Genomic DNA, 122,097 nt, shown 5'->3' on the forward strand with positions numbered 1-122,097 from the left:
AACGACTCAGATAATTTCTCTAGTCAGTCAAAGACTTTCTGTGTGACCTTGGATAAATTTGGGGGGACAAGATTTTGCAGAGTATGTAAATGCCTAGACATATATTTAGATGCATATTGGGATATTTGGTACAGATTCTCATGACCAAAAATCATTGAAAACATGTACATATATCTTTCTTTAGTGGTTTTTCTTTTTCTTCTTCCTTTTTTTTTTTCAAGAATGATCTGTGGATGACCAGGGATCTACATGTGCATGAATCTAAATCAATAAAATTCATAATTCTTTTTATTTTAAATTGCAATACTATGGTAGTAGGATGTCAACAAAACCTTTGAGAAATCTAGTAGAGTAATCTCTGTTCTCCTCTGTAATGTAAGAGGCATTTAACCTTCAATAGTAGCTGTTAAAATAAATACAAATACATGAAATACTGTGAGACAGTCACGGTAAGTAGCCTTATTTCAGGCTTGTTTTAGACAAGGAAGAAAAGTATACCTTTCTGTACATAAAGAATGCATGTTTCTTCTGTAATTTGCTTCCCCTGTTTCAACAATTCATCAGAGGAGGGAAATATCTACAAAATAAATTGGGTGGGGAAGGATTTCTTATGCCAAAAATTGTAGAATCTAAGTTATAGAAAATGCACAGCTGGGAGTTGCTTAGCACCTCAGAGCCAGGACAGAATCGGTATGTTTGTTTCAGGCTTGACTGTGCAATACTAAATTAAATGAGTAATCTTTAGCTTAAGTAGAATTCTCCTGAAATCAGGAGGCCTAATTAGGCAGGAATCACTCAAGTTAAAAAGAGTTAAGAGTGAGTGAGGCCGTAAAAGAGCATAGCTATGTGCATTTTGGACAATTGAAAAACATCTCTTTCCATGATGTCCATGGTATTTGTTTGCATTAGCTAACTGCTGACTGGAAGGCATTTGTACTTACTGGTGTTTATTCAACTTGAGGGTTCAAAAGCGGCATTGGCTCAAGGAATGCCTTGACTTGAGGAATTTGGAAGGAGTCTTCAGGAAAAAGTATTTTAAATGTATTTCTTATAGTCTTTCATAAGCGTTTACTATGAGCAGTTGCCAGACGTGGGCTAAAGCACAATGAAAACTTTTGGATGATTAAGTATGGCAGTTACCACAATACAATGCTGGACTGGCACAGGTTCCAAAACATATAAACAAAAAATGTTATAGACAGAAAAGACATTTTGATATTTCTAAACTACAAGTTGTATAAACCATCCCAACTTTAGAATCTGTACTTACTAATTTTTCCCTTCTACAGTGGACCAGCATGACACTAATACCATTATGTTGGCAAAGTATATAGTGTATATTATATCATAATTCAATTTGCAGTATGCAATTTAACACTTTAGTTTTACTATACTTTTTAGTTTCTATTTATATTTGTTTACATTTACATTTATTCTTTGTATGATGAGGCAACAAACTTTTCTGCTTCAAATTATTCAACTATGGTCAATCCAGTTTAATTATTGCATATAAAAGTGTTTTATTCTTTTCTTCAATCAGACTGGCAGAGATCACTTAGAGCATCCAGCTAGAATAGTCTAAATAAAAACTAATCAAAAGCTCCTGTGAGTTTGAGCATGGGATTCGGTAAACTCAGTAACAAACAAAACATAATTCTAAATATTTGCATTTTAAAAAATTACAAAATCTCAACAATAAGTTAATAAAGTGAAATAGTTACCTACTGTGTTTCAGATATAAAAATCCAAACAGCTTAATTTATATTTCACTATTGCAGACATGACAAAAACTGTGAACAATGCTATCCACTCTCATAAGTGGTACTTCAAAATTTCCAACAGAAAATTTATATTTTAATTTTCTGTTCATATACAGCCAGAAGGAAGAGGCAAAGCCAACCTAATAGTAATCCAACATTCTGTAGGAGAAACATCAACCAGGGTCGCCGTGTCTGAACATGAGTCATTTCAGGAAGCTAAAAAAAGAATAAGACACCAGAATGAGAGCCAGATATATTCATCTCTGGGAAAAAAAAAAAAAAAAAAGTCTTATGGGAAAACAAGACAAACTTAATTAAAAAAAAAAGGCTTTCAAAATCCTGGGTTTCTGAATATAGCTGTTAATCTGTAGCATGTTCTGTACATTATAATATCACAGATCTTTACAGTGAAATGTTTAAATTAATCAAATTCTACACATTTTGGCTCTCACTAGCACCAACAGGGATTATAAATGAGATTCCAAAATTTGTTAACTTCTCAGTAGTTTTTACTAAATTTATACAACTGAATGTAAGGAAATGCTTATTTAGTAAAATTAGTGATTTCCATTTGTGGGAATAAACTAGTTTGGGTTATTTTCTTTCTGTACTATATATAGGGTCAATCCTACTCTCACTGATATAATTGGCATCACTGCTATTTACTTGGGCTTTAATAAGCACATAACTAGAAAACAGAATTTCTTAAGTATGCTTGAAAAAGTTACCTTTAATATTTTTCTCCATAAGTCTTCAGCCAAGAAAGGACACCAGCTGCTTTTATTATTAGCTACTGACATGTTCAGCTTCTACCCCACATGATCTTTTTATCGATGTTTTAAACATAAAGCATGTCTCAATACAGTCTGTGAAAATAATGCTTCGAGAATCTCTTAGTCTTTATGCTAGATGGATTATACTCATCAGAGGAGATGCAACTGCTAGTATAGTCACATCAAAATATAGTCATGGCCTTGTATTGAGTGTTTTGGGAATTTTTTATCTATTTATTTGATGTGAACTTCAAAACATGATAAATACTTAAAAGCTGTAGTAAGTGACCATGGAACTCTTCCCATCACATTGCCTTCCTGCTTCATTCACAGCCTGCACTTGAATGAATCGATTTCTTCCCTTGATCTTTGAGTCTTCCTCACTCACACAACTGTAACAATATTAGCCACTGGAAGACACTGGAGTGATACTGGGGAAGGAGCTCATGGCATATGCTTACGTCTATCTGCTATCCTTGTCCTGTCCTATCTGGATCTGCATCTTTCTCTGAAAGTTGATATGGGCCCAAATGAGAACTTGATAGTGAAAACCTCTCTCTTGTTTAAAGTTATTTGGAAGGGAGGTAAGGAAAGGAGAAGAAACATGCATACTGCCAAATCCTAGATCTTTGCAGTAACTAAGAAGTTGTTTAAATTATGCTATAAATTTGCATCACAGAACTTCTGTAGCTAGATTGAATTTATATTTAAGGAACAATGGAAAACTAATGCAAATGTAAACATCTCAAAGTTCTGATGAAAATCAAAATTTGAACTGACAACATGACATGTTCTGAGCATGTGCTTTTTTGTTTTATATGTAAGTAAAAACTCTTTAATAAAGATCTAGACCTGAATCCAGGATTCCAGTCTAGACCATCAGTCTTTTAAAGTTATCCTTGTAAGCAGTCTGTTTTATCCTGTTCCCTAGGCCATAGATAAACCTGTTCACTAAGGAAATACAATAGCAGACTTTTTCCCCCCCCACCTATTGCAAAAGCTAGTATTTCCTCTTAGCCACTGTCAGTGCCTGCTTATGACATATCCATATGCACAACAGTTTGCTTAGCATGTGCACATTTTAAAGATGAAACTCCCAATAGATAGTATCATCCCTATGCCCGATGAAGATCTCTGCTCCTTTCACCTAACATATGTTCATGTCAGCAGACGCACAGATCATTTTGATAGCTTTACCTGTTATGGCATCTCTGAAAATAAAAGCTGACGCAGTATCAGCAATCAGTGAATCCCCAACTCGTGGTGACCCTGCCTGTACACAGATGTGTGCAGCACAGCACGGAAATGCTGCCTGTTTGGGCAGTATAAGCATGATGATGTGGCAGATGCAGATGCATAGCACTGCACCAAGGAAGGGAATCTAGCATTATGGCCAAGGTGCATCCATTACACTTGCTAACGGCTGAAGTTTGTGGGAGGCAAAAAGTTATTGTTAGCTGAGAGGCTACTGAATACTCACTGCTGCTCCTGAGCAAAAGATATAGAGAAAGAGCAATCATTGTATGGAAAGAAAATTAATAGGAGATTAATTATGAGCTGGCTAAACAAGAGTTCTTCTAATCGGAGGAATATATGGCATGGCTGCTGGGTCAACACACAACACAACACAACAACACTACAACATGAAAATAATATCCCTTTTTCTCCAAAATTTCTCTGAGGTTAGTCAGAGAAAACATCAGTTAGGTGCCTTGCAGAATGGTGAGTTAGTTTGTATTTCTTGGATGACTCTATTCTTTTTCTTGATAAATGCGACAGTAAGTCTTTTTGGTCAGGAACAATATAAACCAATCATTTATGCAATCAGGCAGAACTGATGTCCCAGTCCTTAGGGAACGTGATTTCATAAATATTTATACATAATGATTACTACATAGATACTTATTTAAGAGGCCAATCAAGGATTTCCAATTTGCTCTGTTCAGAACTTGAAAAGATTACATGGTTTGTCAAAGACAAAACTCATTACAGTGATGTGCTGTGTTCCTTCAGATATATTGGCTTCTCAGTTTTGATTCGGAGTCATCTTAATGAATGTGTTCATATTGGAAATAATATTAATGACAAAGTATATTATTAAAAAAGAATGTTTGTAGATTAAAATACCTCAGAGCAGAAATCATTTCTGTGCAGAAAGTTGAAAAATATAGAAAATATAGCCAGTTTTCTTTTAGATGTGCCACATAAGGGTATGAAAAATTTAAGATGCACAGATTCCTACAGTGTTACATTAATGCTTCTGAAATAAACACGATATTTGATGTTTACATTTCTGAGAAACAGAGGTGAGCAACACAAGAGCAGTTCTTTTGATAAAATGCAGCAAAAGTTTGATTGCAATCTGCATTGTCAGTAAGAAAGAGGTGAAAGATAGAAAATCCTTCCTTCTCTCTGTCCTCTTTTTTCTCCTTCTCATGTCAAGAGCAAGGTGATAGCAAGGTGCCGAGGACAAGGAAAAACATGTGTCCTGTCTCTGCCTAGTACTGTGTCTTCTCTTGGACATTACAGATTCTCCCTTTGACAAACTAGGGAAAAGAATGATGTTGTTCTGGGAACTTGCAAATCCCTCATGGATCCTGAATGGACATGAAACACAGGCCTAAATTCTTCCTAGCCAGCTCAATAAATCCATGCATATTAAGCAAGTATTCAGTCTCACCCCACATCTCTGCATCAGAACAAGATCAGAACTGGTGACACATCCAAAGTTCTTAGGCAGTTCCTCACAGGCTCTGAGAAACACTATTTGTTCACTTTACTTTTGTTACAGTAGTAAATACAGATTAAAAAAATTAAGAAATACAGTTTAAAAGTTTTAAGATCCAAGGCTGCAAGTAGATTTTTAAGTATGGCATGGCATATCACATTTCAAGCATTATACTTGAAACTAGTAAATGAAATTATAGGCATGAGATGGGGGGTGGAAGTGCACAAAACAGAGACAGCGAGGCTAAGGGAAAAAAGTAATTCACAGAGAGACAGACCTTTTTTTCCCCCTTTGGATCTTATGGCTTGAAGTATCCTATTTGTTCAGAAGCTTGCAAGCAACTAACATTAATACATATTATAAAGGCAAAGAGCCATGTGACACTTAAATTTCTAACAAGCTGGCAAGGTTACTAACTTCTGCATGAGTAAGAGCACAACATTTAGCCATCTTTTCAATAAACGATGTGGCCTGAAGCATCTGCATGAATTATGATTCAGTCACATTGCACAATCTTTAAACCCTACTCTGTATATCTTTTTTGTTTTTTTCTTCTAAATGTTTGATCATTGCTATTGATCTAGGAAAATGCATATTTATGGGCAAATGTCAGAAAGTTGGGATGATCTGGTGTGTTTTAAATCATTTATGAAACTCATCTAAATCTCTCTGATACAAAAAGACTGTCTAGAAAGAGCACAAGATAAGCATTTTCTATGAATTTAAGAAACAGGAAATTCTTATTGAAATAATGTGTGAAAAATATATCAGGAGTATAGTATGTTAAGGAAAAAATAACTAAGTCCTTCAAGACTTTAAAAAAATGCAGGTTCAAAGTTTTCCTTACCTTATTCTAAATAGCTCTTCCAGGCCTAAAAATATATAGTTTACATTTCCTCTTTTACAGTCAGTAACTAGTCCTTTATGCTTTTCTCATATAGTAGGCTCTTCGTAGCCTTTATTTCACCTTTTAGCACTCATTATACCTATTTTGGAAGTGAAAATGAACAAAACAAAAAAAAAGATTCTCACTGTTTATACTGACCTGTACAGACACAGAGAAGAAAACAGGCTCATCCCAAGAGACCTATAAACTCTTTTCTTTTCCTCTATCTCCCTATATTTGTCTGACACTCATTGTGATGTTAGTAAGTTAAAAGGAAAATGAGGAAAATATAACAATAGACCTTCATTCTCACCATTTCTGCTAAAGATAAATACAAGAACATTCCAGCTGTTACAGTAAAAATCCAGTTTTGAATGCATGGGTCAGCTGATACAGAAAGGCCAATATAAAGCCCTAAAAAGGCTGTTAGTGCACTTATAAAATTCATCAAAACTGCAATCTTCGTGGGGAGCCCTGTACTTAGCAGCACAGCAAAATCTCCTGCATAGAGAAAAAGAAGATAAAAAAATATTATTTATCTGATAAACATATTTTCAAAATTCCTTGTAATAAAACATGAGGGAAAGATAAGCACAAAGAAGATAATGAATGCTGGAGGACTGCCTTTGGATTTCTGTAGAATTTGTTATAAATGCGTGCTGTGTGCAGAAAAAAAAAGAAATACATATTAACTTGTATTTGTTTAGTTGTTCCTAAACATAGCGTACAGTATACAGGAGTGGTTTTCTGTTAGTTCTCGATGTTCTGTGACATTTCCAACTTGGATACATGCAAACCTGAAGTCACATGCTTTCCCAGAGTTTCTAAATCTTTCTTGATTGGGAACTTGCCAGTTAAACTCATGTGAGTATATACTCAACATGGTCTTTGAGTGTTTTACAGGTGCTGCAAGGCAGAAAAACCTATGCTGATCTGGTTTCAGTTTGAAAGTTTATTTTCACTGATTTCAGATGTAATAACTTCAGTAAATAAGAGATCAGAATCCTGTAACAGAAGATTTTTCTTCTAAAATAACTTATGTCCTGAAAGGTCAAGAACAATGACTTTTTAAACTTCTTTGTGACCATGGAAATTTATTGATTTGCTTCCTGTGCCACTTGGTTGCAGGGGCACCACTGCACCAGAATTTAGTACACCTGTTTTTGGAGTTAGCTGTTCAGTATTCTGGTAACTTCTTTTCCACACCAAGATGAATTCTGCCAGTTTTGTAAGAATTCTCCATCCCATCTTTTTCTTTAGGGAAGTTATCTATACAGACAGCACATAATTTAATCCAGTCATTTATGAAAGAAAACCAGAATCCATATTTCTCATTTCATACTTGCCAGCATGTTATGTTCATCTATACACTGTCAGGAGTAATGGCAACCATACTGAAAGATTCACAGCAATGGAAGAAAAAATGTTCACGAGAACTAACTTGCCTGCTAATACCACGATTCATATATCTTCTTTTATTGTCCTGTTGTTCCTGATTAGTAGCAGCAAAGAGCTTTATGAGGAGTACATTGTTAAATGGTTCTGCTGCACGTTAAAACTCTTGGATAATCCATTGTGCCAGACAAGCCCATTTGGCACACACAGCTCTTACCCTTTGCTCACCTATTTTTTTGTTTCTGTACACATAAGAATAAGAGATCACTGTGACCTGACAGCATTTACAGATGAAGAAGGTAAGATATTATAGTGATCAATAATTAGGACAGGAATTTCGCCCCCTTTTTTCTTTCTAAAGAGGAAAGAGAATTTCTTGCTCTCTTCATATGATCCATCCTCATGCATTATACTGTGTTTGGTGATGCTAGAGCATGAAGAATTCCTGCTAAGGGCATAAAGGAAAGAAATCTCCATGAAATTTGGAATTACAAAGCCAATCAGGAAAATACACACATAATATATTTCTTACCCATTTCATGAGGAATTTCATGGCATAAAATAGCAACAGTCGTTGTCACACCTGTTTCTGTTGAGGATGAAAATGCTGCTCCTATTACCAAGCCATCGGCAAAATTGTGAAGACCGTCACCCACCAGAACCATTATTGCTAACAAGCTAATTCTTTTACCTATGAAACAAACAAACAACAGCAACAACAACAACAAAAGAAGCCTCAAGGTTAAAACAGGAACAGTTGCTACAATGATTGCTTTTATAAATGACTTGTGGGGGGCTTTTTGGTAAATTTACAGATAATGTTAATAAAAGCCACAATAATCAGAGGACAACAGTGTCTGATAGTTTTGTCCTTATTACACTGCTTTCAATACACTTGACAGCAAAAGACAGGTTGCAGAATAATTCAGAGAGGCAAATACCAGGAAGTAGCTTCCTTTGGACCTTTTTTTTACTAGGTGAATTGTTTAAACAAAAAGTTAGAGTTTGGTTTGAGTCCAATCTCATGATATGCTCTAAGGGTTTCCTATTAATCCTTCTTCAGCTGCTGAAATTCAGACAAGTTTTCCTGTGTCTCAGGGTTTTTTTTTTTTTTTATTAAAAGGGGGGAATTTTTCCACCATCACTTGCAGAATTGCACAACTCTGATGAAGAGGAATATTTAGTTTCATGCAGCTGATCACCTTAATACTGTAAAGCATTTTAATGCTGAGCATTATTTTGAGGGTCTGTTCTTTATGCAATTGTATTACACTGAAAAATAGAGATAAGATGCAATAAAGCTCAGAGTACTACTACCAGTACGGTGTTGCCGCCTGCTCATATCTAGCTTTTGTTCCAATCAATTAATGGCCTTTATGCTCATAGTATTCCTGTCTGGAGTCTCACTCACGGATGCAGATTGCTGTGTTCTTTTCCATGCTGTTTCATGTCACTGCTGTACTGTGGGTGTTCATGATCGGGCATATGACATGAGAGGAAAGGCAGTATTGGTGATATGGGTGTTGGAACCAAAGCTCAGTGCTTAATGACCATCCCTCTGTGTTGCCTGAAGCCCTCACAGTAGGAATGTGATGAATGGGAAGGATTTTATGCAGTTCTTGAAGCTACAGTGAAGCTCAATATTTAGGTTCAATGTCTAGACTTAGCAACATCACACTGTGCTATCCTGTGCTTTGGTCCATCCATTTTATCCACACTCATTGTCATACAAGTAGGATTTCCTACAGGCCACCAAGCAATTCATCTAGTTTTTCTCTTTATAGCGTGGAGAGAACACATTGCAAAAGGCAGTCTTATGCCTGAAGAAGCAGGATCAAGAGTCGGACCCCAAGCATCCTGATTTTACTGACCCCACATAGACACAACATGACAGTCCAAGGACCTAATGTGGAGCTGCACAGAACTGCCTGGGTATTGTTATTACAAGGTTTTACTTCAGTGACACTTTTCCAGACAAGACTGTTTTATAGTGATGGGGGAGATGTTTTTCTTACGTAAACTGGCTAGAACTGAAGCCTTCAGACTATTATAAAAAAAAAAACACACACACACAGAGCACATAAAAGCCTAACAACTGTATTCAGAAAATCCTCCCCAGTTGCCTGGGAGCTCTGCGGGTTCAGAAATATTGGCAGGCTTGTTAGATTTCCCTGCCAGCTCACAGAGTCAGACGTGGATGTCCCCAGCTTGCCCAGCTCTTTCTAAACACTATGGGCAGTTTATAATCAATAGTGCAGGGCCTGAGTTGCATAGAGATGATAGATTGCTCCACTACATTAAGTTTTGATTTGTAATAAGCATTGGCAAGGACAAAATAATGGCCAGCCCTGAGATATTATTAATGTATTATATTAAAGTATCTGATTGTTGAAAAAGATAAAACCACAATTACCAGAATTCACTCCAGTATGTTGTCTGTAATGTAACATGGGGTCAGGTCAACATTATGGAGCATTTACAAACCTAAGTTTTGTGAACTTACTTGAGTGCAAGTTAAGAAAATGCATTCAGAAACAAACTTGAATGCTTTTCTTCAAGTATTTGCAAGCTATTTTAAAGTAAAGCTTTGTTACTAGCAATTGCATCACATTGCTACAACTGTAACTATGAACTTACTGCTTTAAATATTTCTACAAAGCCCCTCCTTTTGAAACAGCCTCACATTCATTTTGATAGTGTTAGTGGATTCTCTGTTTCAATAAGGAATGGGAACTCATAACAGATTATATTTCGTCATTTTTCACAAAGCTAATGGGAGCAGAATTCCCACCAAAGATTACGATTTTTAAGCTCTGAATAACAGGGTTTAAGCAAACATTTACCCATAAATAGACCTATTTTTTCAATGTTTTCACTAGTCAGAGAGCAAAAATATTTCCAGTTAACATAATGTGTCACTGAGAATACCAAATACAAAATGCTACTCTTGGATCTTTTGAGGTACTGATAGAAAAGCAAGTGTAGTCATACCAGAAAGGAAAGAGAAAAAAGAAAAAAAGACAAGTTGAGAGGTCTTTCTCTTCTTGTAGCTTCTTTCTTTCTGTTTTACTTGCTGGTTAAAGTGACTGACTGGTCTTCCAGCCCTACTCAACCTGCATTTATAGAGAAGTCTGTCATTTCCAAGAATATCAGGCTTCTATTTTAGATCCTTTCAATTTTAAGAACAACCACCTAAAAGCTTAGCTCAATATCAAGGTACCCAATATGCTAACACATTTAGTTCTTAGTAAAAAATGTAACAATAAAAAACTTTTGAAAAAACAAAAATACTGTCCCTATGACAATTTCATTCAGAGATTTCCAACTTAGAACTGAGCTATTACTAATAAATAAATAAATAGAATGAAACAAAGAATATTACTAAGAAACCACCACAAATTTAGTTTACTCTATTTGGAACAACTAACACTGAGATCATTAGAAACATATTTCTGCTTAGTAGGTAGTGATGACTGAGTGAAAAGGATACATGTAAAGATGGAGTAGACTGACACAGGCTTCAAAAAGTGAAGTTAATGCCTCCAAATGGAAAGCAAATCCATAAGAAGGGAGAAGAACATTAAAAAGCTTCAGGAAGATAGTGAAATTGTTAAGTAACTTGAGCTCATGACCTGAGATCACAAAATAAATGGAAAATTATAGCATATAAATTGATTTCAATTAAAATGCTATTCTCTCAGTTAAATAACTACAACTGTATGAAGTGCAACATGGTAACATAGGTACAGTCAAAGGCAGAGTTTGATTTATGGTCTATTTTCCCATTTCCTCAAGTAAGCAGGAAAAAAGCAGAGTAGATAGGAATTACTTCAAAGCTTTCTGAAGAAAAGTTTATCCTAAAACTGAGCTCCATCAAGAGCCCAAAATTCCCCACATGTAATAAATCATTATTACTTTAAAGACGCTATTACTTTACTATGTAAGAGAAGAAAGAAGCAAAATTATGCGAGTGTAATGAGCCAAAAAGAAGAAGGAAAGGAAAAAACAAACAAACAACAACAACAACAAAAACCCAATGATTTCACTACCTTCAGCAACAAAGGTCCAAGCAAGGTTTACAACTCTGAAAATCTGTTTCATATTAAATTTTGGATGTTTCTCTTTAAGTAAAAAAGCTTTAGAAAAATAGCTTGTACAGTGAGTAAACAAACACTGAAGCATGGAGAGTGTAAGATTAATGAACTTCACAATTTCAGAGTTGGCAGCTGGAAAGGTCTTTAAGCAGAGATTTAATTATGTAGCCAAGCACCATCAGATGTGGTGATGTAGCGCATAGCAAACACAGAACGAAGCCAGCTTCACACTTTCAATTCCATCTTAGGTCTTAAGGCTTTTCCTGTTGCTTGTTTAGTTGGTTTTATTGATACTAACTTTTTTTGCTGATCGCCTTATTATCTGGAGGAACTTCATCAGACTCAGAATCTTCTGGGCTTCTCTAATTAAAAGGAAAGATAATGGATAAGTGTCAAAGGGTTCTCACAGCTGCTGCTATAACAGAGGAAAACATCAAAAAAGTTCATGATTTTTAAAATAAAGTTAGTTGTGTCTATCTGCAAACATATGATTAGGATTATTTATTGAACATTGTCAGTGTGATTGGTGCAGCAGAAACACATTTAAAAAAATCTCCCTTGCACAGAAGAGGTTACAGCCTAAGGTAGGAAGAAAGACATTCATAAGTGTTGTTGAATCCCTGAAGAATCATATTCCTTCCTGAAAGCACAAAGTTGGTGTCTAATGCAGAACTAAAAAGGATATGATCATTCAGATTATCTCTCAATTTTGTCACGACAGAAGGATTGTAGTCCATTAGATTTTCAAGGACAAATAGGTAGAGAACAAAGTCTCCTTTGAGTTTATGTACTTAGCTACTCTGAAAACACAAGTCTAAATAAGATGACCCCAGATAGGTTTCAGAATAGCTGCAAGCAGTGGGGCTAAGTTTTCCTTCTCTACTTCCCCTAGTACAGCTGCTGCCATAGAAAAGGCTAGCAAGGCTTTTTGTTTAACAGAAAAAAATGCAGGAGATGCAATTAATAAACCATTTTAAACAGGATTTGTTTAATTTACATTCAGAATAAAAACTGTTCTGTCAAAGGTAGTTCTTGTAACACCTTTTCAAAAAAGAGGGGGAAAAAATTACTTAAAAAATATTTTCCATTAGAGTCAGTCTCTAGTGATCTCTCTCCTGGCTTTTGGTTTGGGTTTTCTCTCAGCACCAGGAACTGCTGACCAGGTATAGGAGCATGTGAGTACACTGCACTGAGATTAGAGAAATTTACCCTTGTTCTAAGTGAAAAAAGAGAGAATGGGTTTCGTCTTATGCCCTGAGTCAATTTGATGTATAAACCCTAATGTTTAATTATCAAAATCTGCAACTGTGGGGAAAGAAGGGAGAATATGAAGAATCACTTTCTCTCCCTAGCTTCCTGGGGCTTTTCTTTTAGCCTAGATGGGGAGAGATTTGTGCAAGAAGGAAAAACTTTCTGTTTGTTTAGAAAAGCTGAATTTCTAATCTCTGCTTTCTGTTTTGCTGGCCAACAAACATACTAAAGCTGTTATGGCAGCCAGTGAGGAGCCAACAGCAGGAGAGAGTGCTTTGTTTGGGTCAGCAGCTGCTGCTCCAAAAAAATCTATGGCACCGATGTGCATTGACTGCAAAACGGCCTATGTTTCTTGGCTGGTACTAGCTTGGCTGTGATGGGGGATATGTACTGCGGAGGCATGAAGAGGGAATGGTAAGGAATTGTTTTTTAAAATTCTACATTTTAAGAGGAAAAATAATTCCCATGATTGCAGCCAGTCACTTGAATTCCAGTAATTGTTCCACTTCTCTTATAATATTTATTCACATGCCACTTTTTTGAACTCTGAGTCAAAACTCAAACACTAATCACTGACCTGAAGGATTTATAAGCTTTTCTTAGTCAACCAGTGTTTGTCTTACTATTACTCACATGATCCTGAAAAGTTGGCTGCTCTTACATAAACTAGCTACGCCAAGCTAGTTCATATCATCTATACATAACATAAGGATGGCCTTGCAACTGAAAGGAATGACTAGATTGTTCAGTATCATAAACAGGAAGCTATGACATGGCTTACAGATTAGTAAACAGTCTTCAGTAGTCTGTTTATTCTACATTCATTCAATTGACAGTTGCTCAACTGCGTTAGAGAGATTAGCAGTGGCTCATGAGGCTCTTAATGATCACAACTGCTTTACTAAAATGTAGTTTACAATCTGAAAATGGTGGAGAGATCTGATTTAAATAAACGCTAAACTCTGTATCTAGGTCTTATAAATAAACTGGAAAAAATAGTTGGAAAAAATAGTTGAAAAAAGAGAAAAAAAGGGTTGAAAAGTCTGAGTCAATTCAGTCCACAAAAGATGCATCCATTTGTATGCTCTCCACAGACCAATAGGAAATTATGCAATTCCTTGTAGGCAAACACGACTCCCAGATATCCACCTTGCTTATGTTACTCTTCAAAACTGTGGGAAAAAGCTCAAGAATAGTCCCAAATTTCACCTGTCCACTAATTATACACCTATCTCTTGCTGCAGAATATTCTGAAGTCTTTCTAATGGGAGAGTCTGCCCCAATATGATATATTTTTAGAAAGAATAATGGCATATCTTCAAAAGTTTTCTCTTAAAAAGGTAGTACAAGAAAATGTACCATCATATTAATCTGATACACACTTACAAAGAGTTATTGTAAAGATTTGTGCTTGTAATCTCGCTACAGATTCCTGAAAATCATTTCATCTAATAAAGGACAAATCAATAACGACTAAAAAAATAAAATTGATTTATTATATTATTGGGGTTCATTTTGTGAGGAACAAAGAAAGAAGGAAATTAATCAGTTAAGTATTTCATACTGGTAACCTACCAACTGTATAGCTGAAGTAGATTTGCCTCTGCCTGAATGTTCATTTATTTCAGATTCCACTGGAAGATCATGGGAATGTCTCCAGTGACCATTAGCTAAAGAAAGGCCCTGCTGAATGAAGATGCTTTGCAGATTAGTTCTGAAGCCTAGCGAACACAGGTGCAATCTTTCTCAGACTTTTGTGAAAGTTTAGCATTTAAAAGAATTATCATCTTGAAAACAAGAACTGTTGAAAAAATTGATAGTTGGCATCAACATTTGCATATTCTTACATAATTAAAAAGTGAAACAGATAAGTGAAACAGTGATAACTGTAATGTTGCATGGAAAATTAGGTTGTTTTAAACTGAAGATTGAAATGAGAAGCTGAGATTCCAAAAAAAAAAATTGGAATTCATCTAATCGGCAGCAGAATATATTTAAACATTTGTGGGACAATGATAAATTCATTCTCTCCAAAGTAATATACATGAGGAACTACTAACTACAAACCAACCAAATATCATTAGCATTAAAATATTCTAATTTTATTAATTTTACATAATATTCCTTGACCTGAGTCAAAGGTAGCAGGAATAGGGAGTGAGTGCTAAATATCTAAATCAGACCAGTCATTAAACATTCTCTGTAAAACACTACAAGCAAAGGCTTAGCCTTCTTAAGCGACATTAAGATAGCCTCCCATGCTGAGAAGCTTAATGAGTCACCACACTTTGCGTTACGTTATATCCATGTGCATAATCATATTTTCAGGTAGCAGCCGCACTGTGATGAAATAATAGAATTACTGAAAACATTACCATGAGCAAAAAGATGTTACTAATATAAGACTGGATTCTACCGAGCAAAACATTTATATTATATTCTAAATGTATTTGGATAGGAATAAAAAAAAATTTGGAAATTTTAAGATATTCTTTAAAATATCTTCCAGAGAGTTCATTTACAACTATGTCTTTCTGCTCTTCAAACAGAGCCTTGAGTAAACAACCGTCATTACTATTTCATATGGATACATATTCTTTACCTGCTCCACTATTACTCATGAAAGTCTGCTTATGGCACACTAACTCAATTAATGGTTTCTTTTTCTGAGCTATAAATATATGGATCACATTTATGGAGCACACAAAATCTACAGGGCAAAGCAAAATAGAAATTGAAGGTCAAGGAGCAAAATGTTGCTTTGGAAGGAAACCTTTCATGCTTCATTTAACTCATAAAAATGATAATTATTTTTCCACAATCATTTGGATATTTTGTGCAGTGTAAATCTCAAAATAAGAAAGATCTTTAAAAGGATAAAATGTCCAATTACCTGATCACGCTGTGTTACCAAAAGAAAGAAACACTTTTCTATCAGAAAAAATCCATGAATTCCTCCAATTATTCCCAAAAGCTTCCAGATATATTCTTTCCCTTCATAGAAATGTTCTACCTCTTGTGCTTCATGTTTATGTAAACCAAGCATCTAAAAAAAGAATAATATTAAAAGTGACAATATTTTGACTTTTTGCTTACATCCATAGCATGTAAACGAAAGTTATTCTCATTATTATTTTATCTTGCTATCCCTTTCAGAAATAAATTCTATTTTGAGCTAATTAACTGGATAATGGATGAAATGAATTAGGGGCCTTTGTTACACTTCATCATCTTTCATCATCTTTTGAAAGCTTTTGAAAAATTAGTTTTAGAGATAATTTTATGAATGTGTTCCTTCTACATTTTTGTTTGTGTATACTTTCTTTGGAGCATATTGACTGTTACGTTTTAAAAAAATTACTTGGGTAATCTACAAAACTACAATTCATATTGAAAACAATTCATAAAAATTTCTGCTGGTGGGCATGCGTCCATATTGTTCCTTGAAGGCACAGCATGGTAGCTTTCCTTTGTTCCTCATCTGAAAGCAGGCACTTTAAAAGACACAGTTAAAACATAAGGAGTGAGAAAAAAAATGTACTTTTTGTGACATGCACTGAAAATTGCCTTGCTTAAACCATTCTCACAGTTCTTCTTACAGAGATTATGATTGTTCTTTGTGGCATCTAGCACTTTATATATGTAGAACATTTATGAAACATTTGACCTCCCTGAAACAGGAATGTTCATTTCAAGTAGACCCTTTTCTGTTGAGTATGAAGCGCATTTTGACCAGAAACTCAAGGGAGAGTGTGAAAATGTCTTTTATGACCAGCTGAACTCTGAACTCAATAACAGGTTTGTCATATCAGAGATCACTCTGGAACCTTTTTATAGCAAGGATTGTGGTGGCCTTATAGAAACTGACCAATTTCTTCCAAAATGTGTTATATAATCTGCCTCTTGAAAGAGTGTCATATGCATCTAGTGAACTTGGTGTTTGCAGGACTTGTGGGCTTTCTGAAAAGTAAAGAACCTTATTTTCTCAGAACCCATCATTCATTGATTTAATTGATTTCTGCTTCTTAATACTAAACTTGTAAACTTTCTCTGAACTACAAAGTAGAAATGGAATGCTGGATACCTGGTTCTGAGATTCATGGAAAGCTCTATTTTTTTAAAAAAGGCTGACCATTAGCCAGACTTAAATAAGACTCCGTGGGTGTGCATGTGTCAACATTTTAAAAACACAAATGGGCACATTACCTACCTGCGGAATAAGGTGTAGCAGCGCATCTCCAGAAAGTGTCCCGACAGCCAAGCCCACAAACAGCTGTAAAATGAGTGTATAGATTTCTTGACAGGAGTTAAATAAAATGAGGGTTGTACCAAACATAGATCCAATAGTAATAAGTAAAACTGCAGCAGTGCTGTAGCCATATTCTGTGGGCGAAACAAAACAAAACCAACAGCGTCTTTAATGATTGAGTATCTAAGTATTCAGGACTATATTTTTCCACCTCTGTGTGCAAGCATATAGGCAAGGAATGATTCGGTGTTCTACATTCATTTTTGTAGTCATGAGTGATACAGGTGGCAGAGTTTGAAGCCTCCAAATATCAGGCCTTAAAGAAGGTTGTTGTCTTGTTTTAACAGATTCTTCTTGTTGTTCTGTGTCCTCATATGGCCACACCTGTGTATCTTTACAATTAATACCACATTACTAACCAAACCATATTTAGTAAACAGACCAAGGCCTAAAACTTGTATGTATGTAGGCAGGCCTAAGCCTGATTTTTTTGTTTCAGATTATGCTTACAAACGTACAGTGAACATATATTCCTTCAGACATCAAATCAGCACTACGGAGCTACTTTTTCCCAGGTTACTGGAATCTCTCAAAGGTTACACTTAGAGTTCTTATGAGTTATATGCTGCTCACATTTCCAGCCTTCTGCACAACATGAACCCTGATAAATGTGCATGAAAGTCTTATGATGGAGGTAAAACATTGATGGGAAACAGACATAAAGGACCTAATGCCAAAATATTCAAAAGCTTCAGTTAATGTTTCACACTTTAATAGCACTGCAAGTGCTCAGCAGCTCATAAAATCAGACAGTAAATTTCACAGACCGAACAACCAAATACAAGGGCATAGTAGATACTTTTGGAAGGTCAGGCCATGGTGACTTACCCAAAACAGCATAGCCTGTCAGTAAAATAACTGAGAATAAGTTAATAAGCCTCATGTAATTAAGTCACATGTAGGTCTAACACGTGGTCCTTTGTTTATTTGTTACAAACCATGAGAAATACCCTTTATGGTTATAGAAATTTTCCTTCACCCATGAACGTGTGCTGCAGAAAGAACTTATAATCATTCTGTTTTGTGTTTCAATACCTCAGTTTCATCTATACTCATCTTTCACCTCTATGAGATTTCTATAATGTTAGGGCTGACGATCTTAGGCTTGGGAGACATTCACTTAAAGTGCAAATCTGCTACAATTTTTTTGTGTGTGTCCTGGTTAAGTTGTTGCCTACTTCCTTTCTCCCTTGATTTTACATCTGAAAAATGGGCATAAAAGAACCTCTTTGCAGCATTGTAAGGATAAAAGCAGTAAAGGCTGCAAGGTGCTCAGGTAATGAAGAGAGAGGGAACATGAAAAAGGGTTACTACCTTCTAGAGTCATTAGTGTTTCTTACTATTTTGTACGTTTCTTTCTCCTATAGCTCCTGGAATGTCCATGAATCTTCTTCCATGCCCTTATTTAACATAAGATTAGTGCGCCTTTTAAAAAAAAATAAAAAAGAAGGCTCCAATAAGAAGCATTTAGGTCAGACTGGATTTTTTTTTTTAATAGTGTGGCATACAGGGTATTTACAGGAGGAGTTATGCCAGCAGAACTGTTGGGGCAGAAATCTCTGGAGGCAGGGCATGTGAGGGCTACAACTACCTTCCTCTAATCCACTGCAGCTGGAAACAATCTGTTCGATTGTACTCTAACTCAATTCTTGCTCCAGCTCAATTGTACAGCTCCTGCTGTTCATGTGATTGGTTTTGTTCGTTGTTTTTTGTTTCACAATAGGTAGCCACAAAACTTCTCTGCTGTGAAATACCACAACATGAAAAATCGTCAGTGTTCATACATCGCTCTCAGAATTTATCTGTATTAAGCATTCATCACATTACAGAAAAAATGCCAGCTAATATAACATTAACCCTTTACACCAAAAAACATGCAATGATTCCATTATAAACCTGTTACAAATTTCACAAGATAGACCACTGCTGCTCAGCAAGGGTAAGGGCATGTTCATGTTCCACAATACCCAAGTCTTCTAGGAAATAAAGAAAATGTAACTTAAAAGACAATTCCACCTAATACAAAAATGAAACCATTAAATCCCTTCACAATACTCAATATAGTAGTATTTTCTAATATGCATGCTATAAAATTACTTGCTGCATAAATCTCAACTTGTTTGGTTTAAGATAATTAATGAGTCTGCAGAAAATAATCTCTTGCACCTCCTCACCTGACTTTACCTGCAAAATACTATACTGATAGTAACAAACATAACTCACTTTCCAAAGTTGTTGGTGGAATCTTTGTCTGCTTGGATTCAGGAAGCTGACATGAACAACTTAATAGTTGCTGAATGATTGCTGGACTGATTTGCTTGAAGTGCTCCTTAGAAATGGATGAAGGACTAGTTTTTAAAAATATCTTCACAAGCTCATTGGCAGAGAAACAAGCCTATATAGAAAGTATACACAGTTAATGAATATGGACTATAAGTATTTAATGCTGAGGTTAAATGTAGAGTCTTAGAAGGATATGGGATTATACAGGCTAGAAAGACTTGTTTTTTATTTATTTAATTCTTGTTAAATTACTGTTCTTGTGCTGCATCTTCAGTAACACACAGAACTGAGTTCTTTTATGAATCCTCCTAACAAGGGTCTGTCATTTTAAAGTCTGCACACTAGGAATGTCATAGACTAAACTGGGTTTAAAGATAGGGAGGGAGTGCGTTAGGTTTTCATTAGTAAAGCAGCTAGGCAGTACTCCTGGAGGATGATTCTGAAAATATAAGTAAATGGAAAGTGCATTTCCTAATATGAATTATTTGCTCTAATTAGATCATCTACTATTTACTTAAATTTGGTAGGCATTTTAAAAATCAGTAGAGGCAAGGATGACTTAAAAAGAAAGCAATGACCCTTTTTTTTTCTGTGATGATTTTCAAAATATAATTTCTATCCAAAATCAAATTACAGATCCTAATGCAGCTAGCAAATGCAAGCCATAAACCAGTCAATGCCTCATACATAGCAGCATCTGTTACTAATGGAGCACAAAGGCTATCATGGATATGTGCGGAAAGCAGGAGATAAAATTAGCAACAACACTGAAACACAAATCCTTCTAATGGAATATGTCAAAGAAAATAGACATAGCCAAAAGAAGAGAAATGGAATAAGTATAAGCTAGGAGTTATTAAAGAAGAGAAAATCTCTGCAGAAGTATCTTTGTATTTTTCCAGCATTATACAGAATATTTTGCTCTTAGTTTGAATCCCAAGTCTGAAATAATTCCTTTACATCCTTACCTTTTGATTTACAGTCAGTCTCATAAATTAGAAGTTCAAGAAGTTAGGAATTGTTTAATATGTTCTCTGATTACCTCAGAATTATCATTATTTTTTTTGTTCAGATAGTATCACTATTGATTGCTGACCTTCATAATTTTAAATTAATATTAAATAATTTTAAAATGACATCCATTTAAAATTATATTGAGGCCTAATTTGCTCTAAATGCCAAATGTCAGCTGGTCAGCGTGATTCTCTTTTGTGGTCAATGGGAATGAAATAATGATAGAGACAGGGTATGTATTCCAAATACAGTAAAATTACACAGACAAACATCTAGCAGAATGACATTTAACCAGATGATAATTGTCTCGGTTCTACACCACAAAATGACCACTCAGCAAAAAATCAACCTCACATTTTTTACTTTAATCAAAGGAGGAAAAACTTTGTCTTTGTGTTAATTTAAGCTGTAAAAAACTGAAAACAATACAAATGTCTACTTTATCAGAAGTGTCCTTTTTGTCTAAGGAATGCCTTTCAATCTGAAGGATGGCAGTCATTTATCATCTTAATTATTGTTTCAAAGTTTATTTATTTTCTAATACTTATGATATTTAGGATATACTAGGATAGTTTAATGGACTTCAAGGTATAAAGTAACCTAAAATAAGCCACTGTTCTTTGAACGTCTCAAAAAGGATACTGTGTAGCAGCTAAAGTTCCATCCCGTAGACTCTACGTGATTTTCTTCTATTAAAAGTACTGGGAAATTCCTCATCCTCGATTTACAAAAGTCTTCTAGAAATAACTTCCATAGAAATCTTAAATGGTTTATTTTATGTAATTATTCTTAATACAGGTTAACCTTTCTTTTGGACAGGTCATACAAGGGGGCCCTAGATGCTCTCAGATAGAGGAGCACAAGAAATCTCTAAGAAATATGGATGAACATTGAAACTGTAATACCACAGTCCTCTAAGTCTTGAAGGAACATCTGATTCTGCCTAATAGTAATTGTTCAGTGCAGGATTTCATATCCTAATTTCAGTAAATACGCAGCAATCATAAGGCTCTTCTGCTACTAAATATTTAAATAAATATATACCAGAATAATTCTGTAACTATGTGTTACCTCAGCAATCATACAGTATTTGCAAACCAACTTGAACTTTTATCATTGAAAATCTGTGACCAAGGCTATAATAATATAAAATTACATTAACCTGATTCCAATCTCCATTCCTTTCACGATCTTCAGGATAATTTTTCACATAGTTTCCATTTGTTTGGTCTGCTTTGATTGGAATATTTATGGTTCCACTATCTTTGATTGTCACATTATGACGTCTTCTTTTGTGATTGTGGAATTGTCCATTTACCATGCAGGTCTTTCTGTCTACAAGCATGCTTAGGAGCTGGTCTAGTTCTAGCAATTTAGTAGAAAATAGAAATGTCACCACATGTCACCACAATATACATTTAAAAAATATACATTTAAAAAGAAAAAGAAACAATAAAAAAGAAACAATGAAGAAAAAGAAACAATTGTTAACATTTTGTTACTTTTAATATTAATTATAATATTAATTAATCAATATTAATTTGACTGCTCATTTTAACACTTTTTCTTTTCATATTTTGGTAGTGTTGGTAATTTCACCTTACAGGTCACCTAGATACTCAAGCAGTTGCTTCTTTACTCTGCTTACAGATATGTTTTATTCACAATCATCTAAGAGAAAAGGAAATGTGAATGGCAGGCTCCATATTAAATCTCCCATTTAATACTGTGTCTCTGCTTAGGTTATCTGCAAATTCCTGCTAAATAGCTTCAACATCTTTCTGATTGCCCTATGTAAGTGGAACACTATGCCAAAATACCATAGCTTTTGGTATTGGTAGAAGATGGGTCCTTGACATGGTTTCCATAAAACATCCTACTCTACCCTTTGTACTTCAGAACTGGATAACAAGGTGAAGGATTTTCTATCTATTTTGGTCAAATTGCTGTTCTGGAGACCTGCCTGTTTGCAGCAGCAAACCAGGAAGGTGGGAACCAGAACCCCTAATCCAAAGAGCTGCAATTTTCTAAAACAAGGTAGGGGATGTATCCCGTGATATAACTTGGTGCAGTGGGGGTACCTGCTGATTAAATGCTGGTAATTTGAGGGAGCATGCTCTACCCCATGTCCAGTCACCATCCTTCACCTCTGCATTTTCAAGATGAAGTCACATTGATAGTTTCTGAGAATCTGAGTTTGTCCATTAGGAAGGTATGTAGTTCACAAATTAATTTCAAACAAATTTAAAGACATTAAGAATATTCCCACATGATAATGCTTTATTTTAACATGTTATTCAGAAAAAGTAAATGGTATACATGTTAATCTTAAGAAATACTTATCTACTTTCTTTTTCTTAACTAAATAGTTCAGTCAGTGCAACTCTAATTTTCCTTTTACATGCTGCCAGTTTCTTGCTCTGTCTTCCAGATAATACTGAGAATTTAAATAAATTTAAAGGGGAAATCTAATTAGGTTAGGCTTAAAATGTGTTTACACTGCAACAAACTGGTTAAGAATATCTTCCAGATTCTCTGAATGATATCCTAACTCCACTGACCAAGAAAGTCTTGCTATTGTCTTCACTGGGGCCTGGATTTCACCATATATAGCTATTTAGTAGCGCTGTGCCCAGCTGGCTCCATCCATTCTCATGAGTCAATTATTTCATAAGATCTCCGCTGGCATTTTTAAAGGAGGGTTTTTGCTGCAGCATCAGTTTATGCAAGTATAATCCAGGAGCCCATGTTTAGGGATGAGGAGTTTTTCCTTTTTTATATGATTTGTATGACTTCTGTGATTCAGTGTTGTGTGAAATCTGAGAGTGGTAAAAATGTTTTTATCTATGTTTAAAGCAACTTTTTAACCTGTTTTTATCTGTGCTCAATATAACTTTTTACAATGCTTTGAAATGCTTGTAAAGTGTTGCTATTACCATTAGCCTCAAAGAAGAAAAAGTAGATGTCTTATATTAACCTTCCACAATAAATCCACAGTAGGGCACTGAATTGATGGCTGAGTTTCTAAAACTGCTAAGCATCCAGAATCTTTTACAGGACTCAATAGCAGCTGCTTAGAACTCAATACTTCTATTTTCTAAATTCTCTAACTTTGGACTTCTTAGATCCCTCTTGTAGCTGTTTATTTACAGCTAAGTAGCATCTCTAACAGGTCTAGTGAAAGAGCAATAAAATTTCCTCAGAAAATGAACTTTGTATATTTCAGGCTCACTGAGTGGGTACTGAAAATTGAAAATTGGTAGGGAAAGACAAACTAAAACAGACTGAGATCCGTTTAGGCACGTTGATTTGCAGCTGGCAGATATCGGCATTTGGTCCAAACAGAGTACACCGTCATCCACGGTGTGCTCAGGGTACCGCTACACTGCACTGAGTAACACACCAGGGGGTCTCGCTAATCTGGCTATCCTGCACAAATTATTTCAGCTATCCCTAAATACTTGTGAAGGAGCTAAGCTCGCATAAAGATCTGCATTAAGAAGCAATGTGAAGTAGGCCCCAGTGAACTCTGCCTTCACAGCTAGGTTGTTACCCGCAGAGCTCTCTGTGGTAGTTCAGACTCTATTGAGCAAATAAGTCGTAAGTTACAGTGACAGTACATATTTAATAATCATGGTAACAATTTCTTTTAAACGTCCCGGAAATTTTTCAAAATTAAAGAGCCTATTTTCCATCTGTGTTTTTATGTTGAGGAGAGTCTACATAACAACCCTAAGCTGAAATGGCATTTAAATCTAAAATAAAGTGCAAAAGCTGCTTCAAGCATTTAAAGATAATTTACACCAAATGGGTCTTGCAAAAGGCAGTGAGAGATGAGCAGATAACTTACCTGTCACTTGGAGCTCAGTGGTACTGTTTAGAGAATTGAAAATATATTTTATAAAGAATTCTGGGGAAGGTAAACTTGTCTTCCCCATACAGACACCTTGGAGAGCCAGGGTAATGATTGAAGCAGCCAGGCGTGGAAGTGTGTTTTCATCAGCACCATCTTTGTCCATTATATCAGCATTTTTCTTCAGAGTGCTCACATCAACACACTGAAATCAGGAGACAACAGCATGAAGACAGCGTTGGTCACCTCCATTTAAATAATCAGAGTGGCAGGAGGAGAAATGGGAGAGAACAGTTTCACAGACAGCCAGGGTGAAAAAAAATACTATGATGAAAGCTGTAATTGGCAACAGACAGCAAATGAGAACCAAACGACAGTGCCAGCACAACAGCACTAGAATACAAAAGGCTGAAAGCTTAATGGGAAAAGATAGGTGAATAATTCTTTCAGCCTCAGTTTCTGAGGGGAAAGAAGTATAGAAACCCATTCAGTATTCAGTACGATTTTTGTTTTAGGGTTTGATTTTTCATACTGTTTTGTTATTTCTGCCCTGGCCTCAATTGTCTCTTTAGCTTCCAGAAAGAGAAAGAAAAAAGAGGGATTTTTGTTAAGGCATAAAATATTGACTCAAATAATACAGACTTAATTCTTTATCTTTCAATTTCTAAATTTTCATATCTTTGCAGACTCAAAGTTTTAATGATTTGATTGCTTTGCCTGTCTTACATTGAAAATGGACATAGATAAATAATCTCATGACTCTGCTGTTGATAATAGTCTGTCCGCCAGCTCTTTTTACAAAGAAAACCAGCTAAAACTATTTAAGCTTATTTGTCTGTTCCTCAACTATATGAGCCAGTACAGGAATCTTTCATTTCATGCATGCTCATCTCACTACATTATGCCATAAGCATTGCAGAAAGGAGACTAGCATTTTTCCTGTCAAATCTATTACACGTTTGCATTCCTACAACCCCAAATTTCATCTCTCATTTCTAATAATATACTAGCTGCTATGACAGAGAAGGCGAAAGTTTAAAATAAAAGCTTATATAGAGCGGCCAAAAATGCCACTCCAAATCCATTACTTTCCTGCATTGTCAACCCTTTTCTATAACCCAAATTCTAAACTTTAGATAGATAGTCTACAATGTTTTGAGTACCTTTTATTTAAAAAAAAAAATCCTCTTTTCCCCCATGTCAGTGAGTGATGAGGTCTCAGATACTAAACAGACCCATCAATTGATCATACTGCCAGCATAAACAAACAGACCACACAGTAAAGCACTTTATGGATTGTTATTCTATCTTGACATGCCAAATACCCACCAATGCCTCTTTACAGTTGCTCAGTTACCAATTGAGTTCCTGGAAATCAGCACGTTCACCAGGACTTAGAACCAAAAGTGCTAGTCAATGAATAATTTATGATGGGAAACGATTGCACAAAAACACAGAAAGAGGAACCGGAGGCCTTCGGCATTCTGCTATAGAGCCAGAAACTCCTAGCCATCTTCTGTTTGTGTAGCAAACTCCTACCACAGTAAATTAAATCTAATAAAATGAAAAAGAAAAGGACAATTTCAAAGTTCTCAGTAAAACAAATTTAACTGCATATTACCAGCAGACTTAAGGAGCTCCTTACAGCAGGTGAATGTATACTTTAGGGCTTATCTAATCTGGTGAAAGTTTATTTTATTGTCATTATACAGAAAATAAGTTTTTCTGGATGAACTCAAGAATGCTATTCTATTATTTTATAGGGCCTATTTGAAATAAGGAATAATAACAAATAGTGGTGAGAAAACCTGCTGCATGTTTCTGACGTAAAAGATACGTATTCAGCTGAATACACTCAATATAATGTTTTTTCTTCCAAATCTAAGTTTAAGCTCATATGTTTCAGTTTTGCTATAAGGGACATTCCTCATGGGAACAAGTGTATTTGTCCCAGCTGAAGAAAGGAAACATATCTTTGGACAGAGTCCTTATTTCACCCTGCTTTGGATAGACATGGAGCTGCAAGACTGGCAAAGATCGGCATTCTCATCACACCAGGATGATTCATCATTTCTTTTCTACAGCCAGAACAGTTTTGCGGCTGCTCCTCTTTGTACTAATCACTGGCAGTATTAAGTGACAGTTATAGTGTATTTACAGTAATAAATACTAGAGGTGAGAAAGTCCTTGGGTGAAAACAAGACCTCTACCCAGCTGAACTTTCTTCCCCGTTCCCTAAGTTGAGGATAGCTGCATTTAAACTACCTCCTGGGAATGGTGTGATATGTGCTGTCTCCCAAGTCACAACGTGCCCACACTGTGGAAGCGTAGCCAGGTAGCACAGCCCAAAAACAAGTTAGGAGAAGGCTGGTAATTAAGCAGTATGTACAACAGTTGACCAATGCCTAGGCCTGTGTTCTGACACCGCTGTATTTACAAGCTGCATGAAGAAACACGATATTGACGTGACAGCTGGACTAGCTTGCTTATGGACATTATATTAGTAGTAAACACAACTTTTAGTTATTTTTTATTTACCTGTGTTTCAGAAGTTTTAAAATGTTGTCTTACTGCAGCCAAAATATCTTCAGTTTCATTCTGTGAAAAATAGTAACAATCTTCATCATGCCTTAAACTAAGCATGCTCTGTAGGTAAAATTTATAGTCCTTACTACTCAAGTTGAGATCTGAAGAACACATATCTCTTTGATGAAGAATATAGTATAGAAGAATAAGAGATATTTTCTCAAACACTTCTTCACTGAGGTGGTCTTCTAAATCTCCACCAGCTATTAGTAACAAAGCATCTGGTTCAAGGCACTGTGAATAAATTAAAAAAAAAAAAAAAGGAAGAAAGAAATTCAACTCAAGTAAAATACTACCAGTCATCTGTAAGTAGGATTTGAGAGGAGAATAGGAGAATTTAATTCTCATATTTAAGAGACTGAACCTAAGCCTGCACAGACACAGGCTGATGGAATGACAGGAGGAGGGCACGAGTTACTCATGGCTGGCACTGCACTAGACTGCAAGACCACATGCTGCTGCTTTTTCCAGGGCCCTTTGTGTTTTTAACAAATGTCAAGTGTCCAAGGGATTTAAGTAATTCTGATAAAAACCTTGTTGTAGAGAGCTGAAAGTCTTTTGCTTCAATTCACTTGAATTCTGGTTATAAATGCATTAAATCATGGCTACATACGTTTATATTTATCATATTTTCACCTGCATATTCTCTATGAGTTTATATTATAGGACAAACACCATATGCAGAGGATAGTTAACTCAGAGTCTGTGAACGGAAGTTTATTTTTTAATGGAAGAATATTTGTAAGACTCAATTTCTCCTTATGCAAAGACACCTTCTAGAGTCACCGAAGGCCAGAGCTAGTCTTTGAAACTTCACCTGAAGGCCAATAGCATTTGTCAGGCTACAAGAAATAAATGAATAAATTCCAGAATAAATAATCTTTCTTAAAGAGATCTTGTAACTATTGCCATTCATTGTATCAAGTTTTTTGTTTTTTTCCCCAAGCTGACGCAAGCAACTATTTTATAGGCATATCAGCCAATCTGAACTATTGTGGTAGAGTGAAAAGACTGTATATTTGTTGCAAGGAACTGCAACACATGAAGGTTCCATGGGATGTTTATCATACACTGTGACAACTTCCTTATTTACAAGTCCAACTGGAACCTAGTTTGCCAGGTGACATTGCTTATGGCTACAGAAAGGCTACGATATGCTAGTCAGTCACGTTACCTTGTTTGTTACTCCATTTTCCCACACAACCCTGCAGTAGAATCTAACTTATTTTAGGTAAACTCAGAAACCATTGCTCCCTGGGGGAAATGAGAATGCTGTCGCATTATAACAGAAATGATTCTGACAACATTAAAAAAAATCTCACAGATATTCAATCAAAAGAAAAAAAAGAAAACTGTAAGAGAAAAAAGAAAAAAGAAACTGTAAGAAGATATCAGCAAAGATATCAGGAGAATATAAATTGAATCATCACTAGCTATTTTGCTGTTACTCCTATTTTAGAGGTACAATCATGTGCATGACCTATGTTTGGAAAAGCTTATTTGCTATTACAAAGAGCCTAGCTCTGAACCTGGGCACAGAACCCTGAGTTTGCTTTGTTTAAGTGATCAGGGATTAGAAAAAAAAAATCTCTTACTACTGGAAGAAATATATGTCTTTTGAATGCTTGGGAGACAAAAGAGTGTTAAGTGCTGCTAAAGAGATGCCAGCCCCTGCACAAATACTCTAGGGGGGCAATTGTAAAAATTTGTAAAAATAAACCAAAAAAGGACTTCAAAAAAAAGGTTTGAACATTATTATGTCCATTATTATGTGAGTGGCATGATGTTACTGGAATCCTGGAGTTAGAAGGGAAAGTTGAGTCTGAAACCAACTAGTTATTCCCATCTATTGTGGGAAAGAAAATGCCAAGTTGGAGAGGGGCATTCAGTCCCAAATTTTGAGCATCTTGTAGGACAGCACTTCTCACATGGTTTTTGATATCTTCATTTACTAAATCTTGTTAAATCATCTTGGAAGATTTCAGTCCAGCAGTATGCACTGCATGCGGCTTATCTCTCTCACTGATTTTCTATAGAGAACTGTGTTCACATGGCACTGTAAGGATGTATGAAGTTGTTACTGACACATCCAACTTTGAGAAAAACTGGAAATGGAGCAAGTCCTCAAATTCTTCCCACAGTAATCTTCCAAATGAAGTCAAAACTGCGTGGAAACCCTGACCAAAGGAAGTCCTGTTTGTGTTCCTTAGATTCCCTCCCTCCAGGCCCATACTTATGCTCTCCACATATAGATCAGAAATAGAAGAAAAAAAACATGGCTATCTAGAGGACAAAACAAATAGAGAAAGCTTGTTTTGTTCTGCAAGTTTAGGTTCTATATTTCTTATTGTTTAATACTTTTCAGCTTTTGATTTGGTTTCGTATCTATGTGCATTGAGTAAAGATTCTGCACAATCTGTCATACATTGCCACAACGCTTTCAATTTAGGAAGAGAGATCCTCACAGCATTTACCTACGAAAGTTCATACTAGGGCCCATACAAACTCTGCACTTGCTAGAAGGGCCTTTTAAGTAAGTAGATGTCCACCGCACAGGAAGAAACAAACAAACAAACAAAACCAACCTCCCCGAAAAACAACCAACCCACTAGCCAAAGCAACCCTCTATTCCACTGGTTTGGCTGGTTACAGTCTCAAAGCATGCATCCTTCCTAGACTCTTCGTAACTCTGATATAAAGCGGCAATCTGCTGTACAAAGGCCACTGACTCAAACGAGAGCTAGAGTAATGTAATTAAAGCCAAGACTAAGCAAACTCTTTGCAGTCCTTTTCATCTAACTTCCTCTCTTATCTCTGTCTCCCTTTCCCAGAACTTATGATCTCATTTCTGTTGTTCCCTTCCTGCCAAACCAGGAATCAGTGCTGAAAGCATCCTCAGTTCAGCTAGACAGCTGAACCTTCAGGGAAGCTGCACCCTGCACTATGGCAAATCCAGATTTGCAGATTCATTGCTCTGCCTTTGGTTTTCCTTGACTCAAACTGCTTTAAAAAACAAACAAAACAGAACAACCCTCCTCCCCGCCCAGCACCCCCGTTAGTCTTAGGTACTTCAGTGAAGAGGCACATGAATCTGAAACAGTCCTGGCGGGGATTTATTTTTCTAAACTAAAATCCAGAGCAAAAACAAACAAACAAACAGACAAACAACAAAAAACTAGAACCTGGTTTGTACTGATTTTTTCTCCAGTGGAAATCCTCTGTGTCCCAAAATGACGCTCTAGCTTTTAAAGTTAGATCAGCAAAAAGTAGAAAAATCTTTCCCAGAAAATACACATTTGATAGGAAAATTGTTAATCTTATGTGAAAGGAACAGGGAGTATTTAAGGTATACCTGGCATGGTTGGAATATCTCTGAGACCAAACAAAAAAATATTCCTAATGTACAATAAAACAAACTCTTTCATTTTTGATGTAAGAATAAGCCTTTACATGTTTACTTTTTTATTCAGGAGGGTTTCAGCCTAAGAAACAGAACTCACTGGCTATCCTATAGAGGCATCCCTCGTTAAGTGAGGCACTAACCAGATTACAATCCTCTTGCATGCCATAAATCCGCTGTGGGCACTCAGCTCTCTCCAGCAACGTTGTGACCAGTTCCCGTGAGCGGTTCTTGTGGAGCTCAGTGTTGCCAGCTGAAAGAACGCGCACAACTTCCACCAGATAGCCTCGGCTGGGAGCATAGCTGCCATCCTGCCCATGCTCTTCCCCAGACTGTCCTTCAGCAACGAGCACGCTGAATACGAAAGCAGAACATACCACCCCGAGAGCTGCATGCTTGGTCAGAAAACACATCTCCTCTTCCTGCCGTGCGTGAGCTGTATTGAATGTTCGGTTGTTGTTCGCACTCCACAGCTTAAACTCAAAACCTGAGGAATCTGAATAAAAAACCCAACCCTTTAATTAGTGTGACTGCAATATGTTTGCAAGGATTTATTAATTGGTTGGCTAAGCTGATTTGCAGTGACAAGCTGTTTTTGAACAACAGGGAGCCTGTAGGGACTTTACAGCCCAGAACAGCAGGAAACTAAGATGACCATGGCCTTAAAACTTCTGCAGAGTTACCAGTAAAAGGTTGACTCAAACTGCCTTTCCCTCCTCATCAAGTGAAGTGTACGGTTTTCACCTCAGTGTTATGTTATTGAACTAATAATCCTCTTCTGCAGAGCAGGAAAATGCAATAGCTTTCACTTGCACTCCATTATGAAACAGGTTTTTACCAGCAAAAATAGGTGTAAATAAAGATTACTAGGGTAATTTTGATATAAATGTGCAGTAAACATGTTACACAGCAATGTTATAGAGCAGGTTTTATTTTCAAAACACTCTCCCAATGTGACTTAACTATATAACTGTAAGCTATACAACACCAAACAGGAACGAACATAGTGTGTCTAAAAATTAGTGATGCTTCATGGTCAGATGAAAGAGTTACAAGATTGGTAATAAGTAATAAGCTCATTCATACAGCTCAGTGAATAAACAAGACAAATATACCAGAAGCAACCAGTTTAGCTTTTTAAAATCCTAGATGCAAAAGACATTCTGTACTGTAAACTTGTCCTGAAAAATTCCTTCCTAAGCTACTACCAGTCTGTTTTAACAATGTATATCTCAATATCAAAACACAAGAAGAATAGAAGAGTTTAAGTTTTGTTTTCCACGAAGAGTTATATAGCTGCTGGCAGCTACACAAATTTGCTGATTAAAATGCACATATGTTACACAGTCACACAGAAGTTCAGCTTCTTTTTAACTGCCATGTAATACATATGTGACATTTTAAAGAGAACTCTGCTAACGGAATATTTAGAATGAAAAAAAAAAAAAACAAACAACTGCTGAATTCACTCTGGCATTCACTCAGAGAAGATTAGTATGTTTTAAATGCTAGGAAAAATGTCGTTCTTAGATAAATTTTGCTGTCAACATTTAGAAATATGTATTATAGTTATGGGGATGCATTTATTTCTAAACATTTTCTTACCTTTCTGTAGGGAAAAAAAGAAGAATGATTGTGTATCTCTAGCTTTGTGGCCTTTTGAATCCTCCGAAGTATTTAGCTGCTGGAAGTCCGATGTTTTTAAAATTCCTTGATGGTTCTCTGGAAGCTGGAGAGGATTAGTTTATTGCTGCCTTGAAAAGTTTTCAGTTGCTATGGAGAGAGCTGCTCTTAAGGTAACAATGGAGGTGGATAGGAATTAGTACATGTTCTTCTTGGCAAGTTCTAAGCATCACATAACTGAATGTATTTAGCAAATTATTTTAGTGGTTATCATTTTATGTAAACAGTCACCACTTTATTTCAGCAGATGTCAAGATGTATAACATCTACAGAGAATACTATTTCACTATAATCAATAATACATGTAGGCACCCTAAGTATTCTCTATTTTATTGCATTATCTGAGCAATTTTATACAATACCAAATTTCTTTTGGTATTGTATAAACCAAATTGGTTTGTATTGTATATACCAAATACAAAAATTTCTTTTTTTTAATCAAAATATTTCCTCTTTCTTAAAATATGAAAACAAAATAAAAATCTTTGCAAGCAGCTCCATAGAAAAATGTTACTTTTCTTAAGAAAACACTCTCTATAGAGAACAGGCCCTTTCAACCTGACCCATTCTGTGCCAGATTTGCAACAAATAAAAAAGGTGAGATGATGGGTCAGGCTGTGGTGAAAAAATATTTTCCATCCATTTGTTGGATTTGTTGAGGGATGCTGCTGCAAAGTTGAGATTTATCTCACTATGTCATTAAAATATTCTCACATTGGAATTTGGTGAAAAATGGCAGGACTCCTGGATTTCCCAGCAATAGATACACGAGATGTGTCATTCTCCCACCTCTCAAACCTTAAGTGTAGTAATGAAAAATTATCATCTCAGCTGTCTCTTCAGCTGGCAGTAAGCCATCTTACCAGGAATGAACAAAATGCACAACAGAACTACCAAACTGCTATGAAAAAAGAGTGATAAAAATGGGAACTTCTCAAGTTATGTAATTGCATGATTGGGTTCATCACCTCAGGCAGTGCATATTAAATTTCTTCACATACAAGTTCAATTTCAATATAAGTTAGGACAATATTCTAACTTTCACCTGCAGTGAGTAGGTCTAAAGATAATTTGCAAATGGCTTAAGCAGACACAGAACATGCACATGCAGGAAATCCTCTTTGATTACAAAATTTTTATTTATTTATTTGGTTTTAGTTTTAACTGAGCCAATAAGACTTTACTGCAGCTTATCTTGTTTTTCCAGCCCACACATCTGGAGAACAAAACAAGTTGCTCATTCACAAATATCATTACTGCACTCTGCAATTTACTGTCTTTCAAAGGATCAGTGAATAAATGATAAAGAAAAACTCTTCAGAAAACTACCTGATGACAAGGACATTCCTATGACCTCCACCAACTTGGCAAAGAGCTTAATTTTCTCTGTACAGCAGAATGGGAGAGAAAATAGACACAATTTTAGCAAGGCTCCTGCCGAACTTCATGGCTTACTGAGAAATGTAGCTATGTATAACCCTCATTTCTTAAATACTGTATAACTTATTTTTGATGGACTAAGCAAATACATTTTCTGCCCTTTTACTAATTGCAGCAATTACAGCAAATAGAAGAGGATCCTGTGGCACTGCAGATTTCCTCCATGTTATTAACGTGATGTGTGCACACTGCTATAATTACAGCCATACAGCAGCATACTGACATATGAAAGGACTTGGTTTTGCGTGCAATTTGTGTAGAATTTGAATATATAAAGCATCTTGGCCAATGAATGAATGCTGGAGTGCTACAATACAAAATGCCAGTGCTTTAAAATCACCACAGTCTATTCAGCTTCAGCCTCACGTGTCAATTCTAACAATATCATTTATATTAAGGTTTCCAATGAACTAAAATAAATGAATGCTAATTAAACTATTTTCTAAGCTATATATATTAATATATCTATCTTGAACAAGCCCTGTATTAGGCCAGGTTTGCTAAGTTCACCTGTCAGTTAGCAGAACTTTTCCTAGGAAAGATTTGAAATTTTAGGTATACTAAAACAGAAAAGAAATAACTCGAGGGTTGCTTCCTCTCCAGCCCAGCAAAGCCTCCTCCTTGTGCTTTAAGAAATGTACCTTCAGAAGTCCTTTTCTACATGCTTCAAAATTTATCTGTGGAACTTACTGCCTGCAATATAACAGGATATAAACAGTTAATCTGTTATAAGAAAGTGTTCATTTATATGAAGATTGACCTAAATCTCATTAATTCACTCACCTTTCTTCAACATTCTCTCTCACACAATTTCTCTATTGCTGAATATCTGGCTCTGTTGGAGAAAGGAAAGGGAAGGAAAGGCAAAGGCAAGGGCAAGGGCAAGGGCAAAGGCAAGGGTAAAGGCAAAGGCAAAGGCAAGGAATTTTAGTAGCCTACTAACTTAACTGACTTGATCAAAACATTCAATTATTGCTACTAGGCCATCATTTCAACCTCACCTATCTCACCTGCTTTTAGACGAATTAGATGCAGAAGTGAGTTTTGAACTTTTTACCAGCTATTGCTCGGTTATGTCTTAAATTTTTTTCAGAATGTATTATGTAGCACTGTTTGTCTCTAGTCCTTTAGGTTTCTAAAGATACTAGGCTCAAACAAACAAACAAAGAAAAAAGACTTGATTTTACTAAATGCTTCTTCTAGTCCAAAGCATTTCATAGAATCATAGAATCATAGAATGCCTAAGGTTGGAAGGAACCTCTAGAGATCATCTAGTCCAACCCCCCTGCACACGCAGGGTCACCTAGAGCACGTGGCACAGGACTGCGTCCAAGCAGGTTTTGAAGATCTCCAGAGAAGGAGACTCCACAACCTCTCTGGGCAGCCTGTTCCAGTGCTCTGTCACCCTCACTGTTAAGAAATTTTTCCTTAAGTTCCTGTGGAACTTTTGGTGCTTCAGTTTGTGGCCATTACCTCTAGTTCTGTCAGTGGCCACCACAGAAAAGAGGCCAGCACCATCCTCTGCACTCCCTCCCTTGAGGTACTTATAGACACTGATCAGATCCCCTCTCAGCCTTCTCTTCTCCAGGCTGAACAGGCCCAGCTCCCTCAGCCTCTCCTCATAGGGCCCCTGTTCCAGGCCCCTGATCATCCTTGTAGCCCTGTGCTGGACTCTCTCCAGCAGCTCCACATCCCTCTTGTGCTGTGGAGCCCAGAACTGGACACAATACTCCAGATGCGGCCTCACCAGGGCTGAGTAGAGGGGCAGGATCACCTCCCTCGACCTGCTGGAGACGCTCTTCTTAATGCACCCCAGGATCCCATTGGCCTTCTTGGCCACGAGGGCACCCTGCTGCCTCATGGTCAACTTGTCATCCACCATGACACCCAGGTCTTTCTCCGCAGAGCTGCTCTCCAGAAGGTCAGTCCCCAGTCTGTACTGGTGTCTGGGGTTATTCCTCCCCAGGTGCAGAACCTTGCACTTTATGCCCCAATTACAGATTTTGAGTGTAACAAATTTATATATCCCAGGTGAAGAATTATGTCACACGGTATTACAGTAAAGGAAGTAGTAGTCTAATGAGTAGCAAGCAAGTAGTCTAACGAAACAACTAAACATTTTAAAATCGAAAATCATACCATGGAAGGACAATGAAGATCCAGTATCTATAGAAAACAAATAATTTAACACAATACAAACTTCATTGCATTACAGTGAGATCAGTTTCCACCTTTCTTCACTGACCTACTGGTACCTCCTCATGTAACCCGAGCATTATACCCATTATTGGAAGGATTAGTAAAAAGAGTAGAAAAGGAATTTGTTATCTTAATAAATGGTCACACATTATAAAAGATAGGTCTGACTTCTAAAATTTTATTGGAACACCCATAATTAACCCACATAACAGTATTCACAAGAAATGCACCTATATAACCCTAACATGAAAAAAAGTAAATGTTTGGGTTTTGCTAGCCTATAAAAATACATACAGAAAATACAAAATCAACTACTATTTCAACTTTGCAAGTACAATTTGGGTTAATGCATTGTATGTTCTTGTAGCACTGTTCAATCTAATTTAGGAACAATTCTTATTTTCTCATCAAGAGCACACACTGTTCATTCCTCTCCGTTTTTGCCACAAAATCCTTTGTATCACTAGGTCTTGGAACAGAATTGCTGCAGCTTAAAAATATGTCAGTGAACCTAGCATGTGTTTGTCATTGGCTATGTGGTTTAAATTTTTGTCCTTGTGGAAGAAATAGAATGACTTCAGTGTTTTCTATAGTAAGAATCACCAGATTATGAAATCATACTTAGGTGAGATATTTGTGCCTCTTCATTGTTTTCTTCTCCTGTAAATAAAAACTCAAAGCAGTTAATAAAACATGGAAGATCCTCACGGTGGGCAGTAATACTGCTTTTCTGAAATACATAGGCAGTCCTCTACGTGTGCATGTTCTCAGTACATGAAGTTATACAAGGAACACCTTCAACTTTCCCATGTCTTTCAGTTTAAAAAGTAATTTTCAACTTAGTACAACATAAATATTATACTGAAGTCCAGTGAGATCCAATCTACTGTCTCCAGGATATTTATCATTTTAAAATGACCAATGTTTCCTTCCTGGTAGTTTCATAATTAGTTCCTCTTCAGTAACCTTCAAAAGGAAAATGAGAGACTTATTTTCAGATATATTTATTTTACATAAATGTAGAAGCTAAGAAAAATACAGATTTCTTCCTAGTAGTGAAGGTGTACTGTACAACAACAAAAAACATGGAGACATAAATTGCAAGACTTTAAGTTAAAACACAATCACATTGGATCAAAAAAATCAAAAGAAGAAAAATTTTCTCTTTTCTTTTTAACTTTTCTTATTGCATTCAGAGAGTGTATACGTACATAAATAATTTTTTTTCTGGCAAATTGTTTTTTTATGGCAAATTTAGCCGGAACTCCAATCTGAAATAAAGGCACAGAGTAGGTATATTACTTATTTGGGTGTTTTATTTCTCTTTAGGCTGCTCTTTCCTTAAAAAATACAGATCTGTGAATTTTAGGTCCTTCGAGTTTTGAAGCTAACACTGGCATAGCCAGGGCTCTGTTCTCAGATGTGTTTTTTTTCCAGTTTCTACTTCTTTTATCTAACATATTCTCAGTGGTCATAGACCTACTCTTAAACTAAAGAGATCGTATCAGTTAATACAATCACAAATTGGACCTGGAATGCAAATATCAAGCATGAATCTTCAATTCCTCCTCTGTTAATCATCTTTTTTTAAAAAAAAAAAAAAAAAAAAAAAACTTCAGTTCATTTCCTGAACACTCTGCCAAACCTAGAAAATGAACCAAGCTATGGTATGTATACATTTTTGGCAATTAATGCTATTCTGGTATCATGAAGAATAATGGGGATCTCCCCTGAAGGATCCTGATGCTTCTGATCCCAAAGTAGCAGACTCTTTGCACTGTTTCTGTGACATTTTATGTCATGAAGGTGTTCAGTGGTATCTTTTGAATTCTAATTCTCTAGAATCTGATTCAACAATATCTGATCCTCTCTAACTAGGATACTGGATATAAGATCTTAGAGGATTTCCAGAGCTCTTCCTGTACTTCATGAATGAAAAGTATCAAAACTGCTTGAAATAAGATTTCTGTGTTCTTCAAGCATCTGCTTGCATATTTTAAGATGCATCTTGGGTGCATCTTAGCAGAGTGTGCTAAGAAACAGAGAAATACAAGATAAAGCCTGTTAGACAACTATTTTCAATTCCCACTCCTCTCTCCTCCACTCCCCTCCCATGCTTGTATCTCCCACATATTCTGAAATGGTTTATCATTCTCTGAAACACAGACATCCATCACATTTTCCATGAAAGACAAAAAACACACAAATAAAAATGTGTAGCTCATCTCACTATTTCATTAAGCAAGAGTGAGCACAATTATACAACACCCATCCTCCTTTGCAGTGATGTCAAATTTTCAGGGATGCAAATTTCAATCCGAACAGAATTTCATTTGTATCACAAAGAGAAGATGTTATTTTCTTTCCATCAGCCACAGAACAATTTACAAAACACATATATTATTTCTCATTTGGTAAACTGAAATGAAGCTAGTTTTATACATAGTTTTATATATATATTTTTTTTATATATAAAATTATATGTCATTATTACAACCATAATGTTGGAACTTTTATGATAAAAAGTTCCAGTGAGTGAAAAGTGAGGTGAAAAACCTCATGAAATTCAACAAGGCCAAGTGCAAGGTCCTGCGCCTGGGGAGGAATAACCCCAGACACCAGTACAGGCTGGGGAATGACCTTCTGGAGAGCAGCTCTGCAGAGACGGACCTGGGTGTCATGGTGGATGACAAGTTGACCATGAGGCAGCAGTGTGCCCTCGTGGCCAAGAAGGCCAATGGGATCCTGGGGTGCATTAAGAAGAGCGTCTCCAGCAGGTCGAGGGAGGTGATCCTGCCCCTCTACCCAGCCCTGGTGAGGCCGCATCTGGAGTATTGTGTCCAGTTCTGGGCTCCACAGCACAAGAGGGATGTGGAGCTGCTGGAGAGAGTCCAGCGCAGGGCCACAAGGATGATCAGGGGCCTGGAACAGGGGCCCTATGAGGAGAGACTGAGGGAGCTGAGCCTTTTCAGCCTGTAGAAGAGAAGGCTGAGAGGGGATCTGATCAGCGTATATAAGTACCTCAAGGGAGGGAGTGAGGAGGATGGTGCTGGTCTCTTTTCAGTGGTGGCCACCGATAGGACTAGAGGTAATGGCCACAAACTGAAACAGGAACTTAAGGAAAAATTTCTTAACAGTGAGGGTGACAGAGCACTGGAACAGGCTGCCCAGAGAGGTTGTGGAGTCTCCTTCTCTGGAGATCTTCAAAACCTGCTTGGACACAGTCCTGTGCCAGGTGCTCTAGGTGACCCTGCATGTGCAGGGGGGTTGGACTAGATGATCTCTAGAGGTCCCTTCCAACCTTAGGCATTCTATGATTCTATGATATGAGGATCTGCTTTATGAAACTGTTCATTTCTCCTGCCATCTTGGTGTTACTGATATGCATATGAAGATATCCTTGATAAGCTTACTAGGTAAGATGTATCTGGGAATCTTAGCCAGAACATAATGGAAATGAAAATAAACAATATTACGGTAGATATATTTTGCAACTAATATAGAATGTTGGGTTTCATGATTGAAGCCGGTGTCTGCCAGGTACCAGAGGAGAAATTTCTCCAAATGACCTGATGGTAGGATAGGTATCACACTGGTGGGCCATGAATTTTATCAAGCATGAAGATCCTTATAATCCTCAGCTGTAAGTGGAAAAAAAAATGTATCTGAAGTGAAATAAAAGTATTTGTAACAATATCCCTCACTGGAGGCTGGTTGATATTTTAAGCTTTAATTAGTGACTTAGAACTTTTACCACCCAGACAATCTAGTTCTAATCAGTAGTACCTGTAATTTCTCCCACATACTGTTCTGAGAACTGTTTGCCTGATTTTTTCAGGTAGTTCTGATTATAATGTCTTACGTAGGAAACTATAGCATGTCTATATCAAACGTGTATTTTCATCACAACAACAATTGAAGATTGAAATTGGGCCTTTCCAATTTTATTAGAACATGAATGCCCCAAACCTACTTGTTTATCTTGAAGCAGCTCCATGCTGTAAGGCTTCCACTCTCCTCTTATTGAAGGAGCCATATCTGAAAAACACTGAGTCTGAAAATGTTTATTAATGAAAACACTTTTCAAGCTAGAAGTTTCACTTACATAGTTGCAATAAGGAATTTCTCAGCATTGCAAATGTAAGTTCTATTCAGATATAAGGAAAGATTTCAATCTATGTCTTCCAGTTCACTTCTTTTAAGGACAGAAGGGGTCACTTTCAATTATGAAGTTTTACATAAAAGCAAGACAAAAATTGTACCCAGAAATTACAAAAAATAGCTCATAGTTGTTTATATTCTAAAATAACTTTAAATACAAATTTCAGTCCTCAACAAAACTTAACTTGAGGATACAACTCATCAATAAGCAAGCTATTTCAGAACTTCGTTATCTTTACCTTTAGTAGGTCTTATTTCCAGTGTCAACTTGTATAGTTTCAGGTACTATTCTTTTTTTTTTATAAACTTTATCTTAAGCATAGCTTAGCATCCAATACAATAAAAAACCTCCTACAAACATAAACACACACTGACCATATAATTATTTGGGTTAGTCACTCTTCGACTCCCTATATAGTCAATGGACTAGTCAAACAGGCCCAGTGAAATTTAAGTGAAACAAGGATATTGAGAGGCAGTTTATATGTCCTGTTCAAGGTGTCTGCTTTTGGATGAGAGGAACTGCACTCTAGTCTCTGATTATATTTATGCTAACTCTTTGCCTGTTAGGAGGGCCTGAAGAGAAGTTTCTGCTGCAGATGTCTGTAACAAAAGCTACATTTTGCCAGCTGGTTCCCTCCCTGTGTGCATACTCCCACTCATTCTGCTCCAGTAAGTCTTGAACAATTTTGACAGTTTCAAATATATTTGAAAGAGGAATATAAACCTCAAATATATTTAATTCCCATAAATTTTTTCCTAGAGGGGACTCTCTACTAGCATCCATTTGCAAGAAAGCAGTAGACCTAAGATTTAGTTAAAGACATGAAAGAAACTATGAACTAAATGTTATGAATGTCACAAACTAACTTATTCAAAACAAAGGATCCAAAGTAAAGGTGCAAAGTCTTTGAAGGGACACAACCAGTCTTCTTGCATCTTGTTTAATTTATAATGACTTTACAAACTTTTTTTGGGCTTATGAATTCACTAGAATTCACTAACTAAAAGACAGTATAATATGATATTGCCCACCAGAACATAATGAAGCAATCTGTAATAAAATGCATCTGCAGAACAAGCGATTTACAATCTCAGGGAAAAAAAAAAACTTATTTGGTCATTCAGAACCAGTTGTTATTTCATTCGTTCAAACAAAGAATGAAGTTAATAGGGAAGAAGATTCAGTGATCTTCCTGTAAAGCTGAAATATGAATACTTCTGGCCACGATTTCACTTATTAAAGGAAATAAATGCTGTCATGAATATATGAATATGAGCATGAAAAAGGAAAGAGAAGATTTCAGCATGTGTTTATTTGCTTTTATTTTTACGATTTAAAAATGATATTAAAGACAATAAAAGCACACCATCTACTTAATATGCCATTTTTACCACTGCTGCCCCCTGATGGATAGAACAATTTCCAGGTGTATGCACTTTTTCACACTTAGCTGGTGAACGATTAGATTTAGGGACATATTTAGAGACATTCCAGTACACAGGACAAGACTGCTTTTGTTTGTTCAAATAATTTTCCTTTAACTTGCAATGATGTTTATCTAACAATAAAGATCTATGTGTATATTTTAAAATGAGTTACAATTATTACCAAAGTAAATATCAGTTCTGATATGGAGGAGAGAAATGTATTTTCAAATTTCTTTTCTAAAGTAGAATGATATTTTGACTCAGTTAAGCATGCTGCAATACCCATGACATTAATGCTAATGTCTTGTTAAATGTCATCTTGCAGTTAACATTCTAAATGAGACTTAAGAAAATCAAACAAAACGTCTCAGCAAACAGTCTCCAATATTTTTCTTTCTTTCCTTCTTTATTTTAATCCATTCATCCACCCATCTATCCATCCGTCCATCCATCTATCCATCCATCTAAAGTGCTATAATTACATGCCATACTCTAACAAACAAACAAAAATATTTTCTGAGAAGATTTTAACTTTTACTGCAGGGTAAACCAAATTATATTGTCCTGAATAACACATTCCTTTGCAAGCATGCTCTGAAATGCACATAAATCAAAACACCCTTGGATTCAGCTAATGACAGGCTTAAGCAACTATGCAATGCTTTTTACAGAATCTTACATTCCCCTCAAACTTGTGTCTTTTTTTTTATTTTACAGCACAAAGCTTGGCTTAGGGCAATATATATATATATGAGTAACATAGCCATAACTGACAAATATGAGGTAGTCTTTGGGGCAAATCTCTCTCGTTTCTTGGATTTTGTTTGAAACCCTGGAAAGCTGTGTGGCTTGCTTCTTGGCTGGATGCAGTATTAAACTGCATGGTGAACCTTGTGAAGAGAAGGATGGAAGTAAAATCAAAGGAATACCCCAAAATGCATCCAGGGCAGAAGACCATAAGGGTTAAGAAATGTTCTGTTGGCTCTGAGAAACCATTTATCTAGCTCAGATTTGTCACAGCAACAAGAGAGGCTATTTCACGTCTGGCACTGTCTGCGGTTCATTCCCTTCACTTTTCCCAGTATATACCATCATTAGAATTAACAATGTTAGAAGGTACAGTCATAACTGTTCCTTTTAGTTTATACTTATAAATCTGTTTTCCACAAACTTACATAACCCCCTTTTGCGTCTACTGACATCATCTCCATAAGATCCTGAGGTTAAAAAAAATAAATCTACAAATTCATTAACCATTGTGTAAAGGAGTACTCTTTTTTCAACTGTTTTAAAACCAATCATCTCCTACAGTTTCAATGTGCACTGTGTACTGAAGGATTTGATCAGTTACAGTTGTATAGTTCTTAGCATCTCTTCCATTAGGTCAGATTTTCTCTTAATCATTTTACTTGTCCTTTTACCTTCTTTAACTACACATCCTTCTTAAGACGCAGAGATAACAACTGCACACAATGTTCAAGATGTGGGTAGTACCTCACAGTCTTATATAGCTGAAACTGAATGCACTTGTGTATCTTTTAGCAGTACTAGCAGAACTTTCTGCCTCTTTCTCCTCATGTATTTATTAACAGAGTACTAGTAGCAGGCATTTTGATTTGGTTAGCTACCTTAACAAAATATAGCCCCTGAAATCACTGTACCATTCTGTAGATCATCTTAATGTTGGTATTGCTCAGTGAAGACAAAATCTGCAAGAGTATTTCTTCCCTTCTCCCACATGTTGTGTAAGCTGCTTCTTCCATAAATCAACCCAAGGAAAATGTGTGTTGAAGTGGTGGTGGTGGTAGGTAAGTATCATCTTAGATTCATTCAAGCCAATGGCTAGTGAAGCCGAGGCTGAGAAAATCATATCCCTTGGCAAGTTCATTCCAAAGGAAAGGTAAAAGGAGCTGCCTCTTGCTCTTAGCATGAGCATATGCCCTAAATAAAGCTTTTTCAGCTGACTATCTAAGCTTTTTGAAGTAATTTACTCAAATGACAAATTCCATTCCCAATCTAAATTACAAATAAATGTTGTTTGGATTCATCACAATTGCAGAGGAGCAATGTCTCTTGCATTCATGCAGAAGATTTTTCTTCCAATCTTTTTTCTTGTGTCTCAGGGAAGTGATCACAACCACATGCAGCATCCATTTAGCTCTGAAAAACTCAGAGTAGGTACCACTTCGTGTTGAGTAGACCTCAGGAAAATTAGCAGAATGCTTTGTAAAAATAATGATTTGTGATCCAGAAGTTCTCTGCAGAACTTTATGTTTTCTTAGGAAATGAAATACGATCTTATATGGAGTGCAACCTGATTTGGTTCTAAAGGATAACTTTAGAATCGGACAAGTTGACAACTGACACGTTGAACTTGACAATATTCTCTCCAGTTTTCCTGAGGAATTGATGCTTGCTCTCCGAAGAGCTATACTACTTAATTCTCCTCCTCTCTTGAAGTTTGTATTTTTCCAAAGGTTCCTTGCTAATACGTATCTAACTTGCCAAATGCATTCTTCAGTGTGCTTAAGAAAATGTCATGTCCCCAAGCTGGAACTGTTAAATTCAATTGCTTACTTTCAAGCTGCTTATACAGAAGTAATTTTTATTGTAAGTTGCTGTATTCCAGGTTTCAGCAAGCTCCATATAAACAGAACATACTGCCTCTGTTTCCTTCTTGCTCTTTCAGCAATATATCTCATTTTCCACATACAAGTCACTTGGGAACACCATTAGCCTAAAAGCAAAAGATATTAAAGCGTATATGAGGTGACTCGTGGGAAACACAAGGCTATTGCTTTTAAACTGTACCTACCACTTCCATGTTGTTCTTAACACACCAGCATTTATACAGGAATAACCTTCTCAGGGTTTTCTTTGACATCTAGAAGAGGGATACAGTGCTGACAAAGGGTTGAGAAATGCTCCACAAATAAATGAGTCACTGTCCAATGGAGTTTAAAGCTGATACTCATTGATTCAAGAACACATGCAAGCTGATTTAGATATGGTAGGTCTTTCTTACACTCTTCACCATCTTCATGTTTGTACCTAAATAGGAACTACCTAAAGCACAGGCATATCCTGCCTTAGCAGTCCTTACTGACAGTCCTAGGATAACACATATAACATCTTACTTGTACTATTAGTATAGTTCAGGTGCAGCTGCCTTAGTGAGCCAAGATGATGAAGACTAAATAAATATATTAACTTCCTTGGTAGACTTGAGTTATATTTTCTTATTGGTCAACATGAATTCCAGCTGCTTTTTATAAGGTATAGGATTGCTGAACTGACAGGCACCAAACACCCACAATTCATGGACACAGTGAGTGCCGTGAGCCTCTGAAGCACTGCTGCACACCTATGTCATGGTACACTGCAGAAGTGTGAAAGTAAACAGAACACTATAGGCCATAATAGCCATGATAGGCCATGATACCAAAGCCAGCTAAAAACTACCTGCTCAAGGGTGGCAAATTGGAATGCACAGTCCACACAGCCACCTTCTGTCAGCCACCCTTAGATGTAATTCTTACCTGTATGAAGACATCGGCTCATGGTTTCCCTTGCAGTACTCATGCTGTTACCTGGAAAATAAAATACTCTGTTGTTTGACAGGGAAGGACTGCGGTCATCACTGACAAGATTTTTAAGGTTCTTTTCAAAAAGGCTCATGCATGCTTTTAATTCTGATGGTTCTGTTCTAGTGTGTATTACCTTGTCAGAGGTATTACACTACATCATTCCAGCAGCTCAAAGAGGAATCTTGATGTGAAGGAAAGAGTAGAACATCTGGACACTTCTTCCATGATATCTTTTCACATGTTCACATGAAGTAAGTATTTTTCAAATTCGTAATTTAACCTTGGTTATTACTCAAACAGGAACTCATCCATGACAATACCATCCCAATTAAGATTTCTTAAAATGACACTTAAAGCATCTTCACAGGTTGTGAGTTTAATAGAGAATCAGTTTAATCTGATAAGAATGATTTTTTCCATGAAGTTCCACAGGGGACCATACATGAAGAAAGGAGGATGACAACCGCACGATGAAAATTGATCATCAAGCAAAAGAGTTCATTTAGAGTTTGATTACATACTGTTATACTGTTAGAAAGAAGAACACAGCTGCAACATTTTCACTAAAATCTAAAGCTTCCATTTTTAATTTGCTAATTGAGCGACGGAATTATCATGATGTTAAACTTTTAGCCATTCTTCAATGCATTTCTCTATGTGATTTCCAACACCACCAGACTAGTAAAAAGCAGCAAAAAAGCTGTAACAGAGTGCGTAAATCTCCCTTCTTTGTGCATTGCCTTATAATCCCCATGCAGTAATATAACACTATGCTGAAGATGCTATTCAGACTGAAATTCATATGTTTTTGAACAGGGAAAGCAATTGACCACAAAAGAGATTTATTATTTAGCGCACTATACTAATTAAATCTTTCTCTGATGCACCATAGTTGAGAGAATTAAGTTTGTATTTTCTGCTCAAATAAATGACACTTGCAGTTGCACACTATTTTTTTATTGCAAACATAAAACAGAATAAAATAGAAAAATTACTGAACATATCAAGTACTGCAATGACTACTTCTGTGTAATGATTGCAGTCGACAATCATTCTAATTAGTTTCTTAATGGATTTAGTATAAAGCAGTGGATTAATGTTTATTACCAAAACAACTCATAATAAAAATGCACAACTAAATCATGACTGCTTTAAATTATGTAATTTGAAAAGATTTCTTTGTCCATAAGTTACTCATCTGCCAAACATATCATTATACCTATCTGTTACTATAGCTTTGCAACCACACTTTTTTTTTTGTTTAATTACACATTGTGGGACACGTCCAAATGATAGAATAACTGTAACCTCTACTGAATTTCAATTTATGTCATTGCAAAACCTGACACTAATTTAAATATCAAAAATCACAGGTTGCGACTGACATCTGACATGCAAAATCTATCATAACGGACATCTCAATTCTTCAGACATATTCTCAAGAAAAAAATAGCCTGAGTACATCACCCTGATAGTCACAAATTACTGTACTTGAATTCATTCAATACCCCTCATCTATCACATTTACGTAAGCTTTCAAACCCGCCAGTCGCTGCATGAGGTGCAGCACAGAGCACTTGACTAGAGTGCATAAAATCTAACAGGAGCATAAATAAACCTATAACCTTCCATTTTTGCAGTAGTAAATCTCAAATAAACTTCTTAAGGAGCAGCTGTACATGTCTACCAACTTGTTTATATTTAGGTTTCCAGTTTCAGTTTTGAATGTGACTTTTAAACTATTTTTGCTAAAATGGAGAAAAAGCAGTTGGAATATCATTTATTGTGATTTAAACGTAATGAAAGTCAGGCTACGTTTCAAAGAGTATGTGGGTGTCCAAGCAGTAGGCCAAACCAATGTGATGACTGATTTGACTGAGAACACAAGGATAAAATCTGAAAGTATTTATGATAAGCTATAATCGCCATTCTTTTACTTTTTCAGTTCCCAGACAGGAAAAATATAGCAGGTGAGAGCAAGAGAGGATACCATTAGAGGAATTTTTGTTTGTTCGAAAGATAACATTTCTTTGGCATTTACAGACACAACAGAAATGCAGATGGCTATAAAACACTTAGCAATACAATAAATAAATAAATAAATAAATAAACCCACAAAATATATTTATGCTGAAAAGGATCCTAAAATATTGCTCTGTGGAATGCTGGTATGCTTGGACAATGATCATTTTCTTCAGAAACCTAAAAACTGGACTCAGTTGCCTTTTAGATTACATTGTGAGTCAGGTTTCATAGCCCTGCAGTTAAAATAGATCAGGAAAATGGCAGGCAATGGACAGGAGAGGTAACAGGGGACTGCGAGTCCGGTACTGTTCCCATGATCAGCACTCCTCCAACCTTCCAGCTCATGCATTGACAAAGATTTCATCTGTCCTACACTTCTCTCCAACACTCCTCTTACTCCAAACTAAATTTCCATCCCTGCAGAATCTTTTCTCTGTTAACTTTCTCCACAAGACCATATGCCAGTTCCTTCTTCAGTTCTTCTAGTTACTGAAATTCCAGTTATTATTCTAGTGTAAGAACCTTCACAAGTCAAATTTTTACACAATGCACACAGTATTAAACATTTCAGACAATTTAACTACTGCTGTGCTACCTCTCTGATTTGCATAGTCCCAGTGACATGGTAAATCCCTGGTTGTGTCTATTCTGGCCTCTGGCTTTCTCTGAACTACCTATTCTATTCCTCTTTTTCATTAGATGCTACTTCTTTATCTAGGAAAGCTTTACTCTGATTCTAAACATATAATTAAGCCATAGCTTAATATAGCAAATTCTCCCTGAAAGCAAATGCTAGACCTTCTATTAAACTCTTGAAAATACGAAGGTTGTTTCTCTACATAAACTTCTGTTTACTCAAAATGAAAGTCAAAATGTGCTATGATACTATTTTGCAGTTTGGAAGACATAACATGAAACTAAGGGCAAGTTAGCAGCCTTGCTAAAAAAGTTCCTATTATTCTAACAAAATTGTCTTTGATTTGATAAGAATATTTTATTTTCAAATTACTTGAATAACAGATATTTGGTATCTAAAGTGAAATATAACTTGTAAAGTACTAGTGAGATAGAGAAGAGGAAAATGCCCTTTACATCTAAAGGATTACAACTAACTAACTTAGAATGTCTAATTTTAGTCTATTTTGGCTGTGATAAAATGAGTTATGCTAATATTTATTCAAACCCATTCAATAAACATCATCCAGCCAAATGAAAGGATATCATCTTAAGGAGAACTTGTTTAAATATTCTTCCCTTTTCATGGCAAACAATCATTTCAATAAAACTCAGGAATACCCAGTAACTGAACAACAGTCAGATGACTGATTCTACTGAACTCCAGAAACCTTTTTAACAGTGATCACTGGCAAGGCAGACCCAGAGTCCTTGAAAAGCCTTTCTGATAGTCCACTATACTCCCAGTGAAATAAGCTTATAGTTTTGTAAGTAATATAGAATGTATTTCCAAGTATATGTATTAGAGGACAAAACCCACAAATATTCTGGGGAGGAACGTGAGGGAAAACACTGTGAACTGGTTCATTCCAATTACATTGGCAACTTTATATGCAATATTATACTTTCCAATTTATATTCTTCAGTAAGAGCAGGAAACTTTCTTCAACTGTTCTCTGGCCTGTAACTACAGTTGGGGGAAAAAAAAAAAAACACCACAGAAGTGCTGACTTAACAGTCAATATTTCTGATGGCTCAACCATAATGTAGATATCTGTCATTTCTACAATAAATGACAAGAATAGGAGAGCATTTGTAGTCACGTAGCTAGGCACAGACTACATTGCTTATTTCAGGCAGTTGTCGGTTTATCTGTTAGGAGAAAGCTGAGCTTGATTTCCTTTTGAAAGGACTGTTGATTTAACAAGACAGCTGGCTTCTTCCCGCAAAGCCTGAGAAATGACAGGGATGACAGAACGGCAGAAAACTGTAAAGAAAAAAAAATCAGCACATAACTAACCAGAAGACACGTCTCTGAAATAGTGTTAAGATGGCTGAACGCACAGTGCTTAGAAACCTGCTATGCTGAACAGCAGTTGGTTGCCCTGTCATAGGTCTTTATAGGTTAAGCAATGGATGTTTTTTAAATCTTCTTAGAACTACGTTTAAAGGAGAAATTAAGCTGCTCTCTACTGCCAGCCTGGTTCAGAGATTAAATGATGCTGGCAGTTCACTAAGTTGCAAGAACAAAGATTAAAAGATGTTTTTAAGCGAGAAGTAAAAAAGTGAGAAGCTCTCCCAAAGGCGTTTTTTAAGTGAGAAGCACACCCCCAAAAATCCGGCGGGATATAAGAAAGCTTATTTATGAAACAAAACCGAAGCTACAAAAGTAAGATGGGAAACTGTTTGATTTTTCTTTCTGCTGTTGATGGTGGTTGGAATACAAGCACACATTTTTAATAAAAATATCAAAAATCTGATAAACAGCTTAACAAGAATTGATTCAGGAAAGTCTTACAGTCTCAGGTATTTCATTAAAGTAGGTAATCACAATGGGGTTTTTTCTGGTCTTGCAATCTAGGAATCACCCATGCTATATAAGTAATTCCTTTTAATGCAATCCATTTGTCATAGCCCTAAATATTTGCTAAGCAGGTGAGTCCATAGAAAAGAAGTAACTTAAAGTATGAGAAAGTCAGACATTCAACGTTTTTCAGAACACCCACATATATGGAGTTTTCATGTTCCGAACTCTTATTAGGTCACTGGTAGAGAATTTCTCAATACCGTCTCTTAGAGAATGAAACTAGAATTAAGTGCTGATTAAGTGTTTAGTTGACTTTCAGTGTTACTTAAAGTGTTTTCTGATTAATTAGTGAAGTTTGTCTCCAAGAACCAATCCATAATATTTTATGGAACTTTCCTATATAAATCATATATAAGGTTTGTCCCTGTAATAGTGGAAAACCCCTGAGTAAGCAAGCATTGAATTTTGAGGGCATATTTTCTTCAGTAGAATCCAAATGGCAATGTCTTACAAAAAGCTGCATTTGCTTCTCCAGGACAGAATTCCTGGAATTAACCATCGGCATTCCTCAGTGGCTGACAAAGAAAGATCAGCTGAATATTTTAGGAGAGCAGAGGAAAAGTTTTGGAGGAATTTTAGCAGTGTACCAATTCCAAAGAGGGATGCAAGTTTTATAGCCCTCTAAGATAGTCAGCATTAAGCACCTTGTTTCTTCATGTCTCTCAAAAGCTGGGGACATTACCCCCACTTTTTTGGAAAACACTGATGCAGACAACAGTCTGTTGTTCACACACTCCAGTTTCCAAAAAATGGTCATATAAGCAATGGCTGAGAAAAGTCATGAACCTTTTAGAAATATTTTAAGCACCAAACATTTATTTAAAAGGTATGTCTCAGGGTCATGCTCAAGCTAATGTTTTAGAAGTCGAAAGTTCACTTCTCTTCAACTTTGTATCATAAGTGTAGGCCTCCTCTCCTTTATTTAAAGAGAATACCATATTCTCAACTCCTTGATAATTTGCTAGCCCAATGACTTATTTTTATGCTTCCTCCTCATTTTCATTTTCTTGATCTGCCTTCTCATGGATTTGTATTCAGCCACCAGGCTTCTGATACTTGAACACAGCTTCCAAATTTGCATCTTTACATCCAAAAATCTCCTCTACTCTGATATTTAACTTTCCTGGCTATCCTTCCCTGTCTTGCTCTCCTTCCTGTATCATTCTCAGAGGATTGCTTTTTAATTCAGTGTACGTAATTGCTCTGAATGAGCTCCTTGTTATGTACAAGGTATTACCATTTTAACTGATCTTTCAGATTTCATTTTAACGTTCTCATCTTCATGACACTCCTTTTTCCCCCTTTCTTTTCTCTTCAGGGATGCCAAATTTGAGGAGAATATGGTCAGTATTACAGTGACTGTTAGCCTGCATATACTGAATAAGAGTACAATAATAACAATAAGAATTGAGATGAACCTTCTGCTGTTCCAAAGTACTCCAACATAGTGATGTATGAACATGCAGGTGTACTGTCTGCATGAGAGCCCATATGGTAAGTACAAGCCTATCTGCAGGTAACTGAAATATTCCATTCCTATTTTGTTTTCTCCATTTGAACACTTTCAATCTGTTGTGATCACTAGCATCTTATTTAACAGCGAAAAAGTCAACAAAAAGCAGCAAAAAAAAGTGAGATGAAGCACTGATAACCATTACACTGATGCACTCTGATGGCTCAAAGATATTGCTTCTAAGTGCAATTTCATTTCACCTTTTTGAAAGATCTGCAGAGAACAAAAATGCATCCAGTGAAAGTGTGGAAAAATATGAAAACAACAGAATAGACATTTACCGAAAGGCTGTAAATGGCCATTTACTGAAAGACCTGTGATGCAATGAAATATCTCCATCCTGATAGTACAAAAAAAAAAAAAAAAGAGGTTGGAAAGAAAAGTGGCCATTAAATATCCCCAAGAGGGACAAGTCTGGTGTGTAAACAAGTTTCTGAAATAGAGCCAGGAGAATTCCTGTCAGTTCTGTGCCACCAATGATAATAAGCTAATGGTAACACTTAGCATTTTTGTAGACTTTTCAATTTTACAATATAAAAGTAATTAGCACATCCCCAGAATGCTTCTGTGAGATAAACACACATTATTATCTCTTTATTGGCAAGGCGGGAACCAAGGCACAGCACTTTTGGATTTGTCACGTAATGAACTGACTACCAGAATGCACAGTGAATCACTCGCACTTCCTCTTTTGCTAGTATTTTGCATACTAATCCTAACGGCGTTTACGATGGACAAATGCCTATCGGCAGCATTAAAGTGATGTCTCCATATGGCCTGAGCGAAAAATAATGAAAAAGAAACAGAAGATGATGATCTGCATCTTACTACATTTGAGTCATTCCGAAGTTAAGTGTATGAGCTATGTGAAAAAAAAAAATCCTACACCTGTCTATAAAAAAAGAGACTGCTCTTAACTGGAAACAGAAGGCTAGGGCATTATCTCATTCTTCAATTAAAAAATTAATCATGAAACCTGAATCATTTCTCTATATTCTCCATTGTAATTCACTGACTTGCCCTAAGGATCTGCCTCTGAGTGAGGGGCAGGGTCTCGCTCATTTTCTTTTGAGTAAGTGCAGCTGGACAGGACAGATTTGCTTGCCCGGGGCAGACTTGCTTGCCTGTCTGCCGTTCCCACACACCAGAGCAGGAAGCCTACCTGTCATCGGAGCTAGATCCTCAGCAGCTCCAGCTCACATAATTTCCATGACGCCTCATCACACTGCGGAGAAGAAACCCTTCATCCATGCCATGGATTCGTGCTTGGCTCCGTAGCTTCTGCCAGTGCCTCCTGTACCTAAAACCAAACCAAAGAAAACCAAAGCGAAAACTCAACTGTGTTGAGTTTTCCCGGCTGGGTTGTGTTGTCCCGGCTGCCGCAGGCTGTTCCTCGCCCGCTGGGTGTCGCTGCCGCCCTCCGCGCAACACGGGGCTCCGCGCGCCCGCCGCCATCTCGCGGCGGAGCGGCCGCCGCGGGCCCTGCGCCCGGAGCCATGATGGAGCCGGCGGCTCCCTAGTGGAGCGCGCGCGTCACCCAAGGGCTGCACTGCCCTCATCGCTGTCACCTGTCCCCTCGGATCTGCACCCGCGGCACCAGGGAGCCCTTCCTCCCCCTCGCAGGAAAGCAGGTGTCCAAGTGGCAGCATCACACACAGGCTGAGGTTGGTCAGGACTGTCTGGGTCAACCTCCCTGTCTAGAGAGTATTAACATTGAATCATACAATTGTTACGGTAAGAAAAGAAGATCATTAAGTCCAACTGGTAAACCCATCACCACCAAGCCTGCTAACCCATGTCCCCAATGGCGCATCTACACGTTTCTTGAACACCCAACAGGGACAATGGATTCACTGCTACCTTGGGCAGCCTGTTCCAAAGCTTGACTATTCTTTCTGTGTAGAAATTTTTCCTAATATCACCTGAATCTCCTCTGACTCAACTTGAGTTCATTTCCTCTTGTCTTATCGGTAGTTATTTTGGAGAAGAGATTGACTCCTGCCTCACTATGACCTCCTTTCAGGTTGTTGTAGAGAGTGATAAGGTTTCCCCTGAGCCTCCTCTTCTCCGTACTAAATAACCCCAGCTCCCTCGGCCACTACTCATAAAGTCTGTGCTCCAGCCCCTTCACCAGTTTTGTTGCCCTTCTTTGGACACATTGCAGCACCTCAATGTCTGTCTTGTAGTGAGGGGCCCATCCAGAGGAGTTTGCCTGGAACCATGTTCCCTTCCGTCTCCCTAAGGATGGAGGCTCTACAACCTGCCCGGGCAGCCTCTTAAAATGTTGAGGGCACTCACCTCATCTGGGCTTTGTCACCATACTGGTAGGCTGCCCCATGGATGACACTTGTAAAGCCACAGGCGAGAGAGATGGGACACATGTAACCAATGGGCCAGCTGGGAGAGAGACCTTCGGTGCTTCCCTGGGGTTAAAAAAAAAGCCACTTTTCAGCGTCCATACCCAACTCACAGAGCACCAGAATGGCAGTACAGACTTGTTATCTTGATGTTTGTATGATCTCATAGGAAAAATAGTTCTCCGTTTTGTAGTTTCTGAGGAACAGCCTCTTCCCCTCCCCCAAAAAGCACCTTTACTTTGCCAAAATTCAAAATAACCAAAAGCCTGTAAATTCTGTTGCTATTATATTGGATGTCAATTTAAGAAGTTAAACAATTAGCAAACTTGTAAAAAGGAGCTATAAAGTTAGGAGTAGCTAGGAACTGTTGCAAATCACTGGAGAAGTCTGATTTTCAGTTAGGAAAAATACCTTGTTTCATTATACTTGAGCACTAATGAACTTAAAGCTGTAGTGTTTGTTTTCAGCTCATATAATCTTTCTCAGCCATAAAGCTTCGCAAAAGTTTAAATATTTTAGAAAAGTGCTGAGATTTGTACATCAGGATGCTCTAGGTGACCCTGCGTTTGCAGGGGGGTTGGACTAGATGATCTCTAGAGGTCCCTTCCAACCTTAGGCATTCTATGAATCTGTGAATCTTAAATTGAAAAGAATTTTTCATATATCTCTTCAAACTTGTATATAGAGGCAAGGCAATCTTGGGACATAAACTGAGTTTCCTCTAGAGAATATTACAAATATAAGATCAATTAAGTTACTGTAATAACAATCCATTCCCGTTAACATAATATCTAGATATGGAGGTATTGATAAGTTCCGATTTAGTACATTGATCTCATTCCAAGGTTTGATTTTGGAAATTAATACTAAACTCACGGAGACAGAAAACGAGGGAATGAAGAGAGTGCTTCTTAAAGAGACAGCAAATAACCTACACATTAGTGGTTCTAATAACCAGTATGTGGAAATACTAATGGAAATTTAGCTGCTAAAAGCTAAATTGGACAGTTTTTGGAAGCTGAGAAATGAACCTCTGAGGCAATGTTCTCTGAAAGTCTTTGAAATAAATAATTATTGAGGCAAAGGCATTGGCTTTTCTTAAGCTGATAAAATAAATCGATTCTCCAGTTTACTTGATTCTGCTGAAGATTTGGTCTTTCATCTCACTCTCCTCACTCAACTGGAGGAATGTAGATAATATCTCCACAGACTACAAGTGGCTTCCATGAGAGACTCTTTATGAGTATGCATCCATAGTGTAGCTTTTTCTGTCCTGGTTTACCAGTTGTGTTTGAATCAATTTTGGCTTTGGCTATGTCAGTTCAGAGTCTAAAGATTTACATCATTGCAGGAGAATTGCACCCTAATTAACCTATTTTTGTCAACTTTAGCAGGAACTTCAGATGACCAGATTAGCTGCACATCTGCATTTTGAATGTCTAAAATTGTGTGAGATAAATTTCACCCCCTTCAGGTGTCTTAAAGAACTGAGTCTGTGCATGAAAGAGGTTATGTTGCCCTTGCAAATAGCTATTAGTAGAGAAAAAAAAATATGAAAATGTCCAGAATTTCTGCTTATGTGACTGTTGATTCTGACCTAAAAACATTTCTACAAAAAACTGTTGCCTTCTTCTTCTCATTAACAGTAGTGTTCTTCATGAAAATATTGTGAAAAATGCAAGGTTATCTTAATAAACAACTTAAACCACCTGGGTTCAGTTTCCATGCTTTAGTTAACTGTGTAGCTTTAAAATATGGAAGTAACAGCTTGAGATGGGAAAAAGTGATTCTTTTCCCCAAATATAGCCAAAGAAAAGATAATACCGTGTAAAACAAAACACAACAAAAGAAAAAACTTGGCAGTGTGTTTCTAGTTGTGTTGACATCTGAAATCTTTACCCATAATTTTGTAAAATAATCTAGGAAAATGTGTATATGATGGAGTTAGGGAAAAGGAATAAAAATAATAAAAAAATAGAAGTACAGTTTACTACTGTTTCCTAAATGTGTAAAATGTTTACAAAATATTTTTTTAAAATGTAATTTAAATGAATGAATTTACATCTATTATAAAGTTGATATTTGTAGAGGGAACTTGTATACTATATTGTCAGGATCTAGACTTTTACATTCTGCAATATAATAAGGTCGGCAGAAGTAAAAGCAGCCTGTCTGATAAATAGCCTAAAGACTATTATGAAGCAGAGGCAAGCAAAATGGAAATACTTTAATCAAAATTAGTGCATATATAGTGATGGACAAATTAATGTTAAAAGAAATTGTATCATCACTTCTTTTAGGATCTGTTGTTTTTGCAGATACCAGACGGGTGGAGATTGAGAAAGAGAAATAAGTTTAAATATCCTGGGTGTTATATTTGCCATCTCCAAAATCTCATGAGTCACAGTGACACTGCTGTGTCTCCTTCTTTTGCAAGGTTTTGTGACCTGAACGCTACTGAGAGAGAACCTGAAATGGTCTGCATTTCCACTGGCCTCAGTTAGTGCAACTAGAAAAGTGAAATTATTGTCCTTATGGCCCTCTCCTTACTTATGTTTCTTTTTTTTTCTTCCTCATTATATTTCTTCCCTTTCCTATCTTTGAAATGAGCTATTTTTTAGAAAGTATCTACTTCAGCAAATGAAGACAATATCGATTTGCAATATTGCTGTTAGGTAAATAAAAGCAATGGTTTAAACTGCTGGATGGTAAGACAGTATTTCTGTTGGAGGTTATCTGCAGTACCTCTTTCTGTCTGTTCTTCTTTGCTTTTACTTATGGTTTTGTTTATGTCCTATCTTAAAACAATCAGGAATGTACTTGAATAGCAGCAGCTGCAGCCCAGGTAGGACAACTTTGCCAGAGAGGACATCTATAATCATCTTTAATACCATATATGAAGTCTGACAAGCTAAGTTTTTTCTCCCCTATGAAGATTTATTCTATGCAGAGGAGTAAAGAACAAGGAGGGGCTGTTAAAAAGCCTTTATTTAAAATATGTAATAATGATTGTTTGTCAAGGGATAGCAGCCATCAAAAACTCTAATCACGTTTAAACTGTTTTACAGTGACAAAATATGTGTTCTTTCTCTAGCACTTATTTATTCCACAAGCATTAAAGTATTGAGTGATATTGTTTTGGTTCTCTGTGACTAGTTATTCTGGTGGCACTGTGACAACTGTATGATCTTTGATTTGATCACATCTTGAAAACTTAAAAGCAATATAATGCTCTAATGCCCTAAAAGGCACAGGCATACTGAGACTACATGTTGTTATTGCAGAGTACATCCATGCCTCCTTCTGTATTTATAGGTGCATGTCTTGCCTTTCATCATCAATTTTCTCTATTTGGCTGCACAATTTCCTGTGTGTTGTTTCACAGGTAATCAGTGCCAGCAGGGCCAGTCCTAATGTCTGTGCTGAAATCTTCCATTCTGCCAGGCATTTAGTAACAGTCGTATCAGATAAAACAAAAGTTGTAACAGATCCAAAAGAAAATCGCTCAGAAGACTGAAAAGATGCATTCTCAGAATGCTACCTTTGCAGTAATGAGGCAACAAATTAGTTGTAATTCCTTGCATCCTTTTTTACGCTGGCATTTCAGACACTGTATCATTTCCGCTCCTCTGCTGCCACACTTAGAAAGTAAAATTTCTCCTTTGCCTGCGAGAAAACTAAGGATTTTCTATTCCCACTGGTGAATTGCATTTTGACATCTTCCTGTCACAAAATAATCATAACTTAATTACAGGGGAGGTGGTGTATCCTTCAGAAACTGTTGAGGTAAATCAGGTGCAGTTCCCTTATGAAAATGAACAATCATACACAAAGAAACACACACAATGGTAAACACATTTAACGAGTGCAAGGAAATTTCAAAGAAAACTTAAAGATTTGTTTCTTCTATTCTCCACTCTGAAACTAATTTAAAGTGACTAATGTTCATGCATGATGGTCAGTATTTTTCTTATCCCAAACACTGGACTGACAGTGGTTTTAAGTAGATAGGACTTTTTGAAAAAAAGAAAAAAAAAAGGAAATTCCAAAAATTAACATGGGCAAAAAGATTGGGATAAACCGTTGAAAGTGATATGGTCCTCTGTTGCCCTATACATACAAACCGAATAAATCCCAATCCCATTCTGCATCTGAGTAATTAGCAAGGTGAGTGGCCAAAATTTTTTCTTAGTCACATCAAATATCCACTTCAAAGGACAAATACAGAGGGTCAGACTGTTGGGACACATTCATTTCATTCCCCCAGTGGATGTTGAGCTGTTTGACACTAGGCTGCATCCCCTGCCCTTGCTGTGACCATGCTGCACCTCACCACAGGCAGGTAACTGAGATGGTGTCCACCTAACAGAGACATCCAACACCTACCAGGTCCATGGTAGGCCTTTCTTTTGGTCCTGTGCACAGATGGCACTCCGTGGTACTTGCTGCACTCTTGCTCTGCCCTCACCTGTTAGCACTACTCTTCCCACAGTGTCCTTGCTGCCTCTGCAACCACAAAGGCCTCTGGATCAGCCTTGCCAGTCTCTACAGGGGTTCAGCAGCAGACCTTTGCTTAGCCTATGATTCTGTCCATTTCTTTCTCAGATATTGTATTGAATTGGCTCTTAACTTTAAATATCTGCACATATCAATGCATGAAAAGATTTCCATATAATAACACCGATCCAATGGTCTGTTATATAGCGACGTGCAAGGAAGCCTGACTATTCAGCTAGCCTTGTTCACTGCATGGTGTAATATGAGACTGCTCTGGGCTTCTTAGGCTGTGCTAGATTTGGTCATCAGTGCACCTCTGTTATGAGCTTCCCGTTACAGGCCATGACACAAATAACTGTTAAATCTTTTCTTAAGTTTTTACGGAAAATACCTTTTTTTTTGGGGGGGGGGGCAGGGCGATGGGGGGAAGGTTATTTTATCAGGTTCACTGAGATGTCTATATATAATGAATGTTCCAGTATCCTTTATTGTTTGGGAAATACAGAACAGGAAAAGCAGCTCCACTATTTACTCATCCAAAGAGTAAGCATAATTATGTATTCCCAGATTTCTGTTGCACATAGCAGGAAACGGTTTTATCTTGTATTCATCTCCATGGGAAACAGGTGGTGTTTTTCTCATTCCTGTTTTGTTCAAAGTTCTCTGAGCCATTTCCTATTTCCTCCTGAAAAATAGCAGTAGTGACTGTTTCTATATCATAGGGCTTGAAATTATCGGTTTATGATAGTATTTACAAAAAATTTCTTTTTATCTCAGGGTTTTGCCTTTGGGATTTACAAAGCTTTTAAAGGACATACCGCGGAACTGATTTTTGTTTTACGTTAGTTTTCTTTCTAAAAGAAAGAATTAAACCTTAAAAAAACCCTTAAACCTTAAAAAAAAACACAAACAAACGTGTCTCATAATTAAGTAATGGCATATACATACATGAGAAATCAGAAGCTGTGCAATCTGCAGTGTCTTTGGAAGTCCTGCAGTCTCTGGTTGGAGCCTGACTTCCCTATGAACTCAGCCAGCAGTGTATCATGTCCATCAAGTGCAAGAGGAAAAATGACATCTCAGGAGGAAAAGTATGTTTGCATCAGTCCACCATGTTTTATGGCAACCACTGATAAAACCATTGAAGTTCTCCAAAGGGTTATTTCCATTCTAAGCTATGATCATTAATATTTTAGCTTTGTTGTTTACAGTGTATCTAGAGAAAGGCAAATGCCAGAGGTAGCATGAGTGTATTATATGGTTGTCTCAAACTGGTCAGACATAGGCATGGAAAATCTATTCCAGATGTGGAACCAATGCTCTCTTCTCCTTAAAGGAGAGCTTTAGCATTCTGCCAACTTTTGGTCAATCAGAGACCTTACGCATTGTAAGAAATTCTACAAAACCACCCATGAAAGAAAATCTTTCCCATTGCAGATATTGTAGAAGCTTCTGTTCTCTAGTCCTACTCCTCTGTATGCTTCTCTGTTGAAGCCTCCTATAGCTTGCAGAAAAGTTTGTGTATCTCAGCAAAGACAATACATTTCTTAAAATACACAGAATGATAAACTATCCCCTGAGGCAAAACCTGCTGAGTACACTTGAAGAAATTGTAATTTCTAAATGTGAAAGGAATCTAATGAAGTACACTGTGAAATGAAATTACAACAGAAAAGGAAAAACATAATTAAAAAAAAATGAGTTAATGATTACATTTCTATAAACTGGAAAGTTATATAATGCAGCGTATAGATAACATATCTCGGCATATTGAAAGCATCATTATTGAAAAAATATCCAATGGATAGATCATCTACTGTCATATTTTTTCTTATTATCTTGAACCTGGTAGAAAAATGGTAATATTTATAGAATAACAGAATAATACAAGGCTACAGAAAGAGGCATAAGTTCAGACTAGAAGTAGGAATAAAGGAAAGTCTTTTCAATTGTTTTTTTTCTTCTATTGCAGTAAGGAAAATATATTTAATTCACAGATCTGGGTATTATAGTAGGTTTTACATGAATGAAAAGATGATACTGTAAACTGAATCTGAAAATATAGAATCATCAGTGTTTCCCATTATAACACTGAAGTACTACAGTAGAAAAAATAATGTAAAGGCATAGCTAGTGATTTCCTCTATGTAAATGGCAGAATCCCTACATTAAGTTAAATAAAACAATTGCACTTACTTACTTAGTAAAAAACTCTACAGTTTTGCTCTGATACCTCTAGAACCAACACTTTAGTCATGATCATTTATGTTGAACATGTATGGGTACCTAAACAAAAACAGATCATCTGTAGCTCTTAGGGAATTTTGAAAGGAGTAAATTTTTGTGAGAGATTATATGAATTCATTAATTTTATATCTATGCAGGGAGAAGACTATTTTTGGTGTAGGAAAAAAAAAGTGGCCTAAGATGTCGCTGATTCCAGTTTCATAGATTAAATTCTGTTATCTGAAACATACAGGTATTTTGCCAAACTACATGCCAGTGTGTGCATCCTGTTCTTGGATATCCATGGATGCTTGTGTTCCTCTCATTCTAGTTGACGTATCTAGTTGATTTTGTTTTTTCTTGAACTTCAGGTAGAAATAAAGTATACTTCCAGCTCCAACAATGGAAAGGACTAGAACAACAAAGATCCAAATGATGCTGGTGGAAAATACTTTCTCCTTTTTCTCTCCTGTAAGTGGATGAAAAAGAATCAACACCTTTGATTTTAAGAGATGTCAGAATCCAGTAATAAGTGAGATTTTCAGTCTAACCAGACTTCTTACTAACAAAAAATATATAAATTAAAACCAATTAAGAAAAAAATACAATTTTATATATTTCCTATAACAAGGTACAAATGAAATTTAAGGAGTTTTTACTTTGAAATGCTTTTAGAATTAATATTTAGAAAGTATTTTATTATGTGCGTATCATATGTTAGCACCTCCTTAATTCTATTTAAAAGAAGTATGCTTACCTTTATTTTCTGGTGACATCTCTGCTTTCTCAATAGCTTTCAGAAAGAAAAGAAAGAATTTATTTTGAATGTTCTTAAGGGAAATTTTGAAGTTTTTAACCCACTTCTTCACCTGTTGGTGATATTTGAAGTCCCCTGAGAGATGAAGCTAAGAATGTGCAAGCTTCTAACTTGACTTCCTCAGTCAAGTTACCCAATGAAAAATGGGATTATAGTAAAATTTCTGCATCTTCTAAAACTGTTTACATATATATTTATTTTGAGAAACTGCCTTTTAGACTTGAATTATTTCTTAGATGTTTTCTGAAATGGGAAACATTTTCTGAATGGAGGTCTCATCCATATTGGAAATATCTCATGAGTATCTTTATTCGCAAGAATGCTGTGCTGAAAAGAATCTCCTGTGAATTTAACCTCCTGGTTGAAGGCAAACATTCCTTGTGATTGTGTGTATGGAATGAACAGAATATTTTTGTAATGTGGCTCCCTAAACTTACTAGGTAAGGGAAAGATTAACAGAAATACAGAGCTAAGAAAACAAAATATTAAATTCAACTTCTCAATTGTTTAGCTTAATCTCATTTGGTAATTCAACTTGTGAATATTTTTTTCAGATGATCATTTTGCTATCAAAAAAATACTATTATTCAGTCAAATATGATTCTAACACACTGTGGATAAAGAGTGCCACAAAAATCTATGTAAGCATATTCTTCTAGTCTTATCAGTACAGAAGAGAGCAAGGAATCACCAATTTCTGCATTTATACAAGATATGTCAGTAAGACTTCTTGGAGGTCATATATTCAGCTGACATGAAATGATAGATATTGCTTTCAAATTTAGGGTCGTAATTTGGGGCAAAATACTGGTTTTAGTGAAAACCCACTTTTTATGCCCAATGAGTGGTCTCTGGCCATTCATTTCCTCCACATTGGTGACTGAAGCATCCAGCCTGTTTGGGGCTGGTGGCATTGTACAGGAGCGCAAAGGAACGCAGCCTTCTGAGGAAGCAGCTGGAAACTACGTGGGATACACGATGGTTCTGGAACCCCTAGGATTTAGGCAGCTGAATCATGTTATAGGTGTCTATTGTTTTTGCACATACCATATCATTCCATATCCTATAATCATTACAGTATGCACACATAGGGTTTACCTATAATTTAGGTACATTACTAGGCATTATTAGCTAGAGCTAATATAAATATTACTTACTTTTCATTTTTTTACAGATATATCCTTTTTTGAAAGAACAGACATTGCTGTTCCAGTACCCAGACAATGCAGATATTTCTCCACAGTGCTTATTCCTGTTGCCTGAAGGTTCTGCCATATTCCAGTTGACAAAATCCACTGCAGTTTTGTCTGTCCACACCCATTCTTCTGATGTTTAAAATTAACATGTATAGGTAAAATACAATGTTTTAGCCTGATAGAACATAGGATGTGGAGAACAAAAAATTTACAGCATGAATAGATAATTAAATATTTCAGTTACAATTGCATATATAAGCATGCCTTGAAATACATTTTATGTGTTTGATAGGCATGTTTACTTTCAAGCATAAAATGTTGCTTTCTTTTTAATATAACTTGTAGCATCATTATGTATTGTCAATAATATATGATTAAATACTTAGGATATTACCATTTTTCTTCAGTCCTATCCAAAAGTTTGGTGATTTTCCATGAAGTACTTTAATGCTGTCAGACAGAAAGTTTGCTTCGGCATAGTCTTTTATTGATACCAAGTCAGCAGCTGAAAAGCACAGAACAATGAACACATTGCAGTGCTCCATTTTCTTAAGCTTAGTGGCCAGTTTAAATCAATAAATATAGAAATCATGTATTCTTGCACAGAATATTCACTAGTTTCATGTTTATTGTATCTCATCCAGCTATTTTCAGCACGGCTGTGACTCTGTGGATGCAAGTTAGCACTAAGACATGGATTTTAGGCTAGTGTGTAGTATCCTGGAGAAAAAGAAGTGGACTCCTGGACTTCTAGACAGGTCTAATGACATCCAAAAATGTGATGTTGATACGCTGACAGTAATACCTGTGATGCATTTTTTTTCTAGTGATTATCTTTCTATAGACTATTTTGTGAATTTTATTGTCAATTTTAAAGTAAAATGCCCTTGCAAAGCTACTTTTTTATTTACCCAACCATAGGCCAGCACTGTAATACATAAGATAAAATTTTACAAGACATCCCTGTATTAGCTCGTAATCCTAAAAGAGTAATTAATCAGAAATAGAGATCCACACAATTATTGCTTTTAATAAAACTAGAAGATTCTAAGAGCTCAGCATTTGAGATATGAAATGTATCAAAGAAATTTGAGGTATCAAAGATACCTCTGTTTCTAAAAATACTTAGTTTTATAGTGAAACAACATAAATATTTTGGGGGGGAAGAAAAGGCTAAAAAGCATTACATTTAAAGGTTTTAAGTAAGACTTTCTTAACAATTTTATGATTTTACATGTCTTCAGTCTTTTTGAAGCACTACACTCACCCAGTCGGGTACATTCCTGGTAAGCTTGAGACCAGGTTCTTTTCCTGGAGGCCTCAAAGTAATAGCAGTGACCATGGAAAGGTATCCAAGATTTGTGTCCTTTTGATTCTGGACATTTTCCAGGGAGTTCTGGGGGTTCAGTAGGTGCTATTTCTGATAAAAATGAGATGATTATTTTCTAAAACTCGTTTTTATCATACATTAGTAAGGAAAAAATATATTATTAAAACATTACATAAAAATAACAAACTAATTGTATTAGATTTGTCATCAGAAAAGAAATGGAAGATTCTAAAAAAATGAATATTGTTTGGATTTTGTATTTGAGAGCAGAGTAATCAAGGCAATTAAGAAGATACACTAGTTTTTAAGAAGCATAGATTCTGTCCATTTATGTTCTTTAATTACTCTAGTTAATAACATATGCAGCTAGATTTTTGCCAAAAAATCTGCCTACTTACTTAAAACTGTTATTTTTAAAATGTCTTTTGACACTGATTTTTTGATGGGATCAAAACTGTATACTGGAAATTTGAATATGAATGAAAATGTTGGTACTATTCAACATGGCTTACAGGTTTTTTGTTTTATCTAACACAGATCTCTCTTGCTTTAAGTCTGTTATGCCTTATCAAATATTAAAGGGAAGAAAAATTGATTTCTTTAGAGCGGTGTTTCATTATATAAAATGATACCATGGTTTTCTCTTAGTCCTTTGTTCTATAGACTGTCAACTCCACTTTCCTTACAATTCTTGTTTCCTACTTATATGCAAACCCTATTTGACTGGCATCCTTTGCAAACTTTAGAGTCCCAATCTGGATGCAATATTCCATATCAAAACAGACCTCATAGTTAGTGGATGAGTTTTCCTATTAGAATGAATAATTAAGAAACCAATGCATAATCAGTCCTATGTTTTTCAGAGTTCCAGAGATGAATAATATGAACAGATTGACTTCTGGGAAGAATTCATGTTAATTTTTACAACTACAGAGTTAGCTGTTCATGTCATACTAGTCCATAAAGCAAGAATTCTCCCAGTTTCTAGTGGTATTTAGCTCAGTTGATAAATCTCTTCAGTCTACAGTCTACATTCAATTGCTTACCGTCAGATTTTTTACAGAGGGAAAAAAATTCTTCCTTGCATGAAGCTGTCTTCCAGGTTCCATCAGTGTCTACATAAACACATGCCCATTTCTGTTTCGGTTCCCCACTGGACCACTTACTGTAAACCAGTCTCCATTTGTCAATCCATTGATACTTGCCATTGGTCTAGAAGTAAAATCTACATGGTAATATCAAGGTCGGCTTGAGTGATGCACACAAGATCATCCAAGGACTTTCATAAAACTAGTGTAGAATCATGTGCTTAACAATGCCACATTTTTATGCTTGTAAATGCTTATTGCAACAAGATGTATAGTGTCTGCTATATACAAATATGAGCATAGAATAATTTTTATACCCTTTAGAAAAGCATCTAATATTAATACAAAATATTTTTCAAGCACTGAGAAATAGGGAGAAATTAATGGGACATGAAAGAAGGCACAAAACTGGGAGTGAAGTAAGATATCATGTTGGTACCAGCACCCTGCAAAGCCCTGCACACAGATATTGACTGTGTGGGTAGAAGTGTTCATCAATAACCATTACTTTGTTGTAGCTACTGTGATGATGATTCATGAGGAAGAGCATAGCATGTCAAAACACACCTACAAGCCAAATGTTCACCTTCCTCTTCTCTATCATACAACCGAAGTAGACATCTCAACAGATATCTGCTGAAGTAAACAAAAGATTTGCCTCTATAATATTCTAACAACTAAATGGGGAGTACTACACTAATTGCACTTTCAAATGAAAGAATAAATGTGTAGGTCAATATGCTCAGGTCCCGTATCATCCAGGCTTCAGTTTCCTTTAAATAATTTTTGCCATTGTTCCTGTCCACCCTGTATTTCTCTGCTGCTACCATAAATAAGACTACTTTAAGAGAATACATAAACACATGCAAAATACATTCCTTCCCAGGTCTGAGGTGTGCAAGCTAAGATACAATGCCACAGGTCACAGGAATGCATAAGCACATAGAGGGCAGGATGTACTCATGCATGTTGATTTTGGAATAACTTTTAAATTAAATAAAAATCATAATGTGGGAGATACTATGTTATCAACTCTTTAAATGGCTTCAGACAATTCACTGCATTCCTCCACTGCACTTCTCACTCACTGGAGCTTTCCCTGGAGCATCTAGGAGTTCTTAATTCATTAAAATCTCGTGGCTCATATTTGTTGAACTCAAGAATTAAATGGGTACGGTACGGACATAAATTGCTGCTTTCAGTAATACACTGACAGAATTTCTTACAGGTTTCAAGATGAGAGGATGCAGTGAGATTCTTTTAAGCAAAGAAAGCTGGTACAGTGTAAGCCTGACTCTGTGTAGTGCATGCGTTCTTACCATGTGGCTATTTAGACCAATCCATAGAGGCTCTTTATATTCTTGTGCAACTAAGAACACCAGTGATTGACCATATGGATCTAAAATGCTGACAAGTTCTGAGGCTTTGTTATTACAGGATTTTTGTGCTTCTTCCCAATTCATTTTGGACTGGATGACAGAATAGCTAATTCCATCAGAATGAGCAGAAACAAAGTCCAACAGTGTTGCTGATGAGTTAAAGAATTTCGGATCTGTAGGAATAACAGAGTTAAAAAAAAAAAAGAAAGAAAAAAAAGAACAGGTAAATCCAGAGGTCACATATGTGATTTTAGCAACAGAATAACATCATCATTATTTACAGTGCAGGTAGAAAATTGCTAATTAGAACAGAACACTTCTCCTTACATGTTTATGAGTAGCAGATAATTTCAAAACAACAGTGAACATTCTGCATGAAAGGAAGGTATTGTCAGCCCCTCTCCTCTCCTCTCCTCTCCTCTCCTCTCCTCTCCTCTCCTCTCCTCTCCTCTCCTCTCCTCTCCTCTCCTCTCCTCTCCTTCCAACTGTATATTCAAACTGTTCTTCTCTGCCTAGTATAATTATCAAGTTTATTTGGAAAAATGTAATGCTTGCCAATTATGATGATGTATAGGTTACTTATCAACTTGTGCTATTAAAAAGTGGTGTTTTAGTTGCTAAATTATGTTATTGTAAAATAAAAATATTTTGTGTGCCTAAATTATAGTATTTATCATTCCCTTTTCCAAAACACTGCTAAGCTTTACAGAGAAGAAAGATGGGCTGTGGATTTTTTAGTTTTAGTTTTACTGGTCCTTTACTTGAAAAAAAATTGAAACAGTCATCTAAATCATATTAAAGAAGAAAAGTGATTTTAATTAATGTATTATAAAATTCAAGACTAGCAAAATAGAACTCACCGCTGTTTTTCTGGCATATATATCCTCTGGAGCTATAACATGGTTCATCATTCCATTTTCCTGTGTCTTCAACATGACCTCGCTTCAGAGAAACGCAATCAAACTTTTGAAGGAGGGAAAGGAGTATGAATATTAGAAGTTAAAAAAAAAAGAAAAGTAAACCTGGGACACTTCACTTTCTTTCTTTTTTTCCTCGCCTGTCCCAGTATACTTGTAAATTCTTTGGCAAAATCACAGTAAGGATTTGCCCTCTTCTGCACTGAGTCAGAAGCCCAAAAGAGGGAATCACTGAAACATTGTATCTCTAAGTGATATCCCTCTCCTGATTTAGCTCACTGCAGACTACAAACAATATTTACCTGTAGCAGATTGTGGCCATCTTCTGGGCGTAGGGTGTCGAACAAATAAATTTCTTTAAGTTTGGGGCAATCTGAAGCCCAGTTTGTATAAGAAACAGCACTTCCATCAGTCCAAACAAAGTTGAGTTCACTGAGTATATCATTCAAGCCAATCCAGAGATCATTTGATGCATCCTTCAATTGGTAAGTAAGAAAAGCTGGAAAAAGGCCATAGAAAGGAAGTTTAACATGTCATCATTTAATACACCAGCACATAAAGAAATCCTTAACTATTTTCATTTTTAGAGTCTTGTAAATACATTTTAATTGGTATTTGATTGGAAATGTACCCAATTTATTTATGGCAAACCAAAGGTCCAAGACTTTGTCTGTGAAAACTCTCAAAAAGTGGAAATATTTGCAACTAATAAGCGAGAGTAGTTCTGAGAGAGGTGAGATAAAATATCTGCCTGACCATCATTGTATCAACCTAATCATTTATTTCAACAATTGGAATGGGCTAATTTACTGATGGAAGCTACACAGGTAGGTACATTTAGCTGCAAGTGGAAGCCTGAGAACTTAGTCAAGTTGAAAATGTGTCTTCATGTGACATTGCTACAGCTGAATTAGTTTGTAGATTTAGGGCAATATAGAGAGATATAGTGACAATTTCTGGCAGAAGCAGGCCATGACTTCCTTTGCTATCTCTTTATCGAAAACTACAAACATAGGGTCTGGATTTATTATTCTATGCTGATAATTCATAGTCAATGAATAAGTAAATAAATACATACATACATAAAGACTCTTCTGTGGAACAGGAGGAAGTAACACTTAGCATCATTATCATGCTGGTTTGAATTCTTCCAAAGAAGCTTTATGCCATGGCTGTATAACCCATGTAGGTATATGTACTTTCAAATACACACATTGGCTCTTTTTGCCATGCTCTTCTTGCAGGCAATGACCGTTGTGAACAGAACAAACACTATCATCTGAGACATAAGGGTGGTTGTACAGTACCTTGCACTTGTTCGTTGTGTATGCTCGCCAGGTGTCCTCCAAGGCTGGTGCAAGCGCGCTGTGCCGTGGACCAATACACATAAGCGGAGCCAAAAATTTTGTAGCACTAGGGAAAAATGAGTTAGATTGTTAGTGAATGATAGCAAAAGGAATAGGGTTTGAATTACACTAACTTTAGTAGAAATTATTGTAATTATGAGTGTGCCTAAGAAGGCTATGCTTTCACCCTCTGTTCTGCAGCATAAGACTGTGTAGTTTGTGGGAAGTAACTCTGACAGCTATAACAAATCAGGAATTTCACTATTGTAACAATACTCTGTATATTCTACATATTCTCTAGACATAACTTAATAGAGCATTAGAGTTTGTCTCTTTGGAGGTGAGGGAAGGATTAAATTGATTTTTTTTAAAAAAATCAGACATTATTTGTGGTTTGTTCCAGCTCAGGTAACTGACATGCTCATAGTCGTGCTTTCAGTTGAATTCAGTCAATTTTTCCTTTTTAAGAAGATACAGACTGTGTAACTATTTTGTCAATGTGTCTCAGATGACCTCTTTTCAGAAAAATAAAAATGTGTATCTACAAAGTCATCATTTTGCAACAATTATCTAACTGATCCAATATTTAATGCAACTTTGGATAATGACTATCAGAACAGAACAGAGGAACAGAAGGTATTGCTTTTTATACCTTCCCAAAGATCCATATTACACTTAAATGAATGATATCATACCTGATTTTTAAATAAAATCCAATCTTCAGGACATCCTCCTGGGGGTGGAGGTACCGTTGGAACAAGTGTAGTATTTATAAAACTTCTGTACCTCTCACAGATAAAGCCATGTGAGAAACCACAGTGGACATCATTCCACAAGCCTGGATATTTAAGATAAGGAGACAATGAAGATGATTGAAATTTGTGGGAAAATGTACTGACTTCCATGCATATAGCTTCTGTCTGGCCATGTTAGCAGGAGTGATGGCATGTTTCAGCTCTATTCTCCACCCCAGACCTTGATCTCGCTGTGACTGAGGGAACAGTGGCTATATGAGGCAGAAGACTTATGATATGGCTTATATAGCAATCCCCTAACCGCTATGCCAAACCCACCTTTCTCACACTCAAAAGTGCAAGTGTAAAGTAACAATTTATTAGTAAAAACACAATTAAATGTGAAACTCCATATACATATTAGGTCCTTAGGTATATATTCTGTTCCTTGGCTCACTATAATCATGTTTGAAAGACTGATTTGCCATTGATTTGAAGGGAACTTACTCTTTGCACAGCTGAAAAATTACTGCCTCAGTCTTCCCCTATATTCACCATGAAAGTCATAATTTCTTATATTCCATTTTCATGATCATTTTTTCCCCTGAATCAACCCCATATGCATTGATACTGATAGAAATACTTTCTAAAATGTATCTCACCATCTTCTTTCTTTAAGACCACACAGTTTTCTTGACTAGCTGCAAAGTTGGGCTCATCTGGTGCCCAAGCTGCATAGTGGACTGGGCTTCCACCTACCCAACTGAAGAAAAAAAACCAGAAGCAACATAGTAGCTGTTGGTCAGATAATGTTCATGAAACAGTTGAGAAAAATCTATTTTAACATAGCAATCATTTGCTAAAAATACCTCGGTTCTGAAAATGTTGGCAGGTGAGTATATCTGTCTCTAATATGCATTTCCACTGGGGTTAAAATGCCTCAGATAATGAGTTGAAAGAAATAATGAGATTATTTCTATCAGTGTTTGTCTATGTATTCATAGCATGTAGTCTTTAAATTATCATGATTTTATAGTGTAGATAAACCATGGGAGAACACGTGTTTCTACATGTAATATAACTCTCTGAAACTGCTTTTACTCCCTTGTATAGAGTTTCCCTTCAGTAAAAATAGTAAAAAAAATAAATAAATAGTAAAAAACTTCTGTAGTGAATGTTGTGAGTGTTGATATAAGTTGTTTACCTACCTGAACTGCCGATCAACATCCTGAATTAATCCTATGAGATATGAATCCAGCTTGCCACTTTTTAAGATCTACACACAAAGATATACTTTCAGTTACTGCTTGCTTTTACACTGTAATTATCCCATTTGAGAAAATTATTTATCTGTCACTAAACAAAATAGATGAATAAACGATCTTTTGTAGTCATTAGAGAGGACCACCATTGACATAAATATGGTATATCACATACTTTGGCTTCATTATCCTTACTGCTGCTTCCCTAGTTTTGACTGCATTACTCCTCAGAATAAAGTTTTAGAGCTGGCTCATGATCTTTTTTAACAAGCAAGGAAGATTGGAGGAAGAATTTAGTATAAATGTGTTGATGCTTCGGAGTAAATAAATTTAAATGTCTCGAGCTGTCCGTCCTCCTCTGCCTTCGCCTTCTTCTCTTTCCCTTCTCCTTCCCCTTCCAGTGAGAACAGTGAAAGCCGTGTTGTTGGGCAGTAGGATGCAATACGTGGTCAGCAGAGCAGTGGCTGGCAGTGGCTTCAAACCTGCACATGGCACCGCACTTGAGGTGTTCAGATGAACTAGGGATAGCTGGCCCTCGAAAAGGACAGTTCTCTCATTTAAGCTGCCTCTTCATTACCCCTTATGTAACTTTGGTCTTGGGCAAAGCTCCCTTTAGATTATCATATGGAAAAATGTGCCCACTCTAGTAAATGGTACATTGTTTTGTCTTTATTTTCCTAAAGAGAAGGTCTATTCTTTTTATTTCCTTTTCTTTTCTTTTTTTTTCCTAAACTTTTAGATGTACTGTGAATAAGATATAGTAACAGTATTATGTTGCAAGCTTGTTCTGCTGTAGGTCACAAGTGCATGTAGCAGAGCATACACACCATCTATAGTGAAACACATAGTAAAATTTCTTCTTACATATCTCCACAAAAACATTCTTTCATCATTATTTCTAATAGTAACAATGTCTCCATAATGGTCTTTGCAGAACTTTCTGGCTTTTTCCATGGAGGTATGTTCTGTGCTGAAAAAATATTGTTTGTTCCCTTTTATAACCCAGCCATCTTCAGTGACTTCATACACTGCAACACAGAAAAGGAATCACTGTTTTCTGTACCAGTCTTCTATGAAACGGCTTTATGTTACACACTATTACTCTTTGGAGAAGAGAATATGAACAAAAAACTTACTGGCAGAAGGGCTTGCCGGTTCTGGTTTCAAGGGTTCCCCTGTATAAAAAATTAAAGATGTAAAATGCTTCCTGAGTGCTCAGTGAAAATGAAATACGTATCAATCCGTTTTCTGTGTTTAACACACTCTGTGGAGAATGCATTTGTTCAAAATTTTTGGTGTAGAGAAAGAGTGTATGTTCCGGGAATAACAAATGTGTTTGTTACAGCTCTACATCACTGTATCACAGATTTTTGTTAAGTAAGTGCATCCTTTGCATCTTGAGTGTTGCCTAAATTTGGTGAATGCAGTTAGTTTAAGTGATTATTTGTTTCTGAAAGAAAATAGAAGAACTTACTTTTAAGTAAGGCATGCTGAGACAAAGTGACTTGGTTAGGATCAGATTGTTTTCAATCAGTCACCAACTTGGAAATGATCTTTGTTTAGAAAAGCAACTTTTTAAATATTAATCCCGACTGCTGTGTGAAGGAACCCAAAAGGAGACGCTATTTTGAAAGTGTGCAACAAAATATGAAGTTGATTCTTTTAACACTGCATATATTTCATAACAGTTACTATACTTTGAAAAAACAGAAGTATAAACATAGACAATTCTTCTACTCATATGAAAGGAGGATGTGAATGCACCTACTGTCTAAACGTATATAAATTATGAAGCATAGGTTATTGTCTTTTCATTATAGCAAAGCTGTTATCTCACTTTTTTACATGCCATCTTACACAGAGAATGATTCTAATATGCTGGTAGTCTTATCTGAATGAAACTAGGCAATTAATTTGCTCTTGAAGTCGGTGAGTGGAGAATAGAAATTTCACTTCATGCAGCATATTGTGATTTCAAATAATCTTTTTTACAAATTGTAACACTCACTTTTCCCTTCAATCCTCCAATTTAGAAGTTCCCTACAAGCAAAAGTTCCAGAAAATGTAGTCTCCTGTCAGACAAACCTGCTCTTTTAGTAAAATCTGCTTCTGGACAGAGTGATGGATTTTACCAGATGAGCCCTTCAAGTGGCTTTCCTCATATTTTCTATGATTCTGTAAGTAGATTACATATACTTTCAATGTAACTTATGAAATAGTACAAAAATTTAGAAAGGTATAAACAAAAAAAAATTAACAGTTGGAGTATTACATTCTGAAATTATTTCTGTGCTTTGATTCATTTTTCCTTATGTAAAATCCCTATGAAATCAGCTACATTTTTTGAAGCATGTAACTCGGACAGCTTCCTATTTTTGTTGTGTGATTCATCTTAAGTTTCCACAGACCACCTCTACTGTGAGCTTAGAAAAAAAGCCTACCTTTCTTTATTTCACAAATCCAGTCATGCTGGTATTCACAGGGCCTGTTAATCCATAACATGGAATCTTCGCCGATTGCTCCACAATATTCAAACTGAGTATTGTAAAAATATTTTGAATTCTTGTAATTCACCTACAGTAGAAATACAGTGTTGATTTTTGTTCTTCTCTCACAAGGAAAGGAGTTTCCAATCATGGAAACATCTCCAACAATGAAAAAGTCAGAGGGAAACTAGGAGCATCTAACACTCACTGGTGATCCATCACTCCAAGAAAGTCCACCGTCAGGATCCAAACAATGTAAACCCATCCAGAAAGGCTGAAATGATGGGGATTTGCTTCTAGAGTGAAAAAAAGAGAAAAAAAAAGTATCTTGGAAGAAGATTAAATTTTACAAATTCTAAAGGAAAATAACACCTTTATTAGAGTTTTAAAGGAGTAGTCAAAGCTTTGAAACAAATTATACAAATGTACACATCTGCAAAGACCAATTTAAGGAACTCCAAAAAAAGTATTTAGAAATTGGCAACCACATGAAGGGTTTTTTTCAATTCTTGTGACAATGGCTATAAACAGAAGTAGATCTTAAATGAATTCTGTCAGAAAAGAATCAAGAATATGTTTGTTTATTCCTATATAATGCATTGTTACACCAAAGAATCAAGTATTTGATGTTCACTTACATTATTAAACTTTCTATCAGTCTTTGCTCTTCTTCATTTCTAATGGCAGCCAGGTCTCCTCCTATTTCTCTGCAAAAGTCTCGAGCCTCAAACCATGTTTTCTTTTGGTTTCCTTCTCTCACAAAAATCTATAGATGAATTTTACAGTAGAACAATTTACACTGAAAATATTAAAAATAAAACTAATTGCCTTGTATAAGCAACATAGGAAAGCAGTAAATTATAAATAAGCATGTATAATATGGGTTAAAGAATATGCTACTTAGCTAATTTTACATATCACTGACACAGTGATACCTGATTTACATTAATAATCTATATAAAAACTTAGTCATGTGAAATTTAGACTATCTATTTAATACTCCTGTCTCATGAGCAGGATTGCTGTAAAAATTGCTACTTACTTTGAAGCATGAATTAGTACTACTGTTTGTATTCCAACCCAAAGGACATGTAGAATTTGAAACTGTTTCATGGGTAAGAGGAAGAGTGATTTTTCCAGCTAATTTTTTGCATAGAAATTTTGCCTTCACTTCGCAGTTCTGCACATCCCATAATCCAGCTGTATTTCCAGCCGTCAGGACGACACAACCTCCTTTCTTTCCTTTGTGAGATATAAAACAAAATTGAACAACATTTCAAAGTGTTTCCCCTGCTCTCTTTACAGCTCATGCGATTCTTTTTTAAAACACTTTTGGAAATAGAAAGTGCAATGTCCGCTCAAAGAAGGAGCTTTTAAAGAGAGGAAAGCAGCAGGCAGAGTCCTTCATGATTTGAAGCTTGAAAAGCTTGAAAAGCTTTAGAACTCAAGAGCATAAGCACCCCGCTGCCTCTCCCTTTCCTCACTGAAAGGGTTTGGCAGCCCATCACCTAGAAGTGATCTGAAGCCATCAAGGGGCTTACAAGCTGCTGCAACACCCTCACCGTTACTGCATTGCCTATAGAGAATGTGAATGTGTAAGGTGAGACCTTCTCATTTCACTTCAGCCACCTCATAATTAAGTTTTTGATGAGCCTAATTGTTAGATTCCCTCTCTGTATAGTCCCCAAAGAGCATGTTCAGAAAACTCATCACAATTCTCTTTTTCTTTCTTTTTTTTTTCTACTCAAGCAATAAGTAGATTTGGCTGCAACTATAGAGCAGATATTTAACTTCTAGGTGATTTAAGTTTAATGAGATGAACCCCATCCTAAACATTTAGGGATATACCATAAACTGTGAAATGAAGCACAACAAACAGGTTTCTGAACACAAATCATATGAGTTGTCCTTCGTAGCAGTAGTGTAGCTATGCCAGCACTGTGCTGAAATTGAAAACTCAGCCTGAGCATAGCCAGCATATTCACAGAGCTTTCACACTCTGCTTTCAAATCTCAAACATGTTAGCTTGGCCTGATGCTGCATTAAGCTTCCTGTGGCTCCCTAGGAGTCAACTCGGATACTTGCAGCATCATCCTGCATTGCATGTCATTCTTTCCCACCATAGCACTTAATGATCCAGCTTTCAAAATATAGATTCAGATGTCAGAGACTGCACATGACAAAGAGTACCAGGCATTGCCGCGTTCCAGTTTGAGTATAGCACAGCTGCACCGTCAGCCCACTTGAATGACCCTTGCTGTTCCATGTCTGAGAGCCCAATCCAAAAGTATTTCTCCGGACTCAGACCAACAAGGCTGGTCAGGTAAGCTTGCTCATATCTGCAGGGAGAAGAAAAGTCAGATGGAGATTAAGCCTGGTTTTTCCTTAGTCTGACATTTCTCAGCATCCTAAACTCTACAAGCATGGAATAAATGGAGACTTCTTTATATATACCTCTTTTATATATAGTCTCCTTTATAGTCTATTCTCCTATATAGTCTCACCTTATATGTGAAAATACTTCACTAAACTAGCTAATCTGATGGCCTAACTTCATTAACAGTTGAAGTTCTGCTATGCTGAAAAAAAAAAGGCTTCTAACAGGACAGAGCAACATTTCCTTTCAGAGTAAAGTACTGTAAAACAGGAAGATATAAGACACATTTAGCTAGAAAAGGCATACTAGATTTTCTGAATATGTTTTCTGGAAGAAGGTCATCTTGTAATCCTGGCTCCATACTTTTTTTTCTGAAAAGTTCTCAATTATTTTATAAAATTTGAAGCATAGTCTTACGAAAGGACTCTTTTCCTACCTGTCTCCTACACTTGTTAAATAACTATTGCTCCTTTCACAGGCTTTCTTTGCCTCCAAAAATGTTACAGAAGTATGTCCAACTAGATAGCAGTAAAAACCATGTCTTTCCCAGCCCTGTAAAAAAGAACACATGGTGCACACTTGCATATATAACAGTATGTGTTATAGTGCTTGAATTTCAATGTAGACTGTTAAATCATCATATTGTTTGTACAACAGAATACTGTAATACATCAATCTTCATTAATTTTGAAATCCAATAGACCAGCGTTAATTGAGCTTAGCAAGCATACAGAAAGATAGAGGTTTAATGCTTAACAATCCATGTCTTTTGACAACTAATAACTGATAAGTTTTAACTGATAAAAAGGTTGGAGGCACACAGAATGGAGAAGCAAATAAATAAAATACTTCTTTGCTGAGAAATGAAGAGAGGAGTCTCCACTAGAGTTAAATACTGACTCAGATTTCCTGATATGTCTGTTTGCCAGGCAAACTCTTGAAAAGCAACACTCTTAGAATTGCTGTTGAATTCCACATCACTTTTCCATTTTATACCAGCACAAGATACTCTTGCTGCATCCCAGAAAGGTAGAAAAATATGTGTTCAGTGTTTTGGTTCTGTCTCATTCCAGCCAGAGCAATGTGGCTCTGCTCTGTTTTCTGTATGGGGCTGTGGGACATGTTATTAAATAATGAACAGTAGTAAGTAGAAAAGTAGAAGGATGGGAAAATTGAAGGAAAAAAGAAACACAGCAGATATATGTCACTTCTAAAAACAATTTAACTCAAAAGTTTGATTAGATTTTGGCTTCATTGTTATTAATGACATTGGGTAACATCTTGCATCATGTCACATAACCCAGAATCCAGCCCACTCTGTATTTTAGATAACCACATGATTGCTAGAACAATATAACAAATAAGTAAAACAAAAAACAAACAAAAAAAAAACTCACAAAGATTCTGCCTGATATGTAGGCAGTCCTGAGAGGTAATAGTAGGACAAAGGAAAAGGGTTCAACTTCAATGTGGAGATTGGGAAGACAATGGATTTTTGTTAACCAATGTCCTAGTTACCCTTTATTCTTACCTTCAGGCAGGCAGGATCAGCCTTCATGGTCTCCAAAACATCCTGCAGAGGCTGTCTTCTGCAGATGTAACTTAACATCCTATCACAGGTACTGTCTGCCCAGTATCCATCCTAGACACAATTTGGAAAGAGGGGAACAACAGATGGATCTGTTTCATTTATAGTTTTTTATTTTGTTTTGTTAATTTTTTTTTATAATAATGCTTCAGTCAGAAGATAAAAATGCTTATTTTTTGAATGAACACCAACAATTCGTCCAGGTTTTGTTAGGTTGGACTAATTGTCATTCATCTCTATAATTTATTACAACCATCTTCTTGAGTGAATAGATACTGTTTTTCAATTTGCTTTTAAACTGCAGTCATGAACTAACTAAAAATAGAAGCAAAAATCAGGCTGTATAGTATTGCATGAATGTAGCATGATTTTACCTCTCCTGCCATAAGAACACAATCTTCTTGCGCACTGGTTGCATGGGTCGGTTCTCCAGGCAACCATTTGATATATGACACAGGAGTCTCATCGCTCCATTCAAAATACATTTGAGTGTTGAGGTCATTCAGACCAATCCACAGCTCATCAGTAGCTTCTAGGAAGACAAATTCACCTGTGTTAGTGCCTCAGTTGTAACAGTCTAGAGGAGTAAGATTTCATGGATACGAGCTGAAGCTGCTATGTTACAATACAAATTCATCAAGGTTAAGTGGTAGTGGAGTCTATTTTAAGATCTAATTCACATTGTTTTCATATTTCAACAAGTTAAAATGGAGATACCAGCAGGAAATTAAACTGTTCAGATTTATCAGTAAAAGCCCGTAACTTATCTACAGTCACAAAGTGTCCGAGGAAGAGAACCACCTACTGCTGTAACTAGAGCTGTGGTTTCCTTCTAGTGATTTCTTGCAATGGAAAACAGGAATGAAGAGGAAATACTAACGATTCCTCCTGCTCTTTTATATATTTATCTTTGCACTCCTTTAGCAATATTCATCTCAAATGAACAATGGGCTTTTTACAAATCCTGTACATTTCCAATACTATAATTTTCCATTTGTATCCAAAATTGCCTCATAGAAGTACTCACTGTAGCCAAGCTGAGACACTATAAAGCCGTGCTCTTCAATGTTGTGAATACTGGCCAGACTGCTGTTGCTCTCCTCACAGGAAATCAAGGCTTCTTTCCACGCTCGGGGTTCTCTGTGGAGCATGTAGCAGTGATCTGCATAGTGCGACCATCCTTCTGGGCATATAACAGGCTGTGTGTCCCCTCAAAGAAATAAGTACGTCAAGTTTTAAAATGATTGAAGATGAAATCTTAAACAACTGAAATTACATCTGAAATTAAGTAATAAATCAATTAGAAGGAGACTAGAGTAATATAAAATAGATAGCTCTTCTATTCATTCCACATATGTATAAAACATCATAGTCTATTTGCTTTTACAAAATATAATATTGTATTTGAAAGAGGGGAAAATAAGCACATAAATAAGCTTTGAGGACCTAGCTTTTCATGATAAATCTCATCTAATAAGATGAGGCAAAGAACTTGCTTTTATATTTGAAAAGCGGTCTAAATAATTTTTTTTCAACCTTTGTAGGTTAGCTGCAATTCCATAAGAAGGTGGTTTAAGCCCATAAGCCCCATCTTTCTAAGACTTTAGTGATAAGCCTAGATCTTTTCATTAGCATACATGATAGAAAGGATGAAGCATCTATAATTTTATGCCATTCAAGCACTTTTGAGCTAGTCTATGTCTTAGATCATTGCTTCTGTTTTCTTGAATAATAACATAAAATAAGAATTGCTGAAGTAGTATCTGGATTCCAGGAACTTTTCCAGTGTTTAAACATGCTTGATTAATGAAATAACAGTGAAGTAGAATAAAAGAGTGAAAATACTTTCATTTTTTCTTCTGTAGTGACAAGGACAGTTCATTTTAGTGACAGAAATTCTAACTTCCTTGTAAGTAAGTGTTTTGTTTTTTTGACCTACCTGAGGGAAGGATGAAAGGATCCAATGAAGAGTTTTCCTTTTTACAGATATAGCCAGTTTTCTGTGCACATTGCTGGTTTTCCCATTGAGCACCTCTTCTAGGATTCAGCACTGCACAGAGTTTCCCAGGCTCAGGTGAAGGGCTTCCTTCATAAAATGAAAACAAAATTATTTTATGGAACACAGGCTTTATTTCAGTAACTTAAAGAACAATTTATTTCCAGACTTTTCTTGCATCAGTTATGATCTCATCACTTCATTGTCATTGCTAGTTTTCTACTGGAGATAAGGATATGTTATTTAAAAGTATCCATCAAAACAACAATATTTCTTTGGATGCTTATTGCACAACTCACACTGTCTGCCATATTTGATTGCATGGTTGCTATTTTAAGATAAGAAATTCCTACAAGTTTTGTAGGACTAAATTTAGAGCACCCTGAGGGAAAGACTGCAGAGGGTCCACAGGTCTCTTTGCCCTCCTGACTGCTTAATCAGCATGAGCGTAGGATCAGTCATTAGTCCTTCTGAGGATGTATGTAGTTCACAATCGGCCACAACTGACATTCTTGCCTAATCTTGGATTGAGTTGATATGTTTAAGGGATACCTGGTACTGCCACAAAAGAGCTGCTGGGCACAGAGCTCCAGAAAGTAGAGCTGGCAGTTTCCCAAGTCATGAAAAAATCTTGTTTTATATATGTCTTCCAGTCAGGAGCCATTTGTCTTTACAGAACAAGCTCATAATGAACTTCCCGCTCTTCCTTGCATTCATAAAATGAGAGGATGCAGCTTGAGATAATATTTCTGGGTGGGAATGCAGCACCACAGCATCTTTTCTTAATATAATTTATATTCAGGCAAGGAATTTTACAGCCATGTGAAGAGAGAAGAGGTTTCTTCAGAAGAAAAATCATTGGCTGCTAATTATAAAAAGAGGTTTCAAAAACTTAGAAAAAAAAGAATTCCAGCTCTGTGTTTTAGAGCTAAACTATGCTCAGTGAATTAATATCATTAACTAAAAAAATGGGAAAAAAGGGAAATGCCACCGACCTGAGGGTACGCTGTCTAACAGCTGAGTAGGGAGTGCTGGGAATCTAGGCTGGTCAAAGCCTGCCAGGTCAGCTTCCTCGTTATGGGGACATACTAAAAGGCTTCTAGTTCTTAGAGCTTAGAGCGGTGTTTATTAGATCATAAAGATAATAAAATTAAAAGTTCTTTAAAAATAAGGCAAATCTGCTGGAAGACATAGGCCAAACCACAATGTGTAAAAACAAATCTCTTTCTGCTGTGCTAAGGCAGGGTGAATATTTCCCTTCTGTGTCACATTCCTGTCCAGTGACTTTCAGTGTTTTGCTGGAGTGAAAAAAAGTGCACTCAGAATCTTCAGAAAGGTCCTTTCTGCACCAGGGTCCTCAGGGACCTGGTTGCAGATTTGCTCCTGGCTGCAAGCTGCGAGCTCCAGGCTGACATGTCCTGGTGCCTGCTGCCTGCCTCTTCCCTTGCTGCCTCAGCCACTCTGCCCTCCAGGAGGTTCCCCAGGACGCTGGGGACATGAGCAAGGGTTTCCCTTTTCTCAAAGAAGCCTAAATATCCACAGTGTGGCCACAGTTTACAATAGTTATACAATAAACTGGAAATCATAGAATCATAGAATCACAGATTGCTTAAGGTTGGAAGGGACCTCTAGAGATCATCTAGTCCAATCCCCCTGCATACGCAGGGTCACCTAGAGCACGTGGCACAGGACTGCGTCCAAGCGGGTTTTGAAGATCTCCAGAGAAGGAGACTCCACAACCTCTCTGCGCAGCCTGTTCCAGTGCTCTGTCGCCCTCACTGTTAAAGAATTTTCCTTAAGTTCCCGTGGAACTTTTGGTGTTTCAGTTTCCTCAGCTTCCTCAGTTGTGTTGATTAATTGTGTGGCCACCACACTGGAGTACAGAAATTCCCTGGGTATAGCCTGTTACCCTGGCAGCTAACTGCTCCTTTTTTTCTGCAAGGCTTAAGAAGTGTGGCCAGCTCAGAAAAAGATAGAAAGCCCTCCATTAGACTGAGCAGCTCCGAGATTTCCCTCTAGTCTCTGTGCCAGATAAAAGCAGGTGGCACAAGGGACCTCTGAAACTTGATAAAGACTAAAAGATGGAATAAGTGTTCATTTATTCAACAAATATAACATTCAACATTTGTTATACTATCTTGTTGCCAAGACAATAAGGAGACTTTCAAAGATAAATCACCAATGTGATGGTCTCTGATGCCCCTTGAGCCCGAGAACTGATCCCTAGCAAGATTCAAGGAGTCTCATAAGCCACACAGAAATTTTAACTTATTAAAGACATCCTTAGTATGCTACAGCTCAGCTGTTGTTTTTCATTTTAGCTACCTCTGATAGAATATGAGTTTATTTAACACACTGAAGAAAAGCTTATCTTTTTAGTCTCATACTGATGATATATCACATAGGCCTTTCAATCTCATTGCCATATGTTCACGGTGAATACTTCAGTACCTAAAATGTACTTAATATGCATTCAATTTCACAAGAAAATATCATAGAATCATAGAATGCTTAAGGTTGGAAGGGACCTCTAGAGGTCATCTAGTCCAAGCCCCCTGCACACGCACGGTCACCTAGAGCACGTGGCACAGGACTGCGTCCAAGCAGGTTTTGAAGATCTTCAGAGAAGGAGACTCCACAACCTCTCTGGACACCCTGTTCCAGGGCTCTGTCACCCTCAGGGTTAAGAAATTTTTCCTCAAACTCAGGTGGAACTTCCTGTGTTTCAGTTTCCGGCCATTACCTCTAGTTCTGTCTGTGGCCACCACTGAAAAGAGACCAGCATCATCCTCTGCACTCCCTTCCTTGAGGTATTTATATACACTGATTAGATCCCCTCTCAGCCTTCTCTTCTACAGGCTGAACAGGCCCAGCTCCCTCAGTCTCCTCATAGGGCAGATGTTCCAGGCCCCTGATCATCCTTGTGCCCCTGCGCTGGACTCTCCAGCAGCTCCACATCCCTCTTGTACTGTGGGGCCCAGAACTGGACACAATACTCCAGATGTGGCCTCAGCAGGGCTGAGTAGAGGGGCAGGATCACCTCCCTCGACCTGCTGGAGATGCTCTTCTCAATGCACCCCAGGATCCCATTGGCCTTCTTGGCCACAAGGGCACACTGCTGTGTGTTCACAGCAGTGAAACATGAAAATATGCCTTCAACATTCTAGCAGGAAACAGTCATCTGTAAAATCGTTTAAAAAATATATACTACCTGGAGCCCAGTTTAAGTATCTGAAAGGAAAGCCACCGCTCCATTGCCAGCCACTTTTGAGATTCAAACTGTTAAGACCAATCCAGAGAGAGGATCTCTTGCTGTCAATCAAATCTAGATAATCAAAAGAATTTATATTTTATGATATTTATAATAGAATGTTCTACATTTTCTAAGTTTGGAGAAGGATAAGCAATCTGATTACTAACTTCCAAATTTCAGTATAGAATCCATATTTACTAATAATAAACTCAGAGAATTTATTCTGTAGTTGCAGAATATATACAGAATTGCAAAAGAATAGTTTGCATATTAGTTTCCTGAGTACAATGCTATTTTACAGTTATATATACATAATAGGCACTAAAAAATGGAACAATGAATTGCTATTGTAAGAATCTATATTGCAGGTTTGCTGTGTTTGATACAGTTAACACTGATGTCATTCTACACAGCCCATCCGTATGTATGCAAAGTCTTAAAATTTTTAATATCTAGTACTAGTATCCTGTATAAAAATTGCATGACATGAAAAAAACCTGCCTATTCATGTGAGTTCATGTGAGTTCTAATCAAGTATACAGATTTCTTAACACAAAACTGGTTATTGAATAGTAGGCAACAATAGTGGCTTTTTTCCTGATGAGGTCCTTTTTTAAGATGGATGTGCTACTGTTTTTTGAACGTCATCCAACTCTTGCTTAATAACCCTTCGCTTATTTTGTGAGAATAACAATAATTTCAAATGATTATTCTACGACTCATAAGACCTTAATTTACAGTATCTGTGAAATTTCTCTAGCAGTACAAATATTATTATTACATAAGCTATTTACTGTAATATGATTAAAGCACCGAAGCATTTATAATCAATCAAAAAGAGGCACTCTTTACCGAGTCTCCCATATTACTTTACCTGTTAGATACATTTGTTCATGTATCTCTGTGACACTTAATAATTCGGCATTCTGCTGCTGGCAGCTCCTCCTTGCTTGATGCCATGTGAGAGCTGCCTGGAAGTTTGTCTGGTAACTGGTTCCTGTCAAGGGATCTGTAATCCAAAATCTGCCATTGCCACTGCCTGTGAGAGAGAAGGTAGGTGCAGTATTGCATTGTTATGAACAACTTTGTTAAAATTTTATAATAGAAATTATCTAAAAAGTTTTTTTGTGAACCCAGGTTACTGTGAAGCAAAAAAAAAAAAAGCAAACTCCATCTTCTCCCAAAATCTCATATTTTTCTTTTAACATGCTCTTTGTTAAGTCAAAGAGGAATTCCCATTGACATTAACAGAGATGAGTTGTCAAATTTTTAATTCAATTTTTTAATGTTCTTTTTTAATTGTAAATCCGGTGAGCCTAGTGATAGTTTCTCTGCAGTTATATAATGCCAAATACATCCGGTTTCCTTGATGATATAATAAGGGATTTTATTAAAACCCTTGTTTTATGCAATTTCACATTAGGAAGTGATTTTCAACAATGTCAGTTGAGAAGACACCAAAGACCAGTTGAAAAATGAACTGAACTTGGTTTCCAAGAGCAATGCTCCTATCAAAACAACAAATATGATTCTGTAGCACAGTACTAAAAAAATTAATCTGAGCTAGCATGTTCATTATCCTCAGTCACATCAGATTTTGGTGTCCTTCATTCTGCCTTCAGATGCAAATGCATTTCTCTGGTGGCCTTCATTTTAACCTAAAGCAGGTGATGGAAAGACATGTGTTACAAGGAAAAGGTCGATCATACTGTTATCCCAGTAAGACCTTTGAGCCAGTTTTCTCCTTCTTTTTTGCCTTTCAGAAGACAAACCACTTCTTGCTATGGGTTAAAGGCCAGTTTTGTGATTCAGAACAAGGATTTCCATAGGTAGAAAAAGATATGCAACTTTTACCAGAAATAGCAATGGGGGAGAGAGATTACACACTAAGTAGTAACTTGTTTTTTTGGATGATTTTATAGTGATTGCGGTTACATTTAAAGCCTATTGGCCTTTTCCTTGATGTGACTTTCTGGTGGACAACCCAGGCAACACTTAGCTTGATTGGAGATTCATGGGGGAGGTGTTTTTTATTTCTTATGTACACAGTATTACAGCTTTGTAACGAGACATTTTTGAGTAAAATAAAATCATTACAAAGGCAACACTAGTAGTAGCATCTCTGATGCTACTGATATATTAACAATATAATATATTAACAATATAATAAATTAACAATATAATACTGATACATTAACAATATTTTGTTACAACATGTACAGTAGTATAGATGTTATAGCAGGATATAGTAGGACTTACTGTCAGATGGACAGAACCCATACATATGGTCTGAGTCAAAGTCAGGGGTTGTTGCACACCAGAACAAGCCATCCGACCTGCCAGCATCCGTGCACTCTGCATACCATCTACCACCCAGCTTGAAAGGGAAAACACATGGCGCTCCATTTGCATTTCCTAACAGCGTAAACAGATCTGAGAGGACAGAAGAGAAATTAAAATATAGATATGGGATTCTATGGGATTCTGCAGGATCCCATTCTCTATGTATTTGTACACAGTGTAAAAGTAAGTGGAGTTACACTTACAAATGAATTACAAGTTTGGTAACTGGTGACCCACTGTCTGTAGTAGAGTCATACAAGGAAATTCTAGGTAAATTTGTAATTTACCATTTCCTTATGATATCATTAGCTATAACAGCTGGACATAGAGCTATTCCATAAAATGGAAGTATATTTTTCATCTCAGATGTTTAAATATTTTTTTCTCTAAATAGCCTAATTTTGCTCCTCGTGAAGTTTAGCTTTCAGTTATTCACAAAAGATCCCTGATTTAAACTTTAAACACATTTTTTGGTCTTCTGATTTCTCATAGAGGAATTGAATGATATTGTTCATGGAATTGGGATATTAAGTTTGAAGACTGGTGCCTTTCATCTAGCAATGATAATACAATTAGACTAGTACATACAGAGTGACTAAATAAATTAAAGCACTTAGCTTAAAGCTAATGATTAAAAATAGCCTCAGAAGGGTCCCAATCATGATGGCAAACAAGTGAGTACAAGAGACTATCAAGATTAATCTTCAGACTTTACCTTCATAACCCTGTGAACACAAGTCATCCATAGTTCCATAGATCCTCCATTTATTCATTGTATCTAACACTCTGTTCAGCACAATATCTTCTTTTTTAGTTTTGCCAACACCGAGAAACAAATCTTCCCCTTGGATTGCCAAGGTTGCATTTCTGCAGTCCCATTTTTGGAATTCACTTTTCTTGTCGCAGGGGTACAAAGAAATTTTAGCTTGTTCTTGTTTAGAGGGGACTCCCAAACACTGTGCAAATGCCACACTCATCACCTGATGAGCAGACACCCACCGGAACTTCTGCAATTCACTGTTTTTTTTGCAGGCAGCTGTTGTGACCCCATGAGACCTCTGAGCAACCATACAGTGCTTACTCTCCTCATTATATATTAAAAATATTTCATTACCTGTAAAACAAAATAGCAAAAATTAATGTAATCTCTCCTGGAATATACCCCTTTTCTCAGAAAGTGTTGAAAAGACTGTGCTGAAGATTCGAAGTTTAACTGCACTTCATTTCTGTGTGCCTCAGTTTCTCATCGATGAATATATAGTGTAGCATCACCCGATATCATTTCTCAGAGAGTAATTGCATAAAGGACCATGAGTCCACAAAGAATACAGTTAGAAACATTAAAATAAATTCCTAAGATAAGGGTAGGATGTTAGGATACATTTTGTTTTGAATAGAATATAATAGAAAGAATCTGAGAGATTCTGATTAATCAAATTATGACAGGAAAAAAATGTTTCTGTGACCAAGATTCTGAAACATGGGACCCAGGATTTTGGATATTTTGATTTAACATCTGCCTGTCTCGAAAAGGTCTGTGCAACTTTGACCAGCATAGTAAATCCATGGAAGTTTCACTTCTTCAAATCTAAATGTGGAAATAACACACAGTTTTTCTCTCCTTGTCCATTTAAACCCTAAGTTTTAAATCTTGTTAGATCTTCTAGCTTATTGCTTGCTAATTAAGGACTTAGTGTATAGCCCCTAATAGCAATTGTGAGGGCATGGTGAGGCTCATCCTGTAGCCAGTGCATTCCTTTGTTTGGGTTGCAGCTTGCAGAGCAGAGTGCAGACTCAGCTCGGAAAGTGCTCTTTCCCATGGCTTGTACTGGCACATGAGAAGCAGTATCTGCCTTTGGAAGCTACGATTTGTACCTGACTCCTCCAAAAAAAATGATCAATTGAAGAATACAGGAAAAATGCAGGGGAGAGCAAGCATGATGCATCCATAGTGTTTCTGGTCAACTTCAGAACCTTAACTGTGCCTCATGTCCATAAACTAAAGGCTCTAGTGATTATTCTTTGGCCTTTCTTGATTCTGTGGTTCACAGAAAAAAAAAAAAAAAAAAAAAAAAGGTACTGTCATCTTAGTCACAGTACATCATTTCGTATTGATCCACAAGCTCCATCTCATCTTTCACAACCTCATCCTAAGTGTAGGATACATCACTCTTTTTCACAACCACAGACACATCATGCAGAAAAGGGAAATGGAGCCTGCTGCAAAGATTATCTCTTTAAAAGAACAGGAATAACCAGTAATTAAGTAGTACCAAAAGGAAATCTCTATTGCCAAACATCACTCAGTCCTGATTTCTAATTCCATGGTTTGCCCTGTCCTGATTCATGCCCTCTCTTTAAAAGAAAACCAGTATCTCTGTATCTTCATCTTTTTTAAGCTTCTATAAATTATTTCAGTTAGTTAGTGAAAATGAAATGCAAAACAGTTAACCAGCATGTTAACTCAAAGTGCCTGAGGACAAGCAAGTGAACAAAAATATCAACTTTCACATCCACTTTTGCAGGACAGAAAGAACAAAGACGACTCACCCGGTGTCTGAAAAGCAGTCTGAATGAAAGACAGGAAAATTAAGAAGATAGAAAAAGTCATTTCAAGTGTTTCATTCCTTCTTCTTTTTCGCCAAAAATTAATTGCTGCAATAAAAGTCCTTCTGGAACTAGTGCATACTAGGACTTCCTCAGTTTTAGGGAGTTTTAATTGAAAGACAAAATGCTGGGCTCTAAACTCTAAATATGGAAATATCCTGTCACGTGTGGAATTTTGAAATCTATAATTACAAAATTCATACTTTGTATCTGAAAGCAAATTTTCATTCCAATCTAATGCAAGTGTCAAAGTCTAAACAATTCAACATCATTCTGCTGAAAGATTTCATTAATTTCATTAATGGTTCAGTTCGTGGCCCCCAAGTCAAAATAGCAGGGAGTGCTCAGAATATGATAGCTATGCATTAAGTCTCAAAAGTACATATTTGGGAAACTCAGAGGAAAAAAAGGAAAATTTATTCACCAGAAGACAGATTTTCACTGCTACAAAAGGTGCACCTTGTAGAATCAACTATAGCGATGTGAAAAATAAACAAAGAGAGGACAATTTAATCTTAGGTAGAAACTTGACAAGTTGGGCACTATATAGATATCTGACCTCTAGTTTATCAACTGCTAAAACTGGAATGCCATAATTTCATGTAATTGTATCTTAGCAGAACCAATACAAAATAGTCACCACTAACCAGAAAATAAGATCTTTCTGTTAACAGCGCAAAACTATTTAATTACAAAGTAAAAAATGAATAAATTTTTATATTTAAAGAAATTTTCTCTTGTGTCAGGAAAAATATGGGAATAAACACAGGAAAAGCACAGAGGGATAGTGTCATACATTCCAAACGACCTGCAGTCCTTTATTAAGTGGAAATCTACTTGAGTTATAATTCAAAATCCCCTATTTGTTTTGAAGGAAGAGAGGCAAAAAAAATCAGCAGAAATTATCCTGAGAATTTTCCCTCATTTTTTCATATCTTTATTATGAAACCAGATCTCACAAGACAAAGTGAAACGTCATTTGATTGGAGACAAGAAAGCCATTTACAAGTTGGGTCTTCAGAACCACTACCAATTCAAAATGCTCTTACATCTGCCCTCCAAACAAAATTAGGCTTGGTTCCAGAATACGTCAGACAATGGAAGTCTCTTTATTCGTCCTCCATTATGTGATGAAAATATTTATATAAACTACAAAAATGACAAATAATTGTATTTTTTTTATGTAAGATATATTTTCTTCATCATCTATTTGCCCCTTTCATTTGACTTGGTTTTATCTTTAGCCTTCAAACAGCACTGGATGCAATTCAGTGTCAACATTTACAAAAAAGACAAACACAGATATGAGTTGTAACACACACGAAGGAAAAATAAAAGGCATAGGATCAAGGGGATTGTGAGTAAAAATTATTTTAAGAAGAGAAAAATTCTGCGAGAAGACCCTTCTTTCCTTCCAGCTTTATTTGGCACACACTTAATAGCTTATTTGCATTTCTTTTCAGTCATATGCTGTCCTCAGGTTTCCATGTTTCCTTGTGTTAGCCTCTCTTAAGGCAAATGACTCATCTGATCACCGGCCTGTACAAAATCTCTGCATGCTAGTTTATCAGTACTGGAGTTTTATGTAAAACCTATATCCTTTATTGATATATCTTCATATAATTGATACAAAATAGTCAAAGTCATTGAATACGATTGAGTGCATTCCAAAGGTTTACTTACTTTCCAAAATTCAGGTTGAAGTACAACATTTACATTTACTTATAACATATGGCATGCCAAACTTTTTCAGTTGACATATAATATTATCTCTAAGATAATATATGTTTTACCTATTATATATTCAAAGCTTGAACAAGAAACATTGTAACATAGGGACAATAATGGGGGAAAAAGTTGTGTAAATCACTAGACACTCCAAACACCACTGACTGAAGTAACAGTATCGAACCTTTGCATTTTGGTGAGCTATTATTTTGAAAGTGCAGGTTTTGGGCTGAGTGCTTTGCAGAATGTTCACAATATATCTGGACTTGTTTCTATATATAATGGTGTCACAAATGTCTAAAAACTGAGTATGCCAGAACATTAATCTGTACATTTTATGTTTAAACTGTCCCTAGTTTTTCTATTTGCCTTGCTTGGTTAATTAGGCCAATGTAGTACTCCAAGTCTTTGTCCTTTGAAAATTCCTTGCACAGCACAGAGCAATATTAATTAGCTCCTATCAAATGAAAGATTTTGTCTTTTAATATGTACAATATGTGTTAGGTGCATGTATCTAACATTTTGTTTGATTTAGGTTCTTTTAAGTATAAGCATACAGTTTCACTGCATAATCACATTAGACAACACTGTGTTCATTTATTTCTTTGTCAGTCAGAAAATCATTTTCATCGCCTGTTCCAGTTAGAGCATTGCTGTAGTCTAGTGTGCTGCGCTGCAAAAAGCAATTGTCTTGGGTTTTGAGCTTGAATAAGAAATAAATCATGAAGGCCATTCCTACTAAAATAAGCAGGACCAGACTAAGTAGCATCCAAATTGTGGTGTGACCATGTGGCATCTCCTTTTCAGCATCTGTAAAAAAAAAAAATGCAAAGCAGTTGTTAGAATTGGATCTACTATAGCCATAAGTAAATATGAAGACTAGTGAAAACTATTTGTCTAATTTTTCCCCCTGGAAGCATTTATGAAGACAATAGAGTATAGCCTCAGCATCCTACTGCCTCTCGCGGTTCTGTTGGGGCAAAGGTAGGACTATGGGCAAAGAAGATACCATTAAAACATAGATATTTTAATATGCTTTTTCAGAATGAGAGTTCTCTCTAAAAACTATCTTAGCATCTCTCTGTCATCCCCCACACAGACTGTAGTGTATGAAAGATGGCACAAAGAGGGGATGGTCAGTCTACTGATGCACTTAGTTATGGGCTGCCATCCTGGGTGGCATAAGTATCTCATAGAAACTAAATCACGCTGGAACTGAACTCAATGGCAACTAAATGAATTAAGTGAATATAATAAATACATAAAAACAATCACATGATAAATATCAATTAATAAATAAAACCAAGTATTTATTTTCATGTCTTTCTTAAACTATGGAAAAGAAGAAAAGCACCTACCTTCCACATTTGCTGGAATAAGTGAAGTTGCTTTAACTGTCAGAGATAATGAAAAATGTCCAGTTACATCTTAAAAGGTCATGTTTTCATTCCTACAGTTACATGGTCAGCAAAATAAGTGATGCTGCATATCAAGGCTCTCCCATCAGTTCTGTAAATGCACTTACTAAATTAGCAAAGATGAAAAGATGCAATTGACCTTAATCTGATAGTCACTATCAGTCACTGACAGCAGTGAAACTGTGTTGATTCACATATTAAAGCCTTCCTTCTCCTTTATTGGTAAGCAAGTAACCTCGAAGCACAAGCAGTTTATGATTGTGGTGGAAAGACTGTCTCTGATACTCTTGTTAATAAATCTTTCCCCCCTCATAGGCTCTCCATGTCAGCCTGTGTGTTCTGTCCAGGGACCACCGAGGTGCTGGGTGAGATGGTCAAATGCTGAGGATATTTTCCAGTTAAATTTCCTCTAGTGCACACAGTTCCTCTGAGATCCAGGAGATTTTTACTCTCCTGGAATTTGTTTCTATCATCTATAGCGTTTGCACTGAAGGTCAAGCCTTCGCGTGCAGTTCTGTTGGTGGTTTAAAGAGGGCGTCTCCTGCAAGATTTCTCACTGTGCCCTGGGTAGAAGCTGCGTGGAAGGTGGATCACCTCTAACACGAGCAGATTTTCAATACGGGCTGTGGGATCTGCAGTGGAGAGGCAGAGTGCACATGTCAGCACAGTGGGAAGCTGTGAAGAGCCAGATGCTCCACCAGAAGCACCACAACACATGAGACGCTGGCGTGCTCATGAGCATGCCTCCTAACATGCCTCTTAAATTGTCCCTTGGAAGGATGAAACACAATGTTTGCCCACGCTGAAAAGCCTTTCTACTGGAGAGCCAGGCGTCAGGAAATAAACTCGACACTTTGGTATAGCACACAGGGGCAGTCACAATCAAAGTCAGATGACAAAAATATATGTCAGTGCTGAGGTTGTGCTTTCTAAAACTTCTGCTAGCATAAAAACAGCTTCCTGCAAGTAGTATTCTAGTATTGCTCTAGCTACTCCCCCCAAAAAATTAGGAATTGCCCTAGAAGAAGAGCTTTGTTTTCAGGAAATGTTCTAATGTTCAGATATGTGAACATCTGCTTTCCCAACCAGCTGCTTGGTTTGGTAGAAAAAAAGGATAGAGCGTAAGAGAACTTCAAAATATTCAGAACCTTTGGGTTGTGAAATAGGACAGGAAATCATATTTTATGCAGAATTACAGTTCAACTCAAAAATACCACATGGCTACTTGGCTCATGATATTCAGATATTTCTACTTCCTGACCAAAGCAGATGGTGTTCAGTTGCGCAGAAACACAATATTAAAAAAAACATGTTAACCAAAACACTTTTACTATTTTTCAAAGGTCACTATACAAGTTCTGGATCATGCTTCCGTTCTGTTATGACTTAAACGAAATTGCTTCATCCATCCTTTACTGGAACAGCATGTATCATAGCACAGCAAGAGGAAGAAGAGCTAATTATTGAGGCAGCTTTTGTTCTATAAAAAGGGAACGGGAATGTTAGCAGAAAAAAAGCATGTGTATTTTGGATGGGGGAGCAAAATCAAAAAGGAATTAAAAAATTCCAGAAAATACTGATTATCTGTGTTATTATTTGAATAATGATTGCAGAATGGACACAAACAGTACAGATAGTGCACAACAGGCCTTTTGGCAGACCAGAAGAAGGTTAAGGGAAAGTTTGCAAATTCAGTATTTTATGTGATATAAAATGTGACTATTTTCAAAATTACCATATTGTGTTATTACTACTAAATAGAACCATCAATGTAAAAAGCAAATATTAAAATAGCCACTCACTCTTTGACCGCTTACAAACATATCCCCTTTGCGAAGAACATGAAATGATACTCCAGTACCCAGAAGAGGTAGACATTTCTACGCAGTAATCAAGCTGATCCCCTGAAGGTTGTCCTTCAGCCCAGTTGACAAAGTCTAACGCAGTGTTGTCTTGCCAGAGGAGCTTCCCTGGTGTGGCAAATGTTGGCAGTAGTACTGTTAATTCAGCAGAATGTCCACTAATATTATTTTTTCTCTAACTCTATTGTTATGCTCAGTTTAATAAAACAATACTACTTTCTTAAAAAAAAAATCCTTTTTCTAATACACTTTATTGCCTCTAAATATTTTTTTGCCTCTAAAAGAAAAATATTGATGTATCAATGAGTGAAACAAAGTCTGAAAAAATCCTTTATGACTGCTAGTAGACTGAGGCTAGACTTGCTTATTCTGTTTGCATGTTTTCCAGAAGGGCCGTATCTAGAAAGCCTCATTTTCTCCTTACGTTGAGGAATTATGGTGCCTGGTGTGATCCTATGGGTTACATTTGGATCCTCACAGCCCCGTGCAGGTGCTGCCAGGCCAAGAGAAACCTGGATCACATGAGAAAGGGCCCCTTCCAGGCCACACAGCAGACCCAGCAGAAAAATGCACCCTCACAGCCAGGAATTGCAGATGACCTCAGTAAGGGCTCCACGAAGAGGACAGGATGGACAAAAATCTGCAAAATCTTCCTTACACTACAGCCAAGAACCAACTGTGGAAAATTATAGGTAAGAACAATTCCAGATTCTAGGTTAGAAAGTTCTAGTTTAGAAAAGAGCCCCATGAGGGCCTCAGCACAGACAGCTAAAATAACACATGATGTTCTACTTTCTTAAGACTGGGTCTTTCCTGTGTTTTGGCTCCTGAGAGAGTCCTATCGCCTCTCCATCCCTTTGTTACTAAGCTAGATATGGAATAGAAGAAATTTGCATCAAGCCAATCTCCATGCTGGCAGGAGGCTGCAGCATTTTTGGCTGACCCATGCAATATGCAGAACCCGTAACTGAGGTCAAGCAGGATTTGCCTTCTATAGTCTTTCACACCTATTGGTTAAAATCCTAAACCTCATAGATTTTTTTTTAATCAAATGCTATGTATCTATTTTTGTGTTTACTTCAGATTTTTTCTGTATAATTTCTACTGCACTTGAAACTTTTCCTGTAAAATAAAAACATGAAATAGTCATATTTCAATCAATGTAATGAAGGCTATTTATGTATAGAAATTCAAATAATTACCATTTATATTTCTGTATAGTCCTATCCAAATCCCACTTGTCCTGCTTGATAAGTAGTCTGCATGTTCTGCTAAAAAGTTTGATTCAACCAGATCTCCTACAGAAGTCAAAGTACCACCTGTAATACATTAGAAAACATCTGTAGAAAACATCTATCTGTTATAGAAATCTGTGGTAGTTAAATATATTGCTGCAGGATAAAATTAATAACAAAACCTTTTCCTGCTGGTAGAAAGTAAGTGAGGATTTAGAGACCAGAAAGAAATGCTCAGCTCAAGGGAAACAGCATAGCTTATAAATGATGTCCCAAAAAAAAGACACAAGATTTTCAGTGCACCACAGTGAAGATGATTTCAAAACTATCAAAACAAGCAAACAGCACATTATTTTTCAGTGATTGAATAATATTTTTATAACCATAATTAACTGATGATTATTTTTTTCTCTTGGATTTGACACAACATTGTGCAATGTAAATCAGTGCAGCAAGCAAACATGGGATTAAAGGGGAAAGATTAATTTTTCTGGCAATATTGGCAAACTGAAAGTGTTGCAGAGTGGGCTGAGAAGATCAAACTAGATATGGAACAAAGGGACCAATTCCTTTAGAGGAGTTCATGGTTTCCCTATTTTTCACCGTCTAGCGAAGCATTGAGGAGTCACCTCACAGCTGAGCAATGTTGGCTCTGAGACCAGCAACTCGAGAAAGGAGGGGGGCATTTGCCTACGCTTTGCATTGCAGGTTACCAGGGAGTCCCACAGGTAGAGTGAGGACTTCTAGGCAGAGCAGGCAATCCCCTGTCAGACCACACACCCAATGTGAAAAATAACTGATTGTTACTGTGGTGGGATATTTACTGTCGTCTTGGCACAGAGATACTGAAGTGCTTATGACTGAAGACAAATCAAACCATTTATAAAAACACCTAAAAGTAGAAACTTTTAGTTAGAAAGTAGGAAAAAAAGGGAAAAATAATCACCTTATCATCTCAATGAAAACAGCTTTAATGATGAAAAGTAAATGAGATGTTAATTTCTTTTTTCTCATCTATGTAAATTTTGCAGCACCAGCATCCAAAGCTTTTAAAAAGTGAAATCGTAAGTCAAAATTAAAATCATATTTTTGAATAATAATAATAATAATAACCTGATTGAACACATTTAGTCACAGACTGAGACCAGCTCACTTCATCGGAGTTGAAGTTATAGCAGTGGCTTTGGAAAGGAATCCAAGAGATGTGATCAGATTCAGGACACTTGCCATTCTCCTGTGGAAGATCATAAGAAGCTATACCTACAAGAAATGAGATATTATGTATTCTGTTGTCAGTGGGGATTGTAATCCTTAAAATATGAAATTAAGTTTAAAAACCACCCTTCTTAAAAGTACTTAAAATAATCTTCACCACACGTTACTAGAATTATCAGTGAATATGTTAAGAGTGACAATGAGGAACCACACTCCTCAGCCACAGCAGAGCAGAAAAATATAAGGCTGCACTCTTCAGTGTTACTATTTGAATCAAATTGGTCTGTCTCAAGAATGTGAGTTTGGTCTTTTATTTTATTTTATTTTATTTTTTTCAGTGTATTTTCTATAATCAACAACTTCGTATAAATTAAAAGTATAGTAAAAGATATGAAAAGAACACCCTCAAGAGGTTCAAATAATTTTATTTTAAATTACATATCCTCTAAATTGTTATATATTATGAATTTCTCAATGAAATATTTTCTTTAAGAAACAGAAAATTTCTGAATAATTTCGACACCATGTGGAATTATCTGAAGCTCGTGAAATACTCATGCAGTGATCCCAAATGCAGTAATGTTAAGGCATAAGCTAGTAACATTATGAAGTGGTACATGCATTTTTAACTAAAACAAGTTGAAGTTGCAAATTAATCAAGTTCAGAACATGATCTGAAAAAGAAATTATAGCAAAATTATACAGCATCAACTCAAACAAAACAACTGCTCATAACCTTTGTGTAGTACAGCCAACAGTAGTTCCTCTCGTACAAGTGAGGAAGCAAATGTTCAGCCCAGGCCTGCCTGGTTGTACGTGCTTTAATTTGTAGAATTTCTCACTGAGTCCGTGTAATCACTATGAAGTAGGATCTTTGCTTTATACCAGCAAACAACAGACTCTTTTTTTTTCCCCACAATTTAATACATTAGTCACAGTTACCAGAAACTGATGATAATATTAATAACTAGATACAAAGGATTCCTCCTTTCTCCAGTTATTAGTATCTAATAACACTGCTTTAATGACTGCATGAACACAGCTATTTTTAAGGCACATAATTTATTTTGTACTCATTGCACATTACTGATTATAATCCTTCCCACAAAATACCTGTCAGCAAAAGGATTCATATTATAGACTCCAAAGAATTTAAAAGTGTAGTACTCCCACAGTCTGTATGCTCTGTCTGTCTGCAACATTCCAATTCTACTGCAGTTATCCTCTGAGTCCCATAAAACTGCATGGACAACTCCATGAAAATGAACTGATGTTGAAGCAAAAATGAGACTATTGAAATTACATAGGCAGCCTCATTATTCCTTACATATTAAGGTATATAGAAATAATTAAGGAATAATGAGGCTGCCTATGTAATTCCAATTCCAATTCCAAATACATACTTAGAAATACGTTTTATTCAAAGCAGATTCTTTGAGGTTTCTGCCTTAAAATCCAACCTTTTAGCATGACCACAGCTTACCGTCAGATTTTTGACAGACAGGAAAATGTTTTTCTTTACAAGGTGCTGTTTTCCAAGTTCCATAGAGATTTAAATAGACACAGGCTATTTTCCATTTGGGTTCACCATAGTTCCATTCAGAATAATTCATTTTCCTGTTATCAATCCATCTGTAGTAGCCATTCTAAAATTGAAACAGACATTTAATATAATTTTTATACATCCCCCTCTTCAGTTTCAGGTAAGAGGATTTGTACAAATGCACATTTTCGCAGTGATTTGCAAAGCTCATTTTGTACATTTGAGCTAGTACTATTGAAATACTGATCAAATGAGGACTCAGCAAACACACAACAGTATACTTCTCATGCTGTAAGAGACCATTAGGCTTTTTTGAAGGCCAAGGGATGCTTTCCAAGTGCTGGTGGTGCCTAGTTGCTTATGGAACAGTGTGGTGAGAAGCAATCCTTGTCCTAGAAGAGTCAGGTTACTCCAAGTTGCAATTTGAGTACAAGGACCATAAGGATTGCAGAGAGCTCAGGCAGGGCAGTGGAGGGTGGCTGCCACACAAGGGCTCTAAGCTCAGCTACAGGTGAATGCTCATCTCCATTCCCTAAGGTGCAACTTAATGCTTTTAAAATGCAGGAAGGGAATGCTATCTTTCTATCCTGTTTTCCTAAGTCTATTAATGCTACCTTTCAACCTTCAGACAATAGTCAAATCACAGCATTTAACTACTCCTCACATCAATGTATTAATCTTACCACTTTGCTATTGAGACCAATCCATAGGGGCTCTCCATGCTGTGCTGCCTGCATCAGCAAGAATATATTAGTGTAGTAATCTAAAATGCTGGCGAGCTGTGACGATTTCTCCTTGCAGGCTCTCCTTGCTTCATCCCAACTCATTTTAGAAGGAATCACTAAATAGCTGCTATTTTCATAGTGGATGAACTCAAACTCTGAAGCAGGTGTGGAATGAAATAATTCAGACTCTGTAGGAAAGAGATAAGGAGGAGGAGGAGAAAACAATGATAATTATTAGCTGCTCAAGAAGAAGTATTACCTTTGAATAGCAAATGTATATAGTGTGACAATAAAAGCATCAAACATCAACCATTTTTTATTTCAAACACAAAAGATATTTTAAAGATAGCTTAGAACTATTTGTAACTACAATGTGTATATATATATAGAATATATATATATAATGTATCCACAAAATAGGGAGAGGCAGAGAATTTGCTGTTCATATCACCATTTGAAAATGATGTGAATACTGGTCACTCAGTAGTCCTCTCTCCAGTTCCCTTTAGGTTCCCTTCCCACATTGTGGGTAAAATTCCTCCTATTTTCTTCTACTTGCATACATACCATTCAAAACATAAAGACCTAGAGCTGCTGACTAGGTCAGAAAAAGAACAAGAATTGCCTTCTTGCTCAAATGGTCTCAAGCACATCCTGGCAACGGTTTTTGCCAGTGACTCCTTTGTGCAGCTTTTTGAACTTGCACAGGACAAGCCCTGAAACATCTGGCCCAAATGTGTCTTCTTCCTATATTTCTAGCAGTACATAATTCACTGCTCAGCAGTTCCCCTTTTCTCTTCCTGTGAACTATGCAGTGTAAATGTGTTCCGGATGTGTCTCCCATTCTGAGGATAGAAGAAGAGATCTAGCAGTTTTGTTCTGATTGCTGCTGGCATTGCTATAAAGAACATTGTCCAAAACTGTGCAACAACAGAACCTATTTAACCCACCTTACCCATCCTTTCAAGGGATGTGAAGGTGGGTGAAGGGCTTAGTTCTGGGCGGGGAGGTTGCAGCTAAGGTACGTATAGTGGAGGTTTGTGATGGATTTGCCTCATGCTTTACATTTACAAAATACACTAATTCAGATACCAACACCTGTGCTTGTGGGCCAAACTTCTCTTGCTGTCAGCAATTAAAAAAAAAAGATGCTTTGAAAGCCTCTTCTGACCTGCTTCGGACATTTCCCACAGGTGAGGCCAATCTTGCCTTCAAAGATTTTACTTATTGTGTGTAGGCAGCTGGTTCAAATGCAGGTGTCTGCAGTGGAGGCAAATTCAGCGTGTGTGAATGCTGGTAGGGGAGAGGCCATAAAACAAAAACTTTTCTATAACCCTTACCCCAGAACTGTTTTCTTATCTGGATGAGCTGGGATGAGCTGAACTTCCTTAACCCCAGTTGCTAACCCTGGTTAAAATTGAGGACTTCTATATCCAGATTGGTCAATAAATGTCCTCTAACACAGAAAGGGAGAAACAGAACTTACTGCTGTCCATCTGGCAAATATAGCTCTTGTTGTGCTGGCAGTCAGTGTTTCCCCAGGAGCCTGCTTCATCTTCAGATCCTTTCATCATTGCAATACAGTCAGTCTAGGGAAAAATTAAAAAGATAATTATAGCTGGTAAAGTACAAAATGCTTAGCAAAATGATAGAGCGAAGTCTTATCAGACCAAGTTAATACTTTTCTCTGTTTTTTTTTTCAATTTTTAATGGATCTTTTTAGAAGATTTTTTGTCTCTTATTTATCATTTTTTAGCAAAGAAATGTTCTAGTTGCATTTTATATTGTAGGAAATTGAGATCTCCTTGACAGATTAGTGCAAGAACTTTTGTCTATTTTCTCTTTTGTCACTTCCCTAACAGTTCACCACAGCTATTTTTGCTATATAATGTGTGGCAATCTATATTGAATTTCTGAACTTGCATTTGCATTCGTGCTGCTTACAGAGAGGCAATGAAACAAAGCAAAAACCCAACACATTTAGTAATAATGAATATTTTCAGTGAATTCTACTAATTCTGGTAATAATTCTAGTTAATATCAACAATAATTATAATACAGCCTTTCTGCAGTTCTAGACTTCTGTAAAATATATATGTATATATGTATATATAAAATACAAAGATGGAGACTTTAAACAATAGTTTAAAAAATTAATAAACAATATTAATGTATTGACACGACTTTAAACAGTTGATTCCTGCAATATTTTTCTGTTGCCTTCTACTTTAAGACATTGAAATATAAGGAGCCAACCTAGGCAAAGGTTAAGCTGGTTATGCGAAGCTTGAGTATATTAAGTTATGAAATTTTTGCTATTGTTCTATTTACCTCTATCGTAATAAAATTCCAGTCAATATTAATGTATTTGTCTCTAAATGGGAATTTTCTTCCCCACTTTGAGTAGTCAAATACACTTCCATCTGTCCACACGTATGTATGCTCCTGGTTAATATCATTCAGACCAATCCAGGTTTCACTTGAGATATCTTTTAGGAGGAGGGTGAGGAAGGCTATCGAAAAAAAAAAAAACAGAGAAATAGCAAGCAGTGTAAGAGTTGCCATTCTACAAATTCAGAGAAAACAAAACAACCAAATGACTTTCAAAACACTGCAAATATCACTTTAGTATTTTTAGATTATAAACTAATGGTAAAAGTGAAAGGAAACAATGCAATGTCTAATTTAACTGAAGGAGTTTGATGTCATTAAAAACATGGAAGGAGAAATTTTCAGTATAAAAGTGCTACTCACAGGCTTCTTAACAATATTATAGAAATAGGGCCAGAAGAAACCTGAAAAGGTCTTGACCTATTTTCCCCTAGAGAGTATCAGCAAAAGAGAGGTATTTTTAATGGATATTTGTTTATTGTCTAACATGAATTTCTGTGGACAGGTTAAGTCCATTGCTGTCTCTCCTATCTTCCAAGACCTTGGGGAACAGATTTTTCTGCTCCTTTCACATTATTTTTTTGCTGAGAGTTAAGTGTCATAATATCACTTCAGATTTTCTTCTCTGCATGAAGCAGCTCCAGGTCATCCTTCATAGCTTATGCTGTTTAGTTTGGAGGCTATTTTGCCTTCATCTTTACATGGGTCAAAATTCCAATTAGTGGCTGCAAAGAACGAATTCCAGAAGAAAATGAAAGGTACTATAAAAAGTCAGCAGTGCTGTGGAGGCATGAAGGTGGGCAAGAGAGATGGAGTAGAGATGCTAAGATTTCTGATGGCTGTGCTTGGTCATTTTTTTTTTCCGCTGCCTCCTGCTCCTCCATCTGCCCAGACAGTACATGTCTATGCCCGGTGTGCCTAGCAGGCAGTGTGAGGCTGCACTGAATGCGTGGGGGCTCTGCTGGAAGGGTGGCAACAGGAATAGATAGATGAATGAAGGCCCTGGTGATCCTCAACTGTCAGCTCCATGCTCTGACTGCAAGTCCAGCTGAGGTTTTCCCAATACTTAGCAAATCAGAGGGGCTACTTCATGTCTTATGCAGACACATATTTGTATGGTGTTTTGTTTTTTGTTTTTTTTGGTTACTCCTCATTCTGGTTTTGTGTCCTAGGCAGCTACAGAACCTTGTGTGTAACATTATTCAAAAAGATCCCTCTTCCTCTCCCAAAAGGTTTTAAAGATTTCTCAGATTTGTCAAGAAGATTTTATATTCTAGCTCTATGCTCCACTGTGTTATGTCATTATGTCATCCACAAATGTAATGCTTATACGAAAGGCCAAAGTGATTAAAAAGATATTGAATATTACTGCAGCGAAAACAGGCTTTTGTCTAATCCCATTCTGTACATCATTTCCCTGCCTAACTACTAGTGACTAGCATGGTTCTGTAGATACTCCTGGTGTTGGAAAGGGAGGAATAGAAGATGATGGTGGGGAAACAAGCTCATATTGCAGCATGGTTCTATGAGTATTCATCTTTACAGTCACTATCTTGATTGATTCTATAATTATTTTTCCAGAATGGTCTATCCAGTGCCATCAACACATACGGTAGCTGGATGCTGAAATCCAGCACAAAACAGGTAGTTGAGCTGCATCATTTCAGAGAAATTCTGATGCATTCTTATGCCTAAACTGTGAAGCACAGAGAGGAATATACTTGATAAGAGCAGCCACAATTACAAATTTAAATAATAATTATGATATTTTGGTGAAATTATATGGCTTCTCACATGGCACCAAAAGATTCAGATGTCTTACCTTGCACTTGTGCATTGTGTATAGAGACCAGGTTTCCCCCTGATTCTATACAAGCGCTCCTTGCAGCGTGCCAGGTCAGTCTTTCTTCTATGGCGTATCCAAATATTTTGTAACACTGTGGGAAGAGTAAGGACTAGACCACATGTAGGTGTCAAAGAGAATCCAAGCCACTGGATTTTGTACATAAAGAGCTGCAGGGGAACTCCTGAAATGCTAGTACTTTCAACCAGCCAGAAGAAGATAGATACAGCTAATCACAGCTGTGCAGTGCTTGCACATGTGTGGGCCACCAAGGGCAGTGTTGGGAAAGAGCTGGTAGCTTCCAAAAGCTATTGATGAATTAGGCAGATTTCTGAGAGGTAGAAATTTTGGGACACTGATAAAAAAGTGCACTGATAAAAAATTTCCTTGCAGCAAATGTGTCTAAAATAAACAGAAAATTCCAGAAAATTGAGAAGTGACTGTGTCTAAAGGCATATAGCAATTCACAAAAACTGTAATAATTACAACTGTAATAATTACTCAAATTCACTTCTTTGAGATTTAAACACAGACTTGACCCCATGAAAATAAGTCATGCTGCTGATTAGAATAGTACTTAGCAAACTGGTGAAAAAAGAAGGAGGAAATACAGTGATATAAAAGCTGTGATTTTTTTTCTACATTTAGCAGATTTGCTGAACACTGTTGAGATCTGTTACTGCACCTTATTATTAAACAAAAGCCAAGTTTCAGGACATCCTCCTAAAAATGGAAGTAATGTAGGAGCAAGCACCGAGTGAGTGGAATTGCGCCTTTCACAGATGAAGTCATTTTTCTGAGCACAGCTGATATCTTTCCAAAAGCCTGTAAGTAAATAAAATCACTGTTTGACTGAAACTCTCAAATCTCTGTCACAGTGCTGAGCCCCAGACAATTCTCATAAGGCACAAAGGAAACTTCCTGAAGGCAGATAAAACAATTGCAATGTATATTACTTTCCCACATTAAGTCTTCCTTCCCTTGCAGGGTGCTTGCTTCTTAGTAATGATGGTGCAAGCAGTTTAAACTACAACATACTTGTTATCAAAAACTTTCTCCATTGTTTGACTAATTTTAGGGTAGCCTCAAATTTAAACACGGCAAACAGCTTCTGATGCCATATTATTCTTAAAATTCTCCATTTCTCAACGAAATATTTCCTTCTGCTATTTTACTCACCAAAATCTGACATTATCACACAGTTTTCATCATTATTTGCGAAATTGGGTTCACCTGGAGCCCAAGCAACATAGTTCACAGGGGTATCATCCAGCCAGCTGACAAAAAACCAAAGGGACAGTGGTTGCCAGACTTGTCTCCATCAGCTGTTTAGAGTTACAATGACTGTTTAGCAAAAGAGCTAAGCAAAGTTTCAGTAAGCATCAGAGGACAAAATCCCTATATATGCTGGAAAGGATGCATCCTCAGTGTTCCTGCTGCTTTTCCTCTGCTTTGTACTAGTCCAGTTAAGCCCCCATCAATGACCCATTTTGTATAATGACCCAGGTTGTATAAACAAGGTCATAATTGAAGGAGAGCCTTCTTGAAGTCTGCAAAAGACCGAAACCCCGAGTTTTCACCAGTGCACAGACTTCCCCTTCATCCAGAAAGGTGTCCTCCAAAAAGCCTTCTACAAACACATTTCCAAAGCAGGTATCCTATTAGGGATCTCAGAAAGCTGTTGGGTGAGATGGTGAGATGTTGCTCATGACAGCTCTCAGAACTTGAATCAGAACTTAGTCTGATTAAATGCTGGCATCTTGTCTAAGCCTCCTTGGCTCCCTCTCTAGTCATTGTAGGTCTAGTCAGGAGAAATATTCTTGTTCTAAGGTTGATGTCTAACGTAGGTCAGGTGAATGGCATCCTAAAAATATCCATTGTCTCACTTCCTATGGAGTGTTTGGATGATTAACTCAGGTCTCAGGTCAGTGTAAGACACCAAGATGAGTCTTACACATGAACTTCTATTGCTTTTGTTCTCCCAGATTTGGGAGGAAAATACTTTGTTCAAATATAGAAAACTTAATACTTTTGATATGAGGCTTCTCCTGAAACGTGTCTAGAAGTCACTTGGCCAACAGTTATTAAACTGCAAAATGAAAGCATACACTAATGTTCCCATAGAGCAGAATGAAATTATCATTATTTGTTGTCCATTACCAGTTCTAATATTCTTCCTTTTCTTACCTGAATTTCCGATCAAAGCTGGCAACTAAACCAATGAAATAGTTTTTCACACCTTTCCTGTAAATCTAAAACATAGGAGATTGGGTTAATAATAACAGTTTCTCAATCAAGCAAAAAAACTTGGAAGATCTCAGCCATGTCTGTGGTGCCTTTTTTTTTTTTTTTTGTGTACAGATCTTAGATGAGATAATCTGGGCCTCCACTGGCCTTCCCCACCTCTGTAATATTCACATGCATTTTTCTTCTACCTGAAAGAAGTGATTTCTTTACAAGCCCCAGATTAATCTATCACTATTTATATTAATAAAGAAGAACAACAGCTCAGGACTATAGTCTAACAAAATAGCTAGACTTTATTTTATCAGCTGCTCTGCTTAAGAGTTTGGAAAATGTCACATCAGCATCGATGGCTGCTGATCTCAACCACATGGGCCAACCGAACAGGAAGGCTGTAGTCAAAAGTTCCATTCTCCTTGGATTACCGGAGAAGACAAGGTGAAAACCATTGCTTTGTACTAGATGCTGCAAAGAAATCTTAAGCACAAACAAAAAGCAGTGCAATAATCTACCTTATTGAGCACTGAAAATATGCAAAACAGAGACAAAATCATTGGTTCAAAAGTAATTCATTGTGTTGGACTCAGAGGATAATTAATCAACTAGACGCTTACATATTTCCAAAGAAATTTTCTTTCACTTTCATTCTCAATGACAACAAGATCTGCAAAGCTTTTCTTGCAGATTTCCCGGGCTTTTTCCATGTGGGCATTTTCACTGCTGAAATAGTATTGCTTATCTCTGTATATAAGCCATCCATCATCAGTGACTTCATATTCTGAAACAAAGGAGCATATATATGCATGACACACAATACTAGTATGCACGAGATCTGAGAACTATACAGGAAATTTTCCTTTGAAAGATGAAAAAAAGCCTACCAAAGCTGTTGTTCGGCTCAGGTTTTAGTAATATACCTGTAACACAAAATATCACTATGAGTAATATTCCAAATACAGAAATGCAGATGCTTTGTGCAGTTGTAAATGCTTTATAAAACAGCAAAAGAAGCTAAGGATTAACCAATGAAGTTTTACGATTTTGGAAAATACATCACAGGACTAAAGTAAAGATTATTTATGATTTAGAAACAATTATCTACTGAAAAACATACATCCTTAAAACCTGCATGCCTATCTCCAAAAGCATTGGCCTAAATGATTCAGGATATGTGGTAAAACACTTTGTAGATGGAAACCTATGTCAGTTTCAAAAAGTATTTCAGATTCTTTCTTACTTAGCATGCAACGAATAATTTCTTTTATAGGCTTAGGATTAGAGCTAGTCAGCATAATAATCCGTTCAATACATACGATTTTCAAGCTCACCTCCCTAATGGTAAACTATTCACAAATGAAGAAAGCTTAATGCGATATTTAATTAATATCACCCATCATTTCCAGTGTCTAGACTGATTCCTTCTATTCTGATGCGTTAGCTTGTGCTAGAAAACTGTTTCTAAAAGAGTCCTGGAGAGAGCCAGGAAATCTATAGAGATACAGCAGATATCAGACCTTAGTTATAATATCACAAGGTAGATCAGGAGGAGGAAATTAACCTGTTGCTAGTTCCATAACCAGCTATGGCCCCTCAAAAGTAGCTCTAATTTCGTTCTGTTATTTTGTTCTTTGCAAAGACCATTGATTCTGATATTATCTTCCTCCATTTCTTCTGTGCTTTGGTGGTGAGGAATGCATTATTACAGAAATGATAGGAACAGTCTGAGAGATAAGCAAACAAATGAAAAATAATTTATTTTTTTCTGTGGGGAGCATTTCAATATTTTGTCCTTACATAGTCAGTGAAGAATATAATTAATATTTTCCAGATGCCTTCACAATAAATTTACATACTTCATCTTGTTTGGATTTTATTTTTTAATCCCGACTTCATGATGATATTCCTCACTTTTTGCCCAGTACAATCTTTTGATTGAATATTACTGTCATCTCAACAAAAAAATTTAAGTCTTCAAAATGAATAAAACTGTCACAAAATGATAGCTTGAAAAGTTTTTCTTTTTAATCCTTAAAAAAAAAAAAAGGCAGGCAGATAATCTGAGATTACAAGTGGTTAGCACTGTCAGTAGCCTTGCTGGTAAGGCTGATTTGGACATGTTACTCCGTGCAATAAGTAGGAAGTACCTAACATTGATGGGCTCCTGGTGTAGCTTGGCTGCCATTCACCTACTAGAATTTACAATGCAGTGGTGAATTGTGGAAATTTTATGAAAAATGCACCCAATACAACTCCTTCTTTTAGGAGCAGCATGTGAAAACTTATGCACAGGCCTCCAGGCAGATAATGGTGTTACATACTAAAAATGACAGCATTAACAGCTGATTATTTGCAATCATCTTCTAATCCATACTCAGAATAACAAGATTAATTCTTTTTAACTTCTGAAAGATCATTGAGGATCAAGATAAACCAATCAGATTCTGTGTTTCACAGTTCCTGAACTCTTTCTTGGTCATCTCTTCAGGACTGAGAACTACATCATTTTTGTTAGCAAAAGTCTCAAATATTGGATTGTTTCAGTGTTGTTTTAGTAATTGATTCTCTATCAGGATTGCTTTGGGACTCCAGCTTTGCTTTAATTTCTGGCAGCTTTTCAGATACGTCATTAGCTATTGCTCTACAGAGATGTACAGAAAAATCCAATTTACAACCAGGAAGCAGGGACACAAAAGCGGGGCCAAGTAAGCAAAACATGTTACTTCATTATCAGTTGTTGCTTGATTTCCTTAGCCACAAACTCCTGCTTCTCCCCGCTAATAGGGCATGTAGCCAGGCACCTTTTGCACCTGATGGGACTCCCTTGCAGATGCTCAGCTCTCCCCAGTGCCCCAGCCCGAGGTGCTCGAGCACCTGGCACGAGGGCCCTGCTAGTTCTGCAGAGCTGGAGTCATCCAAGGCTGCACCAGCTTCTCTGCTTTTGATCTCTTTTGTGGCCTTGCTGGTTCCTATAGCAACTAATTGACTCTTGGCTCCTGTTACTTGTTTCCCAGCGGGAACCAACGCTTTTTTTCTCCTTTGTAGAGTGACCTCTTTTCTCCGGCTTCTTTGGCTCTCCGGGGTAAGTCCAAAGCAGGCAGAAATGGAGGGAAAATATAAAGGCGGAGAGATTTGTGCTAATGGCATAAATAGCTTCACCTTGCAAATTTATTCATCACATGGTAGAATGAGATAAAACCAGAGATAACATAATAGAGATATATTTAACCTCCTACATCTCTACATATGATTATCTGTTGCTTTTGCTTTATGTGATGCCTTCCATCGCTCTGGTTTTAAAACAAAGAACAATTCTCAGTATCCTTCTTTTCAATTTGTTTAAATCCATGCAACTTGTTTATGAATTTGTGTTTATTACTCAAATTCAAAGAAGAAGTAATTGTACCTTTTTCTGCTTCACAAATCCAATTAAGTGAATTTTCGCAGTTCAAGTCATTCCAGCGCATTTGCGGTGATTTATTAAACATCACACAATGTTCAGTGCCTTGATAGTTGTTGGGTTCATCTTCATCCCAATACGCATAAGTTGCCTGTGTTGGAAATACATCTCTTTTATTACATGCTTTGAGCTGATTGCCTTCATCACACACTTTCAGGGTCTAATCATCCCAAATATCTAATTTGTTTGAACAATAGGAGTTCAAGGGCATTTGAGAGGGCTTTGGAAGCCTCCATAATCAGTGCACCTTTCCCATCATCCGCACAGTAAGAGAAAAGATCAAATGTGTCCGATGAAAGACAAATTGATGGACTGAAGAAGTTGTGGTTCTCTCTTACAGAGCTGGCAGCCTGACTTCTCTTAACCGACGCAAAGCAGTGCCCCATTCTGGAGCACTATGAAGAACATAAGGGCACAGAGAGTGGAAGATGTGATATAGCATTGTCTCAGGGATGAGATAGAAGCAGAGACAGAGGCAATTTTGTACTTTCATTAGAGCGTTAAGACAGTGTCATTATTTAGCATTGCAGCTGTTCAGTAAAGTGCTGCTATGGACCTGAGAAAAGTTTAGAAGAGACTGCAAAAAAAGCCATAAAAAGATGAAAATGTATGTATTATAAAAGCCAGAAAGCCAATTAACATCCAACCAATTCACAACTCACAGGAGAACCATCAATCCAGGCATATCCTTCATCAGGATTTAAGTGAAACAAACCTATCCAGAAAGCCTGAGTATTCAGTCCTTTAGCCCTAAAATAAAACATATAATATAGATACATAAGTGTGGAAAGAAACCCTGCATGCTGGAAAGCGTGCAAACATGCTGCTTTCTTTCTCGTCTTAATTTGGAGCTGGTCCTCCACTCCAGTAGTCTACTGTTGGTCCACAGCCAGGATCACTGCTTCCACCCTTTGTCAAGGGGTTTCTCCTGTGGTCTGTAGCCAGAACAAGACTTGTTATATTGAATAGTTCTCATTATTTGTCTCCTCCTATCTATGGACCAGATAAAATATAGTCCTATTTCACTCACTGCAAAGCTTATTCAGCTTTTCACAGTAATAATTAATATGTTAAAGAAGGGAGAGCTGACAAAGACTTTTCTATATCACAGTTTTAAATCTCTCTGATATTACTCCTGGATTCGCCATACTCTGAAGTACAACTTTTGTGAGATATCTGTATATCACATGCCACTGACGTGTCTTCATACTGTATCAAGGAGGAGGTGACAGGCACGCTGAAGATGGAAGAACATATGAGACAGCGGCCACTGGCACTTTGGGATATTATCTTAAAAAACACAACCAAAACGTAGTGGCTTAATCTGTAAAGAGAAGTCCTATAATTTCTACACTGTGGGTAGAATATAGCATCTAAAATGCTAGCATAAATAAATGAAAATGAATTCAGGCTAGATTTTGGGTGTCTGTAGTCAATATTTAGAAAATCTGCACATTAAGTTATTGTACTTTGATTTACATTATACTACAACTGAAGGGTTTTTGAAAGCATCTATCAAAATATGAATTGCATGGAAAACATATTCAACATTTTTATACTGGAGTATAACAGTTTTTCAAAAGACACAGATTCGAACATTTTCAGTGTTGCTTTTTTGGAAGAGGGACAAACATTTATAAAGTTGATAAATCTGGAGAAAAGCTATGATAAAACAGTGTGACAAAAAATTAAAAACTTCAAAAAATGCATAGAAATATTCAAGATGATTTTTTTTTGAAAAATTCAGCATTTTGGTTTGATATTTTAAAAGAAAATCAGTTATCACTTAAAAGGGAGTTTTTTATTCAGTCATTTGTTCCACAGGTTTGGTTCAGCCATAGGTCCACAGATATACTGAAGAAATTTTTATTTAACATCATATTAACATAAAGAACAGTTGTGCAAGTACTCACGATGCTAATTGCCATATTAGAATTTGATCTTCTCTTGTTTTGATTGTAACCAGATTTCCTCCTATTTCTCTACAGAACTCTTCTGCTTCATACCAAGTCTTCTTTTCATTTCCCATCCTAACAAAAAACTAACAAGAAAAGTTTTAATAACAAATTATTACATATAACATGTAAAGTATAATATATAATAATATATAATTGCATATTTAATTTAAAAGTGTCACAGTAGCACACATTTTATATTGAGGCAACTTAACACTTTACAAGCCCCAGCATTTAAGCATTACTAATGTAGACTACATGTATTTTTTTCTTAGCATCCTCTCTTACAAAATATTAAGGGAAGATAATAAAAAATAATAGCATGGGAGTCTGGGGAGACCAGCTGATATCACAGTATACAGAGAAGAAAAAGCAGTTCATAATTAGCCAGAAGTTTGAACACTGAAAGGCTTAAAGGAAAATAAAATAGTCAAGTATCATGCGATAGAAAACAGATTTTTCAGAAATAGATGGTGGGGGAAATCAATATATCATAATAGAAAAAATACTGTGAACAGGGAAAGTCATTCTGCAAGGGAGAGACCCTGGCTGAGGAGTTTTTTGTCCGGTGGTGCAAGCTCAGAAATCACAATTTGGCAAATGGCAGAACAAATAAAGTTAGTAATAAAAAATAGTCCTGTGACATGTGAGGAAACTGTCAAGATCTTTATAAACACTGGCCTAAAACATCTCAGCCAATCCAACAGGCAGTGTCTCAGGAGACAAAACGAGGGGATACTTACATAAAGATCTGGAATAGCGATGTTTGTTATATACTTTCAAAAAGAAAAAAAAATGAGGCATTTTTAGCCTTTTTTAGTTCAATCAAGAAAATGTGCTTGATTTTTGTCTACTTGCTATAGTAGAATGGAATCTGAAAGTATCACCAAAAACTTGATGTTCTTTGTAAGGAAAGGTTGACATGGGGCCAGGTTCTCATTAGTTTTCTTTTAAGAAACTTTGTCCTATACAATGACCCTGCCAACTCTTGAGATGCAATAGCCTGTTCTTCTGAAGTCCCAAACTTCTTAAGTAAAGAAATCAGGTGAGAATTTCCCCTGACTTTTTTGTACTTAAGTACCATGGCAGAGATGATTCCCAAGCAATAACGCAGAGCCCGGGAGGGGGATATGGTGTGGCCAGGACATGGCAGTTGTCCAAGGTTTCCTGGTGCAAGCTCACCTTGAGGCACATGCCCATCCGGGGCGCGGGGTCCCAGCCAGCAGCGCATGTGGCAGTGGGCGCCCGTGATGGAGCTTCCCCAGTCAGCTGTTTGCAAAGAAAATTTGCTCTCTCCTCGCAGCTGACAACATCCCATAACCCCGCAGCAATGCCAGTTCTCATGGCAACGCAGCCTCGCTCCTTTCCTTTGTGATACAGAAAAAAAAATGAGTAAAACCAGAAGCAATTTGCGCCCTAAGAGATCAGACCTTTGCTTCCATTCAGTTTCAGTTGCAATTATGGAATGGGAGATGTGGGTCCTGCAGACTAAAAACTAGCCTGAAGGTATAATTATTTTTAATACCATCACCACAGCCCAGATGTGGGCCAGTGCATGTCTCAGACACAGACGCTCTCTCAGACACTCTCCTTGCCAGAAATGGGGAGTCACAGAATTAGAATATAAATCTTCCTTACCTTGCCACCTGGAGAGATCACGAAGCAAAGAGCACTTGATTTTATATACATATGCAGCAGATATCCTGACAACTACTTTACAGTTATCAACATTTAGGTGATTCAGTTTCAGGGAAGCTAATATCACATCTAAGAAGCCAGTATAAAGACCTAACTAGTTATTGTCAAGGCAAGAGTTTTCAGTCAGACCCTTCTGTTTTGGTGGAAGGCAGAACAGCTGGAAGTTTTCTGCACTTTTTACAAATACCGTTGACCCCATTGTGGGTCAAGTATTCTGTTCATAGTTGTTTCCCAATCTGATGAACTATTATTAACCAGCATTGAAAAGTGGGGAAAAAAAAAAAGGAGACTACAGCTGTTGTTAGACGCTGCATAGTATTGCCTTATTCATTTCTAGGATACCAGAGGATGCAAAGAAGCCCTCAGATTTCAGCAGGCTCCCATCACAGGCAATAGCCCCATGTGCCACATACCTGCCATGTCTGTATTCCAGTGTGTGAAGAGAGGAGTTTTGCCACTGGTCCACCTGAAAGTCCCACGCTCTTCGAAGTTCGAGAGACCAATCCAGAAATATTTTTCGTGCCTCAGCCCAGTCAGACTAATTAGAAAGGCTTGCTCATTTCTGAAAAGCCAAATAACATTCAAAACCAAAACGTTACCCTGCAACGTTAATCTGACAGGTGTAAGTGGAGGCATCCCTACCATGCCAGAATGACTCCAAAGAAATGCTTCCTGAATGAAGTTCAAGAAAAACCTCAGCAAATTTTTAAATGAGGTCAGAAGAATTTGGCAAAGGACAATTTTCTCCCTTCAGCTGAAGGCATCTTCCTTCTTTTCGTCCCTGTTCTGTGACATACCACTGGTCGAAGCTCAACTCACACAGTCTTTTGTTGGTAGTCTAATACTGTTGGTCCTTGCAAGATTTTATTCTGCCTCAAACCCACCAGCTGTCAGGACCAAACTACTAACAGGTTTGTCGCTTCTTGACTGTGAAAGCATCTGTACTCTTCATAGGCCATGGAGATAGACTGAAATACAAGCAAGCTAGAGATGATGCAGCTCCTGCTGTGATGAGGCAAGTCACAGAGAAGAATTCCTACACTTGTTCAGCATCTGCTTTTAGAAGGTGGCTTAGGAAAATATTTTATTAAATCTTTCCTACCATAGTGAACCTAGGCCTAACAGCAATCAGTATGCAGAACTAACCACTTTCCAAAACCAATAACAGAAAAAAAAGAATAAAACAGAAGCTGCTATAATTAGGAACTGAAGGATGAGAGAGTGTCCTTCTTTGATCTAAATCAGGCTTACCTGAAAAAAATGGAAACTGTTATAGTAGATTGAGTAAATAACCTTAAGTCATTTAAATCCTTTAATCTTATTTCCTTGCATGAATCATTTTACTTGGCTTATTGTGCTGAACACTGTTGAAAAGCCGTAGTAAAACACTTTCACAAGAGTTAAAAAAATGAAAAGGTTTTGCAAGATTTTGCACCAGATTGGTGCACAGATTTGGAAGTAGAAAAAAAAGATACTTTTCCTACCTGTTTTCCACTGTAGTGAGATATGCTTTGTTCTGTTCACACGTCTTATTTGCATCTGAGAATGTTAAAAATGCAGAGCCCACCAAATAGCAGTGAAAACCGTGTCTTCTCCAACCCTGTAGAAAACATAAGGTTCTTAATGTGAAATTGAAAGAGGCTACAGTATAGAAATTAGCTCTGCTCTTTTGTATACTCTCATATATTTATATCTGTTGTTAAATTTGTTGCCGTAAACCAGTTAACTGATAGCAATGAAGGGCCTACTGAGTAGTCTATTGGGAGAAACATGGTACAAAAAAATGGTTCTTTCTGTTTTGAAAACATTTTCTTTTATAGCTGCTGCAATAGTCGCTATAGTTTTTAGTAAAAAAAATCAGCATATAGACAGTGACAAGAGACAAAGTGGCTTTGGGTAATTCTGTATGTACTGTTTGGCTAAGAGCCTAAACAGAGAAAACAGTAAATTGTTTATGAAAAGAAATTTGTGATTTTGTACAGGGTGAGTCTCGTGGGAAGGGAGGAAAAGGAGGCATTCATATACATGTGAATGAATCTTGACTGTGTTCCTTAAGTATTTTCAGAACAAAAATAAAAATTATGCTAAATATATTAGTTATGTGGTAATAGGAAAATAAAGAGTTTTCCCAGGAGTAGATTCTCTAGAAGATACGGACCAACACAATTTCTCTAAAAAAGCAAGAAACAGTAAACCCTTTAATTCTTCCCAACATTATTTATGAGAGAGCATTTACTCTTTGGCAGCCTGGGTCTTTGATCTTCTCTTCCTCAGAGGATTGGGATGAAGATTCCTTTTTACAGATGTAGCCAAGTTTCTTATCACAAATATCAGTGGCCCAATACCCATCCTAGAGTTGTACACAGACGAAAGGAATGGAAAAAGAGGGACATGCATAAACCTAAGAAAACTTGTATTTTCTTCTGCCTTCACTATAAGCACACTGAAATATGCTAACCTGGGAAGGATGTAGGATCATTGCTGGAGGTATAAAAAAACAGACACATCTGTCGGGAATTATTTAAGATACATTGGATGCTATTTTGAGATGAAAGAGTGAAATAAATGACGTCTTAATGCCTCAGAGAGTTATGACTGCTACTATAACTATCTATTTCATGAGAGGATCTATAAAGATATATCTCATCTGGAACTAATGGAACCACATTTACTACAGTATTATTTCACTACTCCTAGGGCAGAGTTCAATGAAACAGAGATAATGCAGGTCTGAGTGTATCACAGTAAACGTGGCTATTTCATCAATCACGGATAAGTTACTGTGAAATTTTTTTTTAAGAAAGGAAGTGTGTAAAAAGTGCAATTGAAATAGAGGCTTTGTTTTTTCCAGAAAATCTGATTTAAGGTCAGTTCTACTGAAGCCTAGTACTGTAAAATACCAATATTATTCTATGACATAATAGTTCTGCATTTCTTTTCAAATTCATGACTCTGTGCATAAATGTGTCTAAACCGAAAAGTCTATATACTGCAAGACAACAGAAGTTGTGAATCAATCATTGCTTCAACTAAATTAATTAGATGAAAGCTAAATTAGACTAAATCAATTAATTAGACTAAAGCTAATGGGAAATGCTACTTCCCTATTTCTGACATCTTCTCTCCTCTGAAAGTCTCATCTGATTGATCTCCATTTATGAGAAATATATTAAGCTGAGATATAAAATGGCTCCTAGACAAGTTTGTAATGGAAAGTAACTTCAATCTGATGCCAGTATTACTTTGGCTTGCTCTAAAATGCTTATACCTGTCCCTTCATGACAACACAGTTTTCTAGACCACTTGGGTAGGTGGGATGTCCACGTTGCCATGTGGTGAACGTCACAGGAGTCCCATCACTCCACTCAAAATAGAAGTGAACCTTGAGATCGTTCAGACCAAGCCATAGTTCTTCTGTTGGCTCTGAAGTATAAAAAGAAATATGCAAGGTACAATGCAGTGCATTGCGGTGAGCATTATCCCATCTTCAGTAAACAGGGGCAGGACAAAAGTTTGGATGTCAGGATGGATAAGGTTTTGTGCTTTAGCAAAAATATCTGTTCCTTCTAGGATCTGCAGTAAAAGTTGCCCTGATCCCCATTTTAAAGGTCACAGATTCCTTCCAGAATCTTGAATTTAATAAATATGTGCCTCTTCAGGGCTCACGGAAAATTTTTGCAAAGTGTTTGAGCATCTGTGGCTTAGAACAATTAAATAACCCTTAATAGCAAGGTTAGTATAGTCCATGGCTACATGTCTCTCTCCTGTCAGGTGAGCCAAGCCATTCAGATGTTCGCCAGTGCAACCCCTCACCTGGCGAACTAAAAGTTAGTGAGATTTCCTCTGTGCAATGCTCTTTTCTTTACCTAGCCTGATCCTTCGAAGCACTCAGCTCAATTTCCACTGTTTTCAGTGGGAATGCTGCAGAGGCTAAAAGTTGAGCATAGGGTACAAAAAAGTCCTGTTGGTTTGGAGCACTGTTCTGAGGATACTGAACATAACATAAAGACAGAAAAGATGAAATTATTAAAGATCTTTATATGCTTCTGTTAGGAAAAAAAAATGTGGGTTTCTTTCTTTTAACACTTTTAAAATTTCAGTGCATCATAGATTATATCTTGATAAATATAAATACACTTACATGTATATGCAACAACCTAAAAGAGCACCATAAATTAGATCCTGCCTTGGGCTTCTGACATTTCATAGGAAACCTTAACAGCTAATACTAAACCCAGCTTTTAGGCTACGGATGGGGCAAACAAAAAGCCGACGTTCATATATACTCACTGTAACCAAGCTGTGACACTAGAAAGCTTAATTCAGCAACACTCTGGACACTTGCCAGATCTCCATCTTGTCTCTTACATGAAGTCAGAGCATCTTTCCATACTTTGGGTTCTCTTTGAATCGTATAACAGTGGCCTGCATATGGCTGCCAACCATCAGTGCATTTAACAGGTCTCAATTTCTCTAAAATGAAAATACAATTGTTTCAGGGCAATTTTATAAAGAGGAAATTCCCAGATGACAGGCACTAGCAGATCCCTTCTGTTCACAACCTATGGCTGTGTCATTTGTGGCCTGCATGGCATAGCTGGTGTGAATGCTGCTGCTCCTCCTGCTCTGCTCATATGTGCTGTGTACATATTAGTAACTGTAGTAACTGTAACTGTAAATGGTCATTTGGAGCAAATGAGAAGCATAAAATTCCTACAGTATTTGCAGATTGTTTGTGTTTAGCATCTTTGTGAGAACTGATGTTGCACTGTCTGCATCCTTTGTAGTTCTTTATAAATTGTTCTTTCTAAAGTTAGACAGACTTTACTTGATTAACCTACCCATGGGTATGTCAGCCTTTGAACTGGAGTTTCTCTTTTCACAGATGTATCTGAGTCTCTGATTGCATGCTTGGTTTTCCCATTTAGCATTCTTTCTGGGACTCATCACTCCACAGATTTTCCCAGGGGCTGAGAAAGGACTTCCTTTGAGAAAGAGAGAAAATAGGATCTCTATATAAGCACAGCAAAAATAAATAAAAACAATTACCAAAAGCTCGCATTATCAGTGGGAAGATCAGCTTATTGCGATTTTTTTTAATTCTCGTGATGAAGAATGCCTTCCTCCATAGGACTGCTGCTGCTGTAGCTTGTAAGATGCTGCTTTCAGTCTCTGGCTTTGAGTCGGAGGGAAAATTTAAGCTGGGTGAATGGGCAACTGTACATTGCTTTTGTTCTACGATAGTATAAGGAACTTCTTAATTCTTTTCCTAATATCCTGGCACACACTAACAGCTGAAGATAGATGTTTTTCCTTCAAAAAAGTTGTCAAAAGGTTATTAAATATAAAAATATTCCATTTTAAGCAGTTGCACCCATCTAGCTGTATCAGTGGTTTCCCAAACATACTTTCCTATAAAACTTTTTTTTTTTGGGGGGGGGGGTGGGGGGAACTGTTCAAGCAGCAGAGGAAATTGCCTGATACCAGATTTTTGAAAACTCGGAGCAGACTTATTCTTTTACCGCTTGCAATTCTTGCAAAACTGAGGGCAGCTGGGAATGCTGGTAACACAAAGAAAACATGTAATTGAAAAACTAACAATTCAACAGCAGAAACCCCACTTTCCTGGCACCAGCGAATCCCCATGCCACCCACTGCCACCAGCCTTGGGTCTGGGCTTCCTGCTTGCTGTGCAGTTGCCGCAGACCTGGCCCTGCCTCCCTGCCTTGAGGTGGCCAGGGGAATTCTGCATGTGCTGCCCAGGAATTATGAGCTGCTTTGCAAGCTCATAATAATATTTAGAATTTTTCCAGAAGATGTAGTGCCATTATTTTCTAAATATTTTGCTACTTTAAAGATTTGATTTACATTTGTACTTGTGAATAATATGTTATGGAAAAATTTTGCTCTCTGATCTCTAGGGTAATATTTCACTCCAAATAATACTCTCCTTTTATAAACAAGCTCTTTGCTTATATGAGAAAAAAAAATGAACCTGCTGCAACTGATATCCACAGTAAACTCAGCAGTTTGAAAAGTGCACCTTTAAAAATAAAGGGCTAGATCTTCAGCTATTACAAATCAACATGGATCCACTAAGCTAAAAATACTAGACCTAAAAGTACTAAGGTAGATTTTATCAGTTAGTGTCTGGTCAGAATCCAGTCAGAGATTATAAAATAGGTTTAGCTCTTACCTGGAGCCCAGTTTAAATACCTGAAAGGATGGCCCCCAGCCCACTGCCATCCACTGTTGAAATTCAAACCATTCAATCCAATCCAGAAAGCAAAATTGTATTTTTTGATTAGCTCTAAATTAGAAAAGAAAGTCAGTGGCAGCTTATTGTCCTCACTATTACCAAGACACAATGAAGAATATCAGAAATAAGGAATTTACATTTCTTAGTGTATACCAGTCCAGCCTTTCCACATTATTGAAATGCACAAACTGAACACATAAAACATGTAAATGAATAAATATAAAGGTGGCAGAGATCTCTTCTGAGTGATGGAAAGAGCAAATCAACATTTTATTTCACTGACTGAATGACAGTTTACTTCTCTCACTTTGCCAGCAAGTCCAATTTCATTAAAATGAGTTATAAAAAACATCCACTATTTTCATTACAGAACTGTGCTAAAATGTTGCTGTAATAGAGTTTTTGAGTAAACTCTTCAAAACTCTTCTTCTTACAAGCAGCAGTGTGCTGCTTTCTGACTTTTTTCTATGTTAGTGTTTCCAAAGCTTCCTTCTTGCCATTTATACCCAAAGTGGTATCATTATTCTTGCATCCTGAAATCTGTTAGAGCTGTTTGGACCTTATGCATGCACCATACCCATATTTGGTACAAAGCTAACCATCCTTTCTCCTAGAAAGAGTCTTGAAACACAGAAGAAAATTTGAGGAACAGAGCACATTGAATGTGAGCCCTCAGGAGGGAAGGTGAGAGGAGGATCCCTTTGCCCAGGCTGGGCGAAGCCCAAAAAATGAGCTGTCAAAGATGTCGTAGATCCCACATGCAGCACATGGGTGGGATAAGGTCATTTTCCTCCCTGAACATGTCCTGGACCAATCCTTCACATTTAAAAAAAAAAAAAGAGTTACTGCTCTGTCATTTACCTCCAATATATGTTTGCTCTTCTCTCTCTGTGATGCTTAGTAGTTCTGCATTTTGCTGCTGACAGCTATTCCTTGCTTGGTGCCAAGTTAGAGTTGATTCTAAGTTTATCTGATAGTGAACACCAGTTGATGCATCTTTTGTCCAAAATCTTTTTGTGTCATCTGGAAAGGGAAGTAAAATTCAACACTGCTATTAGGTGATTGACATTGCATGAAAACAAAACAAGCATGTCATATTTTTATGTGAATGTGTGCAAATCAAGTATGCGTAATTCAAAATCTCGAACCATGCACAGCATTAAGTGCGTGGTATTGTGAGGTGTCATTTTCATCTGGGTTACTCTGACAAGGTATATCAAGAGAGTGGGTAGCTGGAACCTTATAATGGATCTGATAATAGTTCAACAGATGGTTTTATCAACAGAATTTCATGACAAGTTGATAAATAAAACGAGGACTCATTTTTTGATGGGCAAAATCCATACAACATATTAGCATGAAAGTCTGCAGTTGTTGCACACCCACAGAAAGCTATCATCGGACCTGCCAGCATTAAATTTGAAAGGGAATACACAAGGTAGACCTTTGACATTTCCTTGTAATGTAAAAGTATCTAAGGAGAAGAAAGAATTAGGAAGACATATGAAAATGATCTTGTCATGAAAAATCTAACTTTATAATAATAAATCTCTCTGTTTATTTCTGAATCTATCTAGCTATCTGAAATTGAGAGGTTACAGCATCTTTTTAAAGTCAATTTTATCATTTTCCCTTGTGTAGCTAGAGATTTTAAATAAAATGTTGTATTAGTAAGATTTGGATTTTAAGTGACATTTTTAGAGTTCACATATATGATCTAAACATTAAAGGATACATACACCTTTTAGGAGAGTCTAATCCTCACCTGTGATTATAAAGGGCTGATAAATCACAGTTCTTGATAACAGAGAGCCCACAAGAGCTCCTGCTCACTGCATTGTAGTAGTCTTTGTGGTTCAATAGATTCATGCTATCATTCTATTTTTTCATTTACTATCTAAGGAAAAACAATGGCTGAAAGGGATAGCTGACTAGAGAGAATAGGGATTAGGTTGTGATAGATATCACCAGACAGTTTGGTTCAGTTACATATTTTTGCACTTGTTGAAATGAGGCCACCTTGCAGATTTGCACTTAACTCATTCTTCAAGGTAGCAATGCTTCATCTTTTGCAATTAGCATTGCATTGCAGAATGGTAATTTTAACCTGAAATTTCAGATTGGACACTGGTTCATTGAGATATATATTGCTTTGCCATTCCTCTTTCTGCAGCTATACGCAACAAGTGGCATCTGTCCTTAGCAGTTCTTCTATTTGGGTCAGACTGGAAGGGAGGAGCCAATTGTTTCTTCTCATACCTTACATCTTGCAGGAGAAAGGGAAGCTTGTACAGATAAAATGAAAACAAAGAGCTTTAAAATCTTGCAACAGATAACTGCACCTCCGGTGTACTGGGAGGGTAAACAGAGAGAGCTCCATGTTTCCTCCTCTCCCATCACCCTCCAATACAGTGCCATCAATAATCTAATTCAGTATCTCCAAAGAAAGAAAGAAAGAAATTTAAATGTGAAGATCACTTCTTCTTACCTATTTTTTCCCTAAAAAGCTTATATCTCTTCTCTTTTACTCTGTACATCCATAACTGCCAGAATAATACCTAACATACTCTCTATATCCTATATTGAAATTTGAAACATATACAGAATAGGCAATCTGTACATTAAAACTGCCCAATGCAAAGCATTTTCATATCTAGTTTAACACAAAACCAAAAGCAGGAGACTTACCCAGTGACTGCAAAGTACAGTGCACAAGGGATAGGAAAACTGAGAATCTGGAAGGCGTCATGGCCAGTGGAACTTTCCTTTCATTCCTTTATCGGATTACAAGATTTGCGATGCATAAAATCCTTCTGAGTGAGGATAGCAGCAGGTCTCCTCTGTGTCAGAGGGTTGATAGATAAAGTTCTGGACTTCAAATAAGGAAGTATCCTGTCACATGTGGCATTTTGAAATAAGTAGAATGTGTATTGCAAACACTGCTCTCTGAAGTGCTTGTCACATACAAAACTCAAGTCTCCATCCCCGTTACTAGAGGTGGTAAGTGGACACTCACCTTTTTGTGGAACTTAGCTGATGTCTCACAGGGGTCAGCTGTTGAGGTGTAACATAGGCCAGACCTCTAAAAGATCAGCTTGAGCATTGGTTATAAGATACCTAAGTGAAGTATTCAAGATTACAAACTCATCCTTAGATTTAATATCTTGAAGAAAGAGGGGACAATCTCCAGTGGTCCACTGCATTTCTTCAGCCTAACAGCTCAATGTGAGAGAGTATTTTACAGGACCTGCAGTATTCAGTCCGTTACACATTATTGCTCACTTTGAGAGCTAAAATTACTTCTGCTCTGTGCTAATTGCACTGCTTGCTTAGATTGCACTCTCAGGCTTGGCAGTTTATAACTACTGGTCAAAGATCTGAAAGTGAAGAAGTTTGATGCTGCTGGCTAAGCCCCTCTGTCACACCATTAAAAAAAAAAAAAAAAAAAAAAAAAAGCTTTTGTCCAGAATGGTTTGTCAAGGAAAACTATATATCTGCCTTCCTGAGAAATTCCTAACACAGCAGTTCTAAGGCAAAAGCCAAAAGGAAGCTAAACTGAAGAACATCCTCTTAACCTGTGACCAAAGTGCTTGCCTGATGATTTACACTGGCAAAGAATTCTGGTACAATTATCCCAATATGGTTCAATTGGCAAATCTGAAAAATGGACAAATCCTACTGTTTCTTCTGTTTGTTTTTATGAGTGCAATTAAAAGAAGTTGTGATGCAAAAAGTAAAGAAGCATGAAGTCGAATGATCAGTCTATGCATAGTGGGATATCATGTACAGAAGCTGAACTGCAGATGTCACAGGAGGAACAACTATCTCTGCTTCTGTTTATAAGGCTGTGAAGAAAATTACTGAAAGAAATAGCCAAAAATGATAACAAAATTCTCAGAGAAAAGCAACACAGAAAATCATAATTCCTAAAGGCCTCAGCCAGCTTCAGTTGATAATTTACATTACTATAAACCATAAAATTCAAAATTCCCTCCAAAAGTAGCTATAAAAAAGAAAGAAGAAAAGACTTCCATATCAAATGGGCAAATGAAAGCACTCTCAGAATTTCATTTTTATTAAATGACGAAACACAAAACGTGTTATGTCTCTAGTTGCAGTAAACCCAAGAATTCATTCTGTGTAATTACTTGGCACATACTAAAATTTTTCCTCATTCTTTGTGGATGGCTGCTCTTTGGAAAAAGCGAAACTCTTTCAGGAAAACAGAAAGAAATGCAAGAATAACTAGAGTGAATGGAAAATCTCCCTGCAGATGATATTGCGGGACAGGTGAGTGTCTGCAAGGTGTGTGAGGTTGACCCAAAGTCTTAAAGCTGAGTGATGCCACAAAAAATGATGAAGTAGGAGAGAAATGGAGGTGGAGCCCAAAGAGAAAAAACATCAATCATAAATGTCTGAAATCATCAAGTGAAACAGCTCTCACAGAGGGACTCCCTTTGGAAAATTCTTGGAGGACACAATTCCTGCTCAGTGCCTTCCTGTGCCTAATGCAGGTAGGTGTCATCTGCACTACAGTCCAAACTGAGCTTTAGTTCCCTTATATAAGGGGGCATTCATGAGGTGACACCTCCCCAGGGCTGCTGAGCAATGGGTCTGGAAGGAGTTGGTGCTGGCAGGGGTAGACTGAAGGAGGGGTGAAAACGCTTCGCAGCTGCCTCTCTCACACAACCAGAGAACTCAATGCTCCTTGGGTGTCCACTGTCCTGCACACTGAATTTCACTGGTGCAAGAGGTAGATCTCACTAAGTGTGTTCAATTCTTGGCTTTATTTATGGAAAAAACATGCTCTGGGGTTTAGTACATAGTTTTTTTTTTAATATATTAACTGTCTGTCTTGCACAAGAGTCCTTGAGGAGTTTAGATTATGTAGGTTGCATGCTGGGGCTATCATCCAAACTTTATTCCTCCAGAATGATTAGTGCCTAAACTGTGTTTGCATTGTACCTAAACTCTATTTTGCATTGTTTTTTTTGCACTCTTTTTCTAATGTCATAAACATCGCCTTTCCACAGATTCCTAGTACAGTATGTGCTGCAAGCCTGAATTTTCAGTTCCTCTTTTTGCATTTAGAAATGGAAAGCTGAGTTTGGAGTAGTGAGAAGAAAAGCCCTCCTTGTTACTTGCAAAGAGATGCTTCCTCTTTTCACAAATGACATGCCAGGTGCATGGCAGGAATTTCTCTCTGGCTCAACAGTTTGTGGCAGTTTGGCTGCTCCCTCGGGCTGTGGCTTTTTCCTGAGTCCGCGTGACTAGTAACAAATATATTTAAAGCGTCGGCACATTTTCTTATGCACTTCTGTTTATTTTCATTTCCTAGTTAATATTGAAACACTTCTCAGGGGCGCTCTTTGGCCACCAGTGTCTAACATCATTACTGGGAACAAAACTTTTCTCTGTTGAGCACAATAAGTTGATGTTCAAAATGAAAATAGAGGTATGGATGTCACACATCCATGAGAGACTGCAAGGCAGGGTCTGTGGGAAAGGAAAATATTGGGACATTGTCAGGTGTTATGCTTGGGAAGGGAACCATCTACTTCCAGGAACGTAAAGCTGTTTGTCATTCAGTACCTACTAGTACTATGGAAAGCAGAAAGGACTGTCCTTCATCCACAGGGAATTTTGAAGGTGAAAATTATATTAATACAACCCTCTGTTTATTTCAAGTCATTAAAAAGAAGAAGGAAAAACGCAATGTTTAAGCCCTTTTGCAAGGGTGAGAATATTTTAATTCACATATATTGAACATATTACAAAATCACTCATATTATCAGATTGAGAAAAGACATGA

The 122,097-nt window shown here is 36.8% G+C and overlaps 3 protein-coding genes across 5 annotated transcripts; all 3 read right to left on the reverse strand.

The window, feature by feature from the left end:
• Nucleotides 1-1,483: 1,483 nt before the first annotated feature.
• Nucleotides 1,484-30,824, reverse strand: SLC39A12 (solute carrier family 39 member 12). 3 transcript variants are annotated; one of them, XM_010227729.2, is made up of 12 exons: nucleotides 30,476-30,824; nucleotides 26,885-27,166; nucleotides 24,344-24,551; nucleotides 21,656-21,858; nucleotides 19,420-19,591; nucleotides 17,098-17,270; nucleotides 15,781-15,933; nucleotides 14,463-14,573; nucleotides 11,935-11,998; nucleotides 8,075-8,233; nucleotides 6,461-6,648; nucleotides 1,484-1,976 (listed from the first exon to the last, which is right to left on the reverse strand). In XM_010227729.2, exons 1-12 carry the CDS (start codon nucleotides 30,743-30,745, stop codon nucleotides 1,848-1,850), a joined length of 2,112 nt encoding a protein of 703 aa, XP_010226031.2. In that variant the 5' UTR covers nucleotides 30,746-30,824; the 3' UTR covers nucleotides 1,484-1,847. The 3 variants fall into 3 exon arrangements, with proteins under 3 accessions (XP_010226031.2, XP_088380444.1, XP_010226032.2); XM_088524318.1 differs by lacking the exon at nucleotides 14,463-14,573 and having other exon boundaries at nucleotides 30,710-30,824; XM_010227730.2 differs by lacking the exon at nucleotides 14,463-14,573.
• Nucleotides 30,825-60,194: 29,370 nt separating this feature from the next.
• On the reverse strand, nucleotides 60,195-86,772 carry LOC104580267 (macrophage mannose receptor 1). The gene is made up of 30 exons (XM_010227742.2): nucleotides 86,656-86,772; nucleotides 84,821-85,219; nucleotides 84,022-84,195; nucleotides 82,637-82,801; nucleotides 81,721-81,834; nucleotides 78,453-78,599; nucleotides 77,541-77,723; nucleotides 76,888-77,045; nucleotides 76,457-76,567; nucleotides 75,362-75,477; nucleotides 74,739-74,887; nucleotides 73,591-73,790; nucleotides 73,187-73,314; nucleotides 72,757-72,844; nucleotides 72,504-72,636; nucleotides 71,199-71,237; nucleotides 70,927-71,090; nucleotides 70,009-70,076; nucleotides 69,463-69,563; nucleotides 68,762-68,904; nucleotides 68,028-68,133; nucleotides 67,023-67,219; nucleotides 66,664-66,766; nucleotides 65,744-65,976; nucleotides 64,383-64,548; nucleotides 63,274-63,426; nucleotides 62,401-62,511; nucleotides 61,968-62,135; nucleotides 60,751-60,786; nucleotides 60,195-60,462 (listed from the first exon to the last, which is right to left on the reverse strand). Exons 1-30 carry the CDS (start codon nucleotides 86,714-86,716, stop codon nucleotides 60,260-60,262), a joined length of 4,317 nt encoding a protein of 1,438 aa, XP_010226044.2. The 5' UTR covers nucleotides 86,717-86,772; the 3' UTR covers nucleotides 60,195-60,259.
• A 2,206-nt stretch (nucleotides 86,773-88,978) lies between these two features.
• LOC104580266 (macrophage mannose receptor 1) lies at nucleotides 88,979-119,048 on the reverse strand. Its single transcript, XM_088524330.1, has 28 exons — nucleotides 118,974-119,048; nucleotides 117,147-117,308; nucleotides 116,223-116,336; nucleotides 114,868-115,011; nucleotides 114,317-114,499; nucleotides 113,295-113,449; nucleotides 112,263-112,376; nucleotides 111,511-111,626; nucleotides 110,440-110,588; nucleotides 109,511-109,695; nucleotides 108,287-108,414; nucleotides 107,036-107,123; nucleotides 106,320-106,464; nucleotides 103,798-103,833; nucleotides 103,531-103,694; nucleotides 102,860-102,924; nucleotides 101,852-101,949; nucleotides 101,358-101,497; nucleotides 100,652-100,766; nucleotides 98,770-98,951; nucleotides 97,925-98,027; nucleotides 96,397-96,626; nucleotides 95,654-95,816; nucleotides 94,069-94,215; nucleotides 92,923-93,039; nucleotides 91,661-91,828; nucleotides 89,799-89,828; nucleotides 88,979-89,250 (listed from the first exon to the last, which is right to left on the reverse strand). The coding sequence occupies exons 1-28, from the start codon at nucleotides 119,032-119,034 to the stop codon at nucleotides 89,018-89,020; spliced, it is 3,735 nt and encodes a 1,244-aa protein (XP_088380456.1). The 5' UTR covers nucleotides 119,035-119,048; the 3' UTR covers nucleotides 88,979-89,017.
• Between the last annotated feature and the right edge of the window lie 3,049 nt (nucleotides 119,049-122,097).

Source organism: Tinamus guttatus, unplaced genomic scaffold (genome assembly GCF_059628265.1).
Source record: "Tinamus guttatus ecotype Peru unplaced genomic scaffold, ASM5962826v1 Tinamus_guttatus_pri_ptg000209l, whole genome shotgun sequence".
Lineage (NCBI taxonomy): Eukaryota > Metazoa > Chordata > Aves > Tinamiformes > Tinamidae > Tinamus > Tinamus guttatus.

Bases quoted from the DNA above. Each gene is read 5' to 3' on its own strand.
- LOC104580266 (XM_088524330.1), bottom strand. From the start codon at position 119,034: ATGACGCCTTCCAGATTCTCAGTTTTCCTATCCCTTGTGCACTGTACT. The intron at 113,450-114,316 runs GTGAGTATATAT...TTTATACTTCAG, and splicing joins AGTGTCACAGCTTGGTTACA to AGCCAACAGAAGAACTATGG. The intron at 108,415-109,510 runs GTGAGCTTGCAC...TTTTCTTGTTAG, and splicing joins GGATGGGCATGTGCCTCAAG to TTTTTTGTTAGGATGGGAAA.
- SLC39A12 (XM_010227729.2), bottom strand. From the start codon at position 30,745: ATGTGTTTTCTGACCAAGCATGCAGCTCTCGGGGTGGTATGTTCTGCT. The intron at 24,552-26,884 runs GTAAATAAAAAA...TCCTGATTTCAG, and splicing joins TTAAAACTTCTGAAACACAG to TGTGTTGATGTGAGCACTCT. The intron at 14,574-15,780 runs GTAATTGGACAT...ATCTTCATTCAG, and splicing joins TGGTAACACAGCGTGATCAG to CAGGGCCTTTCTTTAGCTAA.
- LOC104580267 (XM_010227742.2), bottom strand. From the start codon at position 86,716: ATGACTTTTTCTATCTTCTTAATTTTCCTGTCTTTCATTCAGACTGCT. The intron at 84,196-84,820 runs GTAAAGTCTGAA...CTGTCCTCTCAG, and splicing joins GTGTTCACAGGGTTATGAAG to ATCTGTTTACGCTGTTAGGA. The intron at 72,845-73,186 runs GTAAGTGAACAT...TTTTCACTCTAG, and splicing joins CTGATAGAAAGTTTAATAAT to AAGCAAATCCCCATCATTTC.